Source organism: Carassius carassius, chromosome 18 (genome assembly GCF_963082965.1).
Source record: "Carassius carassius chromosome 18, fCarCar2.1, whole genome shotgun sequence".
In the NCBI taxonomy this organism is placed as follows: Eukaryota; Metazoa; Chordata; class Actinopteri; order Cypriniformes; family Cyprinidae; genus Carassius; species Carassius carassius.
In genome coordinates this window covers 28,850,586-28,969,203 of record NC_081772.1, presented here as the reverse complement: position 1 = coordinate 28,969,203, position 118,618 = coordinate 28,850,586, and the positions used below count along the sequence as shown (strand labels likewise).

Sequence of the window (118,618 nt, the reverse complement as noted above, 5' to 3'; positions counted from 1 at the left end):
GCAGGGAGAGCCAAACGAAAAGAAACAGGTGTTATTTGACGCAGAATCTTAAATGGCCCGACGAAATGAGGAGATAGTTTCCTGCTCGGGAGCTTGAGACGGAGATCTTGTGCAGAGAGCCACACCCACTGGCCGGGTCGGTAACTGGGACCCCCACGCCTGCTCCGATCTGCCTGATGCTGGTACCGGGCGAATGGCGCGCTGCAAGTGAACGTGAGCAGCATCCCAGGTGCCCTCGCTGTGCCGGAGCCATGCATCTACTGCTGGGAGGTCGGATGGCTCCCCGGCCCACGGGAAGAGAGGAGGCTGGAAACCTAAAACACATTGAAAAGGTGTTAGACCAGTGGCAGGCTTTAACAGGGAATTCTGGGCATACTCTGCCCAGGCCAGAAAGCGACTCCAGTCCTGCTGATTCTGGTGGCAGTAAGTTCTTAGAAATTGAATCAAATCCTGGTTTAGACGTTCAGCCTGCCCATTGGACTGGGGATGGTAACCACACGTTAAACTGACATTGATATTGAGTTTGGAACACAACTCTCTCAAGACATGGGAGGTAAACTGGGACCTGCGGTCAGTGACAATGTCCTCGGGCAGACCAAAGAGACGGAACACTTGGTTGAGAAGAGCCTCGGCTGTCTGTAAGGCCGTGGGCAGGCCAGTCAGGGGTATAAAACGGCAGGACTTAGAGAAGCGGTCCACCACGGAGAGGATGGTCGTAAACCCCTGGGATGGAGGCAGATCCGTAACAAAATCCACTGCGATGTGCCACCAGGGACGCTGTGGTACTGGCAGAGGTTGTAATAATCCAGCGGGTTTGAGATGGGGGGATTTCACAATGTTACAAACGGAGCATTGATGAATAAACTTTATGACATCAGACTGGAGGGAAACCCACCAAAAGCGATTGGAAACCAACTGTATGGTGGCCGCGATACCAGGATGACCCGCGCTAGGGGTGCAGTGAACCCACTGAAGCACACGGTGGCGGAGCCCGGACGGAACAAAGAGCCGGTCAGCGGGACATTCTGGCGGAGCGGGATGATTACTTAGAGATGCCGTGATCTCAGAGATTATGTCCCACTGGACAGGAGCCACGATTAGTGCAGGGGGAATCATGGGTTCAGGCTTGGATTCTTCACTGGGACCATCAAACTGTCGGGACAGGGCGTCCGCTTTGCCGTTCTGGGAGCCCGGCCTGTAGGTGATCTTAAAATCGAATCTTGAAAAGAACAGAGACCAGCGAGCCTGGCGAGCATTCAGATGCTTAGCTGACCTAATGTACTCCAGATTCCTGTGATCAGTGAGCACTGTAAAAGGCTGACGCGCTCCCTCCAGCCAGTGCCTCCACTCCTCAAAGGCGGTCTTCATGGCCAAGAGTTCGCGATCACCCACGTCATAATTGCGTTCTGCAGAGTTGAGCTTGCGAGAGTAGAAGGCACACGGGAACATTTTCGCAGGGTTACCATACTGCTGAGACAGCACAGCCCCCACTCCTGTGTTAGATGCATCCACTTCAATGATAAACTCCCTCCTGGGATCCAGGTGATGGAGAATAGGAGCAGAAGTGAATCTCTCCTTGAGCTGAGCAAAGGCCGCAGCACTATCCGCTGTCCACTTAAAATATTTACCCCCTCCTCGAAGCAGAGATGTGAGGGGAGATGCAGTCACACTGAAGTTGCGGATGAATCTGCGGTAAAAGTTGGCGAAGCCCAAAAAGCGTTGCAGCTCCTTAACAGAGGAAGGTTGGGGCCACTTCACCACGGCTTTGACCTTGCTGTCATCCATCAAAACTCCATCCGCACTGATAATATAGCCCAGAAAGGAGATACGTGTCTGATGGAACTCGCACTTGGAGAGCTTGGCATAGAGCTGGTTATCAATCAGGCGCTTGAGGACCGCACGAACATCTTGGACATGCTCCTCAAGGAATCAGAATAAATCAAAATGTCATCAATGTAGACAATAACTCTCTGATGTAACATGTCCCAGAAAATTTCATTTATAAAGGCTTGAAAAACTGAAGGACTGTTAGACAGGCCAAAAGGCATTACCCGATATTTGTAGTGCCCGGATGTAGTAGAAAATGCAGTTTTCCACTCATCACCACTCCGTATGCGAATCAGGTTGTATGCGTTCCTTAAGTCCAGCTTGGTAAAGTAGCGGGCAGTACGAAGCATCTCCAGGGCAGCTGGGACTAACGGGAGAGGATAGCGGTACTTCACTGTCACTTCATTAAGACCACGATAGTCGATGCACGGCCGAAGGCCCCCATCCTTCTTCTTAACGAAAAAGAATCCGGCTTAAGCCGGGGATGTAGAGGTAGTAATGAAACCTTCAGCCAGCTGTTTGTCAATGTACACCCTCATGGCTTCCGTTTCAGGTTGTGACAGCGGGTAAACTCTTCCGCGTGGAGGTACAGCCCCAGGCAAAAGCTCAATGGCACAGTCGCCAGTACGGTGAGCCGGAAGATGGGAGGCCTCGGTTTCGCTGAAAGCCAGAGCTAGATCATGGTATTTGGGGGAAATCCTCTGAAAATCCACTGCATTGAGAGAAGCGCTGTGGAGTTCAGAACCTGGGACAGCAGCCATACAGTTGATCTGACAGAATGCGGACCACCGGGATATTTTTCCGTCTGACCAGGAAATCTGGGGGTTATGTCTCTCTAGCCATGGAAGCCCCAAGATTATAGGATGCCCAGGCGAGTGAATCGTGAAGAATTGGATAACTTCAGAATGCTGTGTCCCGAAGCTGAGCGTGAGGGGTTGCGTGGTGTATTGCACCTCTCCAGACCCCAGGGGGCGTCCATCCAGTGCTTCCACGGTCACACCAGACTCACATGCGAGGAGAGAAACATCATGAGTTTTGGCAAATGCAAGGTCGATAAAATTTCCAGCAGCTCCCGAATCAATCAAGGCTTTTACGTATAAAGTTTGTCCGTTAAACTTCAAAGAACTATCCACAGAGAATAATTTAGAAGAGTGATTAGAACTCACCGCAGCAGAATTCTTGAGCACTGGATTAACCGGACAGGTAGCTCTCAGATGTCCCGCCTCTCCGCAGTACATGCAGAGATGATTACGGTGTCTCCTCTCCCGCTCCACCGTAGAGAGGCGTGTGTAACCAATCTGCATGGGCTCCGACTCCGTGCTGGGGGAAGCACACTCAAAGAAACTGGACCTGAGAGGTGTGCGTCGGGAGCGAATCAAGTTGTCGAGGCGGATGGCGAGCTCCATAATTTGATTCAAGGATTTACCGTCGTCGCGGCACGCCAGCTCTCCCTGGAGGTCCGAGTTGAGTCCCTTGCGATACAGGAGCTTCAGAGGTTCCTCCACGAGAAACAAGTTAGAGGCAGAGTATGGGTAAATCAAGACTTCACAAATGAACGATCAGCAGAGCAGTCCAGATAAAGGGGAGCTGAGGGTACACAGGTGATAATCATGCAATGATAAGGAGATTAATCAGGAGATAATGAGCAGAGGAGGGTAATAGGAAAAGCAGTCCTAATATGCAGGAGAGAGGGATCTGGTGAAACCAGGAGGAGGCGTTGTCGAGCGTTCCGTGACAATCAGAAGGCCTCACAATGTCCTGTCAAAAGCTTTCCTAGTCATGATGTAAAAATAGAAAAGGTTGGTCTGTGAAAACTGTCAGATATAAATGTGACACAGCTCAGTTTGTTGTCCCTGGTGAGGAGAATACATACATGTAGGTTTTACTGCCCTTCTACCCCAAGGGACCCAGTAGCACCCCCTGGAAGATCCAAAAACTGTACATTTCAAATGGCTGTAAATCAGAGTCCAATTAACGTATCAAAGCGAAAATCAGCAGGATTACTACTTATGCTATGCTGATAAAATAATGTCGGGCACAGTTTTCAGAAAAGGTGGCATAAAGGCATTTTAAATATTGCTCACTCTAAAATACTAAATTTCATGATGCCTCTTAAATATATCATAGTGGTTTACACAGTGACCATATTTATATGTCCAGTTTACCATTAAATATATTATTTATTTTATTTTGTTAATAAAACGTTTTAAACTACATTACATATAAGCCTCCGTCGTTCTATCTAAGGAAAGGGAAAACTAGGCGCTGTTTTTTGTAGTTCATTGAAGTTATTCTTAGGGTTAGGGTTAGGATCTCACTAAAAAGATGATTTTACTCAACATAGAAACACTTCCTTGTTGACTTAATATATTTACTAATGTGATAATAGCAGCAAAACATACTTTTGTAACATGATGCGCTTAACCATTTATGGTCATTCATGAGCGCTGTCTTCTGTTTTTCGGCTAAAGGGATAGATTGGTTAACAATAAATTAAATTTGCCACCTATTAGATAGTGTTTTATTAATGTCTGCACCTTCTTCCAACAATAATGCAAATACAGAAATTATTGTTATTCAGCTTGACAAAAATTAGGCAATATTGATGTGCACATGTGTATGTACAACTACACATGTGATGTGAACTGCACAGTCACAGTTGTATCTTATCTAACCAATAGATTTATTTCATTCAATTTAAGATAATTTTTTTTTCCTGACCAAAGACAAGCGCATTTACTAATAAAAAGTAAAGAGTGAAATTATTAAGTTATTAAATTATTCACATTTGTTTCTGTGATTTGCCTTGCTTTACCAATTGATCTCTAGGAATAAAAACTGAAATAAAGCATAATGAACATACATAATTTTGTAAGAATTTTCCAGTATTTATTGATATGTCAAACTCATTTAAAGACAAAGTGCGCATATTACTGCACTGTCACCAAGCTCGTTTTTGAAGAATAAAACTATGAAGAATAAAAAGGCAGTTATGTTGTAAACGTTAACAATTTTCAGTATGCAAATACTTTTATTAAAAAACAAAACAGTATAAATACGGTATGTCTTTCAGAGAACACCGGAAAAAGATACATTTTCTTTAAAAAATCTATTGACCAAAAAGTGATACAACACAATGTAAATGTTTCAAACTCACAAAATAACATCATGAAGACATGCATGTCAAGTGTGCAATATCATCTATAAAACTCAATCAGCACAGCATCAAATAAACACTGATTGTCCGAACAATGGAAGAAAGATAAAGTGTTCAGGAAAACAAACACCTGCTACATAAAAATGCAGAAATATAACTGTAACAATAACATCATTCACTTCATGACTGGAACTAGGGGATGGCTGTGCATGAATATGTCCTTTACTAAAACTCCTGATGAGAACTGATGCTTTTTTTATGATAAGAGCACCAGAAGTAAAGTTTACTGTATGAAACTTGAAAAAGAGACACATTTATTATATGCTTTATCAATATGAAAAATACTATTTTTAACTATTGTTGTCATCACTGGTTATGTATACAGTACAGTATATGGGTTGCTGGAAGGTCACAATGTATTCATTATAAGCTTAATTAAAACAAAGTTACATCTTCTGCAAAAATCAAACCACTGCAGAGTCTAAAGTCACTGATCCAGGAACCATTTCTGTGTGGGGGGGGGGGGGGGGGGGGGATAAAGAGTTAAAGAGGTGAGTCCTTGTGCATGATGGAGAACTGCAGTGTTATCTGCAAGCAATCCTGTAAGACAGAAAGGAAGGAAATATTATTTCATTACATGCAACATTACTGTGTTTTTTTAGACCATGAAAGCATCCTCTGCTAAGATGCTCTATAATTAAATGTTAAATGCATCTATTATTAAAAGCAAGTCATTAATAGCTATTTCTAGTCATGCAGATCACGTATAGTGGGAACATGAACTGATGGGGCTTATTTGAAGTAATTTAATGAGAAGCCAATGAACATAAACTTTCTGACTGTGTGGGGCAACTGATTTTCCAATATTGTGATAGTGTCAGATGAGATTGTCCAGGGGCTTGTACAATATCATACAAGTGTTAAATTGAATTAGTGAATTATTAAGACTTTGATGTGCGACTGTATTTAGGGATCATTTTAAAGATTTTTCCCCTTTCCAAATACCCACACTTGAGGTCTTAGTCACTTGAGAGCTTGTGTACGTGAAAGTGCATGCACAAGACTGTCCCCGGTCTTAATAATGCCAAAGCGCAGCATCCTTAACACACACTAAACCTCTCCAATACTGCTTCGGAGCGCTATACAACGCTTAGTGTATCCCATCATGCATCATGTTTTGGAATTAATCGTGAGACTTTTTGCAGAGATCTCACAGGAGGTCACGCAAACCTTTCCAATGTATGTGAAATATTAATAATAATAATTAGATATTGAGAATAATTTAGTAATAAAACAAAGTGTTGCACATTTTCTTGGTGCGCAGAAAAGTATATTTATTTTGTACATCATTTGCAACTGCTTTTTATCACTTAATTAGAAGCACCACAAATTAAATTGTCATCTTTAATAGGGACTATTGAAAAGACATTTAGAAGTTTATTTTAAAATGCAAAGTTGAAACGATACCTCTCCACAAACACCACTGGGGTGACTGCTTCCTTTACGTCTTTTCAGCTAAAAAATAAATACAAGGGGAAAGAAAATAAAACAGAATTATATACAGAATGTTAATAGTGATATGTGAGCAAAATATTTAAGATATAAACTAATATGAATGAACTGCAAGATGGGAATTTTTTATTTTTTTTGATTTACATTAAAAAAGGTATTACAAGCATGGTACAGTAAATGTGATTACTGTGAAATATGTCATATAAAAGCACATTAAAACACTACCATTACAGTGGTACAACTATAGTTATTTTGGTGATTATTGTGCTATTACTATACCATAGTAAAACTACAGTTACTGTGGTAAAAAAAACATGGTAAATGTCTTGTTTACTGGGTTTTACCTACTATTGTAGGTGTCATGGTTACCATGATTTTACTACAAATACAACTTACATCTTTGAACCTGAAATGAATATAAAATGTAACCCAGGTCTATGGTACGCCACATAAGAGTTTAATCACCCCAGTTAGCAGCTGTGTTCATTTAGTTAAACACAATGAAACTCAAAGACAGCCTCGGATGACCGATATAATACAGAGAATAAACATAAGGCGCTCATTTGATTAATATAGAAGACATAATATATTTTATAACAGGCATTAAAAGAGCATATTTACTACTACTCACCATAGACTGTATAACTCACCCAACCTGCGGCTCTTGTAAACTGATGGCAAGTATCGCGATGTGTGCTGAATGAGACTTCTTGAACGTGATTTCATATCGATTAACATCTCATGTCAGTGACGCTAGAGGTGCTTGACCACGCTTCAGTTTTTGACGCTTTGGGAGTGAGAATGGGTTGACGCACAGCGCGTGATGCGCGTGGTGGGAGTGGCGGCGCTTTATATTAATTATGTATTATTATTATCTAGGTCTTTTTCGGTTATTATTTCGAAGCTGTGTTGATTTGCTGTTTATTGATATTTTTAAAACTATAACGCTACATCTATCAACATTTATTTAGATGTTATCATTGTATTCATTCATTTCTTTATTTTAATGATATTATTTCGGTGTTATTACCAGTGAAATATTACAGTATGCCAGAACACAGGCCGAGCGGGGCTCATTCTAAGCCCATTAGCCACAATCCAACGCGGACATTCATATCACAGAATCTGACAGCGATCATCGGCTCATCAGCGACAGCATTTTTAAGCAGCCTTTGCAATAACCTTAATAAAAACTTTTAACTTTAGAGTCTAAAGTAAATAAAAAAAAATAAACAAAAGATCTGTAGGCCTATCTCTGCTAATTTATTTATTTATTTATTTATTTTTGGTTCTTTTTATTTAAACTATATTGTTTCTAAATGTGAAAATGTGTTACAGTCACCATAATGTGTTTTTGTCACCAGCAATACAGTATGTTGCTCAGTTTTGTTACAGTAATTTAAGCTCCGATTTTTTTTTAAGTTTCAGTGAGTTTCTTCTGTTGTCCTGTGGAGAAAAAAAAAAAAAATTATTAATCAGAAAATATCGTGCTGGTGCACGAAAGATGCCTCCAATTGAAATGCATTCGTTTAAAAAACGTGCTGCAATCACGAAAATAACAAAATAAACGTGTCCCTGCCACGAATAAATAGATTAAATTACGTGACCAAATCACGAACTGCCGTGAGACTGGGTTGCGGTGTATGGACCACGGAAGATGAGTGTCATCAGTGATGGAGTAACAGAATCAAAGTGAATTAGTATGATGGTAGGACAATGCAATAGTTACAATAACAGTCAGGTTGGTCATGGTATTTGGTGTTGGAAAATAAATACTTCAAATGTTGTGTTTCCAGATGAGATAGGTCTGTACTCCATCACTGAAACGAGTATCCGTGTGTGGACCACGGAAGATGAATGCCATTGACTTGCGTTAGAGTTATCCGTGATCTCAGCACAGACTCACTCCGTGCTCCTATCACAGATTTTAGTTCTGACTATAGCCAAAATGTGTGTAAAACGCCATCAAACTGGATTTTATGATGACAGGACGAGAAAAAATGTCAAGTTAATTACATGCCATTGCAACAGAGTCGTCGAAAAGCTTTTAAGTTCCTAAACAAGGCAGCAACATTACAACATCCAGTGAGTGAGGTCAGGTTGTTGAGGTCCGTGGTGCCATCACGGGACTTTGGTTAGGCTAACTGAAACAAACTGAATTTTTGGGGATTTATCTAGGTGGATGTTGAAGTCACCAAGCAGTACCAGAGTAGTACCATCTTCAGGAAAGTTTGATAGCAGCACATCCTACTCCTTCAAGAAGTTTCCCAATTGACCTGGGGGACGATAAATGACCACAAAGTGGATTTTAACAGGGTGGGTTACAGTAATGGCATGTGATTCAAATGAGCCATTACCTGTAGGTGATGGCTGAAGTTCAAATGTCCATTCTTTTGATATAAGGAGACCAGTACCTCCACCCCTCCCAGTGGTACGAGAAGTGTGGGAACAAGTGAAATTAATGGAGAGGGCTGCAGGGGTGGCAGTGTCTTCAGGTTTGATCCAAGTCTCAGTCAGTACCATGAGGTTGAGACCGGAATGAGTAGCAATAGAATAAATGAAGTCTACTTTGTTAACAGCAGACTGGCAGTTCCAGACACCAACTGGAATAGAGAGCAATTTTTATGGCGGACACTGCTGGATTACTGTATAACCACAGCTGCACAGAAGTGTTAATGTTTTGTAAAGTCATCTCTACAACATTATGAAAAATTCCACTATTGAGAGTGAGGAGTCACGTGCCGATTTGGGTCATGAACCAGTCGGTCATGATGGTAGGATACGCTATCGGTTGCCAGGGGCAACGCCTTCAGAACTTCACAGAGGCGCGAGTCACACGATTTAACATTCCACAGCTCTTTCATTTTTGCGCTTTTATTATTTTGGCGGGGCAGATCTACGAATACGAGAAAGAAAAGGAAGAAAGTAAAGCAATGCAAAAAGATAAGGTGAAAGAAAAGGGACCTTACAGGAACAAGCGCAAAACAGCGGTATTTGGAGAAGCTCTCAGGCATCCAAAATATCGACCCATACGAGCTCCCTGCAGCGGAATGGCACAGAGACCTGGACCATTTACCTCCATGCACATATATGGACATTGTGAATTATCTTGTTTTTGGTGTAAGTTACTACACAGTGCATGAGTTTAAAAGCCACAAGTCTTTGGAAAGTTACGAAGCTTTCTGCTGTGGCTGAGTGCAGAACTTGGTAATCTACAAAACAAACAGCGTTGTACTGGCCATGGTCAGTTTCTTCACATGCGTTTTAGTGTATTGTAATTACATTAAATTGCATGAAAGCACGCACATATAATCACTGTAATCTGGGTAATCACTGGCAGTGACCCAGGAACAATTGCTGGAACACTTTACCCATGTATTTGCCGGAATGGCAGTGTGAAAGGGGCTATACTGTACCAGGTTTTTATGTTGGGGGCTGCAAAGTGGACAAACCAGTTCTGGGTTGGATAGTGTAGTTAAATGTGTGATTGCAAGATGTAAATGTCCTGGTTAGATTAAAGCCATTAACAGTGTGAATGCAACGTGTTTGAGATTCAGACGAGGCTGCAGACTGATGCTGTGTCCATTTCGGTAACCTAGAAAACTATTCCATTGTTCCTATGTTTTCCATATGTATCGTGTGAGGTACTGGAGCAGTTTTTAACGCAGCAGTAACTTCCAGGCATGGTAAAACAGCGCAACATTGCGAGAACCTCCTCTACCACCGAGGTAACAACACATGTAAACAATCATGTTTTGCCGCCAACATGGCGGAGAGGGTGATATCGAGGGGAGGGGCTCTGTACCATGACGACAACTCCTCACTCTCAATATTTGAAGGACATAGCTAGGAGAAAACGGTAAGATTTGCATGTTTCCTTTTTACAATACCTTGTCAGTGACACGCTGAATCAGGCAATACACTGCAATAAATATGCGTTTATCTGTTTCCACTAAAATAAAATATGTTTATCTTATCAGCCAAACTGCATACATTTAATTTGAAATAATCAAAATTATATTTGGCCAAGTGTAAAAGAATGAGATCATCTAAAATATCTGAGAACTATTTGAAACCATTTTGTTTTTATGGATATTTTCATGTATTTATTCTAAAACATAGCAGGGATACTACTAAAAATTATACGTAAAATTATAGGATGAAATCTACGGAGAGTTTTATAAACGAGGCCCCTGATGAATCAGTCTTTTTAACGAATCGCTTGAATGAACAACTCAGTGATTCACTCATTAAACGCTGACCACTGGCACCTACAGGCAGGGGCGCTGCACAAGATCCCGGGCCCTATGCATAGGCAGTCCTAATGGGCCCATCCCTCCCTTGAAAATATATATTCCAGACTTTTCACAAGTAGTTATGTCTCTTTGTATTATTTTTGCCTGTTATTGACGTAATGCGCGTCATTGACAATATGCGCAACCAGATGTTCGATGTTTGGGGCCTTGGTAATCAGTACTGGTTTTACCCCCAGTCCGGCGCCCCTGCCTACAGGCATTTCAATGCAGTTTAAAAGTATAATTTCTCCCATCATTTCTTGATTGTATATAAAAAATAAAAAATAAAAAAAATAAATAAATGTATGCAACTCAATTTCTTCAATGCAGTTGTGTTTTGTCAGTGTAAATTATTTAATTTGATAACAGATAACAATAATCACATTATTATAATTGAATGTATAGATTGAATGTAAGAATTTGAAATGTAAGATGAAGTATTAATGAGGTAGGGGGAAAATGCCCCTGGATTAAATACAACCCGAGTTCCGGAAAAGTTGGGACGTTTTTTACATTTTAATAAAATGAAAACTAAAGGAATTTCAAATCACATGAGCCAATATTTTATTCACAATAGAACATAGATAACGTAGCAAATGTTTAAACTGAGAAATTTTACACTTAATTAGCTCATTTAAAATTTCAGGTCTCAAAAAAGTTGGCACGGGGGCAACAAATGGCTAAAAAAGCAAGCAGTTTTGAAAAGATTCAGCTGGGAGAACATCTAGTGATTAATTAAGTTAATTGATATCAGGTCTGTAACATGATTAGCTATAAAAGCTTTGTCTTAGAGAAGCAGAGTCTCTCAGAAGTAAAGATGGGCAGAGGCTGTCCAATCTGTGAAAGACTGCGTAAAAAAATTGTGGAAAACTTTAAAAACAATGTTCCTCAACGTCAAATTGCAAAGGCTTTGCAAATCTCATCATCTACAGTGCATAACATCATCAAAAGATTCAGAGAAACTGGAGAAATCTCTGTGCGTAAGGGACAAGGCCGGAGACCTTTATTGGATGCCCGTGGTCTTCGGGCTCTCAGACGACACTGCATCACTCATCGGCATGATTGTGTCAATGACATTACTAAATGGGCCCAGAAATACTTTCAGAAACCACTGTCGGTAAACACAATCCGCCGTGCCATCAGCAGATGCCAACTAAAGCTCTATCATGCAAAGAGGAAGCCATATGTGAACATGGTCCAGAAGCGCCGTCGTGTCCTGTGGGCCAAGGCTCATTTAAAATGGACTATTTCAAAGTGGAATAGTGTTTTATGGTCAGACGAGTCCAAATTTAACATTCTTGTTGGAAATCACGGACGCCGTGTCCTCCGGGCTAAAGAGGAGGGAGACCTTCCAGCATGTTATCAGCGTTCAGTTCAAAAGCCAGCATCTCTGATGGTATGGGGGTGCATAAGTGCATACGGTATGGGCAGCTTGCATGTTTTGGAAGGCTCTGTGAATGCTGAAAGGTATATAAAGGTTTTAGAGCAACATATGCTTCCCTCCAAACAACGTCTATTTCAGGGAAGGCCTTGTTTATTTCAGCAGGACAATGCAAAACCACATACTGCAATAATAACAACAGCATGGCTTCGTCGTAGAAGAGTCCGGGTGCTAACCTGGCCTCCCTGCAGTCCAGATATTTCACCTATAGAGAACATTTGGCGCATCATTAAACGAAAAATACGTCAAAGACGACCACAAACTCTTCAGCAGCTGGAAATCTATATAAGGCAAGAATGGGACCAAATCCCAACAGCAAAACTCCAGCAACTCAATAGCCTCAATGCCCAGACGTCTTCAAACTGTTTTGAAAAGAAAAGGAGATGCTACACCATGGTAAACATGCCCCGTCCCAACTATTTTGAGACCTGTAGCAGAAATCAAAATTGAAATGAGCTCATTTTGTGCATAAAATTGTAAACTTTCTCAGTTTAAACATTTGCTATGTTATCTATGTTCTATTGTGAATAAATTATTGGCTCATGTGATTTGAAAGTCTTTTAGTTTTCATTTTATTAAAATGTAAAAAACGTCCCAACTTTTCCGGAATTCGGGTTGTATAAAAAAGATGCAGATTTATATGTGACAGCTGATAGAAAACTGATAAGAATATCGCTTCATAAAATATATATATATATATATATATATATATATATATATATATATTCAGCATTCAGAATATGTGTGTTACCCAAATAAAATTGACAAACAGTAAGTCTTTGAGAAGGGGTTTATCAAGCTAGGTGGTGCATTAGAAAAGGGGCTCATCTCCTGTTTCCAAAATGCATCACAAAGTGCTTGAAAAAGCTGTAAACTAATTCCACATTGCACAAGGTGCAAACAACCTTACACCTTTTTCACACATACTCCGTCTGCAGTGCGTATGCGTTGTATATTTTTTTAAGCACCCATGTTAACGGATTCCAGTTGCGTTCCAGGAGCGTTGCGTCTGCAGCAGAGCAGCGATCTTTTACGTACCGAGTAGTGGACTGCAAACGCGTCCTGTGTGAAAGCACATCAAGTCCGTGCTGCACCACATACGTAACGCACACGGACTGCATACGCACTGCAGACGGAATATGAAACAGGCGTGAGCAGGGCCGTAGCTGGGGTCAGCGGGGCCCCGGTGAAGGTTGTACCAGTGGGCCCTGTTTGAAATTGTTTAATTTGTATGTTCGTTTATTTTTATTTATTTGTGCTATTTACACAATGTTTAAGTTTTTTTCACGTTTGTAGGTGTCAAGGTACAGAAACCAAATAATTAAATGTAAAATAACACTGGATAGTCTTCAATGTAAAAATGAAATATACAATCAAACCTACATTTATTCAGACACCTTCAACATTTCTCACATTATTACAGTTTTGCTATATATATAATCAAAAAAATATATCTGGTGTCTGAATACTTTTTGGTTTGACTGTTAAAACTAAGTAATTCAGTCAAGAGCAGTGAGTGATTTTCATTTTCTTGGATTAACATTACAGCAGCCAGTAGCTAAATTAGGCGCGGTCACTTTAAGAGACGATGAACGCATCCAATATAATACACATCCCATTTTTTTCCTCAACTGTTTACTTTCACTTAAGAAATAACTGACAGTTTTTTTCGAGCATAATTTCCAAGGTGGATATATATTTTGTATATATTTGTCGGCAAGAGCAAAAATAAGCAAATTCGATGTGAAATTTGATCAAAACACTTAAACACGATTATTTTTAGCGTCTCGAGACGCCTTTCTCTGCGTGAGCCCTGAACATCGCGAGTACTGAATTGGGCTCTTTCACATATTTTTGTTTGTTCAAACTGCGATTTGTATTTGTTCGTTCAGATGCAGGAGGGACTTTGAGGAGAACTTCGCAGAAGAGAGCTCGGTTCAGTGTCGCTGTCCGTGATAAGCGATCTCGTGCGCACCGAACACCCCCGCTAACAACATTACGTAACTGTCGCGTAACTGCAACGTAATCTGGTGACCAAAATTTCGTCGTAATATTTTGTCTGTATAGTTTGATATTGTTTGTGCATATAGATATCTATACATCCATCCCTCATCCAATCATCCTTATGGGTCAATATATTGTAAGTGCTGCACAATTTTGCAATAAATAAAATAATCAAATATTGCAATTGTAATTGAATTATTTTGTGTAAAACTATTATTAATATTACATATTGCCTTCCACTTTTAAAATAATTTGGAAGAGCTATAGACTGCCACTGAATATTTAAATATTACATGAATATTTTTTTCAATACAGTTTGACTTTTGGACTTAATAACGAGAGTTAGAATCTGAAACAATTCAGCCACCACATGAATCAAAATCCATTCAATGAATCCATCACTCACTTTCTAAAAACCTGAAACACAAAACCACATTTTCTAACCACATTCACTGAACCTTTTGTAAAAATCAAACAATTGCCTCAAAACTATTTTTAATCAAGCCATTCTTTCAGATCATACACACACTCTGAACTGACTTGTATTTGGGCCTATTTATTAGGCTATATTTGAAATAAGTGTGAACACTTTTGAGTCGTTGTGTGTTAACCATTATAACGGTGTTGTAGTTGTGTTTAACTTTCACCCACCTGTGTTTAGCATTTTGAAAGCGCATCACAGTGTGAAATAGAGTTTTGAAAAAGAGTGCATGAGATTGGCAAACAGTTTTATAACTAAACCTGTTTAATGTTTAACGTTTTTGTTAAGCACAATTCACACCCATCGATAAATATATATATATAAATATATATATAAATAGCCTACAGTAATAAATGTATTGTTCATTGTAGGTCATGTTAGTTAGCAAATATATTGGTGTTAAAATTAAATTTGTTTAAAAAATTCAATAATTTGCTTAAAAAACCTCTTAAAATTAGTGTGCTTACCCGATTTTTTTTAATGGTTCGCAAAATTTAGCCTTAATAAACTTCTGTATTGTTATTTTAAATCAATTGTATATGATAGAAAATTAGACTATTAGTCAAAATAAACTTATATTGTTAAAATGGTTATTGTGCCGCAGTTCAATTAGATCCATGATGATATACGTGAACATTCCAGACTCTAGCTTTAAAAGATTTGACAAAATTAAACAAGGACTTTTTTATGGGAAGGAGTTGGACCGGATCAAGAAAGAACAGAAACAGGCCTCACCATTTCATCCCATTAGCATTCTTTCACAATGCTCTGGAGCTAAATGGGACTCAAATCCAGTGACAATTCATTAAAGACATGTTTGGATCAAAATTCATAAAGTGTATAGGACTTCGCATTATAAGCAGTCATATGCATCATTCTGGAATAACCTTGAAATTTGTATAATTCAGGAGAAGACAGTCTTGACAGCCTTGAGTCAAAAGGTTCTCTGCAAACTGGGTTTTCATCTTCATCTTTATCCACTAGCTTTCTCAACCAGGAACCAATCTGTGACAACTTGAGATGATGGTAATTAGTGTCAGCTGGTCTTCATTTGCACCCAGGAGAGAGAAAGAGCGAGAGAGAGCAACAAAAAAAATTTGCACACAATAATAATTATGCCCTGGGACGTAATAATAGGTAAAGCAGTGGTGTTTTGGAAACAATGACAGCATATAATACAGGGATAACTGTAATTGGTGATCTGTATGAGAAACTGAATTTTTATACTCTGAATTAGTGAATAATAATAATAATAATAATAATAATGGGGGCCAAGGAAACTTTTGGAAGTATCTGCAGATTAGACATTGTGCCAACAACCAAAGTTAATGCAAGTCATAACCCGGTTTATGTTTCTTAAGTTTTCTTATGTTTCTATCTTAAGTTACCACATGAAGCTCAGACTGTTTATGTATTACAAATAAATGCTTCGTGTAACTGCAGATACATGTAATTACCTGAAAACAATTTGGCAGAAGGATTTGGGGATTCATTTACATGATAATGACTGGCGGTGCATCGTATCGAACACGGGAGGCTATAGGCTGGAAAAAACAGCAATGAAGTTTGAGAGGAGCGCCCCCGACAAATCTCGCGAGAATCACGACTTGCTTGCGTCTGCTAAATGACTAAATGTAAATTGCTTTTTTCTTTTCTTCTGATAATTGTGTTATAACAAATTATGTGTTATTTGTTACAGACCCATAGTGTGGGCGCTACAAAGATATTTACCACTCTCTCGACATAAGGTATGCTGCCAAAAATCATGGAAAGAAGTTACGACAGGTATGCAATCATCCCAATTTATTCAGTATTCTATGACTAATCAATAAACCTGAAGACTGCATATTTTGACTTGCCTTACTGTCTTGGCAATGTAATATTTTACAACAATGTATTAACTGTGGCTTTGTTTCCTTTGTATCGTGCGATCAGGCTGGCACCATAAAAAAAAATCAGAATTCAATTCTGGCCTGGATGAAGGACATTGTCACGGCTTACGCTGCTGGAAGGAACACAAAGCCGAGGGATAAACGAAACAAGGATTTATTAAATCAAACATAAACAAGGTAAGTAGTAAATAACAGATGGCAAGTGGCAAGTAACAGGTAACGAGTAGACGAGTAGACGAGTAGACGAGTAGACGAGTAGACGAGTAGACGAGTAGACGAGTAGACGAGTAGACGCGACAAAACAGAACTGAAAGGACAAGGCATTTATACAAAGGATAATTGGGAAAACACAGGTGGATGGCATGACTTAATTAACAGGGACATGGAACACATGGGGAAATGAAGAGACACACCTGGAAACTAATCAAACCAGACACGGAAGACAGAAACTGGGTCACAGGGGCAAAAACACACAAAATGAGTCCAGGTGTGTGACAGTACTCCCCCCTCCCGGTAGGTGCGTCCTCGCACCATAGAAACAACGGAGCAAGTGGAGGAGAAGCCCGAGGCGGAGACGGAGAGCCGAAGAGCCAGGGTGACGGGGAGGAGCCGGAGGTCCTAGGCAGAACTGATGGCTCTGGTGACTGACGCGGCGATGTGGATCCGGAAGGCCGCGGTGAGGCCAGAGTGACCGAGGACTGAGGTGTAGCCGAGGGGATGAAGGAGCCTGACGTAGCCGGAGGGACGGAGGGATGAGGCGAAGCCGGAGGAGTGGAATCCCGAGGCATAGGATGGACGACGCCAGACCAAGGCGGAGCCGGAGGGACGAGGGAGCCAGGCAGAGCCTGCGGACTGCCGGGCCACGGTGGAGAGGAAGGAGCTAGGAGCCATGGTGGAGCCGACGGGTCAACGGGCCGAGGCGGAGTCCAGGCCTCAGAGGCTGGAGGCGGAGGTGAGGGAGACGCCGACCAAGGCGTCGCTGGAGGATGGCGGTCCCGCTGAGCTCGCACCACAATGATGGTAGGCTGAGGGCGAGCAGAGAGGCAGCCAGACGACAGCGGAGGAGGAGGCAGGAGTGGGTGGGAGGGTGGGAATTTTGGAGGAGCAGGCATTGGAGTAAGCTCTGGGGCTGGAGCCCTTCCTGGGCTTAACGGAGGATCAGGAGCCCGTCCTGGGCTTAACGGAGGATCAGGAGCCCGTCCTGGGCTTAACGGAGGATCAGGAGCCCGTCCTGGGCTTAACGGAGGATCAGGAGCCCGTCCTGGGCTTAACGGAGGATCAGGAGCCCGTCCTGGGCTTAACGGAGGATCAGGAGCCCTTCCTGGGCTTAACGGGGGTTCAGGAGCCCTTCCTGGGCTTAACGGGGGTTCAGGAGCCCGTCCTGGGCTTAAAGGAGGATCAGGAGCCCGTCCTGGGCTTAACGGAAGATCAGGAGCCCTTCCTGGGCTTAACGGAAGATCAGGAGCCCGTCCTGGGCTTAACGGAAGATCAGGAGCCCGTCCTGGGCTTAACGGAAGATCAGGAGCCAGTCCTGGGCTTAACGGAGGATCAGGAGCCCATCCTGGGCTTAACGGAGGATCAGGAGCCCGTCCTGGGCTTAAAGGAGGATCAGGAGCCCGTCCTGGGCTTAACGGGGGAACAGGAGCCCGTCCTGGCCTTAACGGGGGATCAGGAGCCCGTCCTGGGCTTAACTGGGGATCAGGAGCCCGTCCTGGGCTTAACTGGGGATCAGGAGCCCGTCCTGGGCTTAACTGGGGATCAGGAGCCCGTCCTGGGCTTAAAGGAGGATCAGGAGCCCGTCCTGGGCTTAACGGAAGATCAGGAGCCCGTCCTGGGCTTAACAGAGGATCAGGAGCCCATCCTGGGCTTAACAGAGGATCAGGAGCCCGTCCTGGGCTTAACTGAGAAACTGGCATAGGTGAATTGGAAACCCCCTCATTTTGACCCATTTGGCGCTCCACATTTTGCTCCCTCGTGGTGGGCAGTGTCGCCGGCTCTCGCACCTGGTCTGACGGGTTGCTCTCTGGCTCTCCGTCATCGGTGGGCTCGGGCTTATGCCTCGTACCGTGGGGAGATTGTAGGCTGGGCTCTGGGTCCAGAGTGGACCTGGCGAGATCCTCCATTGGGCCGACCGTGAGAGGTGACCCATTTCTCACCAGATTCCACTCTATAAAGGCGGCGAAATCCTCCCGAGGACCATCTTCGGGCGACAACGCTCTGCGTGGTCCGGGTAGCTGGTGGCATTAGCTAGGAAGAGAAACCGTCTCGTATGGTCCTCGAGAGAAAGTCCCTCCTGCTCCAGCAGGAGGAGGAGGTATTCGGGGCGATAGAGGGGATCCATGACACACTAGGGAAAGAAAAAGACTGTGAAAAAACGGAAAACAAAACACACAGTTTTTAACTTTTTAGGTCGGGTCTTCTGTCACGGCTTACGCTGCTGGAAGGAACACGAAGCCGAGGGATAAACGAAACAAGGATTTATTAAATCAAACATAAACAAGGTAAGTAGTAAATAACAGGTGGCAAGTAACGAGTAGACGAGTAGTCCCGACAAAACAGAACTGAAAGGACAAGGCATTTATACAAAGGATAATTGGGAAAACACAGGTGGATGGCATGACTTAATTAACAGGGACATGGAACACATGGGGAAATGAAGAGACACACCTGGAAACTAATCAAACCAGACACGGAAGACAGAAACTGGGTCACAGGGGCAAAAACACACAAAATGAGTCCAGGTGTGTGACAGACATAGTGGGTGGGTGTTTGGTGGGTGGAGTGATGATGGAAGGAAGTAGCGTAGATTCCGGAAGTGATCCGGAAATGGAGGATGTGGATAGTGGAGGCGGCGAGAATGGAAGTAGTAAGTGGAGTGTAGTAGAAAATCGGAAAAGAAAGAAACAATCTTCAGAATCGGGTAGTGAGAAAGGAAATCTCCAGACTAGAAGAAGGAAAGAGGAATATAAGGTATTGTTGAAGTTTGTTGATTCTGTAAATGCGATTAATCCGTTGAAGCTGACGAAAACATTGAAAGAAATGATAGGGACAGTTGAAAGCATTACGACTTTGAGGGATGGCAATCTGTTGTTGTTTTGTAAAGACAGTAGGCAGCAAAAATCAGCTCTGGGTATAAAATCGATGATTGGACATAAGGTGTTGTGCTCGATACCGGAAGAAAAGAATTGGGTTAGAGGTGTTGTAACAGGGATTCCGACAGATGTCACGGAGGAGAAGATTAAAAGAAATATCACGGGAGCAGCAGTAAAGTTTGTTAAACGGCTCAAGTGTGTTAGAAATAACGAGAAGATGGACAGCCTCTCAGTAATGATAAACTTTGATGAAAATAAAATGCCAGAGAAAGTTTATTTAGGATTTGTAAGATATGCAGTAAGACCATACGTTCCTCCGCCGCTAAGATGTTATAAGTGTCAAAAATTCGGTCATGTAGCGGCAGTATGCAGAGGTAAGCAGAGATGTGCGCGGTGTGGAGGTGAACATGAGTACGGCAAATGTGGGCAAGGTGTAAATCCTAAATGCTGCAACTGTGGTGGGGATCATAGTGCAGGATACGGTGGTTGTCAGGTACGGAAAAAGGCAGTCAAGGTTCAAAATGTTAGAACGACAGAAGGAATAACATACGCTGAGGCATTGAAGAAAGTAAACCAGATTCCTAAAACAAATGAAAATATGAATGAAGAAATTCATTCAAAACAACAGAGTAAAGAACAAAGAGATGAAAAGGTAGTAGTGGATGATAAAGTGGCATTTGTAACATTTATCGCTGAAGTAGTGAACTGTTCAGCTCAAACTGAAAGCAGGACTGAAAGAATTAAAATCATTATCAGAGCTGCAGAAAAGTACTTGGATCTGGGGAATGTTACTGTTGACATGATAAATGAAAGGCTCAAGATTCCAACATTAAATAGTCAAGCAGTAAATAGTCAGACAACATGTGGTGGATCTTAATGGTGTTATATATTTTGCAATGGAATGCAAGAAGTTTGATTGCAAATGGACAGGAGTTTAAGAAATTTATAGCAGACCAAGAGAAAGGCCCAGATATTATATGTATACAGGAAACTTGGCTTAAGTCACAATATAACTTTCTAATACATGGATATACTACTATTCGGAGGGATAGACAACAAGGGAATGGAGGTGGAGTAGCTACTTTTATAAAGCAAGGAATCGGGTATAAAACAGTTGAGGTAGATGGGGAAGTAGAAGTTGTGGTGGTGGAAATATGGGAAGGATCAAGGTGTATTAGAGTAATTAATTTTTACAATCCATGTGATAGGTTAAGCAAGGATATTCTAGAAAGTATAGGAGGAAATGAAAGTCAAAAAATGGTGTGGTGTGGTGATTTTAACGCTCATAGTTCAATATGGGGAAGCGCAAAAACAGATTATAATGGTAAGATCATTGAAGATATGCTAGATTGGGGAAGATTAGTGTGCATTAATGATGGAAGTCATACTAGAATTGATTTGAATAAGGGAAGGCATTCGGTATTAGACTTGACAATAGTATCTGAAAGTTTAGCGAGTAAATGTGAATGGAAAGTACTAAAACAAAGTACTGTAGGAAGTGATCATTTTCCTATTTGCAGTAAAGTTGGAGTAGATATAGAACAAAGAGTGGGGGAAAGAATGCCTAGGTGGAGGTTCAAGTCAGCAGATTGGGATAAGTATAAGGAGTTATGTGGAAGCAAAATGAAGGACATTAGTAAATGTATAGAAGATGTTGATGTTTTTAATAATGAAATATGCAAGGTTCTTCAGAGTACAGCTGTAGAAGTAATAGGTAAGAGGAAGGCAGGCAGCAGGAAGAAAGTTATGCCATGGTGGAACGAGGAGTGTAGTGAGGCAACAAAAAGGAGAAATAAAGCACTCAAGAAGGTAAGAAGGTCACTTAATTATAATGATTTAATAAGTTATAAAAGGGCACAAGCTATAGTGAGAAGAGTCATTCGGACATCTAAAAGAAATTATTGGAGGGAATTTTGTAATAGAATAGGGGAAGACATTGAAATAAGTGAGTTATGGAATATGATACGAAAGATGGGAGGGATACAAAGAGATTACAACATACCTGTATTAGAATATAATAATAGACAAATTATATCTGAAAGCGGTAAAGCAGAGGTATTTGCAGAAACATTCGTTAAAATTCATAGTAATTCGAATTTATCAGAGGATGCGAGGAAAACTAGGGACCAGATACTAAGTAAATATCCTCATTTATTGGAGGAAAAGGGACTTTCAGGAAGTACAATGGATTCAGAGTTTAATTTGTACGAATTGAAAAAAGCGCTTGCAGGGGTTAAGCAAACATCTCCAGGCAGAGATGACATTTGTTATGAGATGGTAAAACATTTATCAGAGACAGCATTAGAGACAATTTTGAGGCTTTTTAATAAGGTTTGGGAGTTAGGAAAGTTACCAAATGACTGGAAGCATGGTGTCATAGTGCCAATTCCAAAACCAGGCAAAGATCATACACAGCCAAATAATTATAGACCTATAGCTTTAACGTCTAATCTATGCAAAATAATGGAGCGTATGGTCATGAGTAGATTAGTATATGTCATTGAAAGGGATAATATTTTATCACCTTATCAAAGTGGATTTAGGAAAGGACGTAATACAATGGACTCAGTACTGTGCCTGGAATCTGAAATAAGAAAGGCTCAGGTAAATAAGGAAGCTTTAGTTGGGGTATTTTTTGATGTTGAAAAAGCTTATGACATGATGTGGAAAGAGGGACTTTTAATTAAGTTAGAAAAAATGGAAATTAAAGGAAGAATGTATAACTGGATCAGGGATTTCCTGTTTAACAGAACTATACAAGTAAGAGTAAGTACTGCTTTTTCTCAGATACACACAATAGAGAATGGAACACCTCAGGGAAGCGTTAGTAGTCCAATTCTGTTTAATATTATGATTAACGACATCTTTACAAAGGTTGATAGGGGCATTGGAAGATCTTTATATTCGGATGATGGAGCACTGTGGAAAAGAGGGCGTAATGTAAAGAATGTGGAAAGATGTTTGCAGAATGCCGTTAAAATGGTAGAAAATTGGGCAAATGAATGGGGATTTCGGTTTTCAGTAGATAAAACGCAGGTAATTTGTTTTGCAAAAAGGAAAAGTAACCCTACCATTAACATCAGATTGTATGGACAAGAAGTGAAGCAAACAGCAGTTGTGAGGTTTCTGGGTATATGGATGGATTTGAAATTGAATTTTAGTATGCATATCCAGAAACTGGTTGACAAATGCAAAAAAGCATTAAATATCATGAGGTGTTTAGCAGGAGTTGATTGGGGAGCATGTCGCCAGTCTCTTAAAATAATATATTGTGCTCTAATAAGATCAGCAATAGATTATGGCAGTATGGTATATTGCACTGCATCCAAAACACAACTCGTAAAAATAGAGGCAATTCAGTCACAAGCTTTGCGAGTTTGTTGTGGAGCGTTTAGATCCTCTCCAATAACAGCAGTGCAAGTAGAGATGGGTGTAATGCCTCAAGTAATTCGTAGGCTCAAGTTAAAGATGAGGTATTTTATAAGTATAAAGGGACACTTGGACAGTCACCCAGTTAAAATGGTGTTGGAGGATTGTTGGGAATATGGACATAAAAAGTTATCAAGTTTTGGATGGAAGGCCAGTGAGGAAGCCCGGAGAATGGGATTAAGCGACTTCAATGTTGCTCCTACTGTGGCTAGGTCAGCAATTCCTCCTTGGCTTTTCCCAATGCCTTTGATTGATACTCAATTGCTTAAAGAAAAGCATAACAATACAAATGGATTAGGAAATTTTAATATACAGCAATACATTGATCAAAGTTATTATAGTGCAGTTCAAATATACACTGATGGTTCAAAAGATCCAGAATTTGGGAAAACAGCAGTAGCGGTATATATTCCACTTTTTAACATTAGAATAGCAAAAAGAATATCAGATTATCTTTCAGTATTCTCTGCAGAAATTATTGCAATATGTCTAGCACTTCAGTGGATAGAAGAAATCCAACCAACAAGGGTAGTGATATGTACAGATTCTTTATCCGCACTAAATAGCTTGGAAAGTGGAACATCATCAGCAAGGCAAGACATGATAAATGAAGTAATGCAGAGTCTTTACAGAACAAGACAGTATGGACTTCTGGTGAATCTTGTATGGGTTCCATCGCATATGGGTGTGAAAGGAAATGAGGAGGCTGATAATCAGGCTAAACAGGCATTAAATCATTCACAAATTGACATTGAAGTGGCATTAAGTAAAACAGAAATTAAAGTGATAATAGCTAAACAAATACAGGAAATTTGGCAGAAAGAATGGAATGAAGGAAAGAAAGGTAGACATTTTTACTGCATTCAAGGAAAAGTTGGGTCAGAGAGAAGAAGATTCGGAAACCGGAAAGAGGATGTTTTAATAACAAGAATGCGTATTGGACATTGTTTATTAAATCAAAGCTTACAAAGAATTGGTAAACATGAGAATGGAAATTGTGACAAATGTGGGTTAGTTGAAAATATAGAGCATGTCCTTTTAGAATGCGAAGCTTATGAAAGAGAGCGGTCCCAGTTAAGACATGCTTTAAGAAGTGTAGGAATCAATGAGTTGACACTTCAGGTTCTCCTAGGACAAGGTGCTAAACAATCAAGAGTTTATCATGAGTTATTTATATTTTTAAAGGAAACAGGATTATTTAATAGGATTTAAAACTCCATTATGTGTAAATTTTATATGGATATATATATATAATAATTTTTTTTTTTTTTTTTTTTTTTTTTTTTTTTTTAAAAGAGTAGATCTAGTTTAAACTTCCTTTCCAAATATGCGCTTCACACTCCATTTCAGTAGGTGGCGGGAATGCACCTTTTAAGTTGGTTTGCCAACCGCCATTAAATCCTAGAAGAAGAAGAAGAAGAAGACAGACATAGTGAACCACTTTTGGTATTGCTTCAAACAAGCATTAACCGAGGAGCAGTTAAAGGTATTTTATAAGTGTTTGTAATGTTGCTGTAAAAAGTATTACTTTGGGCATGCAGAAAGGTGAAGTTTCTAGCTGTATGTAATGTGTGGTGGTCCATTTCTGCAGATGATGTGGCATGGAGTCCTACACAATGTCCACAACCAACATTCATGGGCAACTGGATGCTGTGAACATGAGCCTCTGGATGAAGGCAGCCAAAACAAGTCATGGATCCAGCAAGGTTTGAACCATTGTAGTCACTTGATTTTCATTTGCTCTGAGATTGTGATTTTTACTCACTCTAATATGTGATTACAGGTTCAGCAGCTCATCAGGCACTAACAACAATCGTGCTTGACAGGTGAAGAAGTTCATCAACTTCAGATTTGCATCTACAGTCATGCAATTACACATGCACTAAATTAGCTATTGTATTTATTTTCAAATGTACATACTGTAACTACACTTAAGGTCATTGCACACTGAATCTGAAATTTTCTTCAAGTAGTGAGGATGAGTTTTTTTGTCCTCTTGTCTTAAAAAGAGAAAAAAGAGGAAATACTGGGTCCATCCACTCTTACTTCCTTTAGAATGTCAGTGGCTCAGTTTTACTTTACTTTACTTTACTTTATTGTCCACGTAGTGGAAATTTGTCTCTGGCTTCACATACATCAATACAACAACACATAACACATAAAATACAATGCAAAGGGGGGAATGTAATAAACAAAGCACACATCAATCATTACCATTTAAAATCTTGACAGCATTTGGCACAAAGGATAATTGGTAAACCTTCCTAATTACTCGTGGTTGCCTATAACGTCTTCCAGACGGCAGCAGTTGAAACTTGCTATGTAGAGGATGGGAAACATCCCCTACTATCTTTAAAGCCTTTTCCTTACTTTTCCCACGATAAAGATCATTCAAGTGTCTCTGTGTCTTGCCAATTATTTTGCTTGCCTCAATCACAATCTTGGACAGTCTAGCTTTATTCACAACAGTCAGGTTACCATACCATGATGTCATATTAAAAACCAGAATACTTTCCACAAAATTTTTATAAACCATTTCGAGTATAATCTTGCTCACACCAAAGTGATTCAACCTCCTAATTAGATGTAACCTCTGGTGAGCCTTCTTACAGATGCTATCAGTATTTTCTAAAAAATTAAGTTGGGCATCAATATATGTCCCCAAATACTTAAAATTACTGACAAATTCTATTGGATTTCCATTTAGTACTACAGGTTCCAACCCCAAAATATTACGCTTGTCTCCAGTTATTACCAACTCCTTTGTCTTATTTGTGTTTATCACCAGTGCACTCGACTGGCACCACTCAAAAAGTGCTTCAGCATGTTCATAATATACAGAAGCACTACCAACATCTCCGACTTTCATAAGACCCAGAAGTGCCATATCATCGGCATATTTAAGGAGACTAAACCCCTCATTTTTATCTTATACTCATTAATGTACAAAGAAAATAATATTGGTGATAGAATTGCTCCCTGAGGGGCTCCTGTATTTAATGTGATAATTCCAGACAGTTTGTCATTAATAGCCACTCTTTGCGGGCGATTAGATAGAAAATCTTTAATCCACCAGATAAGTCCACCATTTACCCCCAAATCAATCAGTCGCTGAATTAAAATGTGAATCTTCATCGTGTTAAAAGCTGATGTGAAATCTAAAAACAAAATTCTAGCATAATTTGAAGTTAATTGTACATGCTCAGCAACTGAATTATAATGTTAAAACTGCATCATCAGTACCTCTTGCTTTTTTATATGCGAATTGCAATGGATCTAAGACATCACTCACAAAATACATTAAGTGCCGCATAATTACTCTTTCCATACATTTCCCCAAAACAGATGTTAATGATATTGGTCTAAAATCATTTAACCCTTTTGCTCCTGTAATTTTGGGTACTGGGACAACTGTGGATACATTCCATAGGTTTGGTACTATTCGTGTATTTAACAAAAGCTGGAATAACTGTGTAAAGACCCCGGTCAATTGATAAACACAATCCTTTAGTACACGCCCATTCATCCCATCAGGTCCAGGTGCCTTATTTGATTTTGTGCGGGACAAGCAGTATGCAATTTCATGTTCTTCCAGGGTAATGTTTTCATATAAGGGGATATCAGAACAGATCCTATCAACCTCAATGCTACATTCACCAGTGTCAAATCTGCCAAAAAATACATTTAGTTCATCAGCAAAAGATGCATTATGAGATTGAGTGGGGTTCGTTTTCTTTCCCTTCCTTCCCATCATCACATTCAGTCCCTCCCAAGCTTGCTTTACATTACCCTTATAGAATTTACTTTCAATTTTATTTTTATATTCTAGTTTAGCACTTTTAATTTTCCCCCTAAGTTCTCTATTTTTCTCTCTAACTAGTTCCTTATCCCCCGTCGTAAAGGCTACCTTCCTCTCATTAAGGCATACTTTTAAATCTTTTGTAAACCAATTCTTATTGTTTGGGTATATACATACAGTTTTTGTTTCAACACAGTTGCTCTCACAAAAATTTACGTAGGACGTAATACTTTCAGTGATATCATGAACATTGTCATTAGCATTAAAAAACAATTGCCAGTCCGTCTGTTCAAAACAGTCTCTCAGTTGTTCTTTGCTCCGTTCAGTCCACAAATGCACTTGTTTCACAGTCGGTTTCTCTCGTTTAATCTTAGCCCGATATCTGGGAAATAAATGTACAATATTGTGGTCCGACTTCCCCAGAGGGGGGCGACAGATGGCTTTGTATCCTTCGGCAATATTGCCATAACATTTATCCAAGATACGCGAGAGTCTAGTCGGGCAGTCAATATATTGATGTAGAGCAGGTAAAAAAGTTGACAGATCACATGAATTCATATCCCCCAGAATCAATACTGGTTGCTCAGGTGAGTGGGCCAGTGCTTCATTAAAACATTCTGCTATTTTGTTCCCGGCTTTCACATGATCCGGTCCAGGAACATATACTAAAATAATTGTTATTTGCCCAAACTCCCTGGGAAGATAGAAAGGTCTAAAAGCCACTGACAAGAGTTCATAATCCGGAGTACATACCTGTTCACATATACGAAATCGAGTGGCCCACCTATTATCCAAGTAGATACACAGACCTCCTCCAACTGCTTTTTGAGATGCGGCTACATTTCTGTCCGCTCTTATCATTGTATATCCACTTATGTCGATGTCCTGTACTCCATCCTTTAGCCAGGTCTCAGTGAAACATATCAAGTTACTTTGTCTGAAATCGTTGTCATTTTTCGCTTTCAATAGCAGTTCATCGGTTTTATGGCCTCTTCTTTTTAATCTCTGTCGCATCCCACCTCTAGATCCTCGTTTCTTCGATGAGATCCTGTTCCATGTTCTTGTCCTAGAATTCCTTAAAAGCTCTTTGCAATCTTCAGGCAATTGCACTTGAGGACAAACATTCGGAAGATGCAGGATTAATAAAAGGAGTTCCTCCCGGGTGTACACGTGAGTTCCGCTTACGGCGTTCACCTCCGAACCGATCGCCACTAATAACTTCAACAGATATACAATCGCCCAATATGCGAAGCAGCTCATTTTCATAGTGGACGTAATGGCTAAAATAAAATAAAAATAGAACAGCAAATACTTAATCACGGGAATAAACAAACCAACGGACGAACGCACGTGAAGCACTGGGTCAGCAGCAGAGCCGCGCCCCAGTTTTTAGGTTTCTTTAGTTTGATGTTTTGCTAGCGATGCTGGAGCCACATATTAAAAAAAGACCACCAATTTCCGTGAATCAATTGATCCTGAACAGAGACTGGAAGTATGTCTAAGGTATCGCGCGCACACACATTTTTGTAATTGTTTGAGTGCAGGCTGGAAGTGATGGCTGAACAGGTCCAATGACCCAAGGCGCTGGGGTTTGCTTGCTGCTGTACTGCCACCATCCACTGCAGAACTTGTGCAGGCCCACATTGAAAGAGGAGACATTCCTCTGCAGTGACTGTTGTACTGTAATCTGGTCCTTGTAAATATTTGTAATAAATGATGTATAATATTGAACTTTTCTGAAAATGTCTTTATTTTAATGTCTAACCCAAACTAAAATAAATAGAAGTAAAGTGCACAATTGTAGAGGTAACAGGGAACAAAACATACAATTCACGCTCACTAATATTTCTTCCATAAGATGCTGTTTAGAAATAGCTGTATTACTAATTACAAATGGCTAATTCAGACATGGGGACTTGTGACTTGGTGACTTGGACTCGAGTCGACTCAAGTCGCTATTTTTAAGACTTGTGACTTGACTTGACAAAAAGTAAAATACTTGAGACTTGACTCGGACTTGGAAGTTAAAGACTCGGGACTTGACTTGACTTGAGACAGGATGACTTGAATGACTTGAGTGTTAATCACATTATGTTTTCAGTTTGAATATAAAATATATAAATTATTTTTAAAAAATAAAATTGATGGAGCGCAGGCTGAGAATCGCGTTGTCATGTCATGACATCATCAGTCATGCCCTCTCTACCTTACGCAGACCACGCCCACTTAGATCAGATATCACATCAACATCTCAGCTTGAGGGGTACTGAGGGTCATCGCTTTTGTCGTCAATAATTCGCGCCTAAAAACGCGTGGAAATCGCTAGTCGCGCCGCTTTCTCATTGTTTCCAAAGCGCTCGGGCAGTTGCGCCCCTGAGGCGTCGAGCGTGTCTCACCGCGTGCGCGTCGCGACCGCGTTGCTTCCATTAGGAGCGCGCATACTGGTGGCGCATACATGGTGGGATAGGCCACATCGTGCTCGGCTTGCAGACAAGACTCTCGAATCTTATATTTTGCAAGTGCAATACCTTAGTTGTAATAGAGGTAATGACTTACGGATTTACTCTGAGAGAGCGATTGTGTGTGTGTGTGTGTGTGTGTGTGTGAGAGAGAGAGAGAGAGAGAGAGAGAGAGTGAGAGAGAAACACACTCGTGCTTCACCTGATGAAGGAAACCCAAACTGAGTCTGACTCCAATCACAACCCCAACATTCAGAAACTAATTGACAAAAATCTGAAGTATAATTATGATGAAAAATGAAAAAAATGAATTTGAGCTCCAAACCAAACTCCAGTGTTATTCGGCCCTAAACAGAACCACAAAACTGGCAAATTACTTATCACTCAAGCCATTAAAAGAAAGACAAATCATTTCAAAATATCGACTCAGTGATCATGATTTGGAAATAGAGATTGGTAGACATAAAAGATCCTGGCTCCCGAGAGAAGAGAGGCAAACACTGTGAGCTGAATCAAACAGAGGATGAGAAACACTTCCCAAATACAACACTACAAGAGAAACATTCTTCCCACAGTTTGAAGCTTTAAATCGTTCATTCTTGTCTCTAAATGACTCAGAGAAACTACTCTATATACTTGGAGAGAATGAGACGGCAGTCACAATAGCTGCTAAATATTTATACACCATACGAAAGGGATAATCTATTGTATTCAACTGTTTTATTTTATATTCTTAATTCTATATAATTACTATTATTAATATTAGAAATATTATCTGCTGCTGCTATTTTTATTGTATTTTATTGTAATCATATTTTATTCTGTATCTAAATGCTAAATTTGGCAATACTGTAACTCAAATGTCATGCCAATAAAGCAACTTGAACTTGAACTTGAGAGAGAGAGAGAGAGAGAGAGAGGAGAAATGTAAGAAAGTTTAATGTTGTATGCACTGCTCCGGGTGTGTGTTCACAGTGTGTGTGTGTGTTCACTGCTCTGTGTGTGTGCACTTCGGATGGGTTAAATGCAGAGCACGAATTCTGAGTATGGCCGAATGTCATGTCATGACACGTCGTTTGAGAGAGAGAGAGAGAGAGAGAGAGAGGGGGGTGTTCAGAGAGGAGTCTGTTGGATGTTTAGCTGTTATTTGTTTTATGGACTCAATGTTGAAAATGTAAAACATTTCTGTTGGCAGAAGTGAAAAATAAATAATTTTATGAAGTTACAATTTTGTTTGATTCCATGATGTATTTTACTGAACATGAGTATTTACAATGCAAATCCAAATTATTTTAATTTACTGTTACTTATATCTTGTCTTTAACTTTATTAAGATCAGATTCTGCAGGTAAAATTACAATAATAAGGTGACTTGACTTGGACTTGACTTGACTTACTACAGGACTTGACTTGACATAACTTGTGACTTGACTTGACTTGACTTGCCCAAGAAAAAAATACTTGGGACTTACTTGAGACTTGAAGGCTAAGACTTGAGACTTGAGACTTGCACATGTGTGACTTGGTCCCATCTCTGGGCTAATTAAAAAAAACTATTGAAGGTTGTGCACCCGGAATCCTGTATATTGGCCTCTTTGGTCGGGGAATTTGATCTGTATCTTCCAGACACAAGATCTGGGGATCACCACTCTGTTGCCCACACCAAGACGGCAATGCCACATAAAACTCCATGTTGCTTATGCAATTTGCAGGTATCTGGTGACAGGAAAGACTTTCCAGGTCTGTGTCCATATCCCTCAAGTGCATCAATGCAGGACATCTCCAAAAGGGTCAGGGCTCTGGGATACATCAACCATAGGACCTGGCAACCTTATTAGGATTGTATTCAACAGCCTGTCCTGCACAGACTCCAGCGAATGCAGTTTTACCTACAACGCAAGGACTTAAAATATATATATTTTTTGTATAATTGATATCGATGATTTTATCTTGTAAATATCATAATCTCATCTCTGGGGGTAAAAAAGATTAAATGGTTTAAGACATAGCCTTTGCTAGTATTTAGTTATTACTCAGGGTTATAGACATATCACAGGGGGTTAAATGACGAAATATGTAAGTCGAAGTCAGATAATTCATAACTCTGAACCAACATTGCATTTAATGGCAGGCTGTCGCGCTAATCACGAAGCAACAAACTCATGACAAACTTAAAGTTAAAATAAATACTCTTTTCAACCCACCGGAATATGTTTAACAGTGTTTATTATAACCGAAATAAGCTAAGTCTGTTTTCACAGTTACCTGTGAAAAAATGTAATATATAATTTGGAAAGAATGATACGGATTCCCGTCTCTCTATTTACTACATGCTGCACGTCAGGTAACTTCCTGGAAACTGAGCAGATCGATCACGAGTGTATTAGCACTCCAAATCTATCCAGCGTTTTGGCGAGAATATAGATTAATCTCTTGTTCTGTGTAGTAGCCTATTAATAATATATTAATATTAATTAATATATTATTAGGCCTACTTTTGGTCCCATATTCATTTCACATTTTAATATCCAAATCTATCCAGCGTTTTGGCGAGAATATAGATTAATCTCTTGTTCTGTGTAGTAGCCTATTAATAATATATTAATATTAATTAATATATTATTACTTTTGGTCCCATATTCATGATTTCACATTTTAATATCCATTGTAAAATGACTTAAGCTGAAGTTCTGTCTCATTTCAAATTATTGAAAATTCAGGTCACTTTTGTTTTATATTATTATTATTATTAAGCATGTGTGTTTTGTTATATAACTTTCTAATATATATATATTATAAAAAATTGCGTGTTAATGCGTAAAGTGTTAATGTGTAAATTGCGTCTTAACACGTAAATACGTGTTAACGCGACAGTTTCACACGTTTTGGCCCTTTTGGACTTCCATATCGTGGCGACGTGTGGCAACCGGAAAAGTCAAAGGTGCGTATACGTCGCCACAACGTAACTTTGTGACGTTGCCAGTAAGTAACTGCGACGTCGTGGCAACGTCGCGGATCGGTAGTCGTGTGCTGGTAATTAGTTTTTTTTTTTTTTTTTTTTATAATTTATTATTCTATGGGCGGACATGCAGTAGTTAAACCTAATTTATGTTCTCATATGCCCAAACTAATTTAAAGGCTGTAATAGCAGCTGTGAATGATGAATACAGACTCGAAATGAATTCAGTTAATTTATTAACAAACAAATATGAACAGTAATACACCCAAATTATTAATAAAAACATAGGACATAAAGAAATATGAAATGAAATATAGCGAATGAAAGCATTCAGCCCATACAGAAGCACATAGATTGAAATATATTAATGATAAATACATTTAACATATATTTAAATATCTATATCATTCTGTAAGCATTCAGGGTAAAAACATTATGCACAAATATGCAAGTCTTAGTAAGCACTCAGCAAATTGCATTTAAATATTTAAAAAGCCGTCTTTAACCATGCACACAATTCATCCACTAATCACATGCTAATACATCAGCTAATCACACCCTTAACCAAACCACTACAAATAATTAATTGAATATCATATGCAATAGCTTATACCTAGGCTGACTACTGACACCCCAGCATCACTGACAACTGGAACCCTTTCTTTATCCTGCAGTCAGTAACATCAAGACCCCTAAAGAAGCCAGAAGTGTCAGACTGCACTCACCCAATCCACACTGTTCACTGTATATATTATCATAGTGCTTAACTCTTATTATATTGTTAAATATAGCTTGTAAATCCTTGTGCCACAGGTCAGCATTGCAGTTATATCTGTACTACTACTGTTTTTACCTCAGTATTTTTTATATATATGTGAAGATGTTTATCACAGATACAAGAGACATCTTGTACCCCAGGTCAGCAATGCCATTATAATGGTCTATTCTACTCCAGAGCTTTATTCTAAATTATTACCACTTATCTTATTGTTAGAAATGGCTTGTAAATGTGATGTTATACCTGAATTTTTTTTGGTACCAGATATACTCATTACTTATGTTTACTGGTAATTCTTTTCATCCCAGAGCTGACCTCTTTATATTATTAACAATTATTGTAAGTGTTATAATTTGCTTGTAAGCTAAGGCTGTTTTTTTTTTTTTTTTACAATTTAATTGGAAACCTGCATGTTCTTTTGTGTGTGTATATATATATTTTTTCTCTTTTTTTCTGTTATTTATATTTCAGTGATCTGACATCATGTTTCAATGAAAGTTACTGTACTTTGAAATGTGGAATTAAAACAGCAAATGGAAATTTGTCTGGTTTGATCAATCATTATTCTTGATAAACTGCATGAGATATATATATATATATATATATATATAAGCGGCGGCCGATCGCTCGAAAATAGCGTTTGCCTCCGACGGACCGCGGAAGGGTCGCCTTTGATATAACGGCGGCGTGACGGCTGAGGCGTCGAAGGAACGAAGGCGGTAGGAAGGCGGCTGCTGCTTCTAAAAAGCGGCTGCCGCCGGTGGTGCAATATTTATGTATATATATATATATATATATATATATATATATATATATATATATATATATATACACACATATATACACACACATATATACACACACACACACACACACATATATATATATATATATATATATATATATATATATATATATATATATATATATATATATATATATATATATACACATATATATATACACATATATATATACACACATATATATATATATATACATATATATATATATATATATATATATATATATATATATACATACATATATATATATATATATATATATTAGAATTACAAAATCATTTGTTCAGTAATATTAATTAGGTTATGTGATTGGACGCTGCATCAGAAGTCACCACTTACGTCACTGTCATCTGATTAATATTCAGATAAGCCAAGCCTTCGCCATAATGCTCTATCTGGTTGTGATGAAGTCTCACTCTTCACCGCTGGATGGCACATGCACACTCCTCCTCCTTCTCCTCCTCCTCACTTCATTGCGCAGTTTGGATCATTATCCGCCACTCTTCATTTCCCACGCACCAATTTGTGGATTTTTGCGCGTTTCGAGGGAAGTTGGTATAGTTATTTGTACAAGGAAGAGTTCATGTGAATGTCCTCTGAGTGTGAGGTAGGTTTTAATGAGAATTTACAGAGTTTTTCCTTGTTTGGTGTTTTGTTCCTGTGCTCAGCTGTGTTCAGTGGTGTGTTAAACCGCTGTTTTCTAGTCGGTGTAATGTAAACTTAATATGAAACTTTGTGTCGCTGTTCGGAGCACAGCTTTCCTCTGAGATGGGCTTCTGAATAATAATCAGGCCGCCGTGCTGTGGTTGCTGGGACAATCCTTCAGAGGAATGTGCTGGACAGAGCATTCACACTGTCTCTCTCTTACACACACACACACACACACACACACACACACACACACACACACACACACACAACCACATACATACACAAACAAACACATACAAACACACACAAACACACCCACCCACAAACACAGCACGTGTTTACCTAACTATCTATGGGGACAAACCCATTTGTTTGTTTATTATTTGTATAGCACATTTAAAAACAACTCATGTTGGCCAAAGTGCTTTTCATGTTTTAATTTAATTTTTATTTTTTTGTACAATTAGTTATAAATATTACAACATAACCCAAACGCACACACACACAGCAGACAGAAAACAGCATTTTCAGTTAAGAACTCTCATGCTTTATTTATTTGCTTATTTATTTTTATACATCAAATGATGACTTTCTCAAAAGGATGTTTTGTTTTTGTCAGTTTTAGGTTTTCTCAGTACAAATTCACCCCCAATATATGAATGAGGGCTGAAGTACACACACAGCTTAAAGTTGATTCTGATTCATTTAGCTAAAACCTAAGTTAAAATTTAGCATAAAAAAGAAAAACCTTGACACTATTTATGATCATAATAATTGTATTTTCCCTCATGAAACAACCTGGACATTCTCTTCCCAATTTACAATGATAACCACTAAAAAAATACTGTACTAGCTGTGTCATAATAATATACTTTTTCACCAAGCCTATTGATTAAAATAATTAATTAAGATATAACTTTAGGAATGATAACTGCAGTAACTGTGGTATTTTGTCAAACTGTGCTTACATGTACGAGGGGTTTCAGTAAATGTGTCTGAAATCTGGCTCAGAGACGCGTTATTTTTATGTGTAATTTGAAGCTTTATTAACTGTTCAGTTCTGTCTTTAATAACTGTGCAACTGAGTTTATTTCTATGAACACAACTGAACTCAGTTAAGCACAGTTCAACATAACGCTGATGCGGTACTGAGAAATGTTGTGCACATACGTCTGAAGTAGTTTATAGAATAAAATAGGTATACATTGCTTGAAAAAAAAGTATATTTATCATTATCAGAATTTTTATTTTTTCTATTGTTTGTCTCCAGGCCTTTGTCTGATGGAGGGGTTTCTGGCTCAGATAAAGGGTGTGGTGATATCATTCAGACTCTCTGTGTCTAGATTGTTTCTGGTGTTGGTCATCAGAATTACAGATCATATAACTGTCTATCACAAAATATATAATTAATACGCATATTCAAATTTGCAAATTATATTGTAAAATGTGTTGCATAAATGAAATGAATCCTGCTTCAAGTTTAAATGAGGGGAAAATGTGCTTGTCTTAAAAATAATGTCAGAATATATTCATATTTATTGACAGTGGAATGTGAGTTTGACAGGTTTCGTGAGAGTCGCCTCTTGTTTTGGATCAAACTCTGCTTCATTTAATAAATCTGCTGTATGCCTCTGAGCTACACACAGTCCAGACATTTTCTGGCAAGAACGTTTAGCAGCGTTCCACCTCGAATCCTCTGAATAGAGCTGAAAAATGAAACTCTTGCTGTATGTCGCCACAAGGAGAAAGGATTATGACTAACCATGACAGAGATATGGTTTCAGAGCGGGAAATAATCAAGTCCTCTTAGGAAAAGATGTCAGGCAGTCGCCACTCTATATATATTCTTAACAAAAGCAGTCCTTGGCCTGACCAACAGGCCCTTAAATGAAATACTTGATTCAAGAAGCTCAACTACTTCTGTTTTTTTGTTCTTATCATGGCTCATGTGTTTGCATTAGTGACCTTCTCATTAAAGATGCGTGTAACTCAAATAGCTGGTCTCAGCAGCAAGAGTTCTGGTCTTAAAATGGAAAATTAATGCACTCACACACATATATAGATATATATATATATATATACACACATATACTACACAACATTTTAATTTAGTTTTCATTTTAAATCAGTAAGGAGCATTTTTATGAAGAAGAATAAAAAAAATTCTTGAAGATAAAACAAGAAAAATTTGTGTAGTTGAATAATAAAAAATGACATAACCTTTCATCTACATGTAGATTGATCATTTGTAATTTATGAGTTTGCCAGATGGCAACATAGTTCATATATTGATATTCTGCTTGTATACTAGTCTAAAAGGTCCAAAAAAAAAACTTTAACTTTTCATTTAGGATGTGTGTAATTCCTCCTCCACTAGCGGCACCAGACAAAATACTCGGGTATTTAAACACTTTTTATAGTTAAATGACAATTAAAACCATAAAAAAAAAAAAAAATATATATATATAAAATGAAATGAAAGCCATGAGGAAAAGTAATTTTCATTACTTTAAATTAAATGTTAACTAAGATAAAATAAAATATAAAATAATTTATTTCAGCTAGTTGCCAGTTACATTTCTCCTTTTAATTGAGTTTGAAACTAAACCAAAATTTATTAAAAACTATTTATAAAAACACACACATATATGTAGCCTATACATATGAGTAATATAGACTGATACAAAATATGAATAATAATATCTCAATGATAGCAAAATGGCTCTGGTTTAAACCATAGTTTTCAAAATCCAAAAGACGTCATAATTTAATATTATGTCATTCTTTAGTTAAATGGTTTTCATGGCTTTTAGTTGCACACCAGAAAATGATGTCATGAAAATTTAATTTGATAAGTGTTCGTTTATGCCCTGAGCCTTTCTCTGCATACTCGTGTTTCTCTCTCAGAGGACTGTAACAACATTAACGTCATTCAGATGCGTGTGTCTGGTTTATGAGCTCACATTATGATCAGGAATCTGATTGGCTGTATTGTCATGTTGGTGGTGTGTGAAGATGAGCGAGGCTTTAGGGGTTTTCTGGTATTAATGGACAAACTGAGGACCTTACATGTGCAGAAGAGATGTTTACTCTTTCTTACTTCATTAACCGGAGAGATTTTATTGAAATATTTCATGATATCAAAATTTACAGATTAAGTACATTGTAATTTGCGATCAGCTTTAGTAGGGCTGCACAATTAATCGAATTTCTAATCGCAGTTACATTTATGGATACCACAATTACGTAATCATTCAAAGTGGCAATTAATCGTTTAAAGTACAATTATGTTATTCTGCATGCTTACGGTGAGTTTTTTTTATCTTAAGGGTTTTTCTATTGTTTTCATTTTAGTTTTAGTATGACATCATAATACCATTTAATGTGTGTGTGTGAATATATATATATATTATATAACTTAAAGAAGAAACCAATCCGATGTATATTTTACATTTGAGGCTTAATACTTGTTTTCAGCTTGTTTATTTTCAAGGGAATAATCAACAGTTATGATTTTTGTCATAATCGTGCAGCCCTATGCTTTAGGATAGGTAAATAAGTTTCACTCTAAATTTTAAACAGACTCGTTAATCCGATTTTCAGTCACATTTTACAGTGTAGTCAGTCTCTCTGACTTCTCTCTTGAATCTACATCCAACAAGCATTACTTTCTGAATAACTTATTAGTTTAAATCTGGTTTATGTGCTGTTGATTCTCTTGTCACTTTTCTTAACTAGTTTTGTAACAGTCTTTTTATTTATTTATTTATTTTTAAGCTTTTATTGCTATAGTGCCTGTTTAACAGTGTGTACTCTTTCTCCCGGTTACCTGCATCCAGACATCCAGTGTGTGTGTTCAAATGTAAGTCCTTAAAAGTTAGGAAGGAACAAATCATTTTATGGTTTAATGGTGGTTACAGAGCTATTTACGAAGTCACAATTTTGGCAGTCACACATACAGTCCTTTTAGAGCTCATTTCAAAATGTGCAATGTCTTTATTATTTTAAAACTTACACTATTTTTTCATTGCATTCTTCTGAAAAGGTGGCAATGTTTTCCCTGTTGTTTCGAGGAAACTATGATGCAGCAGAGAGACTTCTTCAGGTTGTGAACAGGCCAGGGTTTAAAGGTCACTAATGTGTGGGACTGTATATAACATAAAAGAGGGAATCCGGAGAATCCTTTAAAGGGCTGGAGGGGATGTGCCTACACATGCTCATGTCAGCTCGCCTCTGAATTATTACAAAGTGCGTCTGCGGCCATTTCAGTGGTCATCATCATAAATACTACATGCCTAAAACTGACTTTGAAGTTCTTGACTAAGGACTGGGGTCTTAGACTGGTTATTGCTGTAGCTTTGCACATTTCAAAGCATTTATTTGATCAGGATTGTTTATAGAAGAACAACAACAAACTGTTTCAATTCAAATACTATATAATACTCTAGGGCATTACGCAGTGAGATTTGACTGACGGTTGATTGTAGATCTTGCAGACATGGTGTTTGCAGTGAAAATAACTGTTGTTTAAGAAGAAATACCTCTGACTGTGTTCAGCCTGCTTCAGTTTTATGATCCAAAGGTTCACGTTTCACAGATGTGACGTCATTATCATAGTGCCTCTCATGGTTTCGAACAATTCTACTTCTGTCCAGCTGAAGCTGTATAACGTGTGTCATAAGCTCACCTTTGGTTTTTTTAGTCATAGGCTGTGTGAATCAAGAGAAAGTTGCAAGAAATGTCATCGGCACAGAAACACACTGCATGTGACCCTGAGCCAAAAAAACAACATGTGATCAGATGACATAACTCAAGTCTTTGTTAATAGCAGGTATAAACAGGTGGTGAGCATAAGACGTGTGGAGCAGCTGGCACTTCACAGGTCCTTCTTAAGAACTGTAACATTAGACACACACTAAAATTTATTTTGAACAAGATTAAAGATTTAACAACGGTTTGAGTGGCACATTTTGGTGCTGATTAAAATGAATCTTAATTGCAGTGAATTGCAATGCAAGTCCAGTTCTTTATATAAAATTATAAGTATGTCCAACTTTATCCACATTAGGGCTGTCAACGAATATTCTAAATTCGAATATGTATTCAAATAGTTTTAAAAAAACGAATTTCGAAGGTGAAAATTAATATTCGAATAAAAAAAAAATGTGGAAAAAAAGACCCGCGGTAGTAGAGGCGTGGTTGTCTGCTTTGCGAGTGGGCGTGCTAGCACGCATGAGGGTTCAGCGACAGGTCACAGCCTCACAGGAGTCGCACTGTCTGGCACAGCATCACTGCTGAAAGTTGACCTGTCTTCATGGAAGATGCCAGCAAGTGCAGAGCCCAACTCGACCGCAGCAGAGAAAGTGAGGTAAAATTGTTGACCCGCGAGACAAAGTTGTATGCAAGCTATTTAAGATACAGTTAACATACAATTCGACCACTAGCAACATGAGGTCACATCTCAAAAATGTGCACCCAAATGAGCATGGCATAATGTGTGGAACTCCAGCTAAACAGTCACGTCTTGACACTTAACGTTACTTTGCATCGCCCGCCGCAAGCTCTTTGTCTGCAACACGACAAGAGGCCATAACGGATAAAATAATTTCGTTCATTTTTAAGGACATGAGACCGATCAGTATCGCGGATGGGACAGGCTTCGGGGAGTTCTGTCAAGCAATGGATCCGAGGTTTGATTATTTATCGTTTCATGTCAAGGAAAAGTTCCATGTTTACCACAGCACAGCTCGCTCAGAGCATTCAATGTCAGTTCTATATGCTGTAAAACTTCAATTAATATTAATAATATTTGTTTCAATCACTGAATGAAGCCTGCTATATTTGGGACAACAGTCGCGACCTTAAATTGCTTGCACAAAAATGTGTTTGTTCATTTAAACCATTATGCGCAGAGAACGTGAGGGTGAGAGAGCGTGAGGTCTGCAGTCCTGGCCATTAGTTGATTTCCTTGTTTTTGTGTAGGTAATACGTTGTCATATATGTTTAAACTTAAATAGACTATCTATACAAGTAGTTATGTCTCTTTGTATTATTTTAGCCTGTTATTGACGTAATGCGCGTCATTGATGACATGCGCAACCAGATGTTCGAATAGTTCGAATATTCGTGTATTTTTTAGAGGGAATATTCGAACGTCATTTTTGAGCAATTTTGACAGCCCTAATCCACATACATTCGGTTTACTCATGTAAAGCCATATATACTATATAGAAAATCTCAAAAATATTATTGCCCAGCACTAATCAGCCAAATGTGACTAAAAGGCATGAAGATATCAACGTATTTAAAGATGTTATATATATATATATATTAGGGGTGTAAGTGTAACGGTACGTACCTCGGTTTTAAAGTCACGGTTCGGTTCATTTTCGGTACAGTAAGGGAAAGAAATGCAAACATTAAACTGCAGGTTGTTTATTACTGTAAACTTTTTTTAACAATTTATTTACAATTTGTATTTTTTTTTTAAATACTTTTTAATAAAATATATATAAAATAAAAAAAGAATAAAAAATAAAATACTGCTGCAAAGTTCTCCACTAAATAAAACACACTCAGTCTCAAACCAATATCATATAATAAAATATAATGAAAAATATAAATAAATAACTATGATTACAGTGCAGCATTACCAATCCCAGCTTGTAGGCCTGCTCATATTTAAAAAATATATATAATGTTTCCAAAGTGTAAAGTGCAGCATCAACAGTTTGTTTTTAGACCTGCTCAGATTTCGTGATTGCGTTGGACCGATCGGAATTAAGAGCAAAGGTCTGTTTAAATGCCGACGGGAACTGCGTTTGAATTACAATCGTTTTTTTCCTAGTTGTAGTGATGTTCACACTCGCGTGATGCCTTTTGAAAACCTTAGGCCGGTGACACACTGGCATATTGCATCTGTCAAACATAGTCTATTTTGCCGTCAATACTGTTGACGGTGTCCTTTATCAGTAGGCTTTATATTTATGCTCAACATGAAGTATAGATATTGTTGTCGTGAAGACAAGATCCTGGTCTGTCGGCGGTCTCCCTCTATGTCACCTACAAAAGGAACAGCGCGCCAGCGCCGCGTCAGGCATGATTCTGGTGTGTAAAGACCATAGACTGTATAAAAGGTAAATACCGAAAGCCCTGTACCGAAACGGTCCGGTACGAATACACGTACCGTTACACCCCTAATGTGTATATATATATATATATATATATATATATATATTATTATTTTTTTTTTAGGGCTGTAGCTATTGAATATTTTAGTAATCGAGTATTCTACCAAAAATTCCATCGATTAATCGAGTAATCGGATAAAATGTCTTTTTGCTTAATTAAAGTGAAATATTAATTATGCAAGAGAAAATAAGACTCCTGGGTCTCTTAAAATGAACAACTAAGTTTCTTTTTTTAGAATTTTTTTTTTTACTTTTTAAATGCATAGAATACAATGCATACATCAAAAATAAACATTTAATTATTTCCCATTGTTTCTCTGTCTGTACTTGTACTGTGAACAATGACAATAAAGTTGACAGATTAATTAAGTGCATTTAAGTGCCATTCAGTTGGGGTTTTAAATAAAGCATTTTCTGAGATGCACTTTTCCTTTTCTTGTCTTTTCATTTATATATAAAAAAAAAACCTGGCTATGCATTCTATACTAGACTAACTGAGACTTGTCATGGCACTTGTATACTGTTGTTGTTCTCCTGTTGACCTGACTGTTTCTATTGTTCTCATTTGTAAGTTGCTTTGGATAAAAGTGACTGCTAAATGATTAAATGTAAATGCACATTAAACACACAAAACATTAATTTAATTTATCTTTTAATTATTGACAATCAAGCAAACTTAACTTTTTAGTCAACAGGATTTACTATTAAAAATAAAACATGGAAAAAATGTTGTGTGATTAAACCTAAAAAACATTCTGCTGAACAATAGTAATACAGGACTTTTATTCTGACGGGTTGACGTACCTTTACAGTTCTGTGTATGTGATATGACGCTAGTTTTACTCAAATCAAATGGTCAAATGCACATGAAGTGACTGTCAGAGCAGTTCTGGAGATGTTGTTCATGTGTTCACGTCTTATTTAGTGAGACAGCAGATGCTGAAATCACCGGAGCATCACGCGCTTCAGTGTGTGTTAATAAAGGAAGACTCGCTTCTGCTCCGTTCATTAACAGAGACACGCAGAACATGCAGGATTCATATTTAAATAGACTGTTCTGGCTTAATATTTACAGATATTAGTCCATATCTTGATTTGATGTAAGTGCATGACCTATTTTTGATTAATTCATTCAAAATTTGGCAAATTCCGTGCCATTCCGTGTTAAACTGTAAAATCCTTTTTTATGACTGGATTCCGCGATTCCCTCCGCGTTTTCTGCATCGCGGAAATCATAGGGCCCTAGTTGTGGTATGTCAGCTGTATCTTGCAATGGACACACGCGACGTGTGAAACTTTTCAAGTTTCAATGTAAAAAAAATGATGGTAATGACGTCAGTATGAATTTAAACAAATTAGCATATCGTGACGTCACTGACTGGGTCTTCAACCCGTGGCTTCGGGCGCATCATTGCAAACCTCATTTTGATGCAGGCTATATAGACCACAAACAAATTTAAATCTTTGTCAAAAACATGTTTATTGCATGAATTTCAGGTGAGAAAGAAAATGAGGTACTGTTTTACTTGCATCCACCGCTACATATCAATGCAACCTACAAATGAGAGAACTTTAACTTTGCTTTCTTGGGTTGTCACTTTTGTGAAAAAAATCCTGTTTGATTTGAGCGACAAGTGATCATTGAATCGATTGTAAAATCGATTTTGCATGTCTAAAGTTTTATACGGCAAATAACACCAAATATAGGTAAATCCAAATATAGGTAAATCCACGGACAACAGGCAGGAGGAATGTAAAGATTCCATTTATTGGTAAAGACCAATATTTCTGATGATTTATTGGCGTTAAGTTACGTGCAAAATGACAAACAGGAGTGCAACATTTTCGAAAAACAATAAGTATTGATTCGTGCTTGATTCATGCAATAGATTTCTAACATAAAGTGACAGTCGACACATTCACGGTTTTAGACTAGAGAGGAGAAGGGATGGATAAGAAAAGATCTGGGCACAGTTTTTCCAGAACTTCGAGCCAAGTTAAAGCGGTGTCGAGCTGTTTTAATTAATTTTTTTAGATGTATTATGGTGCCGGAACACGTATGACTTTGAACAGTGACCGCGAACATTTAGTTTACTGCAGCCGCAGCCATCATTACCAAGCGCGGACCGTTAACTCTGACAGTGAGTGAGAGTCTGAGACGAAGCGAACGTGTAAACACAGATGACGTCAAGGTTTTTTTTTTTTTTAATTAAAGAAGATAGCCTTCATTTGTATGTAGGCCAAGGCAATTTATGTATTTACAATACTTACTTAAATATAATTAATAGTATTTTATTGCGTTTGTATTAGTTGTTTGAAGAGTAAAAAAATAATTGGTCGGTCTTAACGCAAATTTACAATTGGCAAGTCGGTCAGACTAAAAGCAAAAAAAAATAAAAAAATTGAGTCGGTGCTAAATTAACAGGGTCGGTCGGATTACGACAAACAAGAATATTTTTAAGGATGGTCTGACGTGAGATTTAAAATAAATTAAAAGAGGCTTCGAGGCAGAGGAATTTGCCTCGATCATTTTTTTGTAATCGAGTTACTCGAGGAATCGTTTCAGCCCTAATATATTTTTTAAGCTGCTTTGAAACAATGTGTATTTTGAAAAGGGCTATATAAATTTGACTTGACAAGGTAATGCAGTTTTACAAAGAGACTGATATTGTAGGATGGTGCAGTTAAAAACAATTTTAAACATGGCAGCAAACATACTTGTGTGAGCAACTTTTTACTTGTTTCACATGCAAAGAGGTTTTTTGTTGTAAATTTTTTTTTTACTTTTATTGGGTCATCAAAATGCTCATAAAAACATACATTAAAATTGTTTTGGCATAAAATCCAATCAGTAACATTATAGGTGAACCATAGGGAACAATCTAAAAGGAATAATAAATGTACGCTTTAATGACAAATCAGCTGATGTAGTCACATCCGCTTTACTCTGGAAAACTATGGCTGCTGTTATGACAGTTGTGCCATTTCCTGTTTCCCTACAGGCTTCTCGAAAGGACATGAGGGTTAGATCCCTCCAAGAGCTGGACATCTATGGTTCCTCTCTCCTCTCATCCCAAGGCAGAGGGACTCATTACTGTTTCTGATCCCAATTATCCCCCCTTCCCCAAGTCTTTCCCTGATTCATGAGCCAGCAGGATGCATCATCTGTGCGAGCCCTCTCGGAGCGTCTCCTCATAGCCTCGCACAAGGGCCAAGCTGATCATGTGGTTCAGCTCATTAACAAAGGGGCCAAGGTAGCCATTACCAAGGTGAGTAACATGCTTTAGTGACCTTAGTTATATACTAGGTTCGGAAGTCTGAGAAGTTATCGTTCTACCATCTGTGTACCTAGGGGAGCAAATTGCATTTCTATACAGGTTTTGGAGCTTATTAGCATAAGAAAATTGCATTTCAAGACCGTGGTCTTGTCCCAAATGGCACACGTACCTGTGAAGACCATGCATTTTCCACATAGGACAAGCAATTTGCAAAGACTGCCGTGTTATTAGATAACTGGGTCACACTTTAGTTTGGGGATGAATTCTCTCTGTTAACTAAATATTAAACATGACTTTTGATTCAGTAAAATTATAAATGGCTGCTTATTAATTGTTAGTAAGGTAGTTGTTAAGTGTAGGTATGGGGTAGAAAAGGAGATCTAAAATATGGTCATGCAGAATAAGGAATTAATATCTGCTTTATAAGTACACCGTAACAAATCAACAGTAGCCAGCAAGCTTGTAAATTAACAGGAGTACAGTAAATCAACTACAATTGTACTGTTAAAAACACAGCACAATTGTAAAAACAGCAAAACAAGAGCATCTGTGAATTTACAGTTCTTTACTGTAATACAATTTACAGTATGTGAATTTAATTATAGAATGCACTGAATTAATTAAACCTGTTAATTAATTTCATTTGAGTCAAACCTATTGTCATAAATTGCTATTTAATAATAACACTCTAAACTTATTTCCTTTGAGTCCACTAAGATAAAGAAAGAAATTACTGAAATAAAAGGAATTTAACATTGAGATTGCATCAGTAACTACACAGTTACAGGCTTAAAAAAAGCAACATGCAGCATAACATGAGTGTTTCTCTGCTCATCCTTGACTTAAGCACAGCCTTTAAATCCCAACAGAACAGAACATGAAACACTAACAGATCTCCACTATGTTCATTTTGAGCAAGAGCACATAAAATAACACTCTAGTTCTGCATTTACTCTCCTGATCAGGCAACCAGCCACATCCAGTTGATGATATCAACTGAAATAAAAGGGCTCTTGACCCTTGACTTTTCAAAATTGGCAGTTCTGGCTGTTGCCAATGTTGGAAAGTCAAGGGTGAAGAGCCCAACTAAAGCAAACACTAACCAACAAAACAGTGGTTTCAAATACAGTAATAAAACATCTACACCTTTTTTTTTTTTTTATCTCAAAAGAAATGTTCACAGTGTTATTATTAAATAAAATGACCAATTTAATGCAATAGGTTTCCTCAAATGAAATGAGTTAACACAGTGCATGGCGTTATTATAGTCACATGCGGTATATACCAGTATATTACAGTAAAGAGCTGTAAAATCACTGCTCACAGCTGCTCTTTTTTATTTATTTATTTATTTATTTATTTTACAGTGTACTAATAAACAGCCAATATGCCAGTAATATGCATGCTAATAAGCAAGTAGTGAATTGGACCTGCCTCTGGGTCATTTTCTCACAAATGACTGTGAATCAACAGCAGAATGAAGCTAACATCACAGTAATCTACTGCAAATTCACTTTCAAATATAAAGTTATAAAGCCACTGTGAGAAATGTAAATGTTTACTACTGTAATTGTTTTGAAGTAATCATAATGGTGATTAGTGTTTAGTATTTGTTTGGGCTCTATGACCTTGCATATTAATATTCAGATTTCTGAGCTAGTCATGTCAGAAGTGTGACAAATTAAAAAAAAATCAAAATGATGATAAGCTAGAGCATAAATTAAGTTAATAACCTGACTTTAAGATGTGTCATCAATACTAGACATACAAAACACAACGGTAACACTCAACAAATAAAAACAAAACACTTACAATATAAACCAACAACAAAAACTGCTAAAAGTGATCAAATAACAAGTTAAAATTAAAACCAACAAGAATAAAAATAAAAAACTATACAGCATGATCTGTTCGTGCTGGGTGCTTTCAGAGTTCATCTGCACTGTAGAAACACAGCATGATGCTGTTTGTTCACAAGACGTTTCTGAGAGTGCAGTTAGAGACGCGAAGTCCCACTGTAAAATTACTATGAAATGTATTTATTTTTTAATTAGTAATCATAAAAGGCTCTTTATTTTTATTTTAGTCACCTGTTTGAATTCTCGAAACAGAGCCTGGGACTTTTTCCTACAATCAGAGAGCATTTGAACAGTGTGGATTTCACACAGGAAGGAAAACTGAAATCCTGGTCCATAACATACTGTAGTGATAATGCAATGCATAGTGTTTTCTAGAAAACATTTCATTGCTGTTAATGTAGCATTAAGTATTATTATTATTTCTGTTCCTAGAGGTTAAACTGTGGATATTACAGGCATAATCTCTGGTGTGTCAGCTGATCTTTAAATGGACATGAGCTCACAAACTCTTATAGTGTTACTGTCACCTCTAATGTTATTGTATGAAGTATAATTCTTATTTTGAGGAGCGAATTCATGCGTGATATGGTTAGTTAATGTTTTGTGTATAGTCTCGTGGATGGTCTTATATGCTGTGATTAGTCTAGATTAGTCTAGCGTGGAAGTATACATATCATGAAAACAGCCAATGAATGAATATGAGATTTATTAAAGATCAAGTTGGTTTGTCACTGAATACAGAGAAGAATATCAACTGACTGCCAGGTGTGTCCTTGTTGGTCTAAAGCTGCCATACCAGGGGTGGAGTATCACATTCAAAGCTTCAGGTGTTTCCCCCACCCCAGGGTTTTATTCTGTATGTGAACAGATAGCCCACCAGCCCTGCCTGTAGAGACATCCTCAAATCATTCAAGCATAGACAACTAATGGCCTTCTTGCTAGGACAATGGTGAGACCAGAGCTGCAGGGTCCAGAGCACCTGCTGACCAGAACACCATGAACATGAGATATACAGGAAGGGAAAGGGAGACTTCTGAAAGCCCAAAGGCAAAAGAGATGAGATGTCCACCTTTAAGTCAGATTCTGATAAATCTTGTAAATATCATAAATGTATATTGCAAATTCAGAATTCTGTGTGAGTATAGAAATCAACCACTTTGACAATTAATGCTTACACATAACTTAACTTATTTAAATTGTCAGTATATTTTCACGTAGGTGGACAACATTCTGTGTCTGCTCCCCTCCTGCTGTCTGGAAGGTGGGACAGATATAATCAAGCACATACCTCTGGTCTCTTCCCCCACATCGTCACATAATCACTCCCACAAGTGCTGCTCAGTATATCGGGTTTCAGGATATAAAGAAAGTTTCGAGTGGTTGCACTGTGCCAGTCCGTCCTTAAGCAGTTTTACACTCACCAGGTGTGACACTGAAGCTCTGAACATTAGTTTATTGGTGCTCTCATGCATCCTGGATGAACTGTGCAAACTTCTCTGTCTTATCTAGGTGCTTCACTCATCATGTGAGGTGATTTTAACATTCAGACTTTAACACATCAGTACTGGTCACATGTCTGACGTCACTTCTTGATCTTGTGGTATTTTTAAAAACTACTGCACCTCTTCACTTTTTTTGTATTGTTTTGCATGTCTGCTCACATTGCTGCGTCTGACATGAACCCTGTAATCAACACCTCTTCACTGTAGTAATAAAGACGTCTAACTTCCATTTAACCAGCCCATGACAGTTTACTAGGTCATTTGGTTTTTGCTATCATACAGTAATACCTTTAAACTCTGTAAAAACACTTACATTTACATTTAGGAAGTATTTTTATAATAGATATACCAGGCTTTCTGAAATATGCTTTGATCAAACCCAGGCACTTAAACTGTATTCCTGCATTTCTTGCACAATGGCATTAAAATGAACAGGATGCTGTTTTTAAGATGGAAATAAAATGCCAGCCATCGCTGTGGGTTTGAGAGCTAGATTGAGTATGCCAGCTTGGAATTCAATTTCATTTGTATTTTTTTAAAAACCTTTTTTAAAATATTGCTTTTATCAAACTGATTTCTGTAATTAGATCAAAAAGGTTATAATGTTTTAGAATGACAATCCAAATAATACCACAGAACATCACAGAAATCATCACATTTAATGCTAATTCTGCATGTGTATGCTGTTAATTTTCCCATAAAAAGATCACTTCCTGAAGAATTTTGTCTTTAAGGGGGTGTTAATAATAAAATAAAATGACTTGAAACATTTTCCAATGAAGTCATGTTTTGTTTAAAATATTTTGATTACATAAAGGAACAAATTATGAACTGAATGAAACTTCATAATCTCCATGACAAGAAAGAACAGCCACTTCAACCAACCAAAAGTAGTGAAATCTGTTTGTGTGTTTGTCCATTAATATGAGGACTTGAACTACATAACAGGAGTGACCAGGAATCTGATAATGTGGCATTTGTTTGAAATATAGGACAAGGCGAGTTGAAAAATATCAAAGAAGGCCTACAAGCCTCAATTGAGGGCAACCAAATCTTTATCTCATGGAGTTAAAGGAAAGATAAAAGGATTAAAAAACTCCTAAGATCTCAGCTTTTATCTTGTGCATTTTTGTTTTATTTTGCTCTGAAAATATAATAACATTACAGTATTGAAAAAAGTTTGCCTGCTATCTAAGCATTTTTATTTGTACTATATATTTGACATTTACATCATCTTATATCTAATATCTGGCCTGGTGTATATTTCATTAACACTATGAATACAGCAGCCACAGTAAACTGTGAGGACTAGGCAGCCTGCATGAGTGTTGTTACATAAGTCCCAGCTCGGCGATTATTTCTCATTGTGACATGGTTTCTTGGCTGAAGTAGCATAAGGCCGGTCCTCTGGGAGATTAGTCTGTGGCTAAAATTGTGGAAAAGGGGACTGATGTTTATCCTGCTGGCTATTTCGTGTTTTGCATTATTATTTACTCTCACTCATTATGTAAATGAATTATTTGGATTCATGACAGACAACTGCAGAGTTACTCTAAGCTTTGCATGATGGTCACTCTTGCTGTTTGGTCATGTTTTGTTTTTTCACTGGCTCACTGTTGATTCAGCATGTGTTTGTCCCAGTGCCTGATTGTGTGTGTGTGTGTTTTCTTGCAGAACGGCAGAACCCCTCTACATTTGGCTGCCTATAAGGGCCACATTGCTGTTGTGAGGATTCTCCTTGCAGCTGGGTGTGACCTGGATATTCAGGATGATGTGAGTATAACATCTGCGCTCATGAAAACAATTGTATCATTGGTGTTCACACTGTAAGTCTGATTTATTTATCAGATGTTTTTTTTTTTATTTTTTTTTTAGTCATATTATCTTTTAAATGTGGACTCACAGTCCGCAAAGAACAATAACAAAGACAGAATACAGAAGTAAATATGCAGGTCACTTAAGTCAATGTTTACACTTTAATTTGTAAGATGATGTGCTGTGGATGCCAGCTAATTTGTGTGTAGGCAATCAGGAGGGTGAGAAATGAGGATTTTTTTTATATATGACCCTCGGGTTTTCCTTGTATAGGGCTGTCACCGTAAACACCTCACTGTCACTTCACTGACCTAATTCTGATTTGACTGTTCAGACTGAGGTTTCATTGGAAAACATCAGAGCTGTCTCTGATTTAGGACCGAGTGGCTCAAACCAGAATCAAAAAGATCAGATTCCATGTGGTTTGTGCTGTTCATACAGAGACCTGTGTCACATATGAGGGGGGAAAATGGATTTGACCAACTAAAGAGTCATAAATGTGTGTGTATAGTGTGTGTGTGTGTGTGTGTGTGTGTGTGTGTATATATATATATATATATATATATATATATATATATATATATATATATATATATATATATATATATATATATATATATAAATCACAAAAAAATGCCATAAAACCCATATGCCTTTATTCAGTGGAACACAAAAGGAGTAGTTTTGAAGAAACTCAAGACATAAAAGGGCCATAACTCATTCATTATATGTCAAGTCAGAAGATAAATGAGGAACAGACCACAGCACAGGCTTTTGAAACTGATATTTTTGCTATTTTTTTTGTTCACCTTGTGTCTCTACCTTTAGGACGGATGATATTGCACAATAAAAAACTGAAATTTGTTTCCATGAACCTGATCTGTGTTTGGGCAGGCAAGCATGCGATTTTTGTTGTTTCTTCAGTTTTTCCTACAACAGAGGAAGAATCCTGATTTTACAGAAGACAGTCTAGTCCTTTAAAACTCTACAGTTTTCTGTACAGTTCTAACTGAAAACAGAGAAGTGCTGATCTTAAACTGTGTTTCCTGCACTGCTGTTCTGACAAAATCATGTTAACACAGCATCATTTTTCAATGTACATGACCAAAATCTGAAATCTGTAGGAAAGACTGGTCCAAATAAACCTTTCTCTACTTTACTTTTTACTTTTCCCTGTTCCCTGTTCAACATGTCAAAGGAGCCGCCGGGAGTAACACACACCTTCCTCCTGAAAGTGCTGTAATACTTCAGAAGTAACCCTCACCACAAACTGACTGATGTTTGAGTTATATATGTTTCTTGCTCTCAGGGTGATCAGACGGCCTTACACAGATCAGCTGTGGTGGGAAACACTGATGTCATTTCAGCTCTCATTCAGGAAGGATGTGCACTAGACAGACAAGACAAGGTAATATCTCACCTGCACACATGCTAGAAAAAGAGGCGCTATTGCAGGAATTGCAATGATCTTGCAATGATGATATTTAAATATATAAAGAATAATGATAATCTTAATGATAATAATGCTAATCTTATTTAATAAAAATAATCTGGTTATATTGGAAATAAATTCTGATAGGATGGCAAAGACTCTAACATGAAGTGTACTGTACATTATTACACAACTACTTGCTGAATAAATAAATAGACATTAAATACTGACTTGAGTCTGGAGTAATATGAGAGACATGAAACTATCAGAACTATGTATGAAATCAACACTTGTGAATATATATGGGGCCATTTTTTTTTTTATTTAGATTTATACATCATCTGAAATCTGAATAAAGAATATTTCCATTGTTGTATAGTTTATTAGGAGGACAATATTTGGCCAAGACACAACTATTTGAAAATCTGGAATCTGAGGGAGTAAAAAAAATCGAAATATTGAGAAAATCGCCTTTAAAGTTGTCCAAATGAAGTTCTTAGCAATTCATATTACTAATCAAAAATTTAGTTGTGATATATTTACAGTAAGAAATTTACAAAATATCTTCACGGGACATGATCTTTACTTATACTACGGGGCCGTTTAATGCTTAAATCTGATTGGCTGATGAACGTTCTGAGGTGTGCAATTATTTTCTGTGAAACGCACAGCGAAGAAATAGTCCTACTCACAATAGAGATTTAAGTACAAAAACCAGACGAATCCCTTTAAATAAATAATCGGATCGATGTCTTGAGGTGTGGTAACCGTAGTATAAGCGGAATAATTATTATAGTCAATTATTCCTTACTTAATATCCTAATGATTTTTGGCATAAAAGGAAAATCTATCATTTTGACTCATTACAATGTATTTTGGGTTATTGCTACAAATATACCCCAGAGACTTAAGACTGCTTTTGTGCTCCAGGGTCATGTAAAGTTATTGGTTAAAGACTATTATCAAAATCTTTCTTAAATTTTTTAGGAAAGTATTAAGTATATCAATAACTATAAACCCTGTTACTAATTATTATAGTTTATTTGATTTCATTAAAAAACATTTTTACCCTTTTAAATTCAAATAAAAATTTAATTTATGTATAAAACTCAAATGAGGAACCTCCTCATGAACAGCCATTTTTGTATGTTTCTTTATATATTGCATTTGGAATTCCGGATGAAAAGGAGAGCTGTGTTATAGCGGTTATATGTCGTGTGTGCTTCTCAGGATGGGAACACGGCGTTACATGAGGCTGCGTGGCACGGCTTCAGTCAGTCTGTCAAACTGCTGGTGAAGGCTGGCGCCAACGTTCACGCTAAAAACAAGGTACTGCCACGGCAAAACAACCCCAACATTCATTGATGTGCATGTACATAATCTCACAATACGTGGGTAAAAAAATAAAAGGTGGTGCTTTTTTGATTTTGGTTTTCCATTTGACCTCACAAGTGTTTGGCTTATTTTGTTTAAATCTTTTTATATGGGAATCCAATAAAAAATTGTAACATCTTATGATTTCACATTACAAACCAAAAGAGGAGATAAGAAACAAACCGACATACAAAACACCAGAACAACAAGGTATTGAAAAAAGAGAAAGAAAAAAGAAACGAACTATTTCTTTAACACCCTCCCCGCTCTAAGAACTTAAACCAAACCACATTAATGGGACAGTCAACACCACAGATCGACTCAAACTGTGCTATCTAGGTAATGAAGAAAGGGAAACAAGTCCTATTTTAGGCCAGTTTAGCTAACTCTGTAGGTGCTAGGATCCAAGTGAAGTGTGTGAAAGTGTGGTCTAGCCACATTATGACTGCATGAAGAGCACAGGCATAATAACAAAGAGAGAAGTTTGGAAAGGCCATCCTGCCTTCAGCTTTAGATTGACAAAGGTGAGATGTACTTAAGGCCCCGGTATACTTCAAACGAAGTTCGTTCTTCATTTCGGAGCAAAAAGAAGTTTGAAAAGGCTGAGTGACATTAAACTGTTTCCAAACATTGATGGAGGCGGGGTGTAAAGTAATGTAAACATGGCTCGCGACGCTTGTGCATATCCCCTAAACAACAACAATTAAATGATGAAGTGTAGGCACTGACAAGCTGCGCAAATCCAAACTGATAATGAGCGTGGATTTGTGCAGCTTGTCAGTTAACAACGGCTCTGTGTAGTAACAGCTGCTCTGTGTGAAATCACACACCTGATGTTGTTTACCGCTGATTAGAGAACCGGCTTTACTGACCAGATGCGCATTAATCATCGGCTGATATATATCGTGCACCCCTAATTTATTATATTAAACTGGATAAATTAATACACCTTTTTATATTTTATGTGATCTCATCATTTACTTTTGATAAAAACAAAGGTTTATTTTTGTATGTACTATTGTATGTATGCTTATTGACAGAACAACAGCAGCAGCACTATGGTGTAACATTTATTTAAAATGCATGTATTTGGTACTTGCTACCTTATATCTTTACTCTTTTTCTTTCATTCTTTTTATGGCTTTGAAAAAGTTGTCTCAGATGTTTCTCTGTGTCACGTTGCATAACTCCAGTTCGTCCACACCAAGCTTCGTTGCTATTTCTTTCTAGGAATTAAACGCTTTCTCTGAATCTTTAAAGTCTTTCCGCGAGCGATCATACAGGTGTGGACAAAGGTGGGTAGAGTACCCAAAAACTGTACTCAAGTAAAAATAAAAGTACTTCTAGAAATATTTACTCAAGTAAAAGTAAAAGTACTAGTCTGAATAGTTACTTGAGTAAGAGTAAAAAAGTATCGGATAAAAAATCTACTCAAGTAGTTAGTTACTAGTTACTTTGGGTCATATATACTGAGCCTATTTTTATTTAGATATATAGGTAAAATGTATGTAATGTATGTGTGTGTGTATAAATGTATATATTACATCAGCCTTTACTCCAATTTATGTAATTTATTATAAAACCCTGTCTGTTTACGTAACAGATATAGGTGTCATGCCATAACATATTTTTAATGCGACTGACTTTATATTAAATGTGAATTTAACATTGAAAGTTAATGTGATATAAATATTGCTACTAATCAATCTTTCATTGTTCAGAAAGAGCAAATAACATTTACATTTACAACTGTTAACACTGTGAAATCAATATCTTATTTACAGATTCGTACACACATCTGCACTTTGTTGTTTCTGACGAGAGAATTCGCCAGAAAGAGGTATTCAGTCAGGAGCGAGTGAAGGAAGCACCGGCATTTTAGCGATGACTCATCGGAACACTTCTGATTGGCCAATGCTTTAATAAGCTCAACAGAATCGTGTGTGATTGGTTATAATGCGCAGTGCTGTTAAAACGTATCTATCTCTGGCAGCACCAGCAAGCGAACACAAATCTGAATTTAGCAGCTGATGATGATATGACTTGCTGAACGTACTCGTACCGGTGTGATTGTATTAAAATTAATAAAATCTTAATCGGCTATTTTTTGTCTCTTGGAAGCTGCATTCAACTTGACTCCCCTCTGTTATAAGCCACACATTCAACAAACTAATGTCACAGTGGTATCGTGTACTATAATCGAATGTAGCCCAAGTTATTACCTGTCAAACAGTAGACAGCACACGCAGTGTTCATCTAATAAGGATCTCCATCACAAGCAAATAATAGCCTTTGCAGATTTGCTTTCAATTCAGTGCAGTTCCATAGCCACGTTTTCAACGCTGCTGATGTTCTTAAATGTTAAAACAGACGCTCAGCGCTTGCTGCAGGATACTGAAGGAATCATTCAAACTGATTCATGAACCAATTCGCTCGTTTGCCAATTGGTTTGATCAAGCCTTTGAACAGAATTGACTCAAAAGAATGAATCATTCGCGAATGGGCATCGCTCATTGTCCAGAGAAAAGTAGACGGCGCGTTTGGAATAAACTGAAGCATTTATAACTTGTATTGCATTAAGATAAAGTAACGAGAGGAGCATCGCCCACAGTAACGAAGTAAAAGTACAGATTTTTCCCAGAAAATTTACTCAAGTAAATGTAACGAAGTAAATGTAACTCGTTACTACCCACCTCTGGGTGTGGATATATCTGTGCATCTCAGCTATTCTACACTCCAGTGTATTCATGTTGCTAGTGACCAGGATGGAGATATTGTTCTCTCTTACGTGATTTCTGTTGAATGATAAACGAACCTGGAAAAAAAATTGCGTGTCAAAGAAGGTGGCATTTCAGAACACACCCACCGATTGTGTATCCGCCACGGACCAGTGGAAGCTCAAAGGTGTTTAGGAGCCGAAACGAACTCCCCCAGGAAATTCACTTTGATCAGCGGTTTCGAACTCAAAACGAACTTCGTTTCGGCCTGATTTTGTTCGAAATTACATCGTATCAGTTTGTTCTTAGATTTCGTTTGAAGTATATTGGGGCCTTTATTCGATGAGCTTTACAATCCCACAAAAAAAGGAATAATTATCGATTCTAATTGTTTAAAGAAAATCTTGGGCAAGAATATTGGGATATATTTTTTGAAAAGATATAGAATTTGAGAGAGAAAAATTATTTTAATAATATTAACCCTTTTTACTAAAGAAATAGCAAGGGATCTCAAAAACTTAATACTATTTTGCTATTTGTAACCCTGCAGCATAAAAGCAGTCTGAAAAGTCGCTGGGGTATATTTGTAGCAATAGCCAACAATATATTGTATGGGTCAAAATTATAGATTTTTCTTTTATGTCAGAAATCATTGGGATATTAAGTAAATTTCCTTCTGTGAATATATCAAAACTTCATTTTTGATTAGTAATAAGCATTGTTAAGAACTTCATTTGGACAACTTTAAAGGCGATTTTCTCAATATTTTTTTGCACTCAGATTCCAGATTTTCAAATAGTTGTATCTCAAACAAATATTGTTCTATCATAACAAACCATACATCAGAGGTTATCTATTCAGCTTTCAGATGATGTATAAATCTCAGTTTTGAAAAAAATGACCCTTATGACTGGTTTGGTTGCCCAGGGTCACATTTGGTCACAAGAGGGTGAAAATTAGCTTTAAATAATGACTCAAAATCTTTTGTTACCGCAATTTCTAAGTATGTAACTTTCATGATATGCAATTTAAAATAAAAGGAAGTTTTGAATAACTGAGAAATATCAAAACTTTTATAAGCATTAATTCACTCTTAATCCTCTCTTACTTCTTCTGGATCTTTCCCATTTTTAGGTAAAACTGTAATGGTAACTTAAAATAGGAGATAAAAAAACAAACAAACAAAAAACCATAGTATTAGCCTGAGTATGCATTTTAAATAAATAAGATGAGAGAATATTGCTGAACTCTTTGGGATATCCGTTGGGGCCGTGTATATTTCTGACACCGAGAGATCTGCATTAATGAAGTAATGATCCTGCTGAGCTAGAGAAGGGAGGTCAAAGCTTTTATGCAGGTGTCAACAGCTAAGGCCCTAGAAGAGTTTAATTCTTCATAAAATAGTTTAAATCCATCATTATTGTCTTTTGAGACGTTAATATATCACCGTTTTTCGACTTCACTTTTCATATAGTACGAAGAATTCTGTGTCCGTCCTCTTTCAGGCTGCAAAGCAACAAAATGTTTTTTTTTTTTTCTGTACCCACCGTACAGCTGGAGATCAGCTCATGTTATCTCTCTCAGGCAGGAAACACGGCTCTTCATCTGGCGTGTCAGAACGGACACGCTCAGAGCTCGAAGGTCCTACTGCTGGCCGGCTCTCGTCCCGACAGCAAGAACAGCGTAAGCACTGTCAAACTCTGTCTGTTTGATTCATACATGGCTGTGTTTTTGTCATCGAAACAGCATGAAACAAATGTACTATTTAAGTAAAATGAAGCTAACTTGTTTGTCTAGGTAGGTGACACGTGTCTGCATGTGTCCGCTCGATATAACCATCTGAGTGTGATCCGAGCGCTCCTGAGTGCCATCTGCTCAGTGACTGAAAGAAATCATGTAAGGACTTGAACTATTGTTAAAACAGCATTTTGCTGCTCCTTGAGTACGCTGTAATTATGACCATCCTTGAGATGTTTCTGATTTATCCCTCATTGGGAATCTCCTCCGATGTTCAGGCAGGAGACACGGCTTTACACATCGCAGCTGCTCTGAATCACAGGAAGACTGTACGGATGTTACTGGAGGCTGGGGCCGACAGCCGCTTCAAGAACAATGTGAGCACCTTCAGAAATATTGCATGAGCTTAGCAAAGCCCAAAAATGTGTCTGAAGTGTAATTCATAATGCAACAGAACATTCAAGTTAGTTAAACTGTCTAGATGTTTATAGCTGCGATTGGCCAGTGGCAGACTCAACCCATGATTGTTCTGTGTGTGTGTTTTTGGGTGAAGGCGGGAGAGACGGCCCTCGATCAGGCTCGTGAGAATGATAATCCTGAAGTGGCGCTGCTGCTCACTAAAGCTCCACAGGTAAGAAAACACACACAATTATGAGCAATTGAAAAGAAAAGGTTGTTATATTTTTCTTTTATATTTTCATTATATGCTTAACAATAAGAACATTCAACTTATACCAAGTGACCAAATATCAGATTTGGAAGCACATTTGAAAATGGCTCAAATCAGATGCAAAAAAAAAAAAAAAGGGGGGAAAAATTTGTTTTGTCTGTATACACACATGCAGCAAAAATCTGTGCCAGATCAACAAATCAAATTTAGTTTTATCAGCACTTTCATCATTTTTTCATTCTTGTCATTCTAAATCTGTATGACTTTCTTCTCCAGAACACCCCCCCAAAAAAATGTTTTAGCTGTTAATGAGCATATAGTAAGTCCAAAAAAACAATAAACCCCACTGATCTCATTTATATGGTCAATAAAAAAACTCCTTTCACTGGAAGAAAGTCAGTCATACTGGTTTGGAAATCACAACTTTGGGTAAATGTTGACTGAGCGCAACTGGCTCTTAAAGATAGTGAAGATGAGACCCTGATTGGTTTATTGCACGTTACGCCCAAAAAACACCATTACTCATTAAGAGAATAGGGACAACCCGTTTAGACCATGCGCCGGGCACTCCAACCGTTTTTCCGTCGTTAAAATAGCAAAAGTGGATTTGGACACGCCCTGAGTGTACCTGCACTTTGCGCTTTACACTTTGCGTTTAGATTGTTAAAATAGGGCCTTTAATGTCTGTATTCACATGTAGAGCTTCACTCGAGGACGCACTGTGAGGAAGAGGAGGGACAAGATGAAGACTGAGGGCCGAGCGCAGTCAGTCCCACGTGATGAGATGCTGCAGAGAAAGGTAAAGCAGCAAACCTCTCTCTCTTTCAGACACAGTCAACACCCAGTGAGCATCTATAGAAGAAGCCGATGAAGTTCAATCATGCTGTTACTAAATGTTATACAGGTGCTGGTCATATAATTAGAATCAAAAAGTTGATTTATTTCACTAATTCCGTTCAAAAAGTGAAACTTGTATATTATATTCATTCATTACACACAGACTGATATATTTCAAATGTTTATTTCTTTTAATTTTGATGATTATAACTGACAACTAAGGAAAATCCCAAATTCAGTGTATCAGAAAATTTGAATATAATTTAAGACCAATACAAAGAAAGGATTTTTAGCAATCTTGGCCAACTAAAAAGTATAAAAAAAACATTTATACTCCCACAGTAATATGACACATCAGATGTGAAATAACATTTTAAAACAATAATTACAATTCTGATGGTACTATACCTGTATCTCAAGATGGCAGTACTTTAAATGTTGAGTAAGTAAATACTATATGCTATAGTATAGACTTGACAAATAAAACTAAAGATACAAAATTGTAAAATTTACAATCTATATTATGCTGTCTACTGATAATGGGATTGCTGTTGCTTTGGTCCTTTTAGATCTCAGTTCACCATTTGATATGGTTGATCACTGATTTAATTTCTAGATTGGAAAGTTATGTAGGCATTCAGGGTTATCATTTTAACATGGATTCGGCCATATTTCACTAATAGGAAGTTTTCTGTATGTATTGGAAAACATAGCTACTACTTCAGTAGTACACCTCTCTTGTGGTGTTCCCCAGGGATCGATCCTTGCTCCTACACTTTTCTCTTTATACATGCTATCACTGGGATCCCTGTTTTTTATCATGCCTTATCCGTACAAAATCTGTGAATCCAGAATTCTACAGAAAGCACAACTAGACTCAATAGAAATTGAAAGTAATTTATTCACAGATTTGCACACATTCCTGCCTCTTGTGAGTTTAATAAAGCTGGCAATAAATTAAATAGATATTATTATGAACAAGTCATCCATGTATGCATTTAATTTTTATTAATTCTTTTAACCTTGTAATGTTTAATCAAATTGTCTAAGTGGATCTTCCAGTGAAAACATGAGATATCATGCTCGCATCTCGACATCAAGTCATTTCTTTTACAATAAGCGATTACATTTGGATGTACAATAAGAAAGAAAAGCTCTGTTGGTACTTCCGTTTCATTGTGACTTTAATTATTTCCTTAATTAAATTCGGCCTTTGGCTGACAGTAATCGTGTTAAAAAATGTTAAATCATTGTCAGTGATGTAAATTTACTCGTGTGTTTGTGTAGGACAGTGTATCTCCAGCAAATGACACTCATGGCAGTGAAAATTCTCTCCGGAACGACAATGTGTGCGTCACAGAGGCACGTGCAAACAAAAACCGTGAGAAGAGAGTCAAAGAGAGGGTACGTCATGATTGCATTTTCTACTGTACTTTAGGAAATAATGTATAATCAGCCGGGTATATTATGTGAATTATGTTATGTCTTTTGTCACCCTGTCTGGGTTTATACTGCAGTAACGATTGGAAATTGCATGTAAATAGACTCCTTACAAGTACTGCTTCCAGCGACTGTGACTTCGGTTTCTTGTTTCTAAAGAGCTCTCTTTGTTCTGATGTGGGTTCACTGTGTGTTTTTTGCAGCTTTCACCATCAGATGCCCTCATTCGAAGACAAAATAAACACAGTGATCATAAGAAGAAGAGTAAAACGGAGAGATCACCAGCTGTTCCTCCTCATAACTACAAGGCATACCAGCTCTATACTCTCTACAGAGACAAAGATGGCAAGATCATGCAGGCGAGGAACCAGATTCACCATCAGATTAAACGGAGTCATTTCTCAATTAGTGCTCCACTGAAAATCAGAAGTAGTTTGTCAATGACCTGTGTGGGGTGCACATGGGCTACATCAAACATATTTTAAGGGACTCTTAGACATCTTTCTCCTTCTGAGGACTATATAACTATAACCATTTATTGTTACATTACAATCATAGATCCCAAGAATAGATTACAGTAATTAACTGAAGTCTACTTAAAAAGCATTACATTAATTTGTTGTGTATGTGCACAGTTATTAGATTAAGAGCAGTTTGACTGCTTCCTAAAACCTGTTTGTTTCAGAAACCCAGGGCTCATCCAACACTTTCTCCAAAACTTGAAAAATAGCAAATATCTCATGAAGTAATTTGCTATTTGAATTAATAACTGACTTTTTTGTATACGTATAATTTCCTGTTTAGGCCCCACTGAATGGCTGCAGGTGTGAACCTCTCATTAACAAACTGGAGAATCAGCTCATGGCCACAAAAGAGGAAATGAAGTCAGAGATTCAGACTGTACAGGGGCTCATGAACACCAAGATGGGCCAAATGGAGCGCAAGAACAAACATCAGGTGCAAACAGCACAAGACCTTCCAACATAAACCTCTGCGCTTTATCTGAATATAATAGTCCATGTGTTGTCATTAATGAGCCAAAACTGGTCCAATTTGCAGATTCTAGACTCTTCTAGAGTGCTTTGTGACAAAACCTACAAAAGTAGTATCAAGTTTTGATTTGTCAAAACATTTACCTGTTGGTTGTGGTCTATATTGACGACTTGACCTATATCCATAAAGGGAAACTTCAACCAAAACCAATAATCAATTCAGCTTCAGCAGCCCGTAATTTCAGTTGCTAGTGGCCAATCCTTATGCAGCTTGCACCTCAGTTTGAACTTTTATTGGACTTTTCATTTAAATGTTTTATGTACATGGTCTGTTTTTTGGCTTGACTATAGTGTGCATTTTTGCGATTTCAGATCAGAGCTCTAGATAAGATCACTTTAGAGCGAGTGTCTGCTGAGAGGATTGAATGTTTACATCGCATTGACCAGCGAGCCATACAAGAACGCTTGGAAGGAGAAAAAAGACAGGTAATATTCACCAAAAAAATGTACATGATGCAGATAATCATATTTGCATACGTCCCATTTTACATGCATGAGAAACAGAGTGCTGTATGTGTAAAGGAATAAACTCTATTTTTAGTGGCCATGAGTTAATCTTTGGATTACTGCCTTTGTAAGCAGGCGTCAGTGGTCAACGATCTCAAGAACTGGTGCATTTCTAAGATCCACAGTTTGGAGTCGCGTCTCACTGGCGATCGCAGCAACTCTAAGTTACGGCGCTCCTCGTCCCTCACCGACACGTTTTTGGATTGTGATCCCCGTTCCCACACAGCTGTACCAGATACATCTGGAGCCGAAGCCTGCTCCTCTCCATCAGCAAACCAACCAGAGGCCGGAGATGGACGAGAGGCTGCAGCAGCGAGCACGAGTCCCGAGGATGGATCAGTCGGTTACTATGTGATTGATGTGGACTGCGTCTCACCGGGTAAGAGGCTCGTGAAAAAAAACAGCCACACACACATTCACCTGTGTTTCTTTCACACACACACAGGCTAGCAAACAGATTTTCTGGCTCATCTCACATACAGACCGCACTGCATGCAGCATTAATGGTTTTCCTGTGTTTGTTCTCATTTAGATAAAGGCTTATGTAAGTGTTACATAACGTATGTGTGTCATGTAAGCTTATTAGAAGTAAATTAAACAAAACAGAACATCTTTATACACACATGGAGAGATTCCATAACTTGCTCCTGATCCTCTGCAGTGAATGTTTGGACTCTCATTCTGATGGCACCCATTTACTGCAGAGCATCCATTGCTGAGCAAGTGATCTAATGCTAAAGTTTTCCAAATTAATCCTTACATTTATTTTATTTAATTAGAGAGATTCTGTGTGACTTGTGTGCAACGTTAAGTCATTGCGAAGAACTATAATGTTGCAATTAAGTAGCTATTTTATAATAATATGCTATGCTATACCATGGCATGAAAATTAATATTATTTCAGTATTAATATTACTGGTGTCTTCTGAAGCTGTTCTATCTTTTCAGATAAGCAGTCACCACAGAATCAATCTGCACCCCAATCTCCTTGTATAGTCCGTCCTAAGCAGCGATCCCGGGCCTGTAGTGACCCTCACCGAGCACAAGATGAGCCTCAGGATCTGAGTCTGGAGCTGAGACCAGTCTCCGATCAGTGCTGCGAGCACCGGAACCTCAAAAGACGCACCCAACAAAGAGCAAAGACCAAACACAACGCTCCAACCATGACGAGTTCAGGAGCCCCGCACACCTCCGAGGCTTCCTTCGCCCAGGAGCGGGAAAACATGCATGCGCTGGAGGTTACACAGTACTTTTTTGAGGCAGTGACTGTGCAGATGGAGCGCTGGTATGAACGAAAGATTGAAGAAGCACGCTGGCAGGCCAACCAGAGAGCCCAGGCTGACCGAGCCGCTCTGCTGGACAGAATAAGCTACCTTGAGGATGAACTCCGACTGCTGAGAACTAACAAGCAGGAGGAGAGCTAGTACAGAAGATAACACTGGTGTAGCAGACACTGTAACTTCCAGATGGATTTGTGGAGTTCCATAGAGCAGCTAGCACATGAAGATGAGTAGCATCTAAACTGATGTGGAGCAGAAACATACTCTTTGCAATTTCTTTAACCCAAATGCTTCAAGCTACACAAGTTTGATTTCATTTGTCATAACACAAATCAAAATGGAGGGCAAACGCATTCTTAGCACTATAATGGGCATTAGCATAAACTGTCTGCTGAGGTTTGTTTCTGCCAGAGAAACACAAGAATGCACTTTATGTACAGCAGCACTGCATGCTGTCAGAGCCCCGTTCAAGAATCTGTGTCCTTGTTCAATGCTTGCGTGGGTTATGTGTCTGGCTTTAACAGACGTCACATCACAACAGACCGCCACTGCCAAAGATCTGTTCAGACTCCTGGTTCAATAATAGGCACTACAAAGATAAGTGTTTTATTGCAAAAGCAAATTCAAAGGACTGTATTCTTAATATAAAGCATTCAGAAAAATGCATGAACAGAACTACTCCAGTGCTCAAATTTAGTGAAAGTGTCTAAATTATGCCACTGCTTTGGAGGTTTGCTGGATCGTATAAAACCAGTGAACACTGACGAATAAAAGTAATAAAATCTGTCACCGCATACACAGAGATATTAGTATATTAAGTATTAGTCCTAGATTATTTTGTAATGACTTTTTACATGGACTTCATTTCACAGCATGAAATGTCATAACCTGTGATGTTTAATTGAGGACTTTGATGTAGTCTGTACTCACAATGAATTAAGTGTTTGTAACAGCTTCACGTGTGAATGTTTAATTTGGTAGAGAAGTAATCTAATTTAACACTTTCTAATCATTCTTTTAACAAAATTCAGATTACATGGGCCAGGGAAAAAAACTGTTCCTTTCTATGGTAAACGTTTTGAGGCTGGTGTAGAGGTTAAAATCAATTAAATATATTCAACTGTAATGTTGAGGCAGCAAAGAATGAAATAAACTTGACTTTATTCTGGTATCACCCACTTTCCACCATCCAATCAAACATGAACATCGTTTCATATTGACTTTAAGCATTCACAAACGTTGGATCATTTTTGATCACTGTGCTCTTGAATGATGTTTAACCTCACACTGCGTCATCAAGATGTATAACGTGTAGATTGCTGAAAGTACTGTTGAAATGATCAGAAACTCTAAATAATGGTCACCATGATTTCAAGCTGCTTTTTAAAGTTACGCTGATGTGTTTGCCAGTGGCTGTTGATGGTGAACTATGGACTCAAATTGTTTTTGATGCATGTCTTGACAAATGTAACGACCATGTTTGTTTTTTATATACATGTATGACTACTAGAATAATTGTTTACAGCTGTTTCAAAGGGAACATTATTGTTTACTGTCATGCAGCTGTGTAATGTCTAATAAACTGCATCTGTGTAAATTTGTGAAAAAAGAATCCGTTGTCTCGTGAAACGGAGTTATTATTTGATCAGCGATAAAGGCCAGTTTTCCTCTTTATATGCACTTCACACAACAGTGACATCTGTATTGTTTAATGTATAAGCGGTTTCATTATTATAGTTTGATAATATTACATATTTATGCACTTATTCCTTTATGTCAGAGCCACAGGATCTTTTGTTCTGATGTTATGTGGTATTTCAGCTACATAGTAATTATGACTCTGAGAAGTGAATTTATTTGGCTTTTATTCATATTTGGCAAATTAAAAGAATGAGCAGTCGTGCATTATAAATATATATACACATTAAGATGTCAGATTTACTTTCACAGTACAGAGTATTTTTTATGTCTCATGTCGTTCCAAGCCCATAAGACTTTAGTTCATCTTCAAAAACACAAATGAAGACATTTTAATGAAACCAGGGATTTCTGTCCCTCAATTTAAAATCCAATCTCCCATAACACTGCCACATTAATACAGACAAGACACAGTTTTCCCGAGACACAATGCCTTTATATTTAGCTTTTGAAATATTTAGTTTAGGCTTTTATTCACAAATAAACATTGATCAACACATACACATCTTCAACCAGTGAGATTTGTTCTAATATAAAAAGAGACATTAGTTTTTGTTTGTTTACCATATTTCAAGCCCTGTATGTATGCGAGTTGATCAAGGTTAACTTGCAAACGAAAGCCAAAATTAAATCTGTTCATCATGTAAAAGTGGTCTCTACAGAAGAATTGGATTGAAACACTTGATTCCTTTAGAGGTCATTTAGGTTGGACTTGTTATGGAAGGAGAAAAGAAGATTATTATAAAACATCTTCACTTGAAGGTGAATGAATGAAAAGTCGGATGAATGAAAGTTTTGTGTCTGAAATAACATGAGGATGGGTGACTGATGACAGAATTGTTATTTCTGCCTGAACTATGCTTTTAGTAAATGGTGGACATGTCTGTGGGATCCGTCGAGGTTCTAGCATCCAGCCAGCACCAGAGATCTTCTCAAATCCTCCAGATGATTGTGCGCTTGAGTGAGCATCATGCGGATCACATCCTGAGGAGGCAAACCATACAAAATTTATAATGCATGTAAACGGGGAACACTAAGGAGGACTCGCACTGACAGACATTCATTGTGACGAAGCAAACTATCGTCATTCATGATTCAGGAGCAGAGAAAAAGTGATTCACTGCCTAATAAAGTTGCATACTGTGACAGAGTAAGATTACCTACAAGAAACCAACAGCTCAGAGACTCACTTGCCTCTAAAAAAGGTCTACTGTCTATTCTCAATCACATAGTGATGTATGAAGCACAGTTCACAGCAAAGTCACTTTGCATGAAACTCTGAACCGTGAAATGAAAGTGCGATCACATCTGAGTTCTTGCATGAAAAGTCCAATTTATTTTCCATTAAATATAAAGGTCATGCATTTCCATGCATGTGCACATATTTGGAGTGCTGGGTTTTGGGATGAGGGTCTGTCTAATTAAGCAGTTAAAGGAATAGTTCACAAAAAAAATAATTAACATTATCTGAAAACTAACTCATCCTCATGCCATCCAAAATGTTTTCATTCACAAGCAGATCTTTGGCAGTGAATGGGTGCCATCAGAATGAGTCCAAACAGCTAATAAAAACATCACAATAATCCACACCACTCAAGTCCATCAGTTAACATCGTGTGAAGCCAAAAGCTCCATGTTCATATGAAACAAATCCATCAAGATGTTCAAATCACTGCCTCCGGCTAAAATAGAGTCCATTCTCCACAATAAGGCTTCTTCAAGTAAAGTGTGATCTTTTTATCAGCTGTTTGGACTCTCCTTCTGGCAGCACCCATTCACTGCAGTGAGCAAGTGATTTAATGCTACATTTCTAAATGGCTGAAGAAGAGCCACCTGGTCTGTTTCAGTCTTGTTCCTCTTGAACTCTTCTCTGGCCCAGTCTCTCAAGTATCTGCGGTCAGACTCGGTCGGTATTCTCCGGATGGATCGGAGCAGGTCTCTGTAAACCCCCAGAACTTTCTGTCTCTGCAGAAACTGAGCACAACATCACATTAACACAATATCTACACGTGGCCGTGCACACACGACGTGTTCTCGGCTGTTGGTCCGTGTTTTAACACAACAGACAAAAGTCTTTATTGCTTCTGTTTTTGAACGCGTCCGAACAGCTTTGTTTGAAACTCCTCGTGATCTACACAGCCGTTCAGAGATTTCACTCGTGGTTAAAGGCGCTGTGACAAGGGATTGTATTTATTAATTGTATTTTTTACCTGTTTGAGACTGAGAGCTGCGGGTGGTAATCGGGACACTGCCATGTTGAATAACAAATGAGGCGGAGCTCAGACGTGTTTGTGTTTTTTTATTGGTCAGAATCGGTGACGTCGCAATGTTCTTCTTCATTTTCTTCTCCGGTTTTTGTTGGATTGATTACCTTTGAAGCATATCGCCACCTACTTGAATAATAGCTAATTGTATGTGTATATTTATATCTATTTGTTTAGTAATGCTTGTTGATGATCGCCTTCACTATATTTCAAATAATTTGTACTTGTGTAATTTATTAATTCCCAACTGAGTACCATGTCTTGTGAAAGGTTTTGCAACCAGGTAATTGTACATTTGTATTTTTCTAGACAAATCTAAAAGTAAAACTTTCTGTTTGTTTCTTACACATTTGCTGTTGGTTTCAATAATTCAATAGAAAAAGATCTGACTGATTTGAATTGAGGAGAAGCTCCAGAATAACTGTTACATCACTCCTATTCTATATCTCATCCAACACATTTATTAATGCACTTTAGTGATTTAAGCTTAATATATTATTTGAGCAACATAACAATGGATTTTGTTTATTACTAAGTAAGTTATATATAAATCATTTAATTATATTTATTTTACTCAACTTTATATATGCTTATATCATTATTTTAATTTTTATCCTTTTTAGAATATCTTTGAAGTCAACATTTAGTTGTACATTTCCAATAAAACAATCATGTATGAATTGTTAAATTTGTATTTCCACAAACACCAAAGACTAGCCAACACATTTATTTATTTTTTCCCTGGATATATATTATTTATTTATTTATTTTCAGATAAAAAGACGTGTGCAGTGGAGTAACCAGAACATGATCAGTGGAGCAGTGTCGCGTATAAATAAGGTCCAGTTGGTTGCCTGATTTGTGAGTAGCTCAGTTGAGATCAGCAGAGTGTGGAAATCAGCATACAGAGGTTTATCTAGGTAGATGTTGAAATCTCCAAGCATAACTAGGGGAGTACCATCCTCAGGAAAGGTTGAGAGCAGCACATCTAATACAAAAAGTTAACTTGCGTCCTGGGGGTCGATAGACAACTACAAAATCTATTTTAAGAGGGTAGTGTTGGAAAGTCTGCCCCTGCAGAGTTTTCCTCCCAGTTTGTTGATTCGTCAAATGATAAACTGGAGACTTGTATATGGTTTAAGAAAATCTTTTAATAAAGAATCAGAATTGTCTTTTCTGAGCTCAGGATTACAGTCTACCAAAGATATAACATCTGGGCAGTCCAGAATGTTTTTCAAAGCATAAGCAGTTCAATATATATTCTTGCTTCACAGTGGCTCCTCCTTAGGTACTTTTCCACTGTGCAGCCCACATAGCAACATTGTGTCGGCCCAGATCCGGCCCACATCTGGCACCCATGGAAAGATGATCTGGCCCACATGCAGCGTGGAATGATGGCACTTGGGCGGACCGCTCCTGTTTGCCAGATTTGAGCCACAAGCAGGCCATAGCAATGCCATATGTCAGCCAAGAGTAAAGAAATTAACCAGAACTGGACCTTATCTGAGCCACAAAATCTGTTTATATATTAAATATGAATTTCAGCCTTAATAAGCCTGTTAAAAAGCAGAATCACTGAAGGAAAGAAAATAACAGAGAAAGAGATAAGCAGAAACACAAGAACTACAACTGACTTCAGCCACAACCTTAGATGAAATCAATTGAAGATAAAAGAAGACATTAAATCTCTGGAGATCTCACCAGAGGAGGATTAAACAACTCCACAAACTGCATTAACAGCTTCATTTATTACTAACCAGACTGACTTTATTTCTGTTGGACATCTACAAAAGTTGTATTGAGAATTAAGAAAGGTTTAACTCTAATGTGTGTCACCATAACAGTGATTAGCGTTTCCATTAGTTGCACTCTTAACTCTTATTTTATCTTTAGTCTTTTTTAGCTGCTGCGATGGTGTGTTTGTTAAACGCATTTGCGGCATCAAAGTAAGCTAAAGAGAATTGAGGTCAGGTGATGGCGGTTATCTGTTGATGATTTTATAATCCTCATGAAACAGGCTGATTTGCTAATTTTTTTTTAAATCTAACAATTGTTTCATTAATATATTCACATCACAAACCATGTGTTTCTCCAGCATGAGGTCAAGCAATATTACAACAATCAGTTAGAAGTTTTTAACGATTATAAAGAATTCAATCTATGATGCCACACACAGACATCAACAATCAGCACATGAATCTCAACAATGGTGACAATCAAATGTACCTTGCTGCAATGCATGCTGGGTATTAGCATAGTACAAAACTCCCAGCATGCATTGCAACATGAATAAATTATGCAGCTGAATTGTCCTGTTATTTTGTTTAATTCTAAATATTTGCTTATATTTTGCTGTTGTTTTTGTTGTGACAGTAGCTTTTCAGTGAAGTTCTGAATTGATCAGTTTATCTAAATATTTTTGACTGTAACCATTATTGAGATTCATGTGTTGATTGTTTATATCTGTGTGTGTCAGCATAGGTTAAGTTTTTGAAACTCATGTTTGTTAAAAGATTTTAACTGATTGTTATAATACTGCTGGATAGTGATGGCAAAATCGAGGCCTCGTGAACCAATGAAACCAAATGTGCCATATTGTTTCGAGGCTTCGAATCAATCTGACACCCGTCTCAACGGTGACACCTAGTGGTCACTTGCAGGTGTTGATCTGAAACAACCTTGACGAGCCATTAAAAAAATGTGTTGTTTTTTATTATTATAATGTTCTAATATGTGAAGCTTGTAACCTATAGGCTCCTCACTGTGCATAATGTTATTTTGGTCATGAAAAATGAATATTAATAAATCAAGCCACAATGTCTCACTTTTTTAGAGATTTTTATTCAAAAATATTAATTTATCTGCTGTGGAAGGACTTAGCCTACTTCTTTTTTTTACAGATAATTTCTCCAGCCTTTGAAAAAATCCTCTCACAAGGGACACTTGTTTTTGGCATACAAAGATATTTTTTTGCAAGGACATACAAATGAGGAAAGATTACTGCTCTCTCTTTCCAGTAAGTTAGTGGATCATGAGTTCTGGGCAAATACGCATCGTTGATGTATTTTTTCACTTCCACTGTGGCATCAGCTGTAGCATTGTGTATCATCTTGGTTTGATGGATGCGAGTATCAAAAAGTTCCCATAAACTGTCCTGTGTTTCTACTGGTGTTGATGTTGATGGTGATGGTGATGATGATGATGATGGGTGTGATGTTGACATTTCTGGGTCTGAATAAAAATGAAAACAGCAATTAGTAACAAATCCTAAACTGACGGCATATATGAAGGATATATTATATTACATGATTCAGATTACATAACATAACACAGACTGAAACTGCTCACCAGGATTTGTGTTTGAACGCATCAGTGAAGCACACTCCAGTGTGATATGCTTTTCAGCTTCCTGGGCTTTGGCAGCATTTCCAAATGCCACATTTTTGAACCTTGGGTCCAGCAGTGTAGCCAGTGCCAAGGCTCTAAAACTCTCATAACCTCCACATCTGGAGTGCAGACCTTCTTGCAGATGTGAGCCTATGAGCCAAAACAGGAGAAACACATATTTATAATAATGACAATAATATGACAGTTATGGCCAATCACATGGGTAGTATGATCATTGTGGCCTACCTAATTGAACAGTTGATTCCTGCGTTGCATTTCCTTTTTTCTGTGCAAGCTTGTGCTGCAACATCCTGTACAGTGGTATAAGCTTTGAAGCAGACACTCTCTTTTCCTCTGACATCTCTGTTGTTGCGAGTTTGAATGGTTGCAGTATTGACAATGATTGTTCAATAATGTCATAATCAATACTTGTCAGGGGAGCAGTATCATTGTTTAAGTTGGAAAGTGCAGCAGCCACTGGTTCACGTTGGTCATACAAGCGCTGTAGCATGTCAAATGTGCTGTTCCATCTCGTGTCAACCTCCTGTATCAGTTTCAGAGTTGGTCTTCCCATCAAGCTCTGCATCTCCACAAGCTTGTCCTTTGCTTTGCAGCTGGATCTGAACAACCCCACAATCTTTCTGGCCTTCTGGCGTATTTCATTGATGACTGGGGTTTGATCTAGTGCCTTTTTCACAATCAAATTTAAAGTATGAGCAAAACATGGGACATGGCGAAGGTGGAGTAGTTGGGCACTTAGGATCATGTTAGATGCATTGTCAGTCACCATGCACTGAACTTTGGAGGTTATTCCCCACTCAGCCATTAGCAAGGCTTTAGCCTCCATGAGATGCTGGGCTGTGTGGGTTTGGTAAAACCTCCTTACACCCAGTACAGCAGTTGCCATTTTTGCCTCTGGTGTTATGTAATGGCAAGTCACACCAAGATATCCATCCATATTAATGGAGGACCACATGTCAGCTGTAAGGCTAACAAATTCGGCCTTTTGTAGGTCCTCCATTGCCTTCTCCTTGGCTTTGTTGTACTTTTCGCTGACCATTATTTTAAGCACCTTCCGGGATGGGAGGACATAGCTTGGATCAAGCTTGTTCACAAATGCCCTGAATCCCTCATCGTCCACGATGGTGAAGGGCTGCAGATCCTTCACCACCATGTTTATAAGAGCCTCATCCAATTCCCTCTGTCTGACTTTTAAAAGAGAAGACAAAACATACTTTCAGACAAATACATTGGAAAAATACAGCTTCAATTAGTGCACATCTATTAAAAGTATAGCCTACTGGTTCATTATTTGGAAACCTTCCAGTGTTTATAATCAGTGCTTTATATAACTTATAAACTTTATAAACAGTGTCCCAAAAGGTTGTAATATCCCAAACAATGCATACCTTGCTTAGATGGCCCAGCAGTGTCAGTAGCAGGCCTAGGTACAGGGGGAATGCCATCCTCTGCACCCTGCAAAATGGCAGGATGAGTGCTCCTCAAATGGCGCATCATGGATGATGTATTGTTGCAGTAGGCTAGCTGCCGATCACAATACACACATCTCACTTTATTTGGGGTTTCTAAATGGAAATGCTCCCACACCACAGATGTACGGCATCTCATCTGGGGAGCTTCCATTTTATCTATCTATCCAAATCTATCTATCTATATATGAATCGATCTATGTATCTAGATATGTATCTATAATCTATGTATCTATATATGTATCTATCTATAATATATGTATTTATATATGTATCTATAATCTATCTATATATGTATCTATCTATAATATATGTATTTATATATGTATCTGTAATCTATATATGTATCTATCTATTAATCTAGCTGTCTATATATATTTATATCTATGTATCTATTAATGTGTCACTATATGTATACTCTGTCTGTCTCTAGCCTCTCAGTCAATGCGTTGTGTAAATTTAAATGTAAGTCTAAATTGCCTATAACTAATCAAATCGCACTATGTCACTATATCACCAAAAATCCGCTATCTCAAAGTCAAACTCCTCTCACAAAAACCCACGAGGTCAAAATGCGTTTATTTCACTTTTATACAGATGTGCGATTGTGTGGTCTGTTCCCGACCGTTCCAATCAAACGCTGATTCGGCGGACCACACCTGATGAAACAATTAGTGAAACACTTCGAGGCTTCGTTTGGTCATAGTCACGTGACATGGGTGTTTCTAATCACGCTTCGGATCAGTGTTTCGACACATCTGCGCTTCGGGATCTCGCAAAGCTTCGGAACGACTGTTTCGCTTCAGCCATCCTTACTGCTGGATCTCATGCGGCAGAAACACAGGGTTTGTAATATTATCGGATATTAAAATAAAATAAAATTACCGGAACAACATAATTGTTCAATTAAAAAAAAAACATCAATGAACCAGTGTACTTCATGATGATTAAAAAACCATCAACAGATAACAGCCGACACTTGATATCATGTCACTCTAGCTTTCTTTGAAGCTCCAAATGTGTTTAACAAACACATCCGTCACACCAGCCAAAAAAAACAACCTATATAATAAGAGCCCAATTAAGAGCCCAACTAATGGAAACACTAATCACTGTTATGGTGAAACACATTAGAGTTAATTCTCTGTTAATTCTCAATAAAAAACTTTTGTAGATGTCTAACATAAATAAAGTCAATCTGGTTAGTAATAAGAGAAGCTGGTAAAGCTGTTTGTGGAGTAGTTTAATCCTCCTACGCTGAGATCTTGAGAGATTTCATGTCTTCTTTTATCTTCAGTTGATTTCATCTAAGGTTGTGGCTGAAGTCAGTTGTAGTTCTTGTGTTTCTGCTCTTCTGTTTTTCTGTTCTCTTCTTTCCTTCAGTGATTCTGCTTGTTAACAGGCTTATTAAGGCTGAAATTTCTTCATATTTAATACACACAAATTTTGTGGCTCAGATAAGGTCCAGTTCTGGTTAATTTCTTTACTCTTGGCTGACATATGGCATTGCTATGGCCTGCTTGTGGCTCAGTTCTGGCAAACAGTAGCGGTCCGCCCAAGTGCCATCATTCCACGCTGCATGTGGGCCAGATCATCTTTCCATGGGTGCCAGATGTGGGCCGGATCTGGGCCGACACAATGTTGCTATCTGGGAGGGCGCTGACATTCACAGGTGTCTTTCTGATATTTTCTAGCCTTGCAGTTTCTGCTGAAGTTAGACAGAGAGAGAGAGAACAACACCTACACACATTCTTCTAAAAGACAGTTTGTTCATTTGATTTGTTACAATTTAAAACATAGAGACAATAATATTTTCCACAATTCCCTCTCTTGATCTCCTACTAGAGATCACCTAACATTTCTACCACCTCTTCGTCTTCTTCGCTCTCCTCACTCCTTTCTGCAGCTAGTAAGGGCATCTGGTATGGCGGAGGATCTTTTTTCTCTATTGCTGTTGTAATTAACCTGTTCACCATGCTTCTCATACAAGGGATACAACAACACCCACAGGTCACCAGGATCCCCAGGAATATTCCCATAGATGTTAGTATAGATATTATTACTCCTTTCCAGGCCCCAAACATGTCTTCCATCCACCTAGTTACAGCATTATCCACCCCTATATTCTCTTTCATTTTTTCAGAGAGTGCTTTCAACCCATCTAAGGCCTTAGACACGGAACAATCAGGGGCAGTGTTGTTAGGTATTGCTGTACAGCAGATGTCTTTGAACATGGAACACACTCCTCCCTTCTCTGTCAGGAGCATGTCCAGTGCTAACCTGTTCTGGATGGTCATCAAAGAGGTTGCTGCCAACTGGGCCCGTAATCCTTCTACAGCATCTCTGGTGAAGTTTGATAGTCTCTGTACATTGTAATGAATGTAGTTAATTCTGTCTATATTTTTGTTTGGGGTAATTGGAAATATGGCAGAGATTATGGGTATGTTTTCAAAGCCTGCAGCTATATTGTCTGCTATTTTAAACTCATCAGGTACCCCTCTTGGTATCCCTATAGCATCTATGTAAGTGGGGGTATTTTTGGTGAGGTCAAAATCAGCTATGGCCCTCCTTTTTCGGGTACCAATCTCAGGGGCCTTCCTGTTTCCTATCAGAATCATAGGTACTGCTACTCTGATCATGGTGCAAAGGCCCTCCATATTGGAGTCTATTCTTACTATGGTTATTTTCTTCCCACAGGCATAATAGAGTCCCTCTCTCGGTATGGGACCGATTTTTTCATGCCCCCCTTGTTCAATTTTTGTACACCATTTTTCATTGAATTTTCCGACCAAAATCTTGGTGCTAGTTTGGGAAGTAAAGTTGAAAAAGGTGTAATTAGCTTTCTGTCTGATTAGTGGCACTCCCAGAGATTACCTTTTCCCAGTAATGGGGTATATTTGGGTTAGAGCAGAGCAGTTAGTATGATTTTTCTCTTGTGTTAATTTCAACATGCATTTATATCCCCATTCATCGTTCTGATGGAGAGGACCTGGTTCCGTGTTTAATTGTGGCCTGCCAGCAGCACAGGCTATACATCCTTCAAACCCTAAATCGGCAGCTGCACTATATACCCAATCTAACCAGAGGTTGGACTCATGGTATCCTGTTTCCATGGTTATTAGATCTAAAGGAGTGATTGTACTATAATCTAATGCTTTTATTACCCTTTCTCTTTTAGTCAAATCAATTATGTTGCTGCCCTTAGTGGGCGTGACTCCATCATTCCGTCACTATTCTTATCAAATGCAGGGGGTCAGTCGTTCTGATGTCTACTCCCAGAGTGAAGTATTCTTCGTAATTCCCTCCTCTGTAATTTTTTAGGGTTATTATCAGTCTATTCATTGTGCTTTTTGTCTGGCCTACTCTAGTTATTTTTAGTGGTACTTTTAACATGTTTTTTAATTGTCCTAATACTACCCCATCTCCCATTTTACTTTGCCCTACATTCTTTGAGGTCCAAGTTACATCATTCCAACTGGGACACCATGCTTCGGTTGGCGGTTTCTCTTTTGCCCAGTAACATCCATACACTATATATCCCAGCCACCCCTTTTCTCCATCCCCTCCCCTACAGTCTATAATTTTACACAGGTCCACTTCCCAGTACCCATCTTTCCCTTTCAATTTTTCTAGGGTCATTCTTACCCCAGAAGACCCTCCCTCCCATATTTTGTTCCTTTTTTGTCTTTTCATACCCACCATGTGATACCCCATAATTACTATGCAAGCTATAACCGCCACTCCCCATACACATACTGCCACATTTATGTTCCTCATTCTTGCACAATTACCACTATTTGTATGGTCTCTTTGTCAAACACCCTCTCTAGGATGCTTCTAACCTTTGTAAAGTCCAGTTTGTCTAGCCCACAGCCTAATTTGGGAATGGCTAGTACTTCAATTTTGTCTTTGCTACACTGTTCCTTTAAATTTCTCAGGCAGCTTTCTAATGTTTCATAAGTGGGTAGGTCCCTACACCACAATTTGGTCACTAAATGGTAGATGTGTTTCCTACCATGCTCTGTTCTTATGCACTGACCTGGTCTGCTTACTGTTGCATTTAGCTGCTGGAGTATCTGTCTGGCTACTCCTGCTCCTAATGCATAATCTGCGCTTATGCAGTGGGCAATGGGTATGTCCTCGGGAATTTCCAAAAAGTCCCCTTTCCTGAGTAAAAGTCTTGTGCTTGTTTTTGTTTCTGTCAGGGTTAGCTGGTTTGGACCAGTGTTAGTTGCACTGGTCTGACTCTGTCCTTCCTCTGCTTCCTCTGTTTCACGCTGCTCCTGTTCCTGCTCCTCCACGTCTCCCTCTCTTTGACCTTCCAAAAGGTCAATTCTGGTGTCTGCTAGGGTCCTAGAAGGAGGGGCACAGAACATGCATGCAGACAGATGAAACCATGTTTTACCTTTTCCAGCTACCTGTACACAGTGGGAGGTGCGTGCTGTCACTTTCAGTGGTTCAGACCACCTGGGAGATGACCATTTTCGTTTTAGCTGTTTCAATCTTACCCACTGGTTGTCAGATATTTCCTTCGGGGCTGGATCTGTGCCAGAGGGGTCAGGCCAATTTTTCTGTGGGCAAAACATGTTAATAACCGCATTCACTTTAGTAGCAAAAGCAATTGGTGTGTCAGTTTGCCCCTCCGTACAGAGGGGAGCCCATGGACCAGGAAATTGTCTGCCAGTGGTCAGTTCAAATGGTGTAAACCCTGTGGTTCTATTGATTGAGCATCTGACAGACATTAATGCCACAGGCAGAGCTTCAACCCAATTCATGTTAGTACATGCACATATTTTTGCCAATTTGTTTTTCAGTGTTAGGTTTAGCCTTTCCACCTTCCCCTGGCTTTGGGGGTGGTATACTGCCCCATACACATGTTTCAAACCCAGTTGTTTCTCTACCATCTGCAGGTGTTCGTTTTTAAAGTGTGAGCCATTGTCAGACCTGATTGATTTTGGGAAACCATGTTTTGGAATATACTGATTAACCAGGTACTTCACCACAGACATGGCATTCTCCTTTCTGCATGGAAATGCTTCAGGCCACCCACTGAACTGGTCCACCATCACCAACAGGTACCTTTTCTTGTTCACTGGTATCAACATATCAGTAAAATCAATCCCCACTGTGTGCCTTGGGCCCCTGTCTGTGGGGAAGTGCCCAGCCTCAGGCCTAGCAGTAGGCCTTACATTGAATTTTACACATGTCTCACAGTTAGCAATTGTACTGCTAATCAAGTGAGGCATAAAAGGGTGCCACCATGCCTTCATGCGTTTTGTCATGTCTTTTTCACTACTGTGTACCAATGAGTGTGCTTCTGTCAATATGTGAACTGCTGTGTTTGCAGGTAGTACCTGTCGTCCATCAGGCCCTACCCAAAGCCCTGTGTCAGCCATTGTCGCTCCCTTGCTTACCCAACTGCTACGTTCCTCAGGAGAGGCTGACGTTTGTTCCTGTCTGATGTACTCAGTGGTTATTGCTGGTTCTAACTCCATTAGCTCATCTGTTGCTGTGACTACCATCTGCAATGTAAGGTATCCAGCTGCCTGTTTTGCTGCCTGGTCTGCTGCATCTTTCCCTTTTGAGACACTGTCCTGCCCTTTTGTGTGTGCTGTACATTTTATGATAGCTAATTCTGTGGGTAGCATGATAGCCTCTAATAACTCAGAGGCTTCTTGTGAGTGTTTTATGGGTTTTCCTGTAGATGTTACAAACCCTATCCTAGCCCACCCGGTTAATTCTATTGTTGCAGCTGTAACTGCATAAGCTGAGTCTGAGTAGATGTTAACTGTTTTATCTGTGGCTATTCTCAATGCTGCTATAACAGCCAACAATTCAGCCCTTTGTGCTGAAGGCCTGTCATGTAATTTTTCTGTAATCACTGTTGTAAATGTTCTTTCTGTTTGGCTAACCACTGCAAATCCTGCTGACAGCACGTTCTGTTCTGTCCTGAAACAACATCCATCACAAAAAAGTGTCAATTCAGGGTTGTCTAAAGGGATGTCCCTCAAACCCTCCCTCACCTTGTCATCCATCAAGGCCCTTGGGGCACATTCATGAGGCTCCCCCTCCCCCACCAGCTCAGCCATGTTTATTCCTCAGTGCTCATGTACAATGATAGGGGCAGTTAGAATTTTGAGTAATTTGTTTTGTCTCTGTGCTGAAAAAGTAAATGCAGAAGAAGTAATGAAAGCCACCACAGAGTGGTTTGTCAGGATGTGTAGTCGGTGTCCCATCACCAGATGCTGTGTTTTTTCTATCATTTTAGCCATGCCTGCCACAAATTGTGCGCAGGGTGCCTGTTTTTGCTCAACTTTGTCCAAAGGAGCACTACAGTAACTCAGCACTCGCCTTTGTTGGCACTGTTTTTGATACAGCACCCCACTCACACTATTCTTGGTATTGCTTACATCTAAGTAAAAAGGTAATGCATGGTTGGGAGTTTTCAATGTGGCAGCAGTAGCCATGTCAGTTTTCAGGTTTATGAAAACCTGTTCTTTCTGTACTGTCCACTGCAGTACAGCCTTACTGTTTTTCATGCCTACTTCTTTCACCATTTCTCTTAATTCTGCTGTTTTTTCCATGTAGTTGGGTAAGTAGTGTCTGCTGTAGCCTACCAGGCCTAGAAAAGAGAGCATGTCTTTCACATACACTGGTTTGGGGTGTGATAGTATAGCTTGTCTGGTGTCAGGGGTGAGCGCCGTGCCCTGTCTTCCCACTATTCTCCCTAGGAAGGTGACTTCAGGTCTACACACCTGTAGTTTGCTTTTGCTTACCTTTAGCCCCTCTTGGGCTAAAGTCGCCAGTACCCTCTCTGTATCTATCATACACGCTTCAGCAGATTTTGATGCAATCAATAGATCATCTACATACTGAATCAGCACAGAGGATTCACTTAGAATGTTCTTGTCTAAAAGGTGTCTTAGCTGTTGATTAAAAATACCTGGGCTCAGTATAAAACCTTGTGGGAGGCAAACATAGGTATACCTGCACCCTTTGTGGGTAAAAGCAAACATATCCTGGCACTCTTTTGCCAGAGGTATACAGAAGAAGGCGTTAGCCAAATCAATGCCTGAGAAGTGGGTGTGGATTGGGGTCAGTTTTGAGAGTATGGTGTATGGGTTAGGTGTGGGCAACACAGGGGTGGTTACTATTTCATTAATTTTCCTTAGATCATGCACCATCCTATACTTCCCAGTTGACTGTTTTAACACTGGTAGTATTGGGGTGTTCCATACAGAGTCAGTTTTGTACAGTACCCCAGCCTTTCCTAAATTGTGTATGGTCTCAGTTATTCCTGCCTCTGCCTCTGGTTTTACTGCGTATTGCCTGGCCTGTATGACCCTGGTGTTGTCTACTTCGAAGCTCACTGGGGCTATTCTACAGTAGCCAACATCCTCTGGTCCCTGGGACCATAATGTTTCTGGCAGTTTCAGCAACATCTCTTCTGTTCCTTTTCCATCACCCCTGGTTATAATCTCAGCTCTGTTTACCCTGGTTGTTTGGTACACTGCCTCACTGCTCACCCCTATTCTTAACCTATAGCTGTCAGTTGACTCAGAGCATTCCCACTCAGAGGCAGGGTCTTTTTTCCAATCAGTTGTTGCTAGTAAATTTTTCACCATGGGCCCGAGAACCTTTGCCTCATGTGTCTTGCTTACTCCTAATGAGATGTGGGGGGCTGCCGTGGCCTCCATCTCATACCATCCCCCCAGATAGCAACATTGTGTCGGCCCAGATCCGGCCCACAACTGGCACCCATGTGTAACCCATATAGAATATGTTGTCACTAAAGGGTTAACTAGTCGAGTGTCAAATTACATGATGCCAGTAGAGGGTGCACTAGCACTGTTTTTTGCATTCGTCATTGGGGGATTCTCTTTTGTATCAAGTTGCATTAGAAAGAAAGCTCTAGCTCACGTGGCGAAAATAGATCGAAAAACAGTAATATCTGGTCAATTCTAATCAGGAGTTGTGTGGATAAGATGATCTTTTACTAGTAACCCGAGGCAGTAACAATTGCATTGTTGGAGACGGTTTACGGTGTTCTTTATCGTGTTTTCTGCTGAAACCTCCGGTGAGTTTCTATTGTTTCAGTGTGCTCATTAGCTTACCATATTGCTAGCTAACACGAGGTGATGTTATCAGTAAACAATATTAGGTTTTAAGATCTCATGCTATTATAATAAAACCAATCGGAGTGACATGAGACTCGAGAGTATTGTAAGATGTTTATATTGCACTTAGCTCATAATGTGTGAATTTTGTGTTTTGTTAAACTGAGCATTCAGCTAAGTACTGGGTTCTAAATGTGTTTAACTGTTGTAAAATGACTAATGGGGAAATAATGCATTCATTTCATGTTGTTTAATAGCTTAATAGCATACAGTTCATTATATGTTATGATTGAAAAATGCATTAATCCTGTAAGGAACATTTATTTAGGAAAATAAATGCTATCGTTTTATTTTGTACTATGTTTTGAATTTGTCAATGCGAACTATGGTCTCTAGTCGAACAGACTTGTATGAAGCATAGTTGTAGAGTGATTTGAACAGTTCTCTTATAATCATAGCTAATGGTTTTAAATGTGTAACTGGTTTATTGAGAAAAGAAAAGTAAATTAGGAACCATATATGGAAAGGAGATATTGATATAATTGTTTTTATATATTCTGTACTGCTATGTACAGATTGGTTTTTATCCTGGATTCAGTTTGGTTCCAAACCATACCGACTTCGATGGCGAGCCTGTCCCAGTGAGTGAAATTCTACAGAAGGAACGTTTGGACGTAGTGTGGCCAGCTGTGTCGGATTCTCTTCTGCGGAGTGACTGAACTGATTCGTATCCAGACCTCGGATATTGGATCCCATGGATTTCAGATAAGGAAACTTGAATGTGTTTTGGTTTATTACCCGGGTAGATTGACTTTCTATTTTCCCAAGGACAATTTATTTTGTTTTCCTATTTTTTTCCTAAATGAAAGAGCTCTATTTTATTTTGGGGTATTCTCTAATGTAAGAGAAAATAATTCTGTGAATAGTGTGTTGCACAGTGATTGTGTAATAAACCTGCCAGCTGTTCTGTTTAAAAAAAAAAAGGTCAGGTCTCCTTGTGAGTCTTGTCAATTACTGCTCAGAGCCTAGGTAATAGATATATAGCTATTATTCTAATTCAGGTTAGAGGTGCTACATAAAGCTTGGCGAGTCCAGCCAGGAGCAGTTTGTGGTTATATCTATATTTATACAGAACAGCTTTGGCACATTTGTTCACAATTCATCGTAATCTCTTAGACTGTAAATGTATGTGTTTTATTTTTTGGGTTGTTTTGCAATTTCACTTACTGCAGCATGTATGTTATTCAGTCTAAGAACATTAAGGTGCCCAAATCAGTCCTAATCAGTGGGCTTTCTGGTACTGATGTAGATGATGAGGTGGTTGGTTTTTTGGAGAAATATGGGTCCATTGAAAGAGTAGTTAAGATAGAAAGTTCTGATCCTGATTTCAAGAACACAGCTGTTGTTGAGTTTCAATTTGGCGCAGCTATTCAAACACTCCAGTGTGACTTACCATGTCACAGACCCTCTTCTGATCCTAACATTGTTCACCACATCCAGCTTTTGTCTAGCATTTACACTGCTAATGTAGGATCAAGCTTAACCCAGTCCTACCTTTCTGAGTTAAAAGATGTAGCAAAAATGAGTGGTACAGATTTTGAGAAAGTACTGCTAGAGGAGTTGGCTAGAATTCAACACTCTGCAAACCAGGACCGGCCATTTGAGCATGAAGACCCCTTGGTCAACATATCCCCACTGTATACCCCTGATACAAATACAGTGATAGCCCCAGTAACTGACCAGACCCCAACTGAGCCAACTACTCAGTCCAAAGTGACAATGAATATGGATAGCATCCCGTTTCCGCTCTAACAGGCTTATGAGGTTCCACATAGTGGTAGTAGAGCAACCTACCAGCTAACACCTGAACAACTTACTACACCTGAAGTCCAAAGAGTGGTGGTAGAACACATCGTGAAGAGCAATGATATGTCATCAACACCTTATAGCTTTTCCAAGTGGAGGCCTTTCTCTGGAAAAACTCCATGTCCAAGCCTAGAAGTTGATTATGACACCTGGCGTAGCAATGCAGAGCTTTACATCACAGATACCACAGTCTCTGACAAACAAGTGGTCAGAAAGATTTCAGAAAGCCTGCTTCCTCCAGCTGCCAATGTTGTGAAACATCTAGGGCCTCAGTCCAGTTCCCGTGACTATCTGAGTGTTCTTGACTCAGCTTATGGTACTGTGGATGATGGTGATGAACTCTTTGCTGCATTCCTAAACACCAACCAAAACACAGGTGAAAAACCATCTGCTTACTTACATCGACTACAGGCTACATTGAGCAATGTAGTGAAAAGAAATGGTATTGCTGCTGGAGACTCAGACCGCCAACTGCTGAAACAGTTCTGCAGGGGATGCTGGAACAACAGCTTCATCACAAATCTCCAGCTGGAACAAAAAAAGAATAATCCACCCTCATTTCCTGAGTTGTTGCTCTTACTACGAACTGAAGAGGACAAGCAAACTGCCAAGTTCTGCCGCATGAAGCAGCATCTTGGATGTCCCAAAACGAAAGTCCAGTCTAACTCCCTGAATGTGTACGACTTTGACATTGATGAGAAAGACATAGACATAAACGAAAAGAACTCAGAGAGAAGCAGCGGTTGTGGGAAGCCCAAACTCAGCCAGAGTTAAACTAGGTTCTGTTCCTGTTGAGGGGCAAACAGGAACAAAGACTAATCACACTCGTCCCAAACCAAATGCTAAACAGAATATTTCAAGTTACTCGTTGAGCACAAAAGCACCGGTCTAAAATACCAAAAGGGTTAATAGGCGAGAAATGCACCAGCAATGTTACTGTTTCAGGAGTAAACTGTAACTGTCTCCTTGACACCGGATCTCAGGTGACCACAGTATCAACTGCATTCTACAAAGAACACTTATCAAAGCAGCCAATCCAGCCTTTTAATCTACTTGATGTTGAGGGTGCTAATGGTCAGTTTGTTCCATACTTGGGGTACGTAGAAGTCAGCATTGGTTTCCCAAAAGACTTCATTGACACTGCACCTGAAGTATCCACATTAGCATTAGTTGTCCCTGATCTACGCTCCAACAGTGACTTACCTGTTCTGATAGGGACTAACTTACTTGATGTGCTATATTATGAACACTGCCAGAACAACACTCGGAAAAACACTTCAACTGTCTATGGCTATAGACAAATCCTCAGGGCACTTGAGCTCCGGAAAAGGCTGAACACCACTGGAGAAATTGGCCTCATGACACTTAAAGGAAAAACACAGCAAGTCATTGCTGCACATGAGAAAGTTGCTGTGGAAGGTTATGCCAATGTCAGTTCTGCTAATACTGAGAAATGGGCAGTCCTGGAGCGACCAACAACCTCTGCCTTACCTGGTGGGATTTTCATTGATTGTTGTCTCATCACTCTGCTACAGCAGCACCAACAGAAGTTGCCTGTTTGGATCAGGAATGAAACAGACCATGATATAACAATCCCCTCAAACTGTGTTATTGCAGAACTACATGCTCCCGAACAGATCCTTGAAAACGTTCACTTACCTGACAAAAACTCTGCTACTGTGAACTGTTGTAGTGCCACTGTTACTCCATCGTGTCAAACCACCCAAAGCAACCTGACGTTTGACTTTGGTCAGTCTCCTCTGCCAGAGGAGTGGAAAAGTAGAATCACTGAGAAGCTCAACGGTTATACTGACTTTTTTGCACACCATGACCTTGATTTTGGCCATGCCACCAAAGTCAAACACCATATCAAACTAAAAGATGAGACTCCTTTCAAGCAAAGAGCACGGCCCATCCATCCTAATGATTATGAAGCTGTGAGGAAACACTTGCAATCACTGCTGGAAGCTGGTGTGATACGAGAGTCAGAGTCCCCTTACTCTTCACCCATCGTTGTTGTAAGGAAAAAGAATGGTGATGTCCGCCTTTGTGTCGATTACCGTAAGCTTAACCTGCAGACCATAAAGGATGCTTATGCATTACCAAACCTGGAAGAAACATCTTCTGCCCTTACAGGGTCAAAATGGTTTTCGGTGATGGACCTCAAGTCAGGCTATTACCAAATCGACATGGAGGAGTGTGACAAAGCCAAGACTGCTTTCGTGTACCCCCTGGGCTTTTGGGAGTTCAATCGGATGCCACAGGGAATAACCAATGCGCCTAGCACCTTCCAACGGTTAATGGAGAAATGTATGGGTGACATTAACCTGAAGGAGGTGCTAGTGTTCCTTGATGATCTAATCGTGTTCTCAGACTCCCTGGAGGAACACGAAGCCAGACTTCTGCATGTACTGCAACGGCTAAGAGAAAATGGTCTCAAACTCTCCCCCGAGAAATGCAAATTCTTTCAAATTTCTGTGCATTACCTCGGACATGTCGTCTCAAGAAATGGTGTGGAGACTTACCCTGGGAAAGTCAGTGCACTGAAACCTGGCCAAAGCCCCAGAGTCTTAAAGAACTGAAGTCCTTTTTAGGCTTTTCTGGCTATTATCGTCGTTTTGTGAAGGACTATTCCAAGATAGTTAAGCCACTAAACAATCTCACTTCTGGATACCCACCTCTCAAAAAAAGTCAGAAGATGACGACATGTAAAGGGAAGTATTACAACCCAAAAGAGCCGTTCGCAGAAAGATGGACACCTGCTTGTCAGGAAGCTTTTGAGTGCATAATAGAAAAGCTGACCTCCTCTCCAATCCTGGGGTTTGCAAATCCAAAGCTACCATATACTTTGCACACAGATGCTAGCACTACTGGTTTAGGGGCTGCTTTATATCAGGAGCAGGACGGACAAACACGGGTCATTGCCTATGCCAGTAGGGGCCTTTCAAGTAGCGAGGCGAGGTATCCAGCACACAAGCTGGAGTTTCTAGCTTTAAAATGGTCAATTCTAGAGAAGTTCCAAGATTATCTCTATGGCAATACCTTCACTGTCGTAACGGATAACAATCCGTTAACCTACATACTCACCTCAGCAAAACTAGATGCCGCTAGTCATCGTTGGCTTGCAGCCCTTTCCACATTCAATTTTAACATCAAGTATAGGGCTGGAAAGAGCAATCAGGATGCCGACGGCCTCTCTAGGCGACCCCATGGTATGTTGGTTGATGATGACGCTGAACTGGAAGAGAAAGAAAGGATAAAACAGTTCACATCACATCATTTGGCATCATCAGCTGATCATCTAAACTTACCTGCAGATGTGGTTACAGCTGTATGTCACAAACACCTTCTAAGAGAGCCAGACAACTACTTACCTTCCCTTACGTTGGTTGAATCTCTGGCTCTCCAAGCTGAGGCTGTACCAGACATCTATGGTGAAGAAGACTTAATAGGACATGAAACTGTACCCACCTTTAGTGAAGTGGAACTCAGAGAACGACAGGAAGCTGACCCGATCATCAACCATGTCATTTACTGGTTAAAAGCTGGAGACGAAGTACCCAGTGACATCAGTCCTGACTCCCCTGAACTCAAGCTGGTGCTTAAAGAGTGGAAGCGTCTTGAAATGCGAGATCATCCTATCAGCTCGTACTTCCAGAGTCACTCAGGGCAACTGTACTCACTTGTCTTCATGACGACATGGGGCATATGGGGATAGAGCGTACAACTGACTTAGTAAGGTCAAGATTCTATTGGCCACGAATGGCTGCTGACATCGAGCACAGGGTCAAAACATGTGGACGATGTGTTAGAAGAAAGACTCTGCCTGAAAAAGCAGCACTTCTTGTTAGTATCCAGACATCTAGGCCAATGCAATTGGTTTGCATGGACTTCTTATCACTTGAGCCTGACACCCATAACACTAAAGACATCCTGGTCATCACAGACCACTTTACAAACTACGCAGTAGCCATACCTACTAAAGACCAAAAGGCTACTACTGTTGCAAAGTGCCTGTGGGAGCAATTCCTGGTGCATTATGGGTTTCCTGAACGCCTGCATAGTGATCAGGGCAGGGACTTTGAGTCTCATACTATTAAAGAGCTCTGTGCCATAGCTGGCATCAAGAAAGTGCGGACCAGTCCCTATCACCCGCGAGGAAATCCGGTTGAGTGGTTCAATCGCACCCTTCTTGGCATGTTGGGTACCCTAAAGGATAAGGAGAAGAGTCACTGGCGGGACTTTGTAAAACCACTCACACATGCCTACAACTGTACCAGGAATGAGGTTACAGGGTTTGACCCTATGAGCTGATGTTTGGGAGACAACCCAGGTTGCCTATAGATATTGCATTCAGTTTACCTGTCAGAGAGGGGAAACCAGCATCTCACTCACAATATGTGCGGAATCTCAAGTCTAGGTTAGAGGAGAGTTATCAAATAGCCATTGAAAACTCACAGAAAGTTGCTGACAGGAACAAACGCCGTTTTGATAAGAGGGTCCGAGAATCTACCCTTTAAGTGGGGGATAGAGTCCTGGTCAGGAACGTCCGGCTACGGAACAAGCACAAACTTGCTGACAAGTGGGAGTCTGCAGCGTACTGTGTTCTGAAACAGATGGGAGATTTACCTGTGTACATGGTTCAGCCAGTAAATCAAGATGGTCCAATCCGCACTCTGCACAGGGATCTTCTGTTACCATGTGGGCAGTTGTATGAAGCTGAAGAAGATTAACCAGATAAGCCAAGGGCCACACATCGTCCCAGGACACGACAAAATTCTCCTCAGCAGCAAGAAGAGGAAGATTGTGAGTCTGAAGATGACTACACCGTCTTTCCTGTGAAATCCTCAGTCTTTACTGAGGAAAGGTTCACAAATGTATACGACATTTAAAGAAAGCTGGATACATCTGCCCATTTTCCCGGAAAGAGTGATTTGAGCAAGACATTACCACCCCAGTCTCCAGAGGAGCTCTTGGCAGGTAATGAGATGGCATTGCCGGCAAAAGAAGCAGAGGCATGTCTTGAAGAGGCTGGAGAAATCCAGCCAGAGACTACTGTTGAACAACCTTCTACTGAGGATGCGGAGATCTTGCCTTAGCCAGGCAATGTGATGTCAGCTATCACTCTGGAAGATGATGATGTTCCCTTGTTGGATTTTGGTGATCCAGAAGATGGAAATAATAAGATAGGAGTACAGAAAACTGACATTGAAATCCCTGACGGTTGTGATCAACAAGATGAGGAAGTACTTGGAGAAGTTGTGGACGACACGTCTGTACGTCGATCTGAAAGGTCAAGGCGAGCACCGGGCCGATTCCACTACCCACAGTTGGGAAAACCCCTCATCTCATTTGCTCAAAACCTTTTAGATAGTTTCAACCAAACACTCAGTATATTTAGTGAATATGAACATAAAGAACTTATAAGTGTTTGAGCCAGAATATTATAGCATATGAAGGGACTCATGCTGATTTAGGAGGGGAGTGTGTAACCCATATAGAATATGTTGTCACTAAAGGGTTAACTAGTCGAGTGTCAAATTACATGATGCCAGTAGAGGGTGCACTAGCACTGTTTTTTGCATTCGTCATTGGGGGATTCTATTTTGTATCAAGTTGCATTAGAAAGAAAGCTCTAGTTCACGTGGCGAAAATAGATCGAAAAACAGTAATATCTGGTCAATTCTAATCAGGAGTTGTGTGGATAAGATGATCTTTTACTAGTAACCCGCGGCAGTAACAATTGCATTGTTGGAGACGGTTTACGGTGTTCTTTATCGTGTTTTCTGCTGAAACCTCCGGTGAGTTTCTATTGTTTCAGTGTGCTCATTAGCTTACCATATTGCTAGCTAACACGAGGTGATGTTATCAGTAAACAATATTAGGTTTTAAGATCTCATGCTATTATAATAAAACCAATCGGAGTGACATGAGACTCGAGAGTATTGTAAGATGTTTATATTGCACTTAGCTCATAATGTGTGAATTTTGTGTTTTGTTAAACTGAGCATTCAGCTAAGTACTGGGTTCTAAATGTGTTTAACTGTTGTAAAATGACTAATGGGGAAATAATGCATTCATTTCATGTTGTTTAATAGCTTAATAGCATACAGTTCATTATATGTTATGATTAAAAAATGCATTAATCCTGTAAGGAACATTTATTTAGGAAAATAAATGCTATTGTTTTATTTTGTACTATGTTTTGAATTTGTCAATGCGAACTATGGTCTCTAGTCGAACAGACTTGTATGAAGCATAGTTGTAGAGTGATTTGAACAGTTCTCTTATTTTCCCAAGGACAATTTATTTTGTTTTCCTATTTTTTTCCTAAATGAAAGAGCTCTATTTTATTTTGGGGTATTCTCTAATGTAAGAGAAAATAATTCTGTGTATAGTGTGTTGCACAGTGATTGTGTAATAAACCTGCCAGCTGTTCTGTTTAAAAAAAAAAAAGGTCACGTCTCCTTGTGAGTCTTGTCAATTACTGCTCAGAGCCTAGGTAATAGATATATAGCTATTATTCTAATTCAGGTTAGAGGTGCTACACATGGAAAGATGATCTGGCCCACATGCAGCGTGGAATGATGGCACTTGGGCTGACCGCTCCTGTTTGCCAGATTTGAGCCACAAGCAGGCCATAGCAATGCCACATTGTCAGCCAAGAGTAAAGAAATTAACCAGAACTGGACCTTATCTGAGCCACAAAATCGGTTTATATATTAAATATGAATTTCAGCCTTAATAAGCCTATTAAAAAGCAGAATAACTGAAGTAAAGAAAATAACAGAGAAAGAGATAAGCAGAAACACAAGAACTACAACTGACTTCAGTCACAACCTTAGATGAAATCAATTGAAGATAAAAGAAGACATTAAATCTCTGGAGATCTCACCAGAGGAGGATTAAACAACTCCACAAACTGCATTAACAGCTTCATTTATTACTAACCAGACTGACTTTATTTCTGTTGGACATCTACAAAAGTTTTATTGAGAATTAAGAAAGGTTTAACTCTAATGTGTGTCACCATAACAGTGATTAGCGTTTCCATTAGTTGGACTCCTAACTCTTATTTTATCTTAAGTCTTTTTTGGCTGCTGTGACAGTGTGTTTGTTAAACGCATTTGCGGCATCAAAGAAAGCTAAAGAGAATTGAGGTCAGGTGATGCTGGTTATCTGTTGATGATTTTATAATTCTCATGAAACATGCTGATTTGCAAAGTGTTTCTCCAGCATGAGGTCAAGCAATATTACAACAATCAGTTAGAAGTTTTTAACGATTATAAAGAATTCAATCTATGATGCCACACACAGACATCAACAATCAGCACATGAATCTCAACAATGGTGACAATCAAATGTACCTTGCTGCAATGCATGCTGGGTATTAGCATAGTACAAAACTCCCAGCATGCATTGCAACATGAATAAATTATGCAGCTGAATTGTCCTATTATTATGTTTAATTCTAAATATTTACTTATATTTTGTTTTTGTTGTGACAGTAGCTTTTCAGTGAAGTTCTGAATTGATCAGTTTATCTAAATATTTTTGATTGTCACCATTATTGAGATTCATGTGCTGATTGTTTATATCTGTGTGTGTCAGCATAAATTAGTTTTTTAAACTCATGTTTGTTAAAATATTTTAACTGATTGTTATAATACTGCTGGATCTCATGCGGCAGAAACACAGGGTTTGTAATATGAATGTATTACTGGAACAACATAATTGTTCTATTAAAAAAAAAAACATCAATGAACCATTGTACTTCATGATGATTAAAAAACCATCAACAGATAACAGCCGACACTTGATATCATGTCACTCTAGCTTTCTTTGAAGCTGCAAATGTGTTTAACAAACACACTGTCACAGTGGCCAAAAAAGACAAACTATATAATAAGAGTTAAGAGCCCAACTAATGGAAACACTAATCACTGTTATGGTGAAACACATTAGAGTTAAACCTCTGTTAATTCTCAATAAAAAAACTTTTGTAGATGTCTAACATAAATAAAGTCAATCTGGTTAGTAATAAGAGAAGCTGGTAGAGCTGTTTGTGGAGTTGTTTAATCCTCCTCTGCTGAGATCTTGAGAGATTTAATGTCTTCTTTTATCTTCAGTTGATTTCATCTAAGGTTGTGGCTGAAGTCAGTTGTAGTTCTTGTGTTTCTGCTCTTCTGTTTTTCTGTTCTCTTCTTTCCTTCAGTGATTCTGCTTGTTAACAGGCTTATTAAGGCTGAAATTACTTCATATTTAATACACACAGATTTTGTGGCTCAGATAAGGTCCAGTTCTGGTTAATTTCTTTACTCTTGGCTGACATATGGCATTGCTATGGCCTGCTTGTGGCTCAGTTCTGGCAAACAGGAGCGGTCCGCCCAAGTGCCATCATTCCACGCTGCATGTGGGCCAGATCATCTTTCCATGGGTGCCAGATGTGGGCCGGATCTGGGCCGACACAATGTTGCTATCTGGGCAGAGCGAATCCTTTTGATGTGTTTCACAGACTCTGGTCCAAGCCATTTAATCAGCAAATCTAACATTTCGGGGGAGGTGAGTCCTAAGCCTGTAGTAGCATTGCTTAAATGATGACTGCCATGCTAAATAATTTTCAAGTTTATCATCGAATCGGAAGAGACTTGTACTCACTATATCATGATGAGCCAGGTATGGTGCCAGGTGTTCCGTTTCAGGTATTACGCTTGAGATGGGTGGTGCATACACAGGCACGTATGATGGCGCTGTTGCTTTACGTGGTGATTTGTGAGGCTGTTGTTTTGTCTTGGGTTTTGTGGGGCATCCGTTGTCTCATGAAGGTGTTGTGTGAAGTCCACCGTCTCTAATGTGTATTGTGTGAAGTCCACAGCCTCTAATGGGTGTTGTATGATGTCCATCATATCTTACCAGACCCTTATGACCTCCATTAAGTGGTGTGCTGATTTGGGTTTCATCCCTGAATTTAGCATGGTTGCTGAAGAATGGCTTTGTCGGCGCTGTGTTATACACATTGTGTCAAAGCAACTGAACAACATTCACTAGGAAAACAGTGTGTCAATAATGCAATAAGATCCAATAAAACTAATAGAGAGATACACCCACGATCAGATGATAAGAGCAGATCATTTGTAACTCTAAGGAGAGCAGTCTCAGTACTATGATACGGTCTAAATCCTGACTGGAAATCCTCACATATACCATTTTTCTCTAAGAAGGAATATAATTGTGAGGATACCACCTTTTCTAGTATCTTGAACAGAAAAGGGAGATTCGAGATTGGTCTATAATTAACTAGTTCTTTGGGGTCAAGTAGTGGTTTTTTGATGAGAGGCTTAATAACAGCCAGTTTGAAGGTTTTGGGGACATATCCTAATGACAATGAGGAATTAATAATAGTCAGAAGAGGATCAACGACTTCTGGGAGCACCTTGTGACGAGTGGGGCGGGGCTGAGGGATGTGGGAACACGAGCGAGGCCGGTGGAGTGATTGGGAAATCCGCGACACCTGCGACCCACCACCGGTCTTGAGTCCCACAGAGGATATGGAAGGATATAAAACTGGAGCGACGGCAGTGAAGGATGAGAGAGGACCAGGCCTGGGCTTTAGTTTATGTTTTGCAAGCCAAATTGAGATGCCGAGTTTCCCTATTTGAGGTTAAAAAGTCTTACTTCTGTAAATGACCCATGGGTTTGGTTGTGCTGTTTAGGCTTGTCTGGGTTTGGTCTCTTAAATGAACTTGTGCTTAATAAGCCAGACACAGAAATACAGTAGCCAGAACTTAGGAGCCAGAATGGCTATAATGGCCTCATCAAACACAGTCTTCAGGCCTTTCTGTGTCAGTGCTGAGCATTCAACATAACAGCAGGCACCAATCTCCTTGGCTAGCTTCTGGCCCTGTTCTGTCACAATGGGCTTTTCCTTCACATCGTTCAGCTTGGCAATAGTCTTGGGATCATCCCGCAGGTCAATCTGAGTACCAATGAGCAAGTAAGGGACGTTAGGTGCATACTTCTGCAGCTCAGGGTCCCACTCCTCTCTCACGTTCTGGAAGCTGGCTGGATTCACCACGGAGAAGCAAATGAGGAAGACATCTGTCATAGGGTAGGACAGGGGTCGCAGGCGATCATAGTCCACCTGGCCCGCAGTGTCATACAGTCCTAGAAAGTACTGTTTTCCCCCAACCCTCACACTCACTGCATAATGATCAAAGACAGTGGACACGTATTCCTCAGGAAAGGCGTTGTTGGCGTAGCTCATCAGCAGACAAGTTTTTCCAACGGTGCCGTCGCCGACGACCACACATTTCAACATGATGCTGCCGGTTCCGTTTGCCATGACAATAATAAAACACTTGAATTCACCATCTTCAGCTGCTAGAGATATATCCCGCTTCCCAAGTTTGGCATTAACTGAGGTTTTCCCCCTCTCAGTATTGGCACACGACGAGCGCGTGCCGCTTCCGTGAGATTTAAGCAAACAACAAACATAGCCTCATGTCAAAACATCAACCTGAAATACGCCCTCACCGCTGTTCCACTTTCCCTACTTTACAAACCCCAGTATCACCTCCTCTGACTCTTGAGCCCAACACGGATTGACTTGCGACATAGGCGGGGTAATAACTTGTTTTTTTTGTTTTTTTTTAGAAAAAACCTGTTTTATATCCTTCCATCTCCTCTGTGGGACTCAAGACCGGTGGTGGGTCGCAGGTGTCGCGGATTTCCCAATCACTCCACCGGCCTCGCTCGTGTTCCTTGGCTCCGCCCCACTCGTCACATACCCCCATCACCCCTCGCAGGCCGGGGGGTACCCTCGAGACTGCGCTCTACCCCCCCCTCCCTCCGGGGGGAAAATTCCGGTTCCCAGACGCACTGCTGCTTGGCCCTCCACCAGCTGCGCGATCTCCTCCACGGTGCCTGGCGGTGGCACTGGACGGCCCTCGGTGGACGGCACGACACTCCTCCGCCGCCCGGTGGACGGCAACTCACTCAAGCCCACCGCCTCGAGCGTCCATGGCGGCACACTCCTCGCCTGCTCGATGGCACCGCGGATTCACCACAGCAGCGAGGGATCTTCAGCAGTGCGTCCCTCCTTCTCCCGGGCTTCGACACCACTGTAATAATAAAAACTCCATAATCTTCGGGAAGAAGGAGGCGGGAACCGGCGGACAATCAAATGAAACTTTAATAATCACAAAATAAACACAAAACAGCACATCAGCCCCTCACGGACGACTGATGCGCACAAAATAAAACCAAAACATAAAACTAAAGCCCAGGCCTGGTCCTCTCTCGTCCTTCACTGTTGTCGCTCCAGTTTTATATCCTTCCATCTCCTCTGTGGGACTCAAGACCGGTGGTGATTTCCCAAACACTCCACCGGCCTCGCTCGTGTTCCCACATCCCTCGGCCCCGCCCCACTCGTCACACACCTCTTTTAGGAGCTTAGATGGTATAGGGTCTAACATACATGTTGTTGGTTTAGATGATTTAACAAGTTTATACAATTCTTCCTCTCCTATGGTAGAGAATGAGTGGAACTGTTCCTCAGGGGGTCTATAGTGCACTGTCTGATGTGATACTGTAGTTGACGGCTGAATGGTTGCAATTTTTTCTCTAATAGTATCGATTTTAGAAGTAAAGTAGTTCATAAAGTCATTACTGCTGTGGTGTTGGGAAATGTCAACACTTGTTGAGGCTTTATTTTTCGTTAATTTAGCCACTGTATTGAAAAAATACCTGTGGTTATGTTTGTTTTCTTCTAAAAGAGAAGAAAAGTAATCGGATCTAGCAGTTTTTAATGCTTTTCTATAGGATATGTTACTAAGAAATTACTCGTCATCCAGTTTTTTATATCGACTATGCATTCCATTAGTTTTTCAAATTGGTGTGTTTCACCGGGCCGTGAAGAAATATAGAGCTGAGTATCATCAGCATAACAGTGAAAGCTAACACCATGTTTCCTGATGATATCTCCCAAGGGTAACCTATAAAGCGTGAAGAGTAGCAGCCCTAGTACTGAGCCTTGAGGTACTCCATACTGCACTTGTGCACTAGCTGACGGCTGAATGGTTGCAATTTTATCTCTAATAATATCGATTTTAGAAGTAGTTCATAAAGTCATTACTGCTGTGGAAATGTCAACACTTGTTGAGGCATTACTTTTCGTTAATTTAGCCACTGTATTGAATAAATACCTGGGGTTATGTTTGTTTTCTTCTAAAAGAGAAGAAAAGTAATCGGATCTAGCAGTTAAGGGTTTCTACCTCTTCTTGCCCATCCACTAACTGTAGTTTGCCTTCTACTGGAGGATTACTTTAGTAAATTTGCTTGAGAAGATACATTGGTCTTACTTGAACCTTCTATATCTAGCTCAGCTGCTTCTAATGCCTCAGCTTGGGCAATAGCCACAGCTGCCTATCTTTGAAGTTCAAGTGCGCCTAGTTCGGCTTCCAGCTTTGCTTTTCCTAATTTTAGCTCTGCTTCCTTCTCTGCCCTTTGTACCTTCAGCTCTGCTTCTTTCTCGGTAAACGCTGCTCGTGCCTTCGCCGCCTCTGCTTTACCGCGTGCACTTACTGCTGCACTCGATGATGACGAGTGAGAGCTCTTTGATCTTCTTGTGCACGCAGATGCATTGTCAGTCCTTTTTTGATTCCATTTTACTCTTTCTTGGTTCTCAGGACGTTGAAACTTCAGCTGGATTACACTTTATCACTGTACTTTTCTCGCTGAGGTGTAACAACTTCACATGAAGAAATCCAGAGTTCTTTTTATGCAGATTTATTTTCTTCATATTGTACTGAATCCATACATATGAGATGAATAATGAAAAACGAGAGAGTGAAACTAGAAAACAAATGGCAAAATACTGTAAATAGCTAAGCCATTTAGCTTTCATGAACATTACTTTTACAGCACAAACTCAAATGCTTAAAAGTTAACTTGGTCAGAACAAAGATTATATACATACAAGCGATGCTTCTGCTGGGGAATCAACATGCAGGATTAATTTTCTCTGAAGAAATTTAACTAGTCTACCGTTTCTATTGCATTTTTTTATGCGTTTTCTTTTTTACTTTATTTTTGCTCAGTAAACAGTAAACGTCAAAATAAGAGTCTGCATGAAACTGAAAGTACACCAAATTAAAAGCATAAAAATTTAACTTAAATGTCTGAAGGGCAGAACAAGCACCATTACTTCAAACAGGATATACTTCAAGCCTGCCCTCTGTGAAATCCTGAAAACATTGTTATAAATTGAAGCAACACCTCCCCTTTGCCTTTTGGATGCGGCTCATGATTATAACAGTGATCTTAGGGGGTGGAGTCATTTAAAATAATGTAATCATCAGGTTTTAGCCAGGTTTCTGTCAAACAGAGCACATCTAGATTATGATAAGTGATCATAATATTTACAAAAAGTGATTTCGTAGAAAGGGATCTGATATTCAATAAGCCAAGCTTTATCATTTGTTTATCCGTATTGCATCTGTTTTTTATTTGTTGAACCTCAATTAAATTGTTACTCTTAAATTGGTTTGGACGTTTTTTGTATTTTCTAGTTCTGGGAACAGACACAAGTCTCTATAGTGTGATATCTAGGTGAAAGAGTTTCTATGTGCTGAGAAATAACTGACCTCTAAGACTATGTGCCATATTTCTAGATAGAAGAGCAGCGCCACCCCAGGAGGGATTAAGGCAATCTCTTTTCAACAGGTCAGGTCTGCCCCAAAAGCTTGTCCAATTGTCTATGAAACCTATGTTATTCTGCAGCCACCAATTAGACATCCAGCCATTGAGTGATGACAATCTGCTATGCATCTCATCACCATGGTAAGCAGGGGACCAAAGCATATTACAGTGTCTGACATCGTGCTTTCAAGTTCACACACCTCTTTAATGTTATTTTTAGTGATCTCCGACTGGCGAAGTCAACATCATTAGCGCCGACATGAATAATAATCTTACTGTATTTACGTTTAGCATTAGTCAGCACTTTTCAATTTGCCAAGATGTCAGGCACTCTGGCTCCCGGTAAACATTTGACTATGGTCGCTGGTGTCTCTATATTCACATTCCGTACAATAGAATCACCAATAACTAGAGCACTTTCATCAGATTTCACAGTGGGTGCATCACTGAGTGGGGGAACCTGTTTAAAGTTTTGATCGGAAACGTAGTGCGGTGTTTTGACCCGCGACTATGCTGCCTCACTGTCACCCAGTTGCCCAGCTGCAGGGGCTCTGTTGCAGGAGCCGTATCTAGAGCCCTAACATTCTTACTGTCCTCAATTAAAGTTTGGATGCGTGTCTCTAATTCTGAAATCTTCTGTCAGCCTAACTATTTCCCTGCATTTACCACATGTGAATCCCTCATCAGCGACAGAGATAGATAAACTGTGTACATGTGACAAGAGGTGCAAATAACAGTAGCAGGAGAAGCCATTACTCACCGTGCTTGATGAAATATTCTTACCACAGTTGTTTGATGAACTTGTGAAAAACTGGAGCGAGAGAGAGTAGCAAGAGAAAGGAGAGGAGAAATGAAAACGGCGATAGGTATGAATGAAAACACTAATGACAGGCTAACGAGTGCTAACACAATGCAGGTGCTCTGCACTTGCGGATTTAAAATAAAAGTGAACGATCAAAATTAATCTGAAAAGATTGATCGATAATATCAGAAATATGGTGGGAATTAAGTTTTATTTTATCACTTTTTTATATGATAAGAGGAACACACATTTGTGGTTTAATGTATGCATCTGAAGACACTGCATGGGATACTGTTTCTCAGAATGCAACGCGCTCCATGTAATGTTTCATCTTCAAATTCATGCGTGAACTGGAGGTGGGGAATGGTAATTATAAAACACTTTTATACATACATGTTACTGTAAACTACAAACTATCACCTATCTAAAAACATTTTCGAAAGTTGGACATAAATTGTACTTTAATCTCTAAAGCACGTTTCCAGTCAAGTCAATTGATTTCACCATCTCTATAGTGCTTTATACAGTACAGATTATTTTAAAGATATTGAATTATACAAATATTGAAGTAATATAACATAAATAATTTATTGGCAGGGACTATTTAAAATAACTCCACCCACCAATGACTGGCTGCAATAAACAGTACTGCAAAAGATTCCCATTCATCTGTAATATCAGTAGCAGCAGATAAAAGACGTGTGATGAATGATTTTGACACGATCGAGTTCAGGCCGCCCTTCACCAAACTTGTTCTATGCTTCTCATTTTCCTATCTCATATCAGATCAGAAAGGCATTTAATTTAAATAAAAATAGAGAAAATATTTAAAAACTGAATATACTGTTGCATCTCAATAAATTAGAATGTTCATTTCAGTAATTCAACTCAAATTGTGAAACTTGTGTATTAAATAAATTCAGTGCACACAGACTGAAGTAGTTTAAGTCTTTGTTTTTTTTAATTTTGACGATTGTGGCTCACATTTAACAAAAACCCAACAATTCAGTATCTCAACAAATTAGAATACTTCATAAGACCAAAAAAATGTGTGAATTGATGGAAAGTATGTTCATTTACTGTACATGTACTCAATACTTGGTAGGGGCTCTTTTTGCTTTAATTGCTGCGTCAATTCGGCGTGGCATAGAGGTGATCTGTTTGTGGCAGTGCTGAGGTGGTATGGAAGCCCAGGTTTCTTTGACAGTGGCCTTCAGCTCATCTGCATTTTTTGGTTTCTTGTTTCTCATTTTCCTCTTGACAATACCCCATAGATTCTCTCTGGGCTTTAGGTTTGGTGAGTTTGCTGGCCATTCAAACACACAAACAGCATAGACATTTAACCAACTTTTGGTGCTTTTAGCAGTGTGGGCAGAATGAAGTGCTCCAAAATTCACAAGGACAAGCAAATGGTCAGCACAAGGAAACATGAAGTGTTTCAAAAATTCTTGGTAAACTGGTACAGTGACTTTGGTTTTCAAAAACACAATGGATCAACACCAGTAGATGACATTGCACCCCACATCATCACAGACTGCTTGACAATCCTCATAAGGCTGTGGTTCTCTTGGTTGGTTGTGCATCTTTTTCTTCCACACTTTTTCCTTCCACTCAACTTTAACATGCTTGGATACAGCACTCTGTGAACAGCCAGCTTCTTTGGCAATGAATGTTTGTGGCTCCTTGTGAAGGGTGTCAGTGATTGTCTTCTGGACAACTGTCAGATCAGCAGTCTTCTCCATGATTGTGTAGCCTAGTGAACCAAACTGAGAGACCATTTTAAAGGCTCAGTAAACCTTTGCAGGGGTTTTGAGTTGACTGATTGGCATGTCACCATATTCTAATTTGTTGAGATTGTTTGGTGGGTTCTTTTTAAATGTTAGCCAAAATCACCACAATTAAAAGAACCAAAGACTCACACCATTTCCTCTGCAATTAATTTAATACACAAGTTTCACAATTTGAGTTGAATTACTGAAATAAATGAACTTTTCCATAACATTCTAATTCATTGAGATGCACCCGTAAAACGCCACTAACTCATGAGCGAGAAATTAAGGGCTGCTTTAGAATAAGGGAGTGGTGTTGTCCTGACTCATTGAACCTGGATCAAGTAAGTGGGATTGTGAGAAAAATTGTCGTTTATCAAACATCTTAAGTCCCAATTGATTAGACTATAGAGTCAGGTTTTGGACTCTAATCCCAGCTTTTTTAGGATCTTTTATGACACAGCCCCCAGGTCTCAGGGAGAGGAACTTCCATGAAGGACCGATGCCAGAAAGCATTTGAGAGAGAAAATAGCCAAACGAAAAAGGCCAACTCTTCAATAAAAGCGATTTATTATTTGCAAACAGTTTGAGCAAAAATGGAAAAGCCATGCCATATAAACAAAGCACGGAAAGGAAAAGATCTCCAATAGGTGTTATGCAAAATTCCTATGAAAGTTTCAAAGACCACATCCATGACCTCGATTACTTCCCTGATCATTTCCGCATCCCTTGCTTCCTCCTTGACCATTTCCGCTTCCCTGACCATTTCCCCTGCCTCCTCCCTGGCCATTTCCACATCCCTGGCCATTTCCGACACCCTGACCACTTCCCTGACCACTTCCCTGACAACTGCCTTCTCCCTTGCCTCCTCCCTGACCACTGCCACATCCCTTGCCACCTCCCTGGCCATTTCCACCACCCTGACCACTTCCCTTGCCACCTCCCTGACCACTTCGGTCCCCCTTGCCTCCTCCCTGACCACTTCGGTCCCCCTTGCCTCCTCCCTGACCACTTCCACTTCCCTGACCACTGACGTCTCCCTTGCCTCCTCCCTGACCACTGCCATCTTCCTGACCACTGCCACATCCCTTGCCTCCTCCCTGGCCATTTCCACCACCCTGACCACTTCCCTTGCCATCTCCCTGGCCCTTTCCACCACCCTGACCACTGCCGTCTCCCTTGCCTCCTCCCTGACCACTGCCATCTCCCTTGCCTCCTCCCTGACCACTTCCACTTGCCTGATCACTTCCCTTGCCTCCTCCCTGACCACTGCCGTCCCCCTTGCCTCCTCCCTGACCACTTAAGTCCATTAATAATCCACACTTAATTATCAGGGGTTATGCAAAGGGTCTTAAACCGTAATACTGTTTTTACATTTATCCACTTCAAATCAAGGGTTTTAACACCTATACCACCCATTCCTAATCCTACATTCAGAGATAGTTTAACTAATTTCTGCATTTCTTCAGGCTGTGTAGGCCTAAGTCAACAGATCTTCTCACCTGTGGTTTGTCCTTGAGTAGCATCTGTTATGATCAAGAATCCATACAGACACAATAAAACCACAATCAACGAACAACACACTCGAGTAGTCCTCCTCAGTAGTACTTATAATGCAGCTTATGTCAAGATGATTTACGACTTTGACCTTTGACCTTTTGACAGGTTGAACGTCCGGTGACCTTATGATGGATGGGCTGAACTTTCCGAATGAGTTCATGGGTTAACCTATGGACCCCTTCCCATGCATCGATCATGTGGTTTTGACAGAAGCTTTTACCCTATTGACCTAATTAGTTCTAAATCATAGTTTTTGACGTGTAGTTTTGCGGTATAGGAAACCTTCCCATGCATCGATCATGTGGTTTTGACAGAAGCTTTTTGCCGGTTGTTTGAACTTTGTCCCAGTTATATGGGTTATGTGTGTGCGTGTGTGGTTATATGGCTCGTGTCACAGGCCTGCGCCCCCTCCCATTACATTCCTGAGCAGTATATAAATGGGATCGGTTATTTCACATTTATATATATAAAACATCCTATAATTTATATAATCTAAAACAATCAAAGGTTGAAAAAACATTTCAGTTATTTCACATTATATATATAAAACATCCTATAATTTATATAATCTAAAACAATTAAAGGTTGAAAAACATTATATTCTTTTAAAAGGTTATAAAAAGCTTACTAAAACCAATTGGCTTACCTTAAAGAACCTTCAGCTTGTGAAATGGGCTCGCAGCTCCATCTGTCGGACTCTCTCTGAATGACCTTACCCCTGTCTCAGAACATAGGAGCCTACACGCTGTCAGACAGAGAGAGCGTTCTCAGTGTCCATGGAAGAGAGCTAAAGTTGAAAAATATTTTAGTTATTTATATACATAATCTAAAGCAATTTAACTAAGGTTGAAAAACATTCTGTTCTTTTAAAAGGTTATAAATGAAACGGTTATAAAAAATATACTGAAAACGACTGTTTCAGATAAACACAATCCATTCTACATTTTTAGAGAGCTGGAGGTGTTTTCACACACCTTTTCCTGACCCGCGCTGCTCCAAAAATCAGCCCCTGTGTGTGTTTGCACGCAACAGTTCACTCTCCTCGGAATTTGCTACAACATCATCTTTAAAGACATTGTTAATTAAAACCATTGTATCTCATGCAGGAGTAGCATGTTTTTGACAGTTTTCTGACGGGTGCATCTATGAATTACGATTGGTCCGCGTCTAGCATCTCTTGTGCCCTCAAATTTATGATGACACGCGTGACCCATGCTCAGCTTCCCACCTATTGAACACATCCATTCATAGAACAAGGATGACACCTAGCGGTCACTCAGCACCGATTTCTTTCACACGGGCAGCTTTATAAATCCAATTTGACGTGTTACAAACCATCACTTGAACCAGAAAACTTTCTCGGACGGCTCTCCAAGACATTTGCTTTCCAAGACAATCGATAAAAGTGAGCATTTTATCATTTCATGTTATCTGATGGTAGTGATATTTAAATACTATTTATTGATCAAAGTATGTTATGCTATTTTTACCGTCTAAAGCATCTTTAAACTATATTACATTTCATTCCTGTAATTTTCTTTAAGTTTTGCTGTCTTATTTTATCTGGTGATAGAGATATTTTGAATACTATTAATTGATCAAACTATGTTATGCTATTTTTACAGTCTATGGTGTCTTTAAACCATATTACATTTCATTCCTGTAATTTTCTTCAAGTTTTTTGTTGTTTTATTTCATCCGCTGATAGAGATATTTTAACACTATATTCATAAAGTATGTGTTATTTGACTTAATATCGACACATCTAATGTCCCAATCACTGCCAGACTGTTTGTATGAAAAAATACTTTTATTTAGAAAATATGACGACATCCTGTTGAAAATACTTTTATTTTGAAAAGACGGTGACATCCTGTTGACATGTGCTTAGCTTTCCGTGCTTCAATTCAGTTTGCTATGTATAGGATTTCAGAAAAACAATTCTGGGTCCGTTAAATCCACGTTTTCCCATCGCGTTATCCGTCTGTCCTCTATGAACACGACATCACAGGGCTGTAAGCGCATGCACGGTTCTAGCTCAGCACCATTTTCCCGGTTGCTAACTGCTCTTAGTGAAACGGCTTCCTCTGTGGATTTTTGATGATATGACGGTGAAATGACTCCCTCTGCGAGACTGGGGTGAAATGACAGCCTGTTATAGTGAAAATTATGCCATCTGCAGAGGTTTAATGTTATGACACCATGTTATAGTGAAAATTGTGCCATCTGCTGGCGGTTTAATGCTATGACATCATGATTTCTTTGTCACAGTCTGTCTCTGTGTGTGTGTGTGCTTCATTAAACTAGCAAATAAAAACTCTCTCCATGTGTTTTAAATCATAACAGGTTTTTTTATTTTTTATCTCAGGTTCAAATATTGAGCAGCAAGCCTTTGACGGTATTAATACATGCAAGTACGTATTAACTATTCTTTTTATAAATTAAAATGAACGTATTTTAAATTTGTCTTTTTATAAATCTTTTTTTTTTTTTTTTTTTCACAGTGACCGCGATTGATCCAGACAGCGCAGCCGATGGTAAAACAAGATCCATCTCCAAACATTTTTTATGAGAAATCAAAATTTTAGATTTTTTTTTATGTTTATGAGAAATCTAATTTTAAATTTCATACAATTTATCACCCAACCCGGCTTCCAGACAGTTATCGATCTCACGCAAGATGGCGATGAAGATCCCACCGTCAACGTAACAGACAAACCTCACATCCTACCTGATTCCACTCCAGCGCACGTCGAGAATCCAATAGGATCCGGCGGCGAACCAGCAAGAAAGAAGCCTAGAAAAATGAATCGCCCCATCTCGCCGGTCAGTCCTGGACCAGGCGACGAACCACCAAGAAAGACTTATCGTTTTACAGCGGTGGTCTGATCTGAACCGAACGATGAACTACCAAGAAAGGCTTATCGTTTTACCCCGGCGATCAGTCCTGAGAGCTCTCCAGAGAGGAAAACTCTTTGTCTGACACCACCAAACAGCCCGGCGACCAGTCCTGAGACCGCACTGTTTTATGGTAAGACTATCTACATTATCTGCATTTAAACTCTGACGGAATCATGCCATTAAGATTTTTTATTTTTACACCCAACAGACTCGAGTAGAAGCCATAAGGATGACGTGACTACCTGAGGGACGTCTCAAATCGATGCTTGGGACCAGAGTTCTTGGACGAGCGAGCATGACGAGGTGTCAACCACCAATGCGGGTCAAACACCATATCCTTCTCGCTCACCGTCGTCGGAAGAAATAGAAGTGGAAGAAGTGCTGGCGCCTCAGCCAGTTGATGAACCATTCGATGATCTGCCTCTGACTCATAGGCCCATTAATTCAATAGAATCATTTGGTCAAGAGTTTCGCGACGCACAGGTTGACATAAACAACAAATACGTCGAACTCCGTGATGTACAAGATGATATTAACAACAAATTGATTGTGTTGCGCAGCGAGTCTCGTGACAGACAAATCGAAACCCATAGCAGATTAGACGCATTGCACGGCGAGCTCCGTGCCTATCACCTCGAGACACGCAGTCGATTCGATGCACAGGATCGCTTTATTCAGGATCTGGCCATTGAAATATTCCATCGCGTCAATGCTATGAGATCAACGATCGAACAGCAGTTTGATAGAAATGATCGTATGGTGAGCCAATACCAACGGGAATTGGTGCTCATTTTGCATCACCTCATTCTCACCATCATAGATGAGACCACGGAGTCAAATTGAATATAGATGTATTCCGAGTAATTCTTATATTTCATCTATACTTTGTTTACATATAATCTGCTATTTCAAGTAATTATTATATATCGCACGTCTGCTATGATTTTTAATATTTCATGTATGCTTTTTATACTTCGTTTACCTATAATCCGATATTTCATTTATACTCTGATTTTGTAACAAGTCATATATGCTTTTTATATTCTGATTTTGTAATAGTTCATTTATGATTTTTTATACTATATGAAATGTATAATAGTTCATGTATGCTTTTTATACTATATGAAATTTGTAATAGTTCATGTATGCTTGTTTTAACTCTATGATTTTGTAATAGTACGTGTTTTGGTCTGAAATCTAAAAATGGACGGGTCAGATGATTTATGTCAATCAGACCAATCATCCACAGAACTGACGCCAGATGAGATCGAAATGCTAAGTATACTGCCGGACTCTTTAGAACAGTATTTGTTTAATCTAGAATCCCCTACTATTTTGGATCTTTTTGAATTAGCCGTAAATCCAAATATGAATTTGTTTGATCCTTTGCTAAGCCTAGACAACGATCCCGTTGTACAACACGGCTGTGTTTTAAACAGCCCACCGGCAGCGTGTACCGAGGCTGATCCTGACAACACAGAGCCCCCAGCCAGTAATGATACTTCGCAACCGTCCGCATCAGGTAATGTTGACCCTACTACACAGACTCGATTAAGCCGTACAGACGTTGATAGGTTGATTCGCAAGGGTGGGGACGTTAATGGATGTCATGTTTTACCACGACCTCGTTTCAATAGCCTGACATTGAGAAGGACTACGAATCTGAGAGAGATTAACTCTACAGATTTGGCCTCTTACCACATCCGCTTACACGACATGCTTACTGGAATTGTGAATTTCTCTAGGGAATTTGACCAAAATTCTCCGGTGATCAATATCACATTGACGGCTCCCAGTTTACAGACCCCCGTTAGTGGGATTTTAACCCAAGGTAATAATTACGACGTGGATGGGTTTATGGATCAAATTGAAAAAGTTTTACAGAGCAACGACCAGTTACTATCTGACCAAACTGTAGAATTTGAAGCTTCCGTAGCCATGAACAGACAAGGCGGCGGATAACGTCGGAAACTCGTGGACTTGGCTGTTGATGAGGTGATCAAAAGGAAAAAGACAAGTTTATTTTGCCCAACCAATATTTCAAATAATTTGTGCTTCTCCGTCTGTCTCACTCATTTTCTTAACCCCCAACACCCCTAGAGTGAGTTAGAAAAACTGGCTACCGTCATCCAAAACAGCGTCGGCTTCTCAATCCAAGACCGAATCGGTCTCGGCGACATAGCCTCGTTTGAACGAGCGCTAGGCATTAAAATCGTCATATTTCACAGATCTAACGCCATGGTCTTAGAAACCTACAAAAATTCCGACAAACCCTATCCAAAAACTATCTTCCTGTATCTCCACGACGACCACTAGTACATGATAACGAGTTTGAAGGCATTCCTCGGTTCAACATATGTGTGTCAATTTTGCTACAAATCTTACAGCAGCCGCAGAGAGCATGGATGTAAGCACGCCTGCAACATCTGTTTTGATGCGGAATGTTACAGGTTCCCTGTAAGAATCATACATTGCCCCGATTGTTTGCGTTACTGTAAATCGGATTATTGTTTCAAAATGCATAAAAAAACCCCACCTCCCAGTCAGGAATACCCCGCCTGTGATATGATCAAATACTGCAAACTATGTAACAGACGTTACAACGTTAAACCAGGCAATGAGAAAACCAAACACATATGCGCCCCAGACAAATGTGTGCATTGTCGAGAGCGTCTGATGGACGATGGGGTACAACCTCTAGAACCTATGGAACCATGTGAAAAATACATCTTTTACGATTTTGAAACGCGTTACGAAAATGGCCGCCACGTGGCTAATTTTGTCTCTGCCCTGACATTCAAAGGTCAGAAATTTACAGCCTATGGTAAGGACTGCATCGCTAAGCTAATCAAGCGCTTCAGACAACCCTGATACAAAGGCTACTACTTCAGCGCTTATTACGCCTCCATATTTGACGCCTTTCTAATTCTGGAGTATTTTTGCAAAGCAGGGATCCTGCTTGAGGTCATAATGCAAGGGTGCAAACTAGTCCTGATGTACGACGACGCATTTGCCCAACAATACATCGATAGCTACTAATTTTTCCCATTCGCTCTCGCCAAAATGCCCGCTTCGTTAGACTTGACGATGACTGAAAAAGGCTATTTCCCCCATCTTTTCAACAGGGTGGAAAATGAGAACTATGTCGGACCGTACCCTGACAAAATTATGCAATGTTATTGCGTGAAGGATGCATGAAGTACAGGACATCATTCCTACACTGCACCCAGCGCGACCCTTTTGGGTTCACGATGATCGCCAGCTGCGCAATGGGGGTCTTCAAAACACATTATCTCGCCAGAATCCATCAGAATAAGTCGTACTCAAGCGGTTCGATCCAATGGCTCGAGTATATAAAAAAGACTCGAAACGTGGACGTTCATCACGGTAAGTACTTTTTAGACGGCTACTACGAGCAGGACGGCGTCAGGCACGGCTTAGAATACGGGGGTACCCTACGGGGTTTTCAGGAACCAGTTTGACGATAAGGTTGAAATTCTCCGGAACGCGTATGGTTTGCAAATCGAGGTTCTGTGGGAATGCAAATGGAATCGGATGAAAAAGACTGATCCCTCCGTGATAGAATTTATGGCCGATTATTCCGCCCCAGAGAGATTGAATCCGCGCGATGCGCTTTATGGAGGCCTATAAACTATACCACAAAGTGAGCGACGATGAGAAAATAAGATATCTGGATTTCACCAGTCTGTACCCTTTCAGTCAGGCCAGGAAAAGCTACCCGATCGGACACCCCAAAATCATTTTCGCAGATTTCGAACCGATTGAAAATTATTACGGACTTATCAAAGCCACCGTGTACCCTCCCCGCAACTTACTGCACGCCGTCCTCCCTTTCAGATCCCGAGGAAAACTCACGTTTCCGCTATGTAGAACCTGCGCTCAAGACCAAAACCAGACCTCGAGCTGTACCCACATGGACCAGGAAAGATCGCTCTTGGGCTGTTGGGTCAGTATCGAGCTTTTAAAAGCCGTCGAGAAGGGCTATGTGATAGCCAAGATAGACGAGGTTTGGCATTTTCCACAACGGTCAGACACGTTGTTTGCCGAATTCATAAAAACCTTCTTGCGTTTGAAACAACAAGCATCGGGCTACCCTTCGAACGTCGTCACGGATGCGGAGAAAGAGGCTTACATTCGTGACTATTTTGAAAAAGAGGCTATTCAACTGGACCTGGAAAAAACAAGTACAACCCCGCCCAAAGGGCGATCACTAAATTAATTCTGAATAGTTTGTGGGGACGCTTCTCTTTAAGACCGAACTTACCTCAAATGATTCTGGTGCGCGAGCCCGAAGATTTCACCAGAATCATTTTTGGCAACACCGACACGTTGGCCTATTTCTCATTCGTCTCAGACGACGTAGCTTTAGTCCAGCATAAACCCGACAAAGACGATGTTTGCAAGGCGCGCGACGTGAATGTTTTTGTAGGTGCTTTCACTACAGCACACGCCCAACTGGAATTGTACGAATTGATGGACAGACTAGGCGACCGACTGCTATACTCTGACACAGACAGTGTCGTATTCGTGTCTAGGGACGGCGACTGGGAGCCTCCTCTGGGTGATAATTTAGGGGAGCTGACGAGCGAATTAGACCCCGATGACCATATAACTACCTTCTGTGCCAGCGGTCCCAAATCGTATGCTTTCGAGACGGTCAAAGGTAAAGTTTCCATGAAAGCTAAGGGCATAACTCTGAATGCTAAAAATTCCCGAGCTATCTGTCTCGAATCCCTGATTGGTCTGGTTGACAGCTATGTGACGTCTCATGATAGATCCAAATACATCCTGGCTCAGACGGAAAACATTGTGAGAGATAAAAAGACTCTCACATTACAAAACAAATAAGTCGTTAAAAGGTTTAAGGTCGTCTATGATAAACGTCGGCTTTTAAGCGATCATACCATGCTTCCTTACGGCTACTGATCAGATGACGATGCACAGAGGGTCTCAGGATGTGTCCGATTTTGATTTCAGATTTCAGCACCCTTTCAGCTGCATTGTATCTGGACCGTCCAATTCCGGAAAGTCTTATTTTGTAAAACTTTTGTTGGAAAAAGGTTTGAATATCATTTCAAAGAAAATTTAAAACATTGTTTGGTTGTATGATTGCTGGCAAACTTTGTATGATGATTTACTTCAATTGTATGACATTAAATTTATACAAGGAATACGAGTGTTCACTCAATACTGCCACCATCGTAATCTCAGTTCTATTTACATAGTGCAAAATTTATTTGCGCAGGGAAAGTCGAGCCGAACCATCAGCTTAAATGCCAATTACATGATCCTGTTTAAAAATCCTCGGGACGTCCATCAAGTGGCGATGCTAGGTCGTCAAATGTACCCCGGAAACGCAAAATACTTTATGGAGTGTTATCACGACGCGGCCGACCGACCTTTCGACTAGCTAATGATAGAATATAAAGCAAAAACTCCGGAGCAGTACCGTCTCAGAACAGGATTGCTTTCAGACCGTCAAGTGGTTTATATCCCGAAAAAAAGAAGAGCGTGATAACCATGTCCGCCAGACTTTGTAAGCATCTGCCTGTGTTAAAACTGCTACATAAAGCCACTCCTAAACAACGACGCCTTATTTTACAATCTGCGTTATTTTACAAGCGAAGTGGCTCTAAACATCCTCTATGGCGTCATTTCGGTCAACAGGCAACAGTACCAAAAACTGAAAAAGAGAAAAGCGGATATTAAATTTGTAGCCAATAAAAAAATTGGCATAGCGGCCAAGAAACAAGTCTTCAACCAGAAGGGAGGGTTCCTGTTACCGCTCCTAAGCGTCACCGTGCCGTTTCTCACGAGTTTGATAGCGAATCGTTAGGATGGAGTATGCCGAAAAGATGTATTTAGTCCCTCACCATCAACTGGATAAGCTCAAGAGTGAAAATGCTCGCGAGAACATTCAACGGACCGTGGAGAGCGATTTGGACGCTGCCATAAGAAATATTTTACGCCGCGCCGATTTGAATCCTTACGAAAAAGTCAAACTTTACAACCATACCCTGAGCAGGATTTTGACCATCGTTAAACAAGGGGATCGTGAGAGTGGTGTTTTAATGCTTTCGTTACCCGATCTTGATCCCGGTCATAAAGACGAATCGCCGACTGCCGCTAACATTGAAGACGGTAAAGCCGAGGAGGCTGTCGTCGACAAAGTTCTTAAGAATGTACCATCTAGAGGTGTGAAAAACAGCAGATACATATTAGACAAGATGTCTAAAGCTAAAGGACTAAGCTTGTGGAACAAATCCGGGGAGTTTGTGTTCAGGGGTAAAGCCGTACAAGGTTCACATGGTCGATTTGCTAAAAAATGTTACGGCCCAGCAAAACATTAGGGATGACCGGAGACCTCCAGGATGGTCAGAGTTTCTACGCGCCTTTGCTGAATTAAACATCCCTTTTTCTACGGTGCCGAATCAACAGGTCAGACGCACGATTAACTCTCTAAAGAGTAAACCAGTAGACCCCCCATCACCTCCTGATAGACCTTATAAAAAAAAAAGACCCAGAGATATTCACCTTGCTTGGCTCCGCAGTTTGGAGACTCGGCTCTAAAGAGTAACCCTGTAGAACCCCCATCACCGCCTGTTAGACCTTATAAAAAAAAGGCGAAGAGATATTCACTTTCATATTCACTCATATTAGTTTTCACTGTTATGCTGATGATACTCAGCTCTATATTTCTTTGCAGCCCGGTGAAACACACCAATTTGAAAAACTAATGGATTGCATAGTCGATATAAAAAACTGGATGACGAGTAATTTCTTACTGCTAAATTCTGAAAAAACAGAGGTGTTAATTATAGGACCTAAAAACTCTGCTTGTAATAACCTAGAACACTGTCTAAGACTTGATGGTTGCTCTGTCAATTCTTCATCATCAGTTAGGAACCTAGGTGTGCTACTTGATCGCAATCTTTCCTTAGAAAGCCACGTTTCTAGCATTTGTAAAACTGCATTTTTCCATCTCAAAAATATATCTAAATTACGGCCTATGCTCTCAATGTCAAATGCAGAAATGTTAATCCATGCATTTATGACCTCAAGGTTAGATTATTGTAATGCTTTATTGGGTGGTTGTTCTGCACGCTTAGTAAACAAACTACAGCTAGTCCAAAATGCAGCAGCAAGAGTTCTTACTAGAACCAGGAAGTATGACCATATTAGCCCGGTCCTGTCAACACTGCACTGGCTCCCTATCAAGCATCGCATAGATTTTAAAATATTGCTTATTACTTATAAAGCCCTGAATGGTTTAGCACCTCAGTATTTGAATGAGCTCCTTTTACATTATAATCCTCTACGTCCGCTACGTTCTCAAAACTCAGGCAATTTGATAATACCTAGAATATCAAAATCAACTGCAGGCGGCAGATCCTTTTCCTATTTGGCGCCCAAACTCTGGAATAACCTACCTAACATTGTTCGGGAGGCAGACACACTCTTGCAGTTTAAATCTAGATTAAAGACCCATCTCTTTAACCTGGCTTACACATAACATACTAATATGCTTTTATTATCCAAATCCGATTTTTAGGCTGCATTAATTAGGTAAACCGGAACCGGAAACACTTCCCATAACAACCTATGTACTTGCTACATCATTAGAAGAATGGCATCTACGCTAATATTTGTCTGTTTCTCTCTTGTTCCGAGGTCACCGTGGCCACCAGATCCAGTCTGTGTCCAGATCAGAGGGTCACTGCAGTCACCCGGATCCAGTACGTATCCAGACCAGATGGTGGATCAGCACCTAGAAAGGACCTCTACATCCCTGAAAGACAGCGGAGACCAGGACAACTAGAGCCCCAGATACAGATCCCCTGTAAAGACCTTGTCTCAGAGGAGCACCAGGACAAGACCACAGGAAACAGATGATTCTTCTGCACAATCTGACTTTGCTGCAGTCTGGAATTGAACTACTGGTTTCGTCTGGTCAGAGGAGAACTGGCCCCCCAACTGAGCCTGGTTTCTCCCAAGGTTTTTTTCTCCATTCTGTCACCGATGGAGTTTCGGTTCCTTGCCGCTGTTGCCTCTGGCTTGCTTAGTTGGGGACACTTCATCTACAGCGATATCGTTGACTTGATTGCAAATAAATGCACAGACACTATTTAACTGAACAGAGATGACATAACTGAATCCAATGATGAACTGCCTTTAACTCTCATTTTTTGCATTATTGACACTGTTTTCCTAATGAATGTTGTTCAGTTGCTTTGACGCAATGTATTTTGTTTAAAGCGCTATATAAATAAAGGTGACATTGACATTGACATTGACCTCGCTTGGCTCCAGATTCTGAAGACTCGCCGTTTAAATCGTCGGCTATCGGCCGAGGGCAATGGCTGGAAATGTAACGACTCCTTAGATTTTGTGTGAGCATTAATATGTATCTTATGATTAAATAAAAGACAATAAGAAATATAATGGTTTAAGCTTTTTATTTTTACGTCAAACATGTTTGCACGCAATGAACGCACGATAACATTTTATCATTACAAACATGCGGTCTCAATCTCTTCACAAAGAGGGACACCATTTTATCATTTTTAATATAATCATCGGTGTATAGTTACATCACGTGGTTATAGTCGCGACCTCTGGCTAAATGATATAGAAAAAACACACAGTGCTGTCTGCAGGTATCCGATGAATAATCCTGGACAAGTCTGTCGGAATATAATACGTCAACGTTGTTGACGGCTAGAAAGTTATTGATGCTGATTGGAAAGCAGGGGCTGTTGGGTGGATTGCCGAAGCTGTCGAAAAAACAAGCGGTCCCCTCTCGGTCTAAATAAACGGCGATCCAATGCTCACCCGGCAATCGAGCCGCGTCGGTATTAATGACGCAGAATGACGGTATCCTCAACGGTTTTTTGGGTAGTTGATCGCTGGGTAGAACCCCGAGAAAATGAGTACTGCATGCTATTTTATCCATGATAGCTGTGAGTTGTAGCGTGTTCATCTCTCAGTAGTGATCGATCAGTACCTGTCTGCGGTTACCCCTGTTTTACACTGCAAGCGTGAGCGGCGCGCGAGCAGCACGTATTTTTTTAGCCGTCCATGTTAATCAATGAGTGCATTCACACCGGGACCAGGAGCAGCGCGTGAGCGTCAAGCAGGAGCGTCGCGTGAACAGCAGTGAAGCGGGGGTTTCGGCGTCCGGTCTATTTTTGCTGTGCTGCTCACGCTCAATTAAATGGAAAGCACACTTTTGATGGAAAAATAAATATGATTTTACACAAAACTTGTTCAAAATGCACAGAATAAGCATGCCAAGAGTTTTAACAACAACGACAATGTCTAGTGTTTTAACAATTATGCCAGAAAAGAAAATTAAGTATAACAAATATGTATTTACCCATTTAAACTTTTTAATTAACCGTTTTGGGTGAAAGTATGGTGTATTGTTATAAAAACAAATGTTGAAAGAATTATACCTATTGTTTGAAATGGTTATATTTTCTGCCGAACACGCTTTGCAGCTGCTGCTGTGAAGCTGTACTTATACGCTTCCAGTGTGAATACTCGCGAGAGTCTGCTGCTGCAGTGACGGTGTAGTTGCGCGGACGCGCTGCTCGCTTGCCGCTCACGCTTGCGGTGTGAAACAGGGGTTAGACACTTCAATGAGGCTGTCGAATACGGCGTAAATTATTAAATTAACGGTATTCGGCACTTGTCTGAAACGAGCTTCGACTCTGATGTTCCCGGACTTGATGAAGGAAATGTGCTGACCGCAGTCCTCGTCCGGCGTCAGGTTAAATGCGTAGAGCGTGTATCCGTTCAGGAAATCATTCCTGCCGATACAGAGTGGTCAATCTTTAAGGTATCTCCTGGTCTTCATCGCCAGCTGATAATATTCGCGCACCGCCAAACCGGCATCGAAATTAGGTGGTAGAGGCTTGGCGGGAAATTGTTGACCGTCCACGTAGACTGCTAGGAATTCCAGATTGTAATGTTTGAACGCGAATGGATTTTTGTCGTAGGAACCGGTGAATGCGTCGTTATCGACCATACCGATAACGATAGACTTTGGCAGCGTTCCTAAAAACAGATTTTCTTGATTGAAAACGCGAGAGCTGCCGGGTATGGAGAACGATTTTAGACAGACCCTATCGATGGGGTACTTGGCCGTGGTCGAGAGCAGCGTCTGGGCGTGAGCCAGTCTCACCTGGGGCGATACGGAAATTTTTTTGACAAATAGAGACGCCGCCGCTATATGTAATTTGTAAGCCACGTCGTCGGACCTCATCAGACAGAATTCATCCTTTGCCCGTATAAACCGTAATTTTAAATCCAAGCCATTAATTAAAAGTTTCTCTTGAAAGAATATATCGCTGTGTATTGGGGCAAGCAGTTCCACCTCACTGCTTCGACTGGTGTAGAGCTGGTGTTTTACTTTATTATTTAAACAGTATATTTCCCAAACACACTAAGCTTTATTTGCAATTTATATTTCTAAATACACTGATCCACAATAATCTTTTGACCTGTATCACCTGTTATATAGCGATTCTTATATTTAGTAGTACAATTGTGTTTAAGAAAATCAACGTCTCCCAAGCTGTCTTTATATCATATATTGCCTCAGAAGAATCACCTCCATAAGCTTTTACAAAATCCTTCCCTTTCATAATTTGGTGGTGAGTCACCCAATCACACTAATAAAGAAACTGCCCCTAAACAATCACAGGTTTATTTTTACATGTATATGTTACATGCTGGGAGTAAGTTGCAATTTACATTTCTGAACCAGATGTGGAGTTTAGTTTTATAAGGGGAATTTATCAAAATTAAATCTTTACATCAGTTTTATTTTGTTATATTATGTTGACTGACTTTGCTGCCGAGAGGTCAGAGGTGAGCAGAAGAGTGATGTCATCAGTGAACGCCCTAGAGCCAGAACTGAACTGCTGACTGCAGTGGTGGAAAGAGTACTAAGAAATAGTACTTAAGTAAAAGTATTGCTACTTAAGGAATAATTTACTTGAGTACAAGTAAACGTACTGACAAAATATTATGACACTGAACCATAGAAGCTAACTGTTTATATTGTTCTGTTCTATCTACATGATATTAGTCTCATAAATGGTCATGTTTGATACTATGTTAAGCACCTATCTCTATCCCTGTTGCCAGGAGCAACCATTTTATAACTAATCTTGAACAGAACATTCATTTATAAAATTATGTGGTTGGTTTTTATGAAGGGCAAAAGCAAAGAAGGTTAAGTGAGGGTTTAAAAGAAAAGAAAGGAATAAAAAGCTGTGTGAATAGAAAGGTGCCAGTAAAAAAATATGTGGATTATGGGTGTATATATATATATGTAAAATATGTATATTTCCTTGTTAGCTAAATGCCATAGATGAAATTCAACAGGCTAAAGAACACTTTCACAAGGATGTATATGCTGCAAAGAAAACAACACGAGTCTTCTTGATTCGAATGGTTTAACATCACATTGAAAGTGTAGTTTGGTATAATAACGAAGGTGGACTCCAGGCACATGTTCAGTAGGGAAAAAAAGAGCATTTTATTTAACATGTTAAGCCATACTTAGGCTTGGGTATCCAAAATCTATTCCAATTCTGGAGGATGTTTAAGGTCAGGAATCGTCTAGTTGTTATTAACTCTAAAAAGGGTATAGAGTTCACTGGGCATAACCTATTTCCTCTCATCCTATGTGGGATAGGATCACACCATTCTCTGGTCAGCCATCTGTTTCTTTAATTTACAGTAAACTTAATGTTCACACTGCAAAGCCTTTTTCTGTTGAATCTATCTGGAATCGTGAATTAACAGATTTTGACTTATCAGTCGACTGGGAGAGGGTATGGTCTAATCTAACTTTAACTTATGAAAACATGGATCATTGTCTTATCCATTTCCAAGTCATCCATAGAGCATACATAACTCCTTACAAGAGGTTTAAAATGAAACTGCACTCAACCTATAATTGTGATATCTGTAACACGGTACCATCAGGTACTTTTCTCCACATTTTGGCAATGTGTAATTGTTGTCAAGCAATGGACACATGTGAATTCTGCTTTGTCCTTTTTACTACAAATTGATTACATTACATGTCTAATCCATGTTTATGTCTTCTCAATTACCATTCAAACTCTTTTTATAAGTTCATTAAAAAACAGAAGACAATAATACGAAATCGGTTTACTCCGCACATGTGTGCAAAAATATTTTGGATTAAAGCCTCCTTAAAAAATTGACTTGTGAATGTACAACAGCGTCAATGAACATGGCTAAACCTAGAACCTTTGATGCATGGCAATGTTTTTCTACCAGGATTTTGGAATATATAATGTAATGACCATAAAAGCTATTTTTTTTTAAATGTAAAATTATTTACGTGTCTGTTGCTTCCCCTTTCCTGATTTGTTTGAATTGCTGTTGTTTTGTTGAATTTAAAGACAATAAAATAAGTTGCTAAAAAAAGAACAGCGAAGGCAATGTATTGCAGTTGGCTGAATAAGAGGGTGCTAAGTGCGTAAGTGTTGGAACTGCACTATGAAGCACCCTGGCTTATAGGCCTAGGGGTCAAAGAACAATTAATCTATCTACCTGTATAGGGATGGCCCGATACCATTTTTTTCCAAACCGATACGAGTATTTACACTTGTGTACTTGCCGATACCGAGTACCGATACCGATATTTCTACCGAGAAAGTAATTACAGGCTACCAGAAAAGAAGACTATTTTAGAACACAGGTTAGAAGACCTGTTTTTATTTTCATTGCTTGTTTTAACAAGGCTAAAATAAATAATGATTAAAATAATACATGTAGGCAATTTCAAATAAAAAATAAATTATATATATTTCTGTGTAAACAAAAAGCCTCAATACTGGCACTGTCTTCACAACTGACAAAATATAAATAAAACGTATTGTACAGTCAACACCGTCAACTCAACAATATATCAATGAAATGTTTGACAACGTCTCCAGCTTTTAATTTAACTCAATTTCAATGTAACTGTTGTGTAGTCTCAATGAAACACTTACATATTTCAATTAAACAAAACATCAATGTAACTATTGCAAGTCTCAATTAAACTACTGCATATTTCAATTAAACAACAATTAAACTATGTGGCAAAGTGACAGCTCCCTTGTTTCAATTAAACAAACATTTCAGTCAGCAATGTGATCTGAACTAGCTTAGGTACTTTTTGGGAAAATGAGAGGCAGGTTCTTTTTGATGAACAAAATCATCTCTGCATGATCAGCTGTGATTCTGTTTCTCCTGTCATTCACAATATGTGACACTGAGCTGAACAGCCTTTCACTGTCAACACTACTGCATGGTGCTGAGAGGTATCTGGATGCCATTTTGGCCAGAGTAGGGAACCGCACTTTGTTAACTGCCCAGTATTGTAGTGGTTTGTCTTCTCGAGAAATTGTGGTATCCTCTAGGTATGTCTATAATTGTGCAGTAGAACCTACTTGAGCTCTGTTTAGAGAGACTGGTGCTTGCTCATCTGCTATTTCATCAAATATACTGTCCAGGCTGCTGCTTGCCTGGTCCCTGCATGGTTTTCTGACAGGAGGTTCGTGCAGGTCATGATTCTCCTCTTCTCTAGACGACCTCAACAGCTCACGCATCAGCATCTCCTTGGCATTTGCAGCAGTGTTGGTGTTAGAGAAAAAAAGAATTTTATACCTATAACAGAGGGAAAAAAATGAGGCATCTGACAATACATATTTATTAAAAATAACATAGCCTAATCAAATAATTTATTAATGAAAATCAAATACTAAAATGTACTTTATAGCAAGACATTGGCAACTTTTAACTCACTCGCTATCTAGCACACACACGCACACAGACACAGATACACACACAGACACACACACACACACACACAGACGCACACAGACACAGACTTACGCACACAGACAGACAGACACACATACACACACACACACGCACATAGATACAGACCCACAAGCACACACAGAAACAAACACGCGCGCACTCACACACACACACACCTACCTGGGGTCGAGTAGAGTAGCGATGCTGTAAAGGGGTTGTTCTTCCACATCAGAAAATCGCCTCCTGACAGCTGCAGCTAAAGTCCCTTTCATAATTTTGATGCCATGGTCATCGTCGGTCTCTCTAGACAGAAATCGCTGCAATACAGTGACAGCAGGAATCACATCTGCTGCCATAGCTTCAGAAGAGCTAACTTTTCGTGTTAACTCCTCAAATGGACCCAGAACAGTTACAACCTTCTCCAGCAGTGCCCACTGGTGAGCCGTGAGATTATCAGGGAGTTCATGTTCGGACACAAAAACTCCTAGTGCCCGTTTCTGCTCAATCAGGGATGGATCATGTAAAATGTACTGTTCCAGCGGGTCTGTACGTCCTGCTGTAGTCGTTTTGCAGGCTGACCGATCTCTAACTGGATGTCTTCGAGGCAGGAGTAGGCTAGAGGAGAATGTTTAAAATGGCCAACGATTTTGCGTCCAATAGCCAATGCATCAGCAACACTTCTCTGTGACAAAAGTCCTTCGTGGACCACCAGCTGGAGAGTGTGAGCGGCACAAGGTAGGCTGGGGTGTCCAGCATCATTCATGCCCTTAATCATATTTTTAGCGTTGTCTCGTAGCACAACGTGGACAGAGGTTTTCGGAATGCACCAGGTCTGAAGCATCCCATCGAACGCGTCTGCTATGGCTTTGCTGGTGTGCGAACCCCGAAACGGCTTTGCTTGTAAGGTGGCTTGGCAAAGAGTAAAGTTTTCATCAATCCACTGTTCAGTTAAACTGAGCAAAGAAATTGGGCAGACACTGCTTGACCAAATATCTGTTGTAAAACTGAAGGTCAAAACGTCACGCAACAAGCCACTGACGTGCTTTTTCACATCATGAAACACTTTCGGTAGCATAGCGGTTGTAATGTGATGGCAACTCGGAATTTCGTATCGCGGCTCCAGTATGCCAAGAAGATGTCAAAATCCTATATCTTCAACAGCCGACAATGGCTGGTCATCAAGTGCAATAAAGTATGCAATTCCCTCTGTTATTTTTAGTGCCTGTGGATTATCTCTGGACATCTTCTTGTGCTTCTGTAAAACCTGTTTTAATGTTGGCTGCTGAGTTACTTGTTTAGCTTGACTAAACTGTGTGTATTCAGCGCTATGATGTGTCTTCAGATGTTTAATTAGATTGCTGGTGTTAAGTTCAAGTTCAAGTTCAAGTCTGCTTTATTGTCAATTTCCACATGTACAGTACATACATACAGAGAATCGAAATTGCGTTACTCTCAGACCCTGGTGCATACAGATAACATTAACATTAAAGCCTAAAAAAATCTAGATCAAATATAAAATGTAGATACAACTATACAATAAGGGAATGTAAAAACAAAAAGGCATATAATAAAATTATAAATGACAGATATAGTGCAAATCAATGAAGTGAACAACAGTGCAGATAAAAGATTTTTAGTGCAAAAAAATCACTAATTAAAAAATACCTTATTAAGTCTGAGTAAAGTGACAAGTGACAAAGGGCTCATAGTTCAGTGGTGCCTGGGGAAGAAGAGGGGAGGGGGGGCAAGTTCGGGAGGGAGTTCAGCTTCCTGACAGCCTGGTGGATGAAGCTGTCCTTCAGTCTGCTGGTCCTGGCCTGGAGACTCCGCAGTCTCCTCCCTGATGGCAGCAGGCTGAAGAAGCTGTGTGATGGGTGAGTGGGATCACCTGTGATGCAGAGGGCTTTGCGGGTGAGACG

At 39.4% G+C, this 118,618-nt stretch overlaps 4 protein-coding genes and 1 long non-coding RNA gene across 7 annotated transcripts; 2 read left to right on the top strand and 3 right to left on the bottom strand.

Annotated features, from left to right (window-relative positions):
- The first annotated feature begins 34,325 nt into the window (after positions 1-34,325).
- ankrd6b (ankyrin repeat domain 6b) lies at positions 34,326-64,881 on the top strand. 3 transcript variants are annotated; one of them, XM_059499174.1, is made up of 16 exons: positions 34,326-34,538; positions 44,775-45,041; positions 50,086-50,184; positions 51,536-51,634; positions 52,889-52,987; positions 57,304-57,432; positions 57,547-57,645; positions 57,765-57,863; positions 58,040-58,117; positions 58,857-58,955; positions 60,281-60,397; positions 60,637-60,792; positions 61,238-61,390; positions 61,798-61,911; positions 62,068-62,371; positions 62,941-64,881. In XM_059499174.1, exons 2-16 carry the CDS (start codon positions 44,916-44,918, stop codon positions 63,414-63,416), a joined length of 2,247 nt encoding a protein of 748 aa, XP_059355157.1. In that variant the 5' UTR covers positions 34,326-34,538; positions 44,775-44,915; the 3' UTR covers positions 63,417-64,881. The 3 variants fall into 3 exon arrangements, with proteins under 3 accessions (XP_059355157.1, XP_059355158.1, XP_059355159.1); XM_059499175.1 differs by having other exon boundaries at positions 34,327-34,538; positions 57,334-57,432; XM_059499176.1 differs by lacking the exon at positions 52,889-52,987 and having other exon boundaries at positions 34,327-34,538; positions 57,334-57,432.
- A 236-nt stretch (positions 64,882-65,117) lies between these two features.
- Positions 65,118-67,303, bottom strand: lyrm2 (LYR motif containing 2). The gene is made up of 4 exons (XM_059499177.1): positions 67,181-67,303; positions 66,804-66,944; positions 65,871-65,954; positions 65,118-65,823 (listed from the first exon to the last, which is right to left on the bottom strand). Exons 1-3 carry the CDS (start codon positions 67,223-67,225, stop codon positions 65,874-65,876), a joined length of 267 nt encoding a protein of 88 aa, XP_059355160.1. The 5' UTR covers positions 67,226-67,303; the 3' UTR covers positions 65,118-65,823; positions 65,871-65,873.
- A 24,524-nt stretch (positions 67,304-91,827) lies between these two features.
- LOC132091994 (rho-related GTP-binding protein RhoQ-like) lies at positions 91,828-92,487 on the bottom strand. The gene has a single exon (XM_059498041.1). It carries the CDS (start codon positions 92,434-92,436, stop codon positions 91,828-91,830), a length of 609 nt encoding a protein of 202 aa, XP_059354024.1. The 5' UTR covers positions 92,437-92,487.
- Positions 92,488-99,040: 6,553 nt separating this feature from the next.
- LOC132091993 (uncharacterized) lies at positions 99,041-99,673 on the bottom strand. The gene has a single exon (XM_059498040.1). The coding sequence runs from the start codon at positions 99,671-99,673 to the stop codon at positions 99,041-99,043; it is 633 nt and encodes a 210-aa protein (XP_059354023.1).
- Positions 99,674-102,125: 2,452 nt separating this feature from the next.
- LOC132091963 (uncharacterized) lies at positions 102,126-102,707 on the top strand. Its single transcript, XR_009422178.1, has 3 exons — positions 102,126-102,337; positions 102,428-102,460; positions 102,582-102,707. It is a non-coding gene; the product is annotated as an uncharacterized LOC132091963 (long non-coding RNA).
- The last annotated feature ends 15,911 nt before the right edge of the window (positions 102,708-118,618 follow it).

Coding starts and splice junctions, on each gene's coding strand:
- ankrd6b (XM_059499174.1), top strand. CDS start 44,916: ATGAGCCAGCAGGATGCATCATCTGTGCGAGCCCTCTCGGAGCGTCTC. Junction 57,433..57,546: donor GTCCCGACAGCAAGAACAGC/GTAAGCACTGTC, acceptor TTGTTTGTCTAG/GTAGGTGACACGTGTCTGCA. Junction 57,646..57,764: donor CAGTGACTGAAAGAAATCAT/GTAAGGACTTGA, acceptor TCCGATGTTCAG/GCAGGAGACACGGCTTTACA.
- LOC132091993 (XM_059498040.1), bottom strand. CDS start 99,673: ATGGACTTAAGTGGTCAGGGAGGAGGCAAGGGGGACGGCAGTGGTCAG.
- LOC132091994 (XM_059498041.1), bottom strand. CDS start 92,436: ATGGCAAACGGAACCGGCAGCATCATGTTGAAATGTGTGGTCGTCGGC.
- lyrm2 (XM_059499177.1), bottom strand. CDS start 67,225: ATGGCAGTGTCCCGATTACCACCCGCAGCTCTCAGTCTCAAACAG. Junction 66,945..67,180: donor CAGCTCTCAGTCTCAAACAG/GTAAAAAATACA, acceptor TGTTGTGCTCAG/TTTCTGCAGAGACAGAAAGT. Junction 65,955..66,803: donor ACAAGACTGAAACAGACCAG/GTGGCTCTTCTT, acceptor TTGCCTCCTCAG/GATGTGATCCGCATGATGCT.